At 38.4% G+C, this 121,896-nt stretch overlaps 4 protein-coding genes across 4 annotated transcripts; 2 read left to right on the top strand and 2 right to left on the bottom strand.

The window, feature by feature from the left end:
- Positions 1–462: 462 nt before the first annotated feature.
- LOC141905682 (sodium/calcium exchanger 1-like) lies at positions 463–69,204 on the bottom strand. Its single transcript, XM_074794655.1, has 18 exons — positions 68,421–69,204; positions 37,598–37,695; positions 36,529–36,579; positions 29,465–29,539; positions 22,969–23,105; positions 15,764–15,863; positions 9,901–9,935; positions 9,148–9,329; positions 8,078–8,240; positions 7,228–7,351; positions 6,285–6,414; positions 5,980–6,070; positions 4,250–4,325; positions 3,951–4,073; positions 3,281–3,356; positions 2,880–3,033; positions 1,422–1,603; positions 463–863 (listed from the first exon to the last, which is right to left on the bottom strand). The coding sequence occupies exons 1-18, from the start codon at positions 69,156–69,158 to the stop codon at positions 729–731; spliced, it is 2,670 nt and encodes an 889-aa protein (XP_074650756.1). The 5' UTR covers positions 69,159–69,204; the 3' UTR covers positions 463–728.
- A 27,508-nt stretch (positions 69,205–96,712) lies between these two features.
- Positions 96,713–97,399, bottom strand: LOC141906200 (uncharacterized). Its single transcript, XM_074795440.1, has one exon. The coding sequence runs from the start codon at positions 97,397–97,399 to the stop codon at positions 96,713–96,715; it is 687 nt and encodes a 228-aa protein (XP_074651541.1).
- A 2,124-nt stretch (positions 97,400–99,523) lies between these two features.
- Positions 99,524–106,705, top strand: LOC141905208 (GPI ethanolamine phosphate transferase 3, catalytic subunit-like). Its single transcript, XM_074794015.1, has 6 exons — positions 99,524–100,408; positions 101,675–101,834; positions 102,362–104,123; positions 104,659–104,918; positions 105,264–105,374; positions 106,426–106,705. The coding sequence occupies exons 1-6, from the start codon at positions 99,645–99,647 to the stop codon at positions 106,636–106,638; spliced, it is 3,270 nt and encodes a 1,089-aa protein (XP_074650116.1). The 5' UTR covers positions 99,524–99,644; the 3' UTR covers positions 106,639–106,705.
- A 462-nt stretch (positions 106,706–107,167) lies between these two features.
- Positions 107,168–112,642, top strand: LOC141905886 (ribonuclease P protein subunit p40-like). The gene is made up of 7 exons (XM_074794967.1): positions 107,168–107,305; positions 107,971–108,196; positions 109,423–109,518; positions 109,873–109,995; positions 110,683–110,893; positions 111,544–111,702; positions 112,444–112,642. Exons 1-7 carry the CDS (start codon positions 107,168–107,170, stop codon positions 112,628–112,630), a joined length of 1,140 nt encoding a protein of 379 aa, XP_074651068.1. The 3' UTR covers positions 112,631–112,642.
- Positions 112,643–121,896: the final 9,254 nt, after the last annotated feature.

Below are 121,896 nucleotides of genomic sequence, written 5' to 3'. Positions count from 1 at the left end.
TTGTTCAGGTGCATCTACAACTTCTACCAGATTGTGAGGCAATCTTGACTTGGAAAGCATTTTTATCATTAAAGCTATGTATTGTCTTAAACAAAATCTTCATAAGCAATCTTGAGGTGATTTAGATAGTTTCGGGGTATTCAGGGGCCGAAATGAAGCAGATGAAAAATTTGGAACAAGACATACATGTATTAATATGAAAAAGGTCCTTCAACTGCAAATTAGCCATTTCTTCTGAATTTAGAAGGATACCCGTGAAAAACATTGAGGATACCCCGGAATACCGGGTACAATATCCATAATATCCAATTGGTTCACAGGCATGATATCAGAAAGGCAGTACTTTCATAAACCCAAGATTAACAATCAATCTTGGATTCTCTTCTCGGTTGGTGTAGATATAACCACGAAGGTATAACCTATACGCCCATGATATAACTTAAGGTGAACTTCCACATCTGCCTTACATCCAAACCTAAGTGCCATTCAAGATCCGTCACCACATATTTCACAATCAAATATCATTTACAGAATTATAACACTGTTTATATAAGTTTTAGTGACAAACATCCATATTCGATTATCCATATTCTATCCTATGACTCGTCTTTGCTTGGGATGCGATTAAGCATTCCAATGCCCATTTCGTCCATTGTCTTCAACTGTCTTTAAATAGTATTTCACATAATGAAGCTCCTGAATGTCTACTGTGTGTACTGGATATCAGTTTAAAAAGTTAATTTCCATAAACTATCGTAGGCGACTAGACTCGATAACGTGATGTAAGCCACCCATAACAGAAACAGTGTACCACCACATAACCATTTCACCACTGCCTTCCCACCTAACTCTCCACCTAACGCCTAAAATTCATAAGGAAATATTTCATCAATCAGCATCAAAAATAAATTGGAAACTGATACACAAATCGTGAAATCATTGAAATATGCATTTTATATCACTTATTTTAGTGATGGTATTACCCAAGGTCTTTATAATAAGATTAAGAATAATAATGATAATCGTAATAATATCCATTTCATGATCAATTAGATATAAAATTACAAATAGTTTACATGGAACATGGCAGAATTAGTAGATTGATTATAGGGGCCTAAACATAGCTACTGAAGCTGTACAATCACTAGGACATTCAGGCCCCTTGAAATAAGTTATAACCGCGATCACATCAAATTTGGCTCATGCCTACCTAGACGGCGCGTTCACACAAGTCGTAAACCACTCACTCGATACAAGTGAGTCACTCTTGGAAATTATAGCAATTGATACTCGGTAATTTTACCCGTGCTAAAATTTGGTTCGAGCCAGGTCCAACGTTTTGGGTTGGGGCCAAAAATGCTCCCGTGATCGCAGTTTTTGACTGCAAGAAAAAAATAAGGAGCAGTAAGACTAATACTTACAAATCTTCTAAAATACAACAAGAAAATACAGATAACAGCCGCTGTAGTGAAGAATATTGTTGATTGAAACACGTTTTCCGAGTCGACTCGCATACGTCCATCTCCATTTACGAATTGTTCATATAACGTGCCCAACACCCACGGCAAACCGAGACCGAGGAATACATTCACACTGTTGCTACCTGTAATAGATTCATCAATATTGATATCTGGAATTTTCAAGGGATGAATTGGAAGAAAATTCTTCGACCCGCGACCAGACCCTGTCGACTGCACTCTTGATTCCCAGCAACTGAGCTCAACTAGCATGATACATGATCCATCCTCCCCCAGTAGGGATTCGAACCGGATGGCATCGCTACACTCAGCCACGGCACAAACCCCAGGCACACTAGGCTGGGTGCGCAAGTACATGCGCAGCTTTGCCGCGCGAAAACTTGCGGCACCAATCAGATTGCCCGTTGTATAATCGCTGAGGCAAATTTCACGAAAGAACTATCAATGGGAAAACCCGGGCTAAAATAAAACGGGATATCTGATTGGCTAATAATGACATCTTCTAAGCTGCGCACCCGGTCTAGTGTGGCAGGGTTTTTCGTACCCTGGCAATCTTGATCAACAGGTTGCCATCAGGTTCGAATTCCTGCCGGGGAGGATGTGCGCAATATAGCCAGTCTTTCCCCACTTATTTCAGTTTATGAGTTAAAAGGTATAAAGGGGTGTATCGGCTCCTTGTTTAATTTTAAGCATTCTACCATAAAAGTCTTATGCTTAGTAATATAATTATGACAAAGGTTGTCTTTTCCAGTTGCTTATTAATGCAGTTCAGTTGGGCTTAATAGTAACTATCGGTCCACCGTAGACCGGAGAACATCGTAGACCCGGCAACTACCCAGATACGGCTTGCGACAAGTTGGTAGGCATCGGGCTCCTGCTATAAGCCGGCTTGCGTCAAGCGGATATGACGGCAACTGGCGGCCTACTGTAGGTCACTAGCTGTCAATAAACCTAGTTGCATTGGTAGGCGTCGAGTTGCAGGTCAAAATAAGCCAGCCTTTACAAACCCAACACACCTGCTAGGAGCAAAACAGGGTCTGATTTTAAAATCGGAAATCCAAGTACAGATATAATTCTGTGATCAGCGGTCGAATTTACAGCATTGTTTGTTTAAATCAAAGTACATAATTGAAAATTTAGTTCTGGTTCATCCGCACAATCGTCCAAACAGTCTGAACTGATTGGGGTCGTCCAAACAGTCTGAACTGATTGGGGTTTTGTTGGCTGCCTTTAACAGGTAGACACCAACTACCGTGGATTTTGGAAAGGCAATTTTGCATTATGGAAATTTCATTTTTTTTTCTTAATGTGAGAAATGCTTTACATGGAGTAGTATAGAAGGGCCCTTATATCACTACGCAAACAACTTGAACAACAAACATATACGTAACACTTCTTTACCTGTTACGTTGCCAATAGCAGCATCAGCATATTCGTCGTGTAAGGCAGCAGTACGACTCGCAAACGTATCCGGTAAACTTGTTCCTAAGGCAACAATGGTTATACCCGTCACTGCAGTACGAAGGTTTATCACGCAGCCGAGTAAATGTCCCAACTGAAAAAAGAAGTCTCAAATATAATCCTTTTTTCAACAACTCAACAGAGGAACGTAAATTCTAGCAATTCTACACATGAAAATCTTTTGAATCTTCTTACTCGTTACTTATGCATTTTATATACGGCATTGAAAATGGCTGAATCTCGCGATGCCATCAAATTTGAGTACAAGCAAACAATGACGTGTCTAAAGTCCGATTCATTTAACACCTAACCCCAAATAACCGCACCGAAAATGCCCTTACCTGTTCAACGAACGCAGTCAGTAAAGCTATACCCAACAGTGATAAAAAGAAGGCTGGCCACGCCCCAGCTATATTTCTGAAAGTTATAGTCATGTAAAACATCATAAGTGTGTGGAGGAAATTGAATAAGAGGGCAGTTGAATTATTGCCTGTGAATTGCAATTAAGTTCTTGAAGTGACTCACTTCGCTTTGTTTAGGCATTTTTTAGTATCGAGTTAGTGGTTTGCGTGTAAACACGCTCTCTAACTAAGCACAGGCCAAATTTAGCCTCAATCACAAGCATTTTTGGCTCGGGCCAAATTTGGCCTGATCAAAAACCTGGGCCAGGCTCGAACCAAATTTTTGCACAGGACAAATGATTGCGTTTGAATTGCAACTGATTCTGGAAATGACTCGCTTTGCTTTGTCTGAGCATTGTTTAATACTGGCTTGAGCCTGATCCGTGCCAATTTGGGCCGGGCCAAATCGTCTCTGTGTGATCGCAGCTCATATATATAAGTTTAATTAATACTTCATTGCATTCTCTGTTGGCTTCACTGGAAGTTGCAAGGTTCGTTTCGCGGGTAAGTCATCAGAGAACACCTACCATACATTTCTAGTATCCTTGACCGACTGCTGATCCATGCGCTTAATATGATTAAATACAACAGTACTCTATTTCATACGTACCGAGGCGGTATAAGGGCGAAGAAAACCTTCCAGAAGAACATGATGAAATGTAGCAGATAATCATACCAATGAAGCGGAATTGGATTGCCATCTTCGTCTTCATCTTCGCTAACAGTCATAGCCCTGTAATTGTATCGAAAAATCGGATGATTTTGTAATCACAAATCTCGAAATGTACACAAGATGTATATTAGCAAGTATCTATTGGGAGTTAAATAACGATTTAACGGATTTGCATCAAACGGATCAATTTTCATCTTCACAAGCAAAATTGGCTGTCCGGTTTTACGGCTACGTACGCTATTATTTGTTCACCCCAGGTCTGATCTTCTGATTCAGCATCCAACACATTCGCTAGTGCTTCACCAAGTTTATCTGAAACAAAAAAAAAAAATTTCACTACATAACTAGTCAGTAAATTACGATTTTTCTTGCCAAATCAATGAAAGAACTAATCACAAATAAGTAAAAGTATTCAGGGACTATGCTTACTAAAAACGTTCTTAAAGACTGGCTTCGTTTTTTACCAGAGGTGAAAATAAGAAAAACGTTTAATTTTGGGGGCCAGGAATCGCTATTCCGTAAACCAAAGCAAAAAATATAGTAGTTCTGCCATGCAATCACTCATTAACACTATCAATGAACATGAATGAATTCGATTTCAAAACTACAATCCCATATCCTAAAGCCTACTGCACATGGTAGGAGAAAAACAATAAACAGATTTTGCGTTTATATGCATTTCAATGTTTAGTTTGCTTGCTGTGTATTGTACAGAACAAAACAGGACAATATATTTAAACAACAAACCTTCAGTGCCATGAGTACTGAGCAAATTAATTGTATTACATGTGATATGACATCAAGATGGCAGTGATTCTGATCAGCCATGTGATGCCCTCGTTGTCACTTATTGGTTATTGCATTTCGGCGTTTCCTGTTTTGCTTTTCACTCTGACATCATGCAGCAATTGCCGATCATAAGCAGTTGTCAACCTAAACAATGTTCTTGCTAGCAGGTTCTTTTTGTCAGGGGAATGAGCAGTTACGTAACAAACAAAAAAGTCTCTGTTTTGTATTTCTCGTTTTGTGTGCAATAGGCTTAACTCTGATTATATGAGATGTTAGGATAGAGCTAAAACCTAATGATATTTCGATTTCAATTTAATTCTAAATGCTAGTTTCCATAATTTTCGCGAATATGTTTCATTTATACTCGTTTAACCCATTGAGCCCCGGATGGAATCCACCCCAAACTTAGTGACAAACAACCCAGGTACAGAAGAGATTCATCCCCGATTTTGCGATTGGCGCTGCCATCTCACTTTGCTACCATAAACTAAGGACACTATTTCTTCTGCTCGCGAAAGTAAACAACGGTATGTGCTGCCACCTGGTTTTGAAACTTCAAAAATCACCGCCGGCACCCAGGGATACATAGCCCGGGGCTCAATGGGTTGATACTAACTATGAAACTACGAAACTAAAAACTAAACTAATTAAATAAAATCTGGCTAAATTCACATATCACTCCATACGACGCAAGGTGAATATAAAATACGGGTTAAATACTGCTTATAATGCGTAATACACACGACAAACATCGTTCGTTTGACCTTACCAGGTCCTGGATGGCAACAGAAGAAATTTGAATTTCATTAAAATCATAAAGAAAGTCAGGAAAAACAGCTCCTAGATCATAAGGCAGCTGCACACACTATTGATTCAGTTTAAGTTCATATTGTCAGTGATATTTGACATTGCAAAAATTATCAAATGTGATCAATACTTTGCCCATGCCACAGAATTCTCATGAAAATCTTTCCCAAGCAGACCCTGTGTAAATGTTACGTGTGTGCAGTCACCTTAAAGGACATTGTTTTTGGAAATATGAGATCAAGTGACAGTATCAGTAACAATGGAAAAATACACTAGGGGAAAAATATATGAACAGAAAAACAAGGACAATTCAATAATGGTTACGTAGTAATTCACCTGAGGACCGATTAATCGTGTACGTTTAATTTACCTTGCGAATGAAATCCCAGAGCTGCGCTGTGCTCACCGAGTTTACAACCTAGACTTGGATTCTTCAGTGTTATGATGAAATTTTTTGTTCCCTGAGGAGTATGAGAGTTTGAGAACACAATAAAACATACAGCAGCTTATTCTATCTCGTCGAGATTAGGTGAACCTAGGAGGGTGTGTAAGGATTCAAATAATTGAATTAACCCGATTTCAGGTATGGAATGATTTAATAAGCGTAACAAACAATGATATTGTTCATTAACATGTGTCTCTTTATACTTTATACGGGATAAATACAAAACTGACCTTTGCGACGTTGCTGGTGTCTATGGTGATAGTTTTACTGGTTTCTCCGTGTTTAAACGTAAGCTTTCCTGAGGTAGATATGAAATCAATGCCATCTGTTAATGATTCGCCGCCTTTAGCCGTACCATCTCTGAAGAGAATATGAAGGAAAAATATTCCATAAAATATAAAATTCATCGATTCAGTGAAGTTCGAACACCCACTTAACATTGCCAATATCCTACTGCAGGCAAATATTCTTATAGTGTCTGGTTCCCTTACTCAACCTTAAAAGTCCAATAGGTTTAAATTTCTAAGAGCCCATTCGTATAGTGCTGTTTCTCTGGTTTTCTGTTCCCTAGTAGGGTATCTCTGAAAATTCTTTCTAAGCAAGAAGGTCTTTGATTTAGTCCTTCTTGAATAAGATGAATGGTTCCTGAGGCTTTATACCGATTGAATCTATAGCTGTGAATCTATAGCTAGCACACTAGGATTCCAGTACAGTACTAAGCATTCACACTAGGAAATTATTCGAGGCCTATTCGCGGCTTATTCAGTTCCGTACTGAAATACGTGGCTTATTAAGCGCGGAATACGATTCCGCGCTGAAACCCAATCTCAGTACGGCACTGAGCTGGCCGCGTATTTTCTGTAGTGTGAACGCAGATTTGGCGCTTAGCTAGCTGTGTATCAATATCCTTGTAGTAAAAAACACTAAACACTAATTACACTGCCCTCTATTGGCACACTGGGTGACTACTATACTGGGCTTAATAAGTGCCAAATTGACGACTCTACCTGTGAACGTAAATGGCTGTGTAAGCGCCGCATTTTGGTGAATTTGGCACCAGTGAAATACGGCACTTCGTAAGCGCCGAATCTAGTGTGAACACGGCTTATTAGATTATACGATTATACTGATGTAATCAAAAATCGAAAATCTTGACATCATTCACAGACTTACATTGTTGAGTAATCGATTGAAACTGTACCGTCTGAACCTTTCTCACGCACGACGCGAGCGATTAGTTTTCCGCGCTTCAAATCAGCAGTATAACTGGGTTTGTCAAAGGAGAATTCACCGGGTTCTGAAAAACGAGTGAAAAGAACCATCGATCCGTTATCAAGCAAGAGGCATAGTAGGAAGAAGATTGTAGGTAGCAAGACGACAGAAATAGGAAATACAAAGATGACAAAAAATTCCACTGATCAACCATCTTGATCAACTAATGACAGTGTAAAGTTCAGCATCCAATACACAAGTTTGTCTGCCTTGTGACCGTGGATCTGATCAGGATGAATTTAGCTGGCACTGCCACTGGCACTGGCATAGCCTTACTCAGGTCAACTAAAATCCGATCAGATCATCCGATTGTAAGCAGTCAAGTGTGTGATTTCTTGTTTGGGAATCGTTCGACCTGAGTGGGCTTACGACTGCGACAAATTGGACGCAGACCGATCGTTAGGATAGAACAAGTTCTATTTCCTACAACCGATCTTAACGCCGTAGCCAATCAGCGCTGAGTATTCCGGCATATGACTTTTAGACTCAGCGACGATCAAATTGTAGTCGACTTGCTCCATTATGCTGTAATGTTTTTATCTCAATGTCTGTCTTTTGTCCTGTGCACTTTATTGAACTGTCCATCCAATAATGAATTCATTTATCCAATGAAGTTATTTTGAATGTGCATTTGCTCTTGAGATCATGAGACAAACCAGGTCGGTGCGATAGTCGGGTCAGAAGTCGACCTGAGCTAGGCTTAAGGGTTAAAATCCCAGTTTTCAACAAAAAAGAATCTCCTAAGACTCACCATCGTCATCAATAATCAGAACACGTGTAATACTGGGTTCACCGATGCCAGCGTCGCCTTGAGGATTTTTCAGAATGATGAAGAATTCGGTGTCGGGTTCGTATTGATTATCGTTAATGATCGGAATTTGAATCGTATGTCGAAACTGATTCTCTTCGAACACCTGATGAATATAAACATATATACGATACAACAGCAGCAGACGTGATGCCAATAGTAGATCACCGTGTGATTTCGTGCAAAAGATTCAATTAAGAAGTGATAAGTGATAAGATTGCACTCTGGTAAACGCTTTCGATCAGAGCAGCCAGTTGCATATTAAATAGAGATGGCATGGCGTTCACACGAGGATCTCAGTATGGTACTACGCGTTCACCTGATTGAAATATCATTGCCTCGATTTTTTTTTAAAGTACAGCCTGTCGGCTAGCTCTGTATCCCTCGGAACCATGTAACACATCGTGTATTAAAATCAATATCGATTATCCATTATATTGTATGTATTGTGATGCGGTTTTCGAAAAACAAATATCTCCCAAGCTATCACTATCTATCAGTAGTATACCATACTGTAGTGTGAACGCAGATTCGGCGCTGGCTTAGCAAGCTGCGTATTGTAGTACCCTACACTCAACCAGGGGGGATGAATACGGTTTTCAACATTAGAAGCCACTAAACGAATGAATATATAGACAGTTGTAGTCGCATGATTTGGTGCTCACTTTACAATATAGGGTGACCAATTTCGCTCACACCAACTACATTCATAGTTGAACAAGTCACGTAAAACAAGCGAGTGAAGCAAGGACAGATTTTCTATCAAGGGATCGCAATAGAAACGCAGCTCCATAGTAGCACAATTCATTTGCTTTACGTAGTCAAGATTCACGCGACAGACTTTTTGAAGATTAAATCCCGTATATGGTTCTCAACTTCTAATCATGCCGCTTACGATGTGAGATCAAGTGACTATTTTCCACCGGAAAATCAGTCTTCTACGTCTTATTGAACTAGCTTATTATTTTTCTTTCTCAAATTTGTATCCAATGGATTTGCGAACAGTTACATACCAAAGTCCCTGACGTTTTCTTGAAATCTTTGTCGTATTTCGCCGACCCTTCGCGCGTCTCGAAGTCGACAGAAACTCTGCCGGTGACGACGATCTCTTTACCGTTTGGCACGATGTCGGACATTTTTGGATTCGAGGAAAGCATCGCGTCACCGGGGGAAACGCTTTTACCAGCTATCACATCTCCGTTCTGTAGATGAGAAAAAACAGACGTTGGTTAAGTTTCGAGTCCTTACCATTGAATTTTGACGACAGGCATAAAGACTCTCGTCCATAAAACAGCCAGTTTGTGATAACTTAATATTTTGCAACCCCTAATGGCAGTGTTATCATTGACTTAACTCTTTCAGTGCGGTGTATAAATCGGTGGTGGACTTTGCTAGTACACCGCACTGTAATAGATGCAATTAGTAGTTAGTAGTTTTTATCTCTAATGAAAGATGGCAGCATGTGTCAAACACAGTTGAATATTTGTAACTAACAATACATCGCACTTTGGTATAGAGACTAAAGCAATATGCCTCTTATTCAACACACTGGGCTGGATTTTTTTTAAATTTTAAAATTATCTCCAGCACTCAAGAGTGTCAATTAGTCAGCATAGACAGGGTTTAAGATCCAAATTAGATTTAAGTGGAAATAACGCATAATGTCTCTTAGCCTTTCCAATCTCAATCTTTACATGGTATGCATGTAATGAAGAAGTATTTTTTCACCTAAAAGTATCAGCCATTTTCATGTATGTACATATTACTTACTTCCATAGGTGGCTGCAAAGTTGACTTGGAACTGAAAAAGAATTCAAACGATTGATGGTGAAAGTTTCAGCTGGGTTATGTATGAATTTTGTATGAATTGAGATTCATTCATTGTGATTTGATTATTCAGGTAATTGATAAGTCTTTGATGGGAAAGAAAATGGTCATTTCATTACATATGTAGTTAGTAAATGCCCAGATATCGAATCACGACCCTCATCCCGCTTTCGGTAAAGGATTATTTTTGCCACATCTAACAGACCTAGAAAAGTCTCACATCAGTCAAAACCGTGCAACCTTCAAAACTATATGATATTCTTTCAAACGTGCAACCGGTAAAAACAGAGATTTGTTTCTTATTCATACACGAGACAAACCAAATGCATTATTTGAATATCAGTGCACTGTGTACATTGCATTCTAATCACCAAAAAGGAATTGCAGACAAAACTTGGTATATCTAGTGAAAACACATTTACTTTCCTCACACTTTACCAGAGGTTGCTTTCATATCAACCCAAGGGGGTTGGTGTTTAACTCAATTGATTCATTGTCAAATTGTAGAATTATATATAGATTTCTCAAGAACGTTTTTTTTTGTAAGAGCCAAAGGTTCTTAGTAGAACCCCAATGTTCTGCGAAGAACCTTTCATTTCACAAAGAAAGGTTCTTCGAATAACCTTTATCTGAGCAATGGGTTCTTCAGGAAACCTTTCAACCCCCTTGAACGGGTTCTTTGAAGAACCTTTAGAGGTTCACGCACAGAGGCAGATGTTACACTCGTAGAACAAAAAGTTCTTCCGAAGAACCCTTTGTTCTACGAGTGTAACACTGGTCTATAAAACTGACCCAAGGTGTTCAAAATATCATTCAATGACAGCTTGCATTTTCGAATCGTAGTCAAATTCTTTCCAATTAAAATTGATTCAAATTACTTCTGCTTTGAATTGATTTCTAAATGAGAAGATTCATTGCAAATAGGTATAAAGCTTCCAATTGACAGCGCACAAGATCACAAGTATAGACAGAATTAAACCGTAGTCATCGATGGCTTACATTTTTTACCAGGGGCCAGTTAATTTTACCGTCGACATTTTCATCTCAGATATTGAAAACCGGCGACATTTTCATCTCAGATATTGAAAACCGGCATTCCTAATTGGCTGATAAGAAAAATACTTCTATTTCAAATGGTGTGTACATACCACAGTTCTAGGTCTGTAGATAATCCAACTCCCATCCCATACCTTCAAATAGCATGGAAATATTTGGAAAAATGCAAAGAAAGGCTTGTGGATGAAGAGGTAACTTTAATACGTTCTCACTAAACGTGCATTCACACTAAGTTATTGAGCACGGTCTTAATTTGTCCGTTCCTATTAACTATCGAACAAGCGTTCACACTAGCACAAGTCCATTCCAAAATGGTTGTTGTTCCAATTTGGACCGACCTAAAAGACTGATACATGTCCATTCCAAATTTTGGAACGGACTTAATTTGTGTGTATGGACAGAAGCTGGTTCCAAGTGTGTCCCAACTGGTTCATACTCCGCAGTATGAATTCAATTATAATAGCTGCGATCACACGGAGACGATTTGGCCCGGGCCAAATTGGCACAGATCAGGCTCGGGTATAATTTGGCCTGTGCCTAATTAGAGAGCGCGTTCACATGCAAACCATTCACTCGATACTAAACAATGCCCAAACAAAGCGAAGTGGATCATTTCCGGTACCAGTTGTAATTCAAACGCAATCATTTGTCTGGTACTATAATTTGGCTCGGGCCTGGTCCGACGTTTTTGGTTGGGCCAAATTTGGTCCAGGCCAAACAGGTTCGGGCCCATTTGGCACCAGTGTGAACACTTGCCAAAATTGCTTGTGTGATCGCGGCTAATAATTCGTCATCAAGATATATTTTTCAGATTTCATATAATTCCTATATTGTGTAAAGATTAATGCTTAAGTTAACAAAATATTATCCATCTTAAAACTGTCTATTTCGTGTGTTGCTTGTGGAGTATCTGCTTTAACTTGTTTTGAAAATGTCCTAGAATTAACCATAGATTGATGTCTCCAGAAATATGATAAACCGCAGATGTCTTAATAATCAGGGACAATCTTGGCAATTCGGCAATGCGCATGTTAACGCGCTATCTGATTTTGTCCGCTCCAAATTTGGACGGTTCCAGGTTTCATTTGGAACAGTCGTAATAGTGGAAAGTGTGAACGCGCCTTAACAAAACACCACCGATATTCGTTCACAAGCCAGTCACTCATGTCAATACTCCCGATACTGAGAAAAACATGTTCTTAAACATGAAATCGCGTTTACCCGTACTTCAGAACCAATGATATCACAGCAAAAGTCACAACACAGTGTATGAAAAATATCTATATATATATATATATATATATATATATATATATATATATATATATATATATATATATATATATATATATATATATATATATATATATATATATATATATATATATATATATATGATGAATATCAGCTTCTTCGATATAACCCACCTATACATCCCAATCAGTAACATCTTACATACCCTTATTTAAGCTAAGTAATCCAAATAATCTCAATGATGTATCATAACATCTAGGGTAAGCTTCCCCAATAGGGTATGTGCTATATTTAACAATGTTGCAACATTCGAAACATAGAGCACAACTCTTGTTGAGATTTTCAAAATTTATCGTCACTCTGGTATTTTGGTTACCATATAACATATGAATGAAATTATGTGTTGTTCCCATGCAGGAATTCGAACCACAGACTCTGATATTGCTTGAAACCCTATCCTATTTGCTCAGATAAGCACCATCAAATTGGATCCGGATTTTGAGAATTGATCAGAAATTTTCAATGCTAGGCCTGCAAACTTTTATTGTAGGGCTTAATATACGGTGGCAGTGTATTCATAGAGGTTTGAATACCTGCATGGGAAAAAGATATCGTCAAATGTGCTCAGTTCTTTATTTTTTAGATGATAAAGCTTTTACTATCGATGCACCAACAAACAAAATGTTTCCATGCGATAAACGTTCAAACAATAAGCGTTAAGATCAGGGGATAGTGGTGACTGGTGAAGGTGATACCCAAGACAGAGACAAATAATGAATACTGTTTCTAAAGACGAACTATCTAGATGTAATACGAGACCCACCATGCATAATTGAGGCGTGCGGGCGAAAATAACGATTCTGATATACATTGAATACATTTTCGAATGAGCTATGAATCGTTGGACTAAAAGTTGAAACATGTCATTTTTAACAATTGCTGAAACACTATGTCCATGTTTTGACGACAAATTGAGAATCCCTGCACTTATATAACGGGAAAGATCAAGTCCGAAAAGTTTTCTCTAAGCTACTAATTCATTGATTCGACATTTGACTATTGACGAAACATGGAATCAATTAATTAGTAGCTTAACCCTTTCAGTGCTGGCTAATTAATACCCTATAGTGCTGAAGATAATTTGAAAATTCTGAAAAATTCCACCCTAGTGTATTGAATAACGGGAATAGCACTATAGTGCGTCTACACCACGGTGCAGTGTATCGTTTGTTACTAATATTTCACTATGTTTGACAGGTGCTGCCATCTTTCAAGAGAGATAATTAGTAATTACTATTCAAATCAATACACCGCAGTGCGGTGTACTAGCAAAATCCATCACTGATTCGTACACCGCAATGTCGTGTAGACGCACTGAAAGGGTTAAGGGAAACTTTTCGGACTTCATCTATCTCAAGATAAGACCCACTATGTACAATTAAAAGAATTTAAAATCAAAAATTTATTTCTAAAATGTAACGTCATGTTTTTACATTTTAGAAATAAATTCTCGATTTTAAATTCTTTTAATTGTACATAGTGGGTTTATATCTTATTATCCGTTCACCACGTTTGATGGTGGTTATCGTACCATTCATCTTTCTCGTTATATCAGTGCGGGATCTCAATTCGATGTCATTTTTTTCTCTCAAGATTTCCTCAAAAATAAGCAACCAAAGCGATGACCATTCCTCGCGGTGACGTTGCTTTACTAATCACTGCAGTCTTCAATTCATCTAGATTTCGACTTATTCAGGAATGTCATCTGGTGATTCAAAAATGGGAGATAAAAATGGAGATGATTTGGAATAATTTCATGGGAAAAATGAATTTAGATAGAATTAAGGTTTTTTTATATTCTTTTAGCTTGTAGCTCATTATGGTTTTCAAGACAATGGGCCTCATTAAGCCATGGTGGTTCGCATATGGTAATAATGATGATATGTATATTTTTTTGAAGTAGTAAATGAAGAGCTAGAAGCTGAAATTTGAAAATGTCATCATGCAAAATCTTGATTTTCTTAAAAGATATAGGAAAAACCCAACGAATCGTTTTTTTTAAGTAAGAAAACACAATATGATAATAAGAGTGAGCCTTTGAGAAGGCCGGCTTTGTTTATATATATTTTACCTTATCCCGGGGTAATAACTGCCATCGGTCGCCTCACTGGAAAAAAACAGGTTACATAAAAAACACCCCAAAAAAATATTGTCGGATTATACATTCTATCAAACGTTGGCATGGATGATGCATTGGCGATGGGTGGCCAAGCTTGGCATTCCGAATCAGCGTGCAATTCATATAATTCACCAGCATCAACAATACAGTTTGAAGTTTAATCGAAATTTAGCGATTGGTCTTCCTAAAATTCTAGGTTGTTAAACCCTATATAAATTTCTATGTACATCAAGTAGGTTAAGAGAATCATGTTCTCGTAGACGGAATTGATCACAGTGTTTCAGAGATAATGAACAAAATCACACAGTTGATGATTTAGAATTTTTCTGACAGTTTTGAAATTCATCGTCAGAAACGTAAGAAAATATTCTTTTGTTGTTGTTGTTTCTCTGATGATGAAGTGAAACTGTCGGAAAATAAATTGTAAAATCATCAACTGTGGGTTTCGTTCATTCGGAGTCATGTCCAATATCTTAAAAAGCTTGATGATAAAAATACTCAAATTCAATTGTGCCAAAGAGAAATATGTATTCCGAAAAAGATGAAAACAGCTAGCTGATCACTGGTGTGATTAACTATGGATAATGAATAATAATAATTTATATATGTATATATATATTAGCAAATCATGTACAGATGGATTGAACGTAAATTTCAGCATATGAAGTAGAAAGTTAGTAGAGAATCTAATTACTAATGAAATCAAATTCTAATCATGATAATTAGTAGATCAACGACAATTAAAAGGGCCAGTGGAGCCGGGGCAGCTTTGGCCGGGCTAATAATTTTGGTGATGATGATTTTTTCGGAAGGCTGAATCAGGATACCTGTTGTAATAACAATTTGGTAAATTATTTGGTAATCTTTGGTAAATGCCTTAGATTTCATTGGGTTTGTGACTAAATATTGATCATAATTATGAAATCTAGAAATTTTTGCGGGTGATGCCTCGAGCCTTTGGCAACTTACTTCCGCCGGCCCTGATTTTTTTAATTACAAAAATAGTATCTTAACATTCCACGCGTATCAAGTCATGTTGATAGATAATAATAGAGGCAGAAGTGTTGTCACTGAGTGAACAGAATTTACAACAATCAAAAAAAGTGGCTGGCGGATGATAATTATCATTGAAACAAACGTATAGTATAGTATAGTATAGTATCACAACATCAAATTCATCCATTCCGAAGATAAAGTGAAAATGCTGATGGTGATGATAATAATGACAATATTCCCATTACCACAAGAAACATGGAAACAAAACAATATGCGTTTTCGACAATGCAACAAGAAGCTGTTGTTGTTGTACTCACGGTTTGCTACGGTAGAACAGAATGTCGACCTCCAAAAATCCGGTGCTTTCCAGGACCGAGTAACTCGGCGACGCAAAAGTGAATTTGCCGCATAGTTCCTCTGTAAAATGTAGAAAATTGTTTCCAATAAAAGAAAATTCTTAACATCTATACACTGTGAAGGTTAAGCACATAGCGCTGAACACACTAGCTGAATTTGCGAATGTAGGTAATAATCCCGAACTTGTGAAAATCCCCCCAAATTCAGTTTTCTATCAACTTAGATAAAAACTTGATAATACTTCAATAAACTGGGGGATTATCACCTGAATTTGCATTTCACGTGACAAAATAAAACCACAGGAAAAATTGTGAAATGCTCTGAGGTTTACATTACCCATTTGAATGAAGCCAGCATCTAGCTCGTAGAATTTGACATGGGTCGCTTAGATATAGTTTTTACTGTATGTCAAGTAGGTACATAATGGCCTAACAGCCCTAATAAGCAATGGAAGAAGATCTTTATGGAAACAAATTTGGTCGAGGTGCTTGTGTCCGAAAAAGATCACTTACGTACTAATGGTGAAAGCTCAATAAGGTAGAAAGGGAAGGGAATCGATAGCTTTGGGTCAGTTAAAAAGAATATTTCTAGATCTGCACCTGTAATTATAATTCATGTCAATAGATCACACTTCAGAGGATAGAGCATACGCACGAGTTGTGGCCTTATGCAGTGCTGTCACTTTGGTAACTGTACGCAGTTTCCGAGAATGGTTAGTCATGATAGGAAAGCATTAATTCAATCAAAGCAGTAAATGAAGGAATAACTCGATAATTTATCAACAATAGTTGAATATATTTGTGCTATCGTGTGTTTATATGATATGATAATGCCGAAGGGTTTGCGGTATAGTGAGCTCGATGTTTTACCTTCCGTTAACTGATATAACCATTTCTTTTTGGAAAATCCTAGATATGACAAGATGATATTCAGATTATTTGTAAAGAAAGAAAAAACATTCTTCTCTACCGAGTGAGTGGTTTACATGTAAATGTGCTCTCTAATTAGGGATGGGCCAAATTTGACTCGGGCCTGATCCATGTCAATTTGGTCTGGGCCAAATTGTCTCTATGTGATCGTGGGTTAAGGCACCAGAAAGGCCGGAGAAAAAACATTTGGTATGGTTCGAATTGATGAATGATGCATAAAACAAAACCAGTGAAGACTGTTGCACTACACAACGCTAGCCAACTTGGCTTGTCCAGTGTCCTTCCCCAGCGTGATCTTATTGTGTACTTTGTTCCTATTGGAAATAATACAGATTTTTTAAATTCGCCCCCACAATAGCATTTCTCGTAAGGAGTATCTAACTAGATACTTTCCAAACTTGAAATGATAGATTATTGATATCAATATTAAACTAGTCATGTAATGTTAGATGTTTACTTGGTAACCATTCTACTGATCTTAAGAACATTCAACGCCAATCTTTAAGATGGGCTAAATGCAAATCAAACTATGGCTACAAGAGAAACATTTATTTCAACCCTGTCACCTAAACTGATATTAATCACCAAACGAGCCGGATACCAATCGGCCTCAAGAGGCTCCCATTCGTCCATGATGATGATGATGATGATGATGATGTTTATATACACGCCATTTTTATTCAAGCGTTAACTTGATTTTTTGCAGTCTTCACTTTCACACGATGATGTCCCCGACAAATGGTGCATCAAGTCAATAAACTGCAGTATTGAACGCTTGTCCAGATACATGACTCGACAGATACTAACTATATTAGATATAAATTTCCTGTCAGCGAAACTAAACTCAAGCTGCGATCACAAGGAGACGATTCACCCCGGGCCAAATTGGCACGGATCAGGCTCAAGCCAAATTTGGCCCATGCCTAATAAATGAGCGCACTTACGTGCAAACCACTCACTCGATACTAAACAATGCTCAAACATAGCGAAATGGGTCATTTCTGGTACCAGTTGCAATTCAACTGCACCCATTTGTCTCGTGCTAAAATTTGGCTCGGACCTGTTGCGACGTTTTTGGGCGGGCCAAAAATGCTCCTGTCAGGGAAACTAAATTATCATATTACATCATCATTTACCATCAAAGAAGACCATAGGCCTATGTACAGACAGCCTCATTTTAATGTCCTTTGTGATATAAGTACTTAAAGTACCTCTCTTAAACTGTTCTTTATGAGGGTGCCGCTATATAAAATAAGTCCTACGTTGCTCAAACATTTTTTTTTTCATAGTCTCGGAGTCTATAAAATCGAGCGATTAACTTTTAAGCCACGGCGCAGATGGGCTATTCTATAAAGCATGTAGTAGAATCGATTTCCATTTTGCCGTACACCGTTCCCATCGGGGTAATGAAAGACAGGGAAGAGCAATGGCCAGACACGTGCGTACATAGTTTTACGCTAGATTTTCGTCAAGATAATCCTGTAGATCTTTCGTCGATCTCGGCCGAGCGAAAAATCGCAAAGTTCCCTTTTCGGTTCTCGAAGGGACTAATACGCGAAATATTAGTCATCCCGCGCGTCGTTCTTCTGATACAGGAGACGAATGAACTCGAATGTATTTATATATCGCAGTCGACAAGAATCATTCACAACCGAGATCAATCAATGACTTGAAAGTGAATCGATAGGAATAATTCTTGAGTTTCAGTCATTTATCTTTAGTTTCGACAACAAGAAAACAGCATCGGAAAGAACAGTTTTAGAATAGTGCCTTGCGGGTTCCAGCAGGGTGGCCACTTTCCACCCATTTATAAATCGCCCGAGTTTTCGCTAGATTTTCTTTGCAATTACACAAAATCGAGTGAATCGAGAGAAATTTCTAGATCGAAAATGTTGAAATTCATTAATTTTTCATCGAACCACGTGTAGATAAAGAAGCACATGGTCAATAACATGATCTGAATTCCCTAAGTTTTCCGAGGTTTTTTTTTGGCAAAATTTGTCAAATTCCCCAAATTTGAAGTTTCCCTAATTTGTTTGTCAGTGATCAGTGGTCACCTGAGGAAAAATATTCACGTTTATAATAAATTCTAACTGTAATCAGTAAAGCCATATTTTCGGATATTTTTCGGACCCAACTACGAGTTTTAACATCATATAATGAGCTGTGCAATATACCCTGGAGGACGTGTAGTAGGACTTTTGTTCCACGTAATATCGCGTTGATATCACACACCGAAAAAGACAACGTATCATAACTGAATTCGGACAGGGTTCGGGGATCGGGGATTGATCGACCGATGCATACGCAATGACGCCGATTTCGAAACTCCGGATGAAAAGTATCGCGCATGCGAATCGCTGTGAATCGTTCGGTGGAGGCACTGAGGGGGTATGGAATGTCATCCTCGCAAAAAAAGGCTGTATTGTATCTTGACAACGTATTCACAATCAACTAACAATGTAACAAAATAAGTTCTTGTGTTTATCTGTAACTATAGCTGCGTTCACCCTAGGATTTCAGTACGGTGCTAAGTGTTCACACTTGGGAATTATTCGAGGCCTATTCGCGGCTTATTCAGTTCTGTACAGAAATACACGGCTTATTAAGCGCGGAATGCGATTCCACGCCGAAAACTCGATCTCAGTATGCCGCTGAGCTGGCCGCGTAATTTCTGTAGTGTGAACACAGATTCAGCGCTCAGGTAGCCATGTATTCCCATCCTCGTAGTACAAAACACTTAGCACTAATTACACTCCCATCTATTGGCACACTGGGTGACTACTATACTGGGCTTACTAAGTGCCGAATCGCGACTCGTAGTGTGAATGTAACTGGCTCTGTAAGCGCCGTATTTTTGGTGAATTTGGTACCAGTGAAGTATGGTACTTCATAAGCGCTGAATCTAGTGTGAACGCGGCTCATGCATTTTTCAACAGTTAGTGTCGAATCTTTTGTATTCATGCCTTCATCACATACCAGAGGCCAGTTGCATAGTCATGGCTTAGACTTAAGACTGGTGGAGTTGAGGTGCAAATTTTCATAGTTTCAGATATGCTGTTCATTTAACTATTTAGTAAGTTGTAAATTCTATTGAGAAAAGCATCTCTGATTTTGTCAGCCAGCCCCATCTGACTGTATGACGTCTGTAATAATGGCATGATTAAAACTAGTCTGCAATACACCGTCCCCCCTGGAAGCCATGGACCTCTTTAAATATGCAGCACATCTTCACAATTCTCAAATTTCCAATATCGTCGTCAGTGACATCATTGTAATCATTCATATATGAGTTTTGTTGCTGCGGGGTAGAATCGTATGACCTTGAAACTTTGCCAAGGGACGCATCATTCTACTGGCTACATATCTGCAACACACCTTGATTAAAAAACTTTTTTCGTTTGATAATTTAATCTGAAATCGTCTCTTTTTCATGTATCCGGTACCCCTGGTAGCCAAATGTAAATGTAAATAAATGTGACCTTGACAATTTGCAAAAAGAATTTTCGTTCAGGCGCTGCAATTGACCAGATGTGGATTCTTACTACAGAAACTGCATTAAATGTAGACGCTACTTGCTGCAAATGCGGGTTTTCATCGAACCCGGGTTCAATGAACTAGCGTAGACGTGGTTTTTGTAAGATCGCGAGTTGGTTATGAATCGTAAATAGATGGTTCAAACACGATCAAGGATGGCGTTCCATAAGGGAGGGTCGTGTCGGAATCGATCCCGCATAAAGAGAATATCTATCAAAACATCATCATCCGTCAGCTACGAAACAAATTTACCCCGTAAATCGAATTTTTGCCTTCTAATCACGTGCTCGCGGATTGGCCGATGAATTTTACGTAAATCAAATCTGTTGATGGTGGTTATACTAATATGTTGTGAAATTTGATTTACTACGTCGTGTCGCGCGATGACTTAATTCCACCTCTGGGCACGTCGAGTACATCAAATAAACAGACGTGAATCTGCATGAGCTTCAATAGTTAGCGCTTTACGTCTCCGGTAGTTGGATTTTTATAGCTATTAAACCCGTAGCGCTCATCCCATTTATTCTTTTTTTTCACTCACACATGATGGCAGGGCCAAACATGAGCCTTCCAGCCAGAGATCTAGAGGTCTTATGATGTTAAGAGTGGTTTGAATGGGGGTAGGGGCCTAAAAAGCCGGTATTACACGGAGGCAATTTGGCTCGGACCTGGCCTGAGACAAATTTGGCCCGTACCTAATTAGAGAGCCTATTCACACATAAACCACTCACTCGATAACTTAATAATTCTGAAACAAAGTGAAGTGAGTCACTTTACGAACCAATTCATGCACGATAATTTGATCCGTGCTAAAATTTGGCCCCAGCCAGACAGGCATTTGGCACCTGTGTGAACCGTGTTCATTGGCACTGGCCAAATTTAGCCCGGGCCAAAATGTTTGTGTGATTGCAGCTAAGAATTACGGTAGCCAAATCTCATAATTCCCGAAATTTCTTAAAACTTCGATTTCAAATTTGCAATTCCACATTAGCTTATACCAGAAATTCTACATTTTTTCGCAGGCGTCAAATAATTTATTAAAGTTAATTTTCTTGTTCTCTTTGGGCAAAGTTGGCATGGCCATGTTTGATATATATGATGAACCATTTCCATAACCGCAATCTTGTATATTTGGCAAAGGTTGTTTTTGTTTTGCCCGCAGATAAAAAGGTCACTATCTAATCATGTCTAAAAATATATTTCAAAGCGTCATTATTAAACAGCATGACGACTACGAAATGACATGTACATCAAAAACCCATTTTATTACCATGTTATCTGATATTTCATCTCAAATACGAACGTTCTATGTTTAGTTACATTACCGGCATCTAACCCCTCATATCAAAAGAGAAAATTTTAAAAGATTAAAACAGGGATCGGATGGTTTTAGCAAGGAAATATTGCGTTACATGTCTGACATCGAACCTCTAATATCAAATATAAAGAATACATCAATGGATATTGTGGATGGACATCAATGAAATCAATGAATATTCTAAGGCAAGTGAAATGATTTGAGTTAATATAATAGATTACTGCAAAGATTTTAGGTCTAAAACAAGGGGCTTATATCCTAGCCACAGTAGTGTGACCACTGCAAAACATTCATATGCATGGTAGTCGAATAAAACACTCTAATCCGTGTACATTGTAGATAGATTCCTATGCATTGCCATAGTCAAACCCTTGAAAATTGCCAACATCATCCTTTAGTGGCCAATAGGCTCACATTTCTGGCGAGCTAAGATTTCCTTATAGTACCGCACGTGTATATAGCAAATTATTATTGGTGCGGCTCAGGACACTCGCTTCATTCATTTCTCATCAATCACAAGGGCACTCAAGGTTGTTTCGCTCTGCTTGACAGCAACTGTGAAGATCCCATGCTAGGCTGGAGGAGATCGCAAACCAAAACTTGCTGTCGATCTGAATTTCTCTACACGAGCTTCACCCTATCGTAAAAGTCCCGGATCCAGAAGAATTATAGTCGCTAGTTCAATTATATCGTAAAAACTCACTATAAATCTACAGTCGAATTAAACTTTGGAACTGGAAGTTTCTAGCTGATCCTAGGACTATGAGATGCTGTTTTCTGAATGATCAGTAATCAAAGTGATCCATTTCCCTTACCGCTTAGCATTAGCTTGTACAAGTCAAGCTATATACGGGCGGGGAAACAATGTATTCCAGTAGAATGTATCAAAAATATTAAAATCAAAAGACACGACGTTTGGGACGACGGTCTCTAGAGAGTCTGTCATTCTATCAACTGATCTTTCACTCCCTTATCTTAATGAAATTCTTCAAGGATACTTTGATAGATGAACGAGCCGCGAAGCAAGTTGATTGAGAGTGGAAATTGGAAGAAGAAATTGAACTGACAAATCTAAGAATAACCCAGATATATGACTTGTGATGAAAGTGGGACAATTGGCACAGTGCCAGTTATACCTCATTGGCAAAAATTGTTTATTTCGCCACATTCGTTTTTTGTTGGCTTCATCTTATCTCCTCCATTATATTAGAATATTTCATATTTTGCATTCTTTTTTATGACACATTGTAATTTACTATGGAAAGAAACTATCATTACTTAATGATGGGTCCTCACAAGCAAGCTTATTGACCCATTGCAAGCAGTGGTTCGGTCTTCAAAATCTATTGCAATAAAACATACACAGCTAATATATACTCACCACTGGGAGTTTGAACGTCTAAGTTATGAATCTGTCGAACATCATCAACGACTTCGGCCATTTTTGCCGGTTTTGGCACGGTCAGATTATGGTGTTTTTTGCCGCCCATCATTGACCGCACAGCCGCGTGGCGAAACCTGAAACAGTACACAAAATCTATTCTCAATCAAAAAACATATCGCAAATCTGATTTTTTCGGAAATTACGTCAATATATATCAGGGTGGTGACTTTTTCCCTGAAAATTTCCTGACATGTACGTTGTTTTCCCCGACTTTATCTGCTAAGAATCCAATCAATTAACATAGTCAAATACGTTAAACATAGACGGACCCTGTTTGATTTTAGGTGCGATCTTGCAAAATCAAAAAATGTCCAACTTATAGCTTTTTAACGAAATTCTCCTTTTTGGGAAAATAAAAGAATTCTCTGACCTGGTAAGTGGCCACCCTGATATACACACATTCTAATAATACAATTCACAAACTTTCACCAAAGGGATCACTACGGAGTACCACCGACACAGGGTAATTCAGTTGGATGATTACGCAACTTACTTTTACTACAGAACATAAATAACTTTTAGACCATGTTCAACCATGATGATTCTCTTTTTATTTTTGAGTCCATGGTTGAACTAACAAATTCTATTTGCAATCAATGTTTCTGCCATGTAGAAATAATTCTTGGCAAGTCTTCAACGGAGCCAGAATTTGATACTTTTTCTTAAGTAAAGAAGTGCGTTGTGTCATTCTCCAATCACGTGATTAACAATGCTTAAGGTTCATAGGATTTCCTGCGGATGATGGTAGGGTAATTGTAACATATAAAGGGGCCATTTCGAGGCTTCCTCAATGCAGAGACTACGAACGTCAGTGAATCAAATTGGCATTCCATGCAATATTTACTAAAACGCGAACATCACATCTATTAGACGACGATGCAAAAATCGACGTCAAATGCCAATTTTCAGAATCTTATGGCGCTGAAGTAGCTTTCGTTGAGAGCATTCCTACCATTTTATTGTTCTGTCCGATTTCCAGTTCGTACCAACAATACGGCCTACATCACGTTCATTTCGTAATATTGCGGTCGCGCATAAACCACCCATCCGCAGCCACGTTGCATATCAATTATGAGCACATTATTAAAAACGAAAGGAAATTTCCATGATGTCTTTCAGAAGTTCCCAGCACATGGGAGAGAAGTGAATATCCACTGATTATAATAATTTGAATATCAATTAGCCATGGATATCATATACCATGGATATAATATATACATACATATACTCCTTACTGCGCAGCAAACTTAGGTAAATGAAGCTCATCAAAGTCTGTTCCGCTAATTCCGCAAATAAGTAACTAAGTTTATACCGTGCATTACTCATATATTCACTAAACAATAACGTTACTGTCCCAACTCATTTGATAAACCTTCGCGTAATCACTCGGACTAACTAGGAATTAGGACGCTGTTTGATTGAAGACCTTGGAAACATGATCATGTCGGTTCGTCATAAGTTCGAATCTTTCCCGCATAACTCTTACTGCTCGGAGCCATATATTTGGAATGAATAAACCAGATTTTCGCCGCGTTCGCAATACACAAGGGTAAAAACGGCCCCCCTAGGCGATGAATATTGATTAAACAGTATGACATGCCAGAAATCGAGTCCGCATTTCTCCGGTTATGGATCATAATACCGCATTAAGTACCCGGGTAGCTATCTCTATACTAGAGAAATCAGGGTGGATTTAGGGAGTGGTCTGCAGGGTCTGGACCCCTGCCTGCACATTGAGGTGACCCTTTTTGTCAAGTCAGATATCGTTAAAACTGTTTGACACTCGCCCTCTTGGAAATTGCCACCTTTCTGATGTATTTCTTCAAAATATCTAAAACCGAGGGCGGAACCACACAGAACCCCAATAGAGGCCCTGACCTGGCTGCTTTATCCGAGAAATGCCTTTTTTATTTTTTTCTGGACCCAGCCTTCCAATTTTCCTAGAACCACCCGCGGGAATCTATAAAATGACTTATTGCAAGTTGAAATAAACTACATTTTAGGGTCTATCTACTATATCAACTAAATTCAAGAGAAAGAGTAAAATTAAGGATACTCGATTTTTTATTATCTCATGTAAAGCTGTGTTTAGCTTGATGGAAACTGAATACTATTGAGTTCATACATTATTTACTGATTAACTCAAGATTGCGGAGTTTAAGGTTGATGAGATGGGTTAATCTCCAGCTCATAAATGTCTACAATCTTTCCACTTTCCATTTCCACACCTGATGCTTAAACTTGAGATGACCATATTTCGATTTTCTAAACCCAGGCCAAGTCGCTTGACAAAACATGAGATTGATCATCTTTGTTAAACGTTTCTCTATCGTGTAGTGTTAAAGCTATCATACGGTGTAAAAAAATTATCTAAACTGATTTGCGATCATATCTAAAATTGAACGAACACTAAATTTGACCATGACCGAGGGTGAAAAGAAATCTGTATCTAGGAAGGATTGTGCCAGAAAGGAAACATATGCAGAGAAAATGAAGGAACAGAAACAGAAATGGTAAATATATTCTACATTTAACATCGATACAACCCCGATACCTTAGTCTTAAATCCGAGAAAAACGCAAGGAAACGAAAAAATAAATGAATGAAAACGTGTCAGATTCAACGGAAATACTTCTGAAAAATAATTGTGCAAAAGATAGTAGAAAGGTTGTTTGAGCGCAGAGAGAAAATAATGTTTCGGCGAAAGATTAGTTCGATGCTCAGTTACATAGCTCAATAATCCATGGTATTGCGTCGCAAAAAAAGAAAGAAAACAAAAAATCAATTATATCGTACTGAAGTCGAGAGCTGAAGTGAAATCAAATTTTCCGTAGCGAAAAGACGACGGAGCCCTAGAATGGACAATCGCGATCGATAAGACTGTCATCGAACGGAGTTCCGTCTTGATATCAGCAAATTAACTGTTGTCATGAGCTCTCGACAAACAATCATCAGTGATACTCGACGAACAACGCTGCACTACAGCGTCATGTTTGCCGCCCGATGAATCTTGAAATTTTAATCACAAATTTTCGATGATTTGGCAGATCATCACAGAGTATTGCTTCATTTTCTCAGCAAACGCAGTCTCTGGATATCAAATTTGCTCCTGTTGTTTAGAATGCTTTTCTATCCCGTGAACGCCCGATTTGGCCAATTTCAGATTAGGCCCGTGGTATTTCTTCATGCTGGCGTCAAATGGGTCCCGTACCCGTTTCACACCGACCAAACTTGCCCTGACCAAAAAACATCATACCGTGCCTAATTAGAGAGCGCGTTCACACGCAAACCATTCACTCGATACTCAACAATACTCAAACAAAGCGAAGTGGATCATTTCCGGTGCCAGTTGCAATTCAAACGCAATCATTTGTCCTGGTCCTACGTTTTTGGTCGGGCCAAACAGGCTCGGGCCCATTTGGCACCCGTGTGAACAGTTGTTCCGGGCCAAAAATGCTTGTGTGATCGCCGCTATAATGTTCACTGTCGCCAGTTGGTAGAGGACCCACAGACAACGTAAGCGAAGATCTAAAGTCCAATAGATCGATGCAGAGCTCTAATGACAATTTGCCCCATAGGCGATGTAATTTAACATTTTAAGCATAATGAATCAACAGCATTAGCCGGGTGAAACCTCTAGAGGCTTCGCTGGCTGTAGTCAATAATGGACCTGATCATCTTTGATTTCGTTTGAAATATGAACGAAGTATGTAATGGAATATTGAAACGCTCTAACCGGTTTTCCGTTTTCCCTGATCCAGCATCATCGGATATACCATATTGCATATATCATTACATCATATATACATATACGTATAATGCGATATCCTCAACAGCAAATCCAGTTCAACGCATCGGTTGAGTTTATCCTCGATGAGCTCATTTCCAATTGTTCAAGGGTCACATCTCACTAAAGACGCGACCATCGAAACTGTCAAACTCAGAACTGTCAAATTGGATCCGGACCTCTTAAGAACGATAGTTCGAGCTACGTATGTCTACAGGAAAATGATTAGCTGATGATCGATTTAAGCTCAGAACTGTCAGATTCAATCCAAATGCCTATACACGATGATATTGCATTGCATTTTGATATTTCTTTAAAAATCATCTAGGTGAAGTGTGTTGCAAACACCATAAAGCCTTGCAAACACCAAAGGCTTGTATACAGAGTATTTTTTCTTACCTAACAACTTAAAACTTATGCGGTGTATAAATCGGTGATGGACTTTGCTTGTACACCACACCGCGGTGTAATGATGCAATTAACAATTAGTTTTCATCTCTCTTGAAAGATGGCAGCACGTGCCGAACTAGTGTATTGTAGTAACTAATGATACACCGCACATAATAAGTAATAAGTTAGCGCTGAAAGGGTTAAGACTTTTAGGACTGAAGTCAGCTAGCCTGCACAGGGGCAAATCATGAGATCCTATGAGACTTCCGCAATACCCTTAAAATTTTGAGTGCATTTTGTTTTAAGGGCATGATATTGCTGAAAAAAATCTGAAGGCACTTTCTGTAAAATGAAGGGACAATTTTATTAAAAAAATAATTTTGCAATATTGGATTATTCCCTTCAAAGGGCAATACGCTCTATAAAATTTGGCAAGACCAACGGATCCCCATACCTAAGAGAAATAGTGCCCACAAATTTAAACCATACAGGTAAGACAGTAGTACTTTTGCACGTTAGTTTGTGATATTAATATCAACATAAATATTTAATGCACTGCCACCAGATTGCAATTATTAAGAAACGTGTGTATACGTGTTCTGAGGTATATACACCGCACATTAATTTTTCATGCTACTGAAGTCGATATGTCAAGTAGTTACCTTCAAACTCATTAGAAAATAAACCCTTGTGGAGGTTTTTGCAAAATGTGAACATCGTTTATCTTCGGTAGAGGGTTTGTAATGAGTATATCAAGGAGCAAGAGTGAAACGGGGAGCACTCATTAGGTTGTCAAAATTAGGTCATTTTCGATCAACTCTGAACTGGATTTTGGAGTGGATGTGCACTACGTCGTCATCATCATCATCGATATTGACCTTTCGAACATTACCAAATGATGGCATTTATTTCGTTATTGAATAAATTGTTAATACTTTTTCAATGAATTTTCATGTTTTTTTTTATATGGATTTTAATGGCAATTAGGATATTATGGTATGGATGTGCACTATGTCATCAATATTGGGGCTAGATTGGTCGCCGGTTTATTCGATTTACTTGTCGATAAAGTCGATATGCCTTCGAGGTATCAGTAAACTTTCAAGTCAATTTTCTTGTGATAATGTTCGAAAGAGTTGATTTACTATTCAATTTCAATCTAAATGTAGAAGAAATTGAACATAGAAGACCAATTTACTACTAGCAAACCTAGGCGTAGTCGTCCTTGCCACAGGTGGAATTCTTTTATCAGCGATAATCAATTCAAATCCCTTGAAGGTTTTCCTCATTAACAAATACTGGTATGTCAGATTGATACATATCTTATGTAGTAATAAGCCGTGATCACACGGATACAATTTGGCCTGGATCAGGCCCAAGTCAAACTTGGCCCATGCCTAATCAAAGAGCTTGTTCACACATAGACCACTCACTCAATAGTAAAACTAAGTGAAGCGAGTCACTTCCAGAACCAGTTGCAATTCACTTCCCATAATTTGGTCCACGCTAAATTTGGATCGGGCCAAGTTTGGCCCATGCCAAAAAGGCACAGGTACATTCAGCAACTATGTGAGTGGTTGGCCCACGCCAAAGACGCTTGTGAGATCGCGGCTATAATCTTAAGGCATTCTACCATAATCAGCATCCAGGTACCCATTCTACATCGCAAATTTACATTAAAGCCTTTTTCAGTAATGTGCTATCAAGACTAATGAAATTATTTGCAATTCTAGGAATTCTAGGGCGGAATAAGAAACAGAATAAGAAACTTCTCCACTGGCTTTAATAAGGACAATACGAAATCTTTCTATTCGACCAAGTCCTACAGGCCTCCAGGCGCACTATAGAAACTCTTAAATCGCAATGTCATAAATATATATTTGGTATTAAGAAATCACTGTTTATTCGGAGGATTGCTTTGACCACGCACAGCGAAACAACGCGAGAACTCTTATCGAAGGTCGCTGTGGTGATCATCGAACATGTGGTAGGAAACCCGTATACAGCGTATTATGAATCATAAACTGTTGATGCTAATGATCAAAGATCGAGCGATTATAATTAGCGCTTTACGTTGATGAATGATTCTTTGTGCGGGGCAATCGCGAAACCCGGTGAAAACATCCCGCAATGCGTAAATATTTCCGCGTATAGAATCTCTCGGCCGTTCCAATGGCGACGGCGTACGTCTAGCCGATTATGACAAATGATAAATGGCAGCCGAAAATTATTATCATCACTGTTTCTCTCTCTTACCTGGCGCGGGCGAAACCGCCGGTATGGTGTTGATTCTGTATGAGTCGCGTCGCCGAACCCATGTTCGATACAGGCCTGAAAATAAAAACGATACAGATGTTTAGCTAGTGCATTCGTGACCCCGTTACAGTAGAGTGAAGTTGGCGTGTCCGTTACAGTAGAGCGAAGTTGGTAGAGTTGGTAGAGTTGTTAACAGGAGACACAAGACAAGACACGAATAGTAGAGAAAATAATTTATATGGGGGACGATTCCCTTAAAAAATCAGCGTTTCGTCTATTCGTCTGTACTTTTATAAAATGTCATATTATACCGTCAAAATGTCTAAGCGTATCGCAAATTGTGTAATGCGGCTAAATGTCACAAGGGGGCGACACTGTACCGACAGTATTTTTTTTAGGTTAGCCATCATCTGATGGCGCCATGTACATGTAAATCACGTCGTCCCGGGAAACCCGCATTACACAATTTGACATTACGCTTAGACATTTTGACGGTATACTATGACATTTTATCAAAGTACAGGCAAATAGACGAAATGCTGACTTTAAAGGGAATTGTCGCCCATAGATTTTATCTGAACGGTGGTTAGATAATTCATACAACGTATAGCTAGATTTATCGGCGTAGCGCAGAAATTTACGAACAAACTCTAATTTTCCAAAGTTCGATAGTTTCTGCAATTATAGGCAGGCTATATACAGTCTCATGATTTTCCAAAGTTTCAGCTCTGACTGCTATTCTGGTTTTCATGTTGAGCAGTCAGTATTTAGACCTCGAAAATCGGGCTGCCTCTGTCAGAAGTGCCACATATTAACAAGAATTAATCTAATTTGCTTCATTTCAAATCGAAATGTCTCGCCATGATTCACACTATCAGTGGTTACAGCAGACAGACTGACAGTAAGATATGTTGTCTTTCGATTCGAATTTCAAAATTCTTGTCAAAATTGCGCTATTCATTCCATCGAAAAGTCGATCGAGGTGTCAGAAAAACTGACGGGATTTTACTGACAATGAGCATAAATGGGAATGAAACAATTTTCTCATAAGCAACCGAATGCACTGCAATTTTATATGCGGAAATATTCAAATTGTTTCTTTGCAATGTGATGATGTAGAAAAGACAGAAAGTCAAGAAAATCAACAATTCTCCTACATTACTATACCTAATGCCCGTAATGATGAACCTGCCAAACCAGCTATCCCACCAGATGGTGTGACGAGCAATGGGTCGTCCGTTGTCAAAATCAGGTCAACAAACTTGGAACTGGATTTTTAGACTACCGAATCCATACATTATCACAGCACCCACCAAAACAATAAATTCATTCTTCTACTCGGATATCAGTATAGTTTTCATTAATAATGGATTCATTTAAGAGAAAAGTTCATTTAGATTAATTGGACAGTCATCACTTATGTTTGCGCAAGTGCTTTCTTTGAAAGCGCCCTCTTCCAATTATAGCTTACGAGCCGAAGTGGCTGAATTGAAACTGCCTACTACCTGAATAAGCAAGGTCATCAGATATATATCAGTCATGTTATTAGGTATTGAATCGTATGAATATTTTTCTCATCAGAGCCGTAGCCAATCGATAACTGGTCAAGGCCAAGGCCATATCGTAGCGCGGGCACAGAGTAATGCTGGTATGGTAAGAAATTTGTGCGCTGCGCAAGGAGGGATTGACCGATACAAAATAGCATGAACAGAATTAGTCAACTGGAAGATATTCTCAGGGATACACGCCATTTCCTAGCATTGCTGGTCGCGATTCAGAGATTAGGCTACTGAAGTACGAACGAGGCAGTCGCGATAAGCTACGTAAAAAAATTGGCGTTAATCGGAAGTTGAGGGTCGCTATCACGCCGTGACATTCTATATGGCAGGATGTGATATTGATGGCATTATAGGAGCAACATGTGTCAACCCAAATATTCCCAGTTAACGGTGAGCGTGTGTTTTAATTGCGCATCGTCAGCTAGAAAACTACTTCAACCGATCTTCAGATCAATTAACACCAGGCCGACAAATTCATATACCAACGTATAATCGAGAATCAATTTAATTCAAATATTTTACCGACAACGAAAATTGCTCAAGAAGTGTAAGTCGTCCGCGAGCGAGGATAGAATATGATCGCCGACCGTTAAACGTGGGAATGGGGTGACATTATTGCGATCGAGTTAAGATTCGTTCTGCGGGGGCAAAATTTCTGATACAGCGCGCGCATTATCGGCTAATTTTGAGCAACCCTAATAAAACCTGAACTCCCCTCGATATCATTACAACGCTGATCGCTTAGAATTACATCTCGTCCAACAATTGGGGCAATATTCCCCATATATGATACGTATAAGTCACTCTATACTAAGTCAATAACAACTGATTTTGCTCTTAGGGAGGGCATCAATTGGGTTGGTAAGTTTCGGCGATATCGAATGACAATTGCATTCGAACCCTAGAATGGCAAGTACGGACACAATATCAAGCACTGAAAATACATATCAAATGACATGACTATCGGAATCAATAAAGATCTGGACGCATAAGGTCAAAATCCAATATAACATAATATCCCTAGTAGTACGATCTCATACCGAAGTACTTCTTAGCCAATATCATATTCGTAATCAGTGGCAGATCCGGGAGCATGTCGAGATGTGTCGGTGCCCTTTTTGAAAGATCAGAAGGGCATATTGGCATGACTTCTTACATCATGCGTCATAAAGGGCATAATGTCAAAACCATTACAATCAGAGTAAAGGGCAAAATATCGCAAAAACTCTTAGGTGACTGGGCACAACAATGGTAAAAAGCTGGGTATGAGGGGCTCTTTTTAGTCAAAATCTATGAGAAGGCCACATGAGGGTGTGGGTAGCACTTTTTAGTAAAAATCACTTGGATTTGATGGCAATCGCATGATGGATAAAGGATCAGAGCAGCACTTTCTATCAAAGCCATGGGCATCAAAGGCACTTCTCCTACACACTGTGGATGTTTTTCTTCTCGGTTTCATAAAGAATCTTGCAGTGATGATATTTCAAACGCGTTTTTTTGCCTCGAAACTCCGTCAGAATGGCTCTTAACCATCTTTAGTTCTCAACAATTTCAGTACCCTTTAAATCACGGAACACCCACAAGGTAGGGCCTTGGATCCGCCCCACAACAATAATTGGGTTTTCCTACTAAGGCAGAGCGTCAATGCTTGATGGTTTGATTCCCTATAGAATGAGGTAAAGCCTCGAATGACCCCGGCCTAAAATTCACCCCCACATGTGAAGTTGCAGGTTTTGTGTTGAATACGTTATCGTGGCCGCAATTATCAGAAAACGCGATGATTTAGGCAGTTCTATCTTAGATAAACGGTCGTAACGAAATCAAACCTTAATTCATGCGCACTCATCGCTTGTGGACAAATAATATGATCGCGACTCCATCTAGGGTGTGGATACCTCAACAGTCGTCGGCGCGGCGCGGTAAACCGATGCCACAGACGTTGACTCAAGAATCGAGACTTCACCGAAAGCTTGTCATCGAGTCATCAACAATAATATTTACCCAGTCTCCGATATCAATTTCACCGGCGAAAGGTAAATATTGTCGCTGCACCAGCGTAGTCTAGCGAGGCGCAATTCCACCGCAGGAGTTATCGCGGTTGAGGTGGCCAGAATTGGAAACACGAGATAACGGCATCCTCACTTGCCGCGGTTTGATCGCCTCCCGGCGTAGCTCACACCAGGGAGGTGGGAGTTATACCGACACAAACCCTGGCCGCAAAGCCTTCTTTGCTCTTCTACAAGATTTCTTGGACAGACAGGTTGCCGCTCGGTGACCACCAGTCTATGTGGCCTATGAGATGCTTTGTTTTCAGGGGCAGATCCAGGGGATTTGTGAAACTTGTACGAGTCCATCAAATTTTTTTGAGTGACCTTTTTCATTTCTTCAACAAAGATAATTGGCGCCTTTCTGTGCTGGTGTCGCTTGATTTTTTTTGGACATGAAAGTGCTCTCTGAGATGTGACCAGTACTTCAAAAATGGCCTCTGGATCCGCCCCTGACCGGCAGATTCGTTCTATCAATACAACGCATCTGACTGGCTAGACATATAAGACTGGTGGCAAGAAATCTTGAGCGGTGTAATAGACCAGGGGTGGGTTTCATAGGTGTGGAAGAAAAATAGTCCCTGGGAACATTTTGAAATTTGTCTGTTATAACCATGGTTTCTCATTGTAACTATGGTGGTTGTCACCCAGATTGAGGATTTACCCCGAGGGATAACTTTGATACTCGGTCTATGAAACCGGGCCCAGGGTTTATGTCGGTGTGAGCTTTAGCGGCAGGCAATCAAACCCTGCCAAACGAGGATGGATAACAGCAGTCGACTATGTGAAGTACAACTGGTTTTTTTTTCACGAGATGACTTTCCACGTCTGAAGTGACAGATCACGAATCTCTATGCTTTTATTAATATACGCGAATTGTCATAAAATCACGTAGCGTCCCATGGAGACTTGAGACTGTCGAGTCTGCGAGGACTTTTTTTCCGAGGAAACACGATTTCTATGTAACCCGGGTGACCAAAATAATGCAGCCATGGTCGTAAAAAAAATTAAGTTGTCAGACATTTCTCGGAAGATTATGGTACCGCTATTCTGCTAACGAAATCTGGATTATAGTTATTTATTTTCTCCGTCATGGCCACATTTTCAGCCATCATAATATCAGATCCAGAGCTGCCAACCCCGGAAAATTGTTTTGAAAGACAGAGATCCCCATTTTCGGGCACAGCCAACAATTTTCAGGGACATCCTAAAATTCCAGTATTTAAGCTTTTCAGCCTTAAATCCAGGTGAAGAAACCTGCATTTAGAACCAAAAATTTCTTAGAATTCAAAGAAATATTCAGGAAATCTAAGTCAATGCGTGGGAAAGTGAAGTACCGACTGCTAGCAAGACGGCAACAGTTTGCCTTCTTATATCATGCCTAGAGTTGCGGCTGCTAGCACCACAATGTTCACGAAGGCCTTACTATATCATTCCTGCTACCTACATCAATTATTTATTCCCTACCACTTGCAAAAAACAGCCAACTCTCCATTGAAAATATTGAAATCAATAAAATCTATAACATTTTTTCGTTGACAAAAGCCAATTGTTTAAAAATCCGTGACAATATAACATTTCCTGCGGCAATCTATGAAATTCCGTGACTGTCCCGCAACACGCGGGAGGGTTGGTTGCTCTGTACTTGTTTAAAGATACGCAATTTGCATGTAAAGTACTCATAGGAATAGTTTGTCACGATGCTTATCTAAAATTAATACCCAATTTCAGTGCAAACTTTTGATGCGGCAACCCATTCTTCGGCGCTTTAAGACACGAGGCGGGCACGTAAATTCATACCAAGTTAAACAATTTCCGTGGGAGACGGCGTTTAATGCATTTTTTTTCGTAACGTACCATAAAACAGAAGCCGCCGTTACGCGTGCGTCCTTACGGTGATTACACAAGATTACTAAATAGAATACCAGATGCCACAGGGCCACGGTGATTTGCGATCGCCGATGTATCCCGTTAATGACGATGTGCTAAACGCGCGCGCGCTATACCGACTGGATATTAAACAGTGAAATATTACTCAGATAAGTAGTCACACGCCAAGCATAACTTATCGCCTCCGATGTGCCGCCGCCGACGGTGATGTATAATGATTACACGATGACAGACAAATAATATCCGGCGCTTTTTTTCTATATTAAATCGCGCGAGTCATTTTCGACGTCGTTTATTCCGGCTGGTGCGAAAAGGGAAAGAAACCGCCGCCCGAGCCGCCAGGCTTAACCGACCGCATCTGACTGCGGTTAACTAACCTAGATTAATGAGTGGGAGAGATAACTTGAGTGAAGGGAGGAGAAATCAGCCGCGGAGATGATTTGGCCCGGATCTGCCCCACCCCCGAGACATATTTGGACTGGGCCTGATTAGAGAGCGCGTTCACATGTAAACCACTCGCTCGATATAGTAGAAATAAAACTCATCCGGTTCACAGGAAATCCGGGATAAAAGTCATTTTTCTTGTATATTAACCCTTTCAGTGCTGACTAATCAATACCCTATAGTGCTGGAGATAATTTGAAAATTTTGCAAAATTCCACCCTAGTATGTTGAATAACGGGAATACCACTATAGTGCGTACACACCGCGGTGCGGTGTATCGGTAGTTACTAATATTGCACTATGTTTCACAGGTGCTGCCATTTTTCAATAGAGATAAAAACTAATTACTAATTACATCAATACACCGCATTGAGGTGAACTAGCAAAATCCATCACCGATTCATACACCGCACTGAAAGGGTTAATGAACTATGGATAGGAAATATAATCTGGTTCATGGTTCCCACTGTCATATGAATTCAAAATTCCCAAGTTTTTCCCAAGTATTTCATGGGTGAATTTTCAATTTTCCCAAATGGAAATGAACACATATCGTCATTCAACAGTCAACATTTCAGCGGTGACTGGTTGATAAAGGTGATTTTCAAGGGAAATCGCTGAAGAAAGTTGCCCTTGGCAAATGCAATACATGAAATGTAATGAATTTCCCAAATATTTCCCTGATTTGAGGAAAATCTTTCAAATTTTCAAATATTACCAAACCGGGAATTATTATTTTTAAAATTCCCAAGTTTTTCCCAATTTCCCTGTTCTGTGGGAACCATGCTGGTTAGACGAAAATCCGGATTAAGCGGGTTTTACCGTACTATACAATGCTGCAATTCACACATAGTAATTAGGCCCGTGTCGACGTTTCTGGGCCAAAAATGTTTGTGTGATCGCAGCTATTGGGAAAATAATATCATGTCTACACTAGGCTCCGGTACAGATTTACCAACCGATGTCATTAGTCAAGCCAGGATTAAGCTTAGCCAAAGATGGTTAAGACAACATATTCATACTTATCAACCGAAGTATATGGATAAGGCATATGGATAAAACATGATATAAGGAGATGGATAAGACCGTTTATACGGAAAAGGCGATGAAACATGCTTTCACTTACGGAACTGCCGAATTTCGTCGACTTCCTGCTTCGATGCTCAAACTTGTGCGGCTGAAATTGGATTGAAAAAATTATGAAAACAAAACATCACCCTAAGCGGGCACATCGACAATTAAGCTTGTCCAAATCATTGGAAGGGATTTCGATATCATAGATCATGATAGCAAAACTGGATGAGTGGTACAATATCAACATCAAACAAAATCATTCAGATGATATCAGAAAATTTGATGAGCCCGTCTAATAACAAATGTCACCCTCAATCTGATTGAATGCTTTTTTAGTTTTTTACTTCAAACCAAGACATGATCTACGCACAAATTGTGCTCGTTACTAAATCACCTTACAGTCTGCCCAAGCATTATGTTACTAATGTATTCGTCAGCCACATTCAGCAAGTGATTGATGAAACGCATTTAGAACTACATCTAGCAGATCAATTATTGGGGAGTGCCATAGGCACACCGCCAGTGAGGGCTTATGATTTTTTTTTGAAATTAATTTCTAAAGAAATAAGGCGTCACCGTACTTTAAAAACTCTGGTTAAATCTCATTCTTAAAGAGGAACTGCTGTACTTTCTGCACAGGATTCTAATGAGATATCAAACGGTTACGGGTAGAAAAAATCAGAATTTCTGTATTTGTTACACTGACGCAAGGTTGGGCCTTACGACCGAGTCGGCATCCACGCCAATCCCCGTCTGTGTTCCCATGGTATTACCAGGGTGTGGCAGATCAATAGCGATATTTCTACCCAAAGTGTACACGACTAAAATACCCAGATCTTATCACAAATGTATTTTTAAAATCCATAAATGCGTTTATTCTAGCTCACGCATCGACTGAACCAGCATACAGAAATCCAAATTTTACCATATCAATGACTCTAAATTTATCCGCGTGAAGCAGCAGAAGCCTCAGGCTAGAGCGCATTCAAAAATACTCAGACCTTATCTAAAATAAGCTTCTCATAACTGGATTACAATCATTACCCGAGCTTTTTAGCGATGAATTGATGTTTTTACGAATGTTTGCTCCAGGGTCATAAACAATAACGACGTGCACTAACCTGCCATGTTTGTGAGATTTTTCTTGCTGTAGAGCTTGAATTTCTTTCGAAGGCCCGTGAACGAATGCTTGAGATCCAGACCTTACCACTCGAACGTGCTGTAAATAAAGAAATCAGATTCGGTGAACATTCCGGGCGACAGTGAATGGTTTCATTTGTGGAATATGACTTAAGGATAGATTATCCCTTTCCGTGCTGACTAATTAATACCCTATAGTGCTTGAGAAAATGTGAAAATTTGGGAAAATTCCATCCTAGTGTGTTGAATAACGGGAATAGCACCATATTGCGTCTACACCGCAGTGCGGTGTATTGTTAATTACTAATATTTCATTGTGTTTGACAGGTGCTACCATCTTTCAAGAGAGATAATTACTAATTCCTGATTACACTGCACCGCGGTGTACTAGCAAAATCCATCACCGATTTATACACCGCACTGCGGTGTAGACGCACTGAAAGGGTTAAGGGGTGAGTTTGTAGTCACATGTCTTTACTACTGGGCTGGATGGTTAATATTAGGAAGGAAATATCATGAATATAGATATGCCAAAAACGAGCTAATTTTTCTAAGAATATTTTCATAACTAACGTTATTAATAGAAGAACAATTGTAGGGTGCATGAATAAGTAAATTTTTAGCCAATCAAGCTAATAAAAATGAAAAAAGGGGCAGACAATCACACAGTTTGGCAAAGTTCCTTTTTCCTCCTTTTCTTCTCTATATGGCTACCTTTGATCATTTTCAAGCATAAGTTACCGTTGTTGAATCAAAATAATTTCCAACAAAGAAAGATTATAACGCCAACCTATCATCATTTTTAAATACTTATGATCTATGCAATATCTAACTGTATCCAGAAAACACATCATCCTGGGGCCAGTTGCTCAAAAGTTGGTTAAAGATAACCGGCGGATAAATACCATAGTAAAGATAAATACCATTAAGTAATCACAGGGACTTGTCACAGTTGATAGTGAATAAATAAAACCAGTATCAATGACCAACCATAGTATCCCTGTATAATAAAAAACAAGGGTGGCAACTAATTGTCAACTGAAAATGACCTCTCCACTTCGATCACCTGTAATTCCAAAAATTCTAAAAACCGATTCACATGAAATAAGCCTTAATACAATACTTTCCGCTTCTGTTTTTTCATTACGCAGGGATACTGTGGTTGGTTATTGATACTGGTTTTATTCATTCACTATCAATTGCGACAAATCCCTGTGATAGTAATTATGAACTTTTAATTGTCAAAATGTCAACTATCCACGGTTAACTCTAACCAACTTTCGACTGCAGCCCTTGGACTAAATGAAGAAATCCCACACTTCGAATTTAAAATTATACGATCAAATTTATTATTATGAAACCACAACGTTTCGGCTGTTAACTAACAGCCATCATCAGGAAGAACGATGGCTGTTAGTTAACAGCCGAAACGTTGTGGTTTCATAATAATAAATTTGATCGTATAATCTTAAATTCGAAGTGTGGGATTTCTTCATTTATCTACAGTATACACGGATTCTTGTGTTTATTCGACAACTAGCCCTTGGACTATTGAGTCGAAATTTCATGGTGCTATCTCGCGCACAAGTTCAACATGGGAAATATACGCGAGTTTGACATCTGCTAAAGTGACAAGGTATCTATTCCATTAGAGCCAGGAAACGATACTATACGACGAAATACTGTGTGATAAGCAATTGATCACGTAATGAAATGCGGCCGGTTCTATCTCTTCATATCAATTGCGATAAACAATCGAAAATCCGTAGACACCGGTGAACTAAGTGCTACTTTCCGATCGCAAACATCGTCCGTCGCTACGCACTCTTTCCGATGATCGGGGAAGAAGAGTACTATTTGCGTGACACGACGACAATCGACGCGATCGTTTTATTTTCCGTTAGAAAACGCCGTGTACAACAACATAAACACCGCTGATCAATCATCATTCATTAAGAATTCCGTGTACCGGATTTAACGATGATTCGAAAACATCGATATATGCGTCCTCGTCGATGCTGCTCTCGAGGGCAAAAAGCAATGACAGTGAATTATTGATACGGACAATCGGTTAAAGTAGACGCGCAAAACTGTAAAATGTCATTGCTTCGTGATATTCTGTGAAGTCATAAAAATTGCCATTATTTTACAAACCGACTGCGGTTTCTTACATTACATGTATAACGTATAGGTCTTCGTATAAAATAGATTAAACGTCCATGTTTTTACATTTGTGGAGCGGTGTGGCCGAGTGGTTAGAGCGTTTGACTCTGGAAAGCCAGGTCGTGGGTTCGAACCCCATACATTGTCGTAGTGTCCTCGGGCAAAACACTTATCCTCATTGCCTCTCTCCACCCAGGAGTAAATGGGTACCTGGTCTGATAGATGACTCCTGAGCGCCTAGCAACTGCTCGGATGTTACCTCTCCCCAGGGAGAGATGTCTGATACATGGAATAGAGTTATAGGCTTGGGGTAATAATACCAAGTTGGAGCGCATTTGAACAAGACTTTAGTTTGGATACCTGCGCTATATAAATATCAATTATTATTATAAGCCGATCTCGGTTCAACTCGTAAGAGGTCAAGTCTGCAATTTTCTAATCCAGAACCTTATCGACGACGATGAGTGCGCTATACTTACAACCGCGTCGGATTGATCACAGACTGATCATAAGCTGAATCATAAGGATAGAAGTTCTATTTCCTATGACTGATCTTATGAATTTATAAATTTATGAATGAATTTATTTGCAAAATAAATTGTTACAAAAAATGTCGACACAATATACATTATATTCAGAGTAACAACATATAGTGCGAGGAGTAAGGAGAAGTCAAAAGTTGACTTATACGAGTCCTTACCCCTCGGTCAACAATCACACTCACTTAATGTCGTAGCCAATCAGCGACAAGTATTGTGTCACGTGACTTATAAAGTGATTTTCTTAAAATACTCTTAAGATCGTGAGACAAATTAATCGGCTATCATCGGTCATGTGTGTGCACTACCCCTGTTCTTACGACGATCTGATCTGGCCATAAGTCGACCTTGGCTATAGAGACCTAAGCTAGAATTGTCAGACTAGAAACAAGCAAAGCAAAAAAACCAGAAAATCATAAAGAATGGTCATCACAATCTAAACCTTTATATCGTTTTTATCATCTCAAATAAAAATACCGATCCGTTGCAGTCGTAGATTGCGTTGATCGCTGATGAAGATAAGGATTCAATTTCATCGAGCTTCACCATCGCTAAATCTAACCACCGATTGCGGCGAGTTTTGTGCGGGGAAAACTGTCGGCGCCGACGGCCGTCTGCCAAGATTGTCCGCGGATAGATTACCGGCACGAGATATCGTTGTTGGGTTTGTCACGTAGGTCGACGTCGTCATCGATGCCAGTGAAGAGACCACACCAGATAAAAGTTTAACAACAGTTTTACGAGAGTACGCCGAGTCGTGACATTACACGCGAACACGACTAGTCCATTACGCCGCGCCGATGACAAGAATGCAGCCGGTCACGATGGCAATGTCTACGCGATGAAAGCCTTTTAAAATCGTTAGCATGCGATCATCCAAAGACCACGATCATTAGCAAAAGTCGTGATGGTATTCGATGACATCATAAGCCGTGATCACACGGAGACGATTTGGCACGGATCAGGCTAGGGCCATATTTGGGCCCAGCCTAATTAGAGAGTCGCCTTGCCTAGTGTGCGCAGCAACAAGTGATAAGTCACTGTGAATTCCCATAACACAAGCCAATCTTCGCCCAAGATGAAAATCATATCATTATCAACATGGCGACCTTCTCAAATGAAGTGGCGCTGACGTCTAGGCCCGTGATTCAGCCACTAAAATCGTCTCTATGCAGTCCTGGGCCGTGATTAAAAATCTTTCGGTTCTAGACTAGAAATCTGTGTTCGTGGTTTGCTTTAATGGTCAAACAGATATTGGTCAAATTCTCGGTTGACTAGCAGTAAATTACAATAATTTCCAGGCGAGAGATGACAGAACTCATTTTCAGACATCAGATTTTTGTAGAGACGAAACGGATAATGATCGAGATTAGAAGGATCTATACACATAAGACGATGGATTCGTTTCTACTGTCTTCCGATACGGCGGAGACATCGCGTTGTCAATATTGGTATCGGCGGACAGACACATCAAACGTCGAGTCAATCTTATATCTCGCGCATTCTGTCAATGTAACGAGAGAAATCCCACAATAGATTCAGCCAAAACGAGAAACTTGAGTAGAAGAGTATATATATTTGCGCAACGTTTCAGTTAAAGACTATTAGCCATCATCAGGCGTACTGATGATTCAGTACGCCTCATCATTCAGTACGGCTGATGATGGCTAAGTCTTAAGCCGAAACGTTGCGCAAATATATATAACTCTTCTACTCAAGTTTCTCGTTTAGGCTGAATTTATTGTGGGATTTCTCTTGTTATCATCTTACACGGATATTGTGTATCTTCTCGTCTCATTCCGTCAATGTCTCACGAACGGAAAATCACTTCTCTTCCGTTGATTCGCGCTCAATCTGTCCACACAGCAGATGTCGCGTTCTCCTCGTCGCGTTTTCATCCGACGCGTCCATGTTTTCATCGATGGATTCGGCGTTACCGTCAACACGACGCGCATGCGAAACGGTTGCTAACGACAGGAGATCGGTAAATTTAAACAGGTTCACGGATTTCCTGCGCGAGTCGATCTTCATTCATTTCGTTTCGACTTCGCTCGCGGGAAGTTCGTGTCGGCACAAGTAAACGCCCGATGAGTGGCGACCGTTTACGGGGGTAATTGTTTTAAACAGCGTCATGGTTACGATTGTTTCTGCATGAAACCGTAACCGTACGCGTGCTTATCGCCACGAGTGAAATTGAACGCTGCTAATCAATGAATTTCATTGCGAGCGTTTAGAGCTAATTAGTTGAGGATGTTTTGAATTCACAATCAAACAATTTAAACGTTCCAGTTGCCATGACAGATTTAGAAAGTCGTAAAGTTCGCTATAACGTAATTGCAATTACAATCTCGTGTCCATTTTCTTAACCCTTTCAGTGCATTACACCGTAGTGCAAGGTATAAATCAATGATAGACCTTGTTGGTACACCGCACCGTGGTGTACTGATGTAATTAGTTTTTATCTCTTGTGAAAGATTGCAGCGCTTGTCAAACATAGTGGAATATTAACAAATAACGGCACACCATAGGCCCACGTACGAGTCGTATCGAGGTTGATGAATGCAATTCAAAATCAGGGTTTTCTTTCCGAATATGGCCACCATGAAAATGAATTTCAAATACAGGTTTCAACTCCAGAGTGGCCACTTTTATTTGACTTGCTTTTTCCGGTTTATTCCCCGATTACTCCCTGCCATGCATGTCTTCCCTGACTAGATCTGCTATGAATCCCAATCAATCAACACAAGTCAAACATGTCAGATAAAATGGAAGCTGTTTGATTTTGATTTAGCTGTCTCAACAAATTTTCCTGACTTATCCCTGATTTTCTAGCTTTCTTGACGAAATTCCCCCACCAAGACTATTCCCTGATTTCCAGGTAAGTGACCACCTGGACTCATACGTTATCCAGGCCAAAACCAGAGATCCAACGAATAATTGATGATATTTTGCATATATTATCCCAGTGCTACGGTTGTTTATCAACCCCCTCCACATTTTCGCGGCTTATCTTCCGCATTTCGGGGGGAAATTTCACGATCAAATTCTTCACCATTCATTAACTTCGCTCTTCCAATTCATTACATTCGGCGAAGTTCAATCCCGTCGAAACTAATTGAGCAAAAACGTAGCGAGACATGCGCGCGTTTCAATCGAACCCGTTATTATAATCAACCGCATTAGAACGAAGAAGTTGATGACGAAGTCGATGATGAAGTTGTTCATTCGAACGGAGATCTAGTCGGTCGATATCGCGACGAAGTCACTAAATACACGTAACATCTCGGATGCTCAATTTAACCATTAATCCTGACACGAACTGATTCTATCGAATTGATCACCGCAAATATCAAGGATGTATATGAGATTATATCAAATCATTCGTTAGCTTCGGAGGATTTAGACGATTCGTACAGCATTTTGACCACAGGGGTTGAGAGATTTCAAGGACGACAATCCTTACGCTGCGATATAATGATACGGTGCAGCCCCCTTCCCAATACTTTCCCTAAACGGTGTCCTAGGGGCAGCAGAGATTCAATTTGGAGAAAATAATCATGAACTCGCTCATTGTGCCGAGTGGTGCTCAGTAGGTCAAGTGATTCTAATCAATATAAGCCGCGATCACATGTATACGATTTGGCCTGGGCCACACGGATCAGGGACGAGTCAAAAGCCATGATCACATGAGCATTTGTGGCCTGGAAATTGGCACGGAACATATTTGGCCCAGAACAACTGTTCACACAGGTGCCAAATGGGCCCTGTGCCTTTTTGGACAGGCCAGCCAAATTTCAGCACAGGTCATTTATTGCGTGTGAATTGCTACAGATTCCGGAAGTCACTCCTACGTTTTGTTTAAGCATTGTTTAGTATCGAGTGAGTGGTTTACATTTGAATGCGCTCTCTAATTAGGCACGAGCCAAATTTGACTTGGGTCTGATGCGTACCAATTGGGCCCAGGCCAAATCATCAACCGTTTGATCACGGCTATAGTGCCCCTCCTTCTGAGGAGACATTACGATTACTTGTACAGTAGACTTTGCACAAGTCGGATATTTTGGGACCGTAAAAATGTGTCGTCCGACCTGAGTGATATCCGAGTTGGATGTTGAAGTCACAAAAAATTATCTAAAATCATCCGAGTTGAACAGTTATCCGAGTCGATCGGTTCCGACTCGAGAGGAGTCTACTACAGTCGCAACAACTTCAACACTACAAAAAAGCTTGTAAACGTAATCAGCTGAAAAGAGTCGACCTTCTCTCGATGAGATACGATCGACATTCGTAATCGATCGACGGATTAAGTGACATAAAGGTAGTCGGGGTGAGCGGTGAGCATACGCTAGCTCGCTCAGCTTCATTAGTAATCATATATATATGAGATGCTTTTATTTGTAATTAAAAGCAGACATTCATGCTACGCATTAACGCATCTTACGACGACGACAATGAACGAGAGACGAGAACTTATCGAACGGACTCTCGGATATGTTTACTCCGTTTACTATATACGATACGTACTCAACTACTGATACCGCTAGTACTACGCGAGAAGGATTTCACCACATCCATCTATAAACTAATTATGAATATTACGTGTTCGAAAAAGCATAGAACTCAGTAGGAAATAGCAGTAAAGATCAGAGGCTCTTCAATCCTCCTAAAGCCGCGATCAGACGAGCATTTTTGGCCCGTGCCAAATTTGGCCCTGAACAACTGTTCACATGGGTACCAAATGGGCCCAAGCCTGTTTGGCCCATGCCAAATTTGGCCCAGAAAAACTGTTCACACGGGTCCCAAATTGGCCCAGGTTTGTTTGGCCCTGGCCAAATTGAGCCCGACCAAAAGCGTCAGACCAGGTTCAAGCCAACTTCAAGCCAGGTCAAACGATTGCGTTTGAATTGCAACTGGGCCAAATTTGGCTCAGGTCTGATCTGTGCCAATTTGGCACGGGCCAAATCGTCTCCGCGTTATCTCGGCTTGACAGCATTATTCTCCATTGCCAGGATTCGAACTGCATCACAGGTAAAAAAACTGCGCACTAGATGCTCTGCCGTAGTAGCTATCATATGTTATGTCGATTAATGAAACGGGTTAATAGATTTGGTAAAGCATCCGCGGAGCCAATTAGAATTAATTCTAATCGTTGATAGAAGGTTGTCAATAACACCTAGGGATGTTTAAAACCCCCTACCCCCAGTCCGCTGGTAATTAACTCAGAAAAAATGACAACTTCTTTGAGACGTTTCTAGCAAATAATACGATTAAAACCAAAATCATTATGTAGATTTACTATTAAACGAACAACCAATTGAGTTTGAAAATTGAAATAGTCACTGTTTATTTCTGTAGATCTTAATATAGATGACCCACTACAACACTTTCACATTACATAATTTTGTTGTCAACTCAATATCGCGTAAGATGATTACTAGTTTGAAGTCGAAATTCCAATAAACTATCGGTTCGGACTTTTTCATTATCAGCGCAGAATTTTCGTTTTTAAAAGAGCCTCAGCAAAATACAGCCATGAATATCAGCACTTCGATTGCCGCAATGAAATATTGATTACGTATCTGAACAATGGTGATATGCTAGGTTTATTGCACGCCATTTTCAAGTGCATAGGTATAATAACAATAATCCAATCTTGTTATGGAATATGCGTGAAAATGAAACTACTAATCTAGTTAAGAAATTATTCAACAGCTATACTGAAGTACATTTATCTTTAGGTCCAGTAGACACACGAAGGGTGGATAAAATAATTATTTAGCTGAGGGTGCAGGGGAAAATGTCAAGTTAAGCTGCGATCGATATAAGCATTTCTAGCCCGTGCCTAGTTAGGCCGACCAAAAACGTGGGACCGAGCCCGAGCCAAATTTTAGCACGAGACAAATGATTACATGTGAATTGCAACTGGTTCCGGAAGTGACTCACTTCGCTTTGTTTAAGCATTGGTCAGTATCAAGTGAGTGGTTTACATGGCGAGTGGTGAACGCGCTTTGTAATCAGGTACGGGCCAAATTTGACTCGCATCTGATCCGTGTCAAATTTGGTCCGAGCCAAATCGTCTCCGTTTGATCGCAGCTTTAATGCACTGACACCGAACGAGCGCAACAGCGAATAATGAAATTAAGGTCATCCTCTGGTATTTCTCGTGAAAGTGTGGAGATTCAACTATGACTAGACTGGACTGATTTTAATGAAACCGGACAAATTTGGTATCGAGGACAATTCAATCACCCACCAAATATTGGCACAACTGACACAAACAGACGAATCTTATACCTCGATGACCCTTAGACTTAATGATCGAGCTTGTAAGATACAATTAGCTGAATGGAAGGCACGATAAGTGATTTGTATGATGAAACTAATGACCCCCGTCAGACCAGGCCAATTTTAGGAATACGCTTCGAAATTATACTAGGGGTTCACTTCATCTCGTCGAAGGAGTTCACCAACCGCTGAATTGGTATAATTCATAATTAAAAACGCTATACCCTTTGGTACCCTTCACTGGTTTTTGCTTCTAGCGGCATATTGCCTGGCCACAAAGTACATATGTACGCACGATTTTGCGCGATTCCATGCAACAAACAAAATCAATTTTCTCATTTAGTATTAAGTGTGAGTTTTGTGTTGAAACTAATGATAATGGTAATAATTGTCATTTATATAGCGCAGGTATCCTAACCAGAGTCAGTTCAAATGCGCTCCAAATTTGGTCTTATGACCCCTAGCCTATAACGCTATTTCATGTATAAGTCATCTCTCCCTGGGGTAACATCCGAGCAACGACTAGGCGCTCAGGAGTTATCTATCAGGCCAGGTACCCATTTTCTCCTTGGTGGGAGAGGCAATGAGGTTAAGTATCTTGCCGGAGGACACTAAGGTAATCTATGGGGTTCGAACCCATGACCTGACCAGAGTCAAACGCTCTAACCACTCGCCCACAATGCTAGCTCAAACTAACGAGTTTTCCCTCTAAATCCAGGCCTAACTCAAACTCGAATGAGAACGAAAACTACTCGACTATTTTTCTTGTCTTATCGTACATATATCAAGAACAAAAATAAGAGTAATTCCGCCGCTAAGTAGGACACTACGGTAAAACAATGTCGATTCCACGAATGTCAAACTACTAGTTTGAACAAACGGCTACAGAAATTTATGAAAATGTTTACGCGCGAATAGCGCATGAATTACGAAAAAATCGGAATAAACGTGGGAAACGCGATTGTACCGCGGAGTTCCAGTTCCCATTGACTTAATTCACGACGACGACGACAACAGTATCAATGTTTGTAATTAGCCAGCAGTGTCACCTAGTACAACTTCGCCAACGGCCACCATACTAGACTTTTCCAATGATATCATCGTCAACTACTAAGGCGTTAACGATCAACTTAATTAGCGACAACAATCGTTTCCAACATAAAACTACGCAAATATGACGCATACGACAATTACATTTCATATGACAAATGTCTCCTGCTGGGAACTTGCTCTACTAGATAGACTATGAGCAATGTCAACTTCACTTATACAACAAACTGTAACTTACATTACTGTAACTCAGTAATGGCTTTATAGGCCCGGTTTTATAGACTGGTATCAACTTTTTAACCCAAGGATATAACTCAATTCATTTCCAATCGAGTTAACCCCCCCCCCCCGGGTTAAAGTTAAGGTTAAGGTTAAAGTTAAAGGCCGAGGAGTATGGATGCTAGTTAACCGGGTGGCAAACACTTGAGATCGGCCATCCCACTAACTACAGTATCTTGTTTATAATGTTTAGAGTGAGCAAGGTTGGCTCACAACAGAAAAGTAGGTCACGCACAGTTAAATTTGACAAATTCATAAAAGTTTTCATATCAAGTTCTAAACTAATTTTAAGTAATCTAGTCATAGTGGGAATGAAAATCTGATGCTAGCGATCTTTTTTTGAAGAGATAGGGCCAAGATTAAAGATTTTAGAGACATTTCAAATTTTTTGAAAATCATTAATTTTTATCCGATTTCCATGAAATTTGGACACAACATTGATGGTAGATAGCTAAACAAGTGTACGAAATTTCAGACTGATCCATTGACCATAGAAAAAGTTTTGATGTTGCCAAATTTTGGTACTATGAATGAGGCTATGTTTTGTTTGTGTATACTGATGACTATAGGTATCAAATTACTGTTCATGTGCTCTGTGAGCTACACTAATTCACTGGATAACTCCTCCCTCTATGTCATTCAAAGATTCAAATTTTGAAGGAAATACCAACTAAAAAGCTTAATTTCTCATAGAGGAGGACCTAAAACACATTTTTGACTGCAGAAATGAATACATTACACATTAACACAGTGCTGACTAATTAATACCCTATAGTGCTGGAGAAAATTTGAAAATTCTCAAAAATTCCACCCTAGTGTGTTGAACAATGGGAATACCACTATAGTGCGTCTACACCGCAGTGCGGTGTATCGTTAGTTACTATTATTTCACTATGTTTGACACTTGCTGCCATTTTTCAATAGAGATAATTACAAATTACTAATTACATCAATACACCGCAGTGCGGTGTACTAGCAAAATCCATCACTGATTTATACACCGCACTGCGGTGTAGACGCACTGAAAGGGTTAATACATATGTCTGACAAAAAGGAGGGTCCAAATCGGATAACTGACAGAGAAAATAGGAGATTTCCAGTTTCAACCGTTGGAGCTCTCCACTGCACTATTGCTTCATGGGTACTGCCATCTTTGACATTGATTGGGCTTTTATACTGCTCCTCGGCCTTTAATAACAGTCGATTAAACCGGGCCCAGATGTTTAAGGACTGGGAGATACATTAGATTATCATCAACGCTTATTCATCAGGGTGGCCACTTTTATTTGACTTGCTTCTTCGCTGAATTATCCTAGACTATTCCCCGACATGCACGTTGTTTTCCCCGACTCGATCTGTTAAGAATCCAATCAATTAACACAGTCAAATATGTAAGACATAGACAGAAACTTTTTGATTTTACATGCAATCTAGCAAACAAATGACCCTGATTTTAAGCATTTTTTTAATAAAATTCCCTGACTCTTTTAAAGATAATTCCCTGACTTTCCCTGCTTTCCAGTTAAGTGGCTACCCTGTTCATCTACAAACTTGTGTCACTAGGATGATTACTCCCCCACCCTCACTCATCAGGCTGAATCTTAATCTTAGATATGTAATGTATATAATACAGTCACTAGGCTAATTTGCAGCTGGTGGGAACAGTTCAATTCATTTCGCGAGGACATCATCTCAATTAATAATTGGATAGAGCACGATCGATACCAATATAAATCACGATCGCGTCGAAGGGATCTGGCAATGTCAGAATGTGGTCTCTTCGCCGCGTTGAAAAAAGTACGAAGTGACACCTCGCGCGATGACAATTTCCTCCCACTGAGCCTGTTTATTTGACCCGGATAATCTGCATGTGCGTGTTCATTCCCCGAGCGACGAACGACTCCATCTCGGTGTTTGTTTCGTGATGGTTCCACGGGGTTGCTGCTTTTACCGTAAATAAAATCCGAAACGCCTTCTCTCGCCGAGATGCGAACGCCTACGAATCAGGGATGGCGAGAAAGACAATCAAAAGAGATATATTCGTATCGGGAACAGAAAGGAAAGGTTTCACACGCATAATCAACGGGTAGCAAACCAGTGTCAAGGGCAAAGGGGGTTGGTTGTAGTCAGTCGAGAAGGTACACAATATCCGTGCAAAACAAACGAGAGAATAATATATACAGCAATGTTTCTTCTAGGCATCTAAATCTTGTAGCTTGTTTCCCACAGTAACACGAATTAACAATTGGCAAGTTTTTCCAAGTATTTCATGGTTGATTTTTCAATGTCCCCAACTGGAAAATGGGGCCTTCGTAACAATGAACAGATATATCATCATAGTAACGGGATACCAGTGTACTACAGTCAATATTTTAGTGGTGACTGGTTCATAAAGATGACTTTCAAGAGAAATCGCTGAAGAAAGTTGTCCTTGGCAAATGTAATACACAAAATGAAAACGACTATCCCAAATATTTCCCCGATTAGAGAAAGATTTCTCAAATTCCCAAACATTTCCCAATTTCCCCGTAATGTGGCGACCATGTTGTAGAAAATGCTAACATTTATTTGAAATTCAATGAATTGTCTTTTTGTCGAGTCTTGTAGATTTGCTCCATACGATTAGCACTCTCTTTTTTACATTTCTATCTAACAAAACATAAACATTTACATAATGTCTCTATCGTATCACTTCTGATGTCAGATTGTATTTTATATTTCGATATGGTGGTCGACAGATAAGGATATCAAATCCAACAGATCTATCACTGATGCACATTCGCGATGTAACTGTAATGAAAACCTGCCATGGTGCAAATACAATGGCAAAATGGATGGTTATATGGGGGAATAAATGAAATGTGCTCGTTTAATTGGTTATTTGCAAAATTTTCAAATGGCTATGATTTATGGGAATTTTTTTCACAAAGTTTTCAAAAGGAAAGAACTTCTAATCTGGCTTATTTTTTGCCCAAAATATAAGTGTCATAAACCCAAAAAACATTTATGCAAATGTTTCGATTTTTCACCATTGATTTAGGAATTTATGAATATTGTCGATAGTTTATCAATAAGGGGGGAAATATTTTTCTAGTTACATGAATTTTTGAAAAAAAGTGATAATAAATGAAAACGTATCTTGAAAGTCAAGCCAAAAATGGAATTTGGGTCGCATTCATTAGAGGAAAATGTAGATGATTATCATTGACCCCATTCAGCTGAAAAAAGTGGACACACTTTTTGAAGAATGAAATAAGTTTTATAAAGAAATTGACACAGGATGAGTACTTATCAGTATGAAGTGAAAGTTGATGAAAGCTAAGTACTTGGCCCAGATCAGATCAAATTTGCCCGTGCTGAGCACGTTCACATGTAAACCACTCACTCCATACTAAAAAATGCTTAAACAAAATGAGTAACTTCCAGAATCAGTAGCAATTCACAAGCATTGAATTGACCCGTGATAAAATTTAGCTCAGGCCTGGTCACAAACACGCACAGACCCATTTTGCGCCAGTATGAACAGTTATTCCGGACCCATTTGGCACAAGCCAATAATAATATGATCGTGTGTGATTGCGGCTTATATTCGTGGTCGCATCACGTACAGCTGTTGACTCGTGACGGACCGTCATGAAAGACCCGGTTGCTGCTCTTGTCTTCCGTTAATTACGGATCTACTCGACGGCACGTCAGTCATGCATAAAAAAGCGAACCGAAGGCGCCGTTCCCTGCCGGGGACAACGCGACGTGGAGAAATATGATAACCAACCGTTCCGCGGACGAATAATCAATAGTAGTTATGCGAACGGGGACGCGCGCGGGAGAGATTGATAGAATACAAGAGGATGCACGATGATCGCAACCGTTTTAAGAATTACCACGCGAGCGTTCTTATACAGCCGAGGTCAAAATCCGGGAATCCGAGGAATATATTAGTTTAGAATGTTACAATTCATTCACGAATCACGTCTTGACAAAGAAACGCATAGTCAATAACATATCCAAATTCCAGGTGTTTTGCAAAATTTGTTGAATTCCATGAGTTTTCGCCAAATCTTTAAAGATTTTAATGACTCTGATTTTCCTGATGTTTCATCGCTCGTAAGGTTAATAGACCTTTTTCGTTGAATTTTACCACTGGCACTGGCCACACTTGTTTGATCTGAATGGTCAGCCATTTTGAATTTTTTCAAGTTAGTCTTAAGTTGGTCTTAACTGAGACTAGTGCTAAGACCTGTTTCTGCAACAGGTAGAATAGACCAACTTAGTTAAGACCAAAATAAATGGCTAAGACCAACTATTGACTTAAGTTGGTCTTAATTTTAAGTCATGACTGTGCAACTGGCCCCTGGTTATTAAGGTCAGTGGCCACTCTGAATATATCATTTGTCAGTTATCAATGGTAATCACAGAATTAATACGCGACTTATATGTAATAAAAAAGACGTTCCAGTTGAAAGCTGACAAATATGGCAATAAATATTACAAAACAATGTATTACTGAATATTCCAGCTTATGAATATTACAGATTTGTTCACTACTGTTCATACAACGGCGAACAAACAATACAGGGTTAACGTTCCGGGATTTCGGAAGGACGGTTAACTATAATTACGATAATTATAACGTACCGAAATGATAATGGTCAGTCAGACCACCGTTTACCCTATCGGAACAGACAATTTACCTAGCGTTACAATGATTCACGGCAAATTTCACCGAATAATTCGCTTTGCGACGTACGTTCATCGACTGGTTGCGACGAACCTAAAGACAAATTCCAGAATTCATCAGCGCAAGAAACACGGCTTAATCCATAGACAATAGTCGGGCCAATCACGTGCCCGCGAGGCGTAGCGATTAAAGTTGTTGGCTGCTGGTTTCTATATAGGGTAAAGTTCAAACTCTATAGAGTACGAATTTGATTTATCTAACAGCCGAATCAAATTAACTAAGCACGCCGATTTCTTTCTAAGGCATAAGTGTCGAGTATTTTTACGCCGCGATGGGTCTTTTTACGGCATAATTACGGCCGGCAATGAAGACGTACGTACTTATTTCGGGAACTTTTTCGGCCATCGGTGATTAAACGAGGGGTATATATGATTATCAAACGTATTCGCTATTAATCTGCTTAATGAAAAACCAATTTGCCAAACGACTAAGCCGAACGACCTTGCGAGACATGTCCTTCTGTTACACATAATAATTCACGGCAAATTGACCTTTAATGAGCTTTCTTCATACGCAGGATTAAAAACCAAGCGGCTCGACTTTATTTACGGGTGTTTAGATAATCGCGTAGATCCACCGTGCACAATAACAGCCTGCCATAACAATATACATTACGACGGACGTTCTATATTGAACTAGTACTCGGGACCCGGTTCCACAGTTCTGTGTTAAGATTTGACTCAGAGATTACTAATTGAAAATGAACTAATTTCAACTCAAGAGTTAACCCTAACTCACAACTGTGGAACTGGGTCCTGGTTAGCAAAAACCTGGCATGACAAACAAACCTAACAAATCTATGAAATGAGTTTGATCTGGTTTTATCTGAAGAGTGGACTGAACAGGCCGCTGATACAAGGGGCCGATCCAGGGGGACTCGCGAGACTTTTAAAAGTCCATCAAATTTTTTTTTGAGTGCTCTTTTCGACTATGTCAACAAATAGAATTGATCATTTCAGTGCGGTGGTACCCCTAATATTGCCTTTGAGGAGTGCCTTTTTGAGATATGAAAACTTCTAAAACCTCAGTGCGGGAGTAAACATAATATTGTCTTTTTGGACACATGTCCTTTCGCGATGTGACAAGTTCTTCAAATGTCCCCTCAGTGCGGGAATACACATACTATTGTCTTTTTAGACATCAGCATCTTTTTGTGATGTGACAAGTTCTTCAAATGGCCCCTCAGTGTGGGAATACACATAATATCGTCTTTTTGGACATCAGTGTCCTTTTGGACATCAGTGTCCTTTTGCGATGTGACAAGTTCTTCAAATGGCCATTCAGTGCAGGAATACACATAATATTATCTTTTTGGACATCAGTATCCTTTTGCCATATGACAAATTCTTCAATATCGGCCTCTGGATCCACCACTACTAAAACGATACATTAAATTCGCTAGACCTATATATACTTATAAGAAAATACACAGGAGATATACGTTATTAATGTTTTTTGATCATGACACAAGTCAAGTTCAGGTGGCATTGAATCAAATTCTGGTCTTTAAAACGCGCGTACAGTGAAAAGAGATATCGTTCTGCATTCATTATTCCACGAGACCCAGTTCTCATAGCCCCTAAATTAATTTTCTGATATATGGTTTTTTCGTACAATGAAAGTGAGAATTTTAAGCCGCGAAAAGGGGTTCGTTTTATAAACATAAAATGTTTGCTATCCGATATCAGGGTGGTCGTTTTTTTTTCTTCTTCTTTTTCCCTTACTATTCCCTGACATGTACGGCGTTGCCTGACATTATATGTCTGTTGTTTTCTGACTCAATCTACTCAAGAATCCAATCAATTAACAGTTAAATACGTAATACATAGATGGAAACTGCTTGATTTTAGCCACCATCTATAGAAATATCAACAAAGTTTTCCCTGTTTAACCCTTTCAGTGCGTCTACACTGCAGTACGGTGTACGAATCAGTGATCGAATTTGCTAGTACACCGCACGGTGGTGTATTGATTTAATTAGTAATTACTAATTATCTCTCTTGAAATATGGCAGCATCGGTCAAACATAGTGAAATATTAGTAACTAATGATACACTGCACCGTGGTGTAGACGCACTATAGTGCGTTTCCCGTTATTCAACACACTAGGGTGGAATTTTTCAGAATTTTCAAATTATCTTCAGCACTATAGGGTATTGATTAGCCAGCACTGAAAGGGTTAACGGCTTTTTCTTTTTTTGGAAAATTCCCTGACTATCTTAAAAAGTTCTCCGACATTTCCCTGATTTCCAGGTAGATGGTCCTCCCCCAAAAAAGTTTAGTTATCTCCATAAGATGTGTGAAGCAGACGCGTTACACTTACAACTATTACAACTTAAATACATGTATATCGAATACGTTCATTTACTGAGACCTTCGTCATATCAACAGAAATCACTCGAAGGCACCGTCAATTTCAACCAAGTTAAAAAGAAGGCTCGAGCCCGGACGCGCGAACGTAAACGAACAAATCATTTGCTTCCGATTATGACATGCGTATTCGAGTTATCAAAATCATTTGAAAAAGGTTGCGAAACTGAGGCCATGATAATGGTAAGAAGCAGGACGGATATCCCGATTAGCCAGCCGGGAAGCATCATCATTATCGGCGAATGATCCATAACACGTCGGTATCCGTCCCCGGATCGGATATTTATCATCCCAGTTAAGGTAATCATCGTCACATCAGCAACACTTCGAGGGATTGATTCTGTGAATATCGCGTTACAAGGGTTATACACTGATAAGTTTTTATTCGCCATTAATCACGATTTTCGAACGTGATTACGACGTTTGATTAAACTCCAGAGCGCGCCGTGCGAAAACATAACCGTAAATTTATTTCGTTCCAACAATATTCTGCGAGTATATTCGGCGTTAACAAGAAAAGACCAGCAGTAACCTTCATCGATATATAAGCCAAACACTACAGCGATTAGCGAACATTTTCTTCTTTCACTCGCGCGCGAGCGAGAATTTCTAGAGATAAAAAAAAACTCACTGCACGTTTGTTTGGATCAGATCGTTTGATAGAGAACATTTTTAAAAAGTTTAGCGGCTAGAAGTATGAATGAGCGATTTCATTAAATTTCAAACCACTAAGCATAGATTGGAAAATGCGAGTTGAGTTTATATGTTCTGGTCTCTGAGGAAAACTTTTTTTTAACGTGCGCCATGAGAAACTATACATATAATAGATATATGAAAAACATACTCCGAGATTATTCATCGCAAACATAATCATACAAATTCCAATATATAAATGCAATATAAATGCAATTTCCAGTATCCTGGGAGTACATTTGCAGACGTACATCACTGTTCTCCATATCCTGGAATTTGAAAGAGACTATATCCTTTGTTTATTGTATATCATGATGGCTACTGAAGCAGCAAGGCTTTCGATCCCCCCAAAAAATACGGAAAATCTTAGTTAAATTTTTGGTATAATCTATTTCTGGTAGAGGCAGCTGATATTGAAATAAGGGGTGCCTGATTTCAGGGGGTGGGTGTGAAAATGAAAGGGGTGGCTGCCCCATAGAACCTGTAGCAGAAAACACTGCTACATATATATGTGAAAGTTTCAACAGCTTCAAGGCTTGATGATGATGATCAAAAAATAAATGGTGAAAGACGATTTATCTTTTGAGGCTGCCTGTTGTCGATTACTCTTGAACCCTCAAACTAAGAGCGTAGTTTCACATCACCCCGCCGCAGACAGACTGCAGGTATCAATAAAGCTATCTCACGGAACGTGATAACTACAATAATTAGCCGAAGATGAATCATAGAAATAAGGCATAAGCTTGAAGCTTTTCCTGGTTCAAGTTGGAGTAAAGACTTTTGGCAGTATCCCGCTAAAACTCTACAGATAAACGACCATAAGAATATAAAAATGGACAAATGATCTTCAACCTTGTAATATTGCTATTTCCAAAATTTCGATGTATTAAATTAGGCAGCCAGAAAAATTCACCCCAATCAGTCGCTTGTCGGTTCAGACTGGTTGGAAGATTTTTTGAATGAACCCGAACCGAATTTCCCAATCATGTACTTCAATAAAAAAAAAAAAATATGTAAACTCGACTGCCTATCACACATTTATATCTGTAACTCGATTTCCGATTTCAAAATCAAACCCCCTGTTTCGCTCCCGGCAGGTGTGGTGGGTCTGTAAGGGACACTCAATCAGAAAATCAAACGAAATTTACCAACCAAATAAATAACAGGGACAATCCCTATTTTAAGATTTAAAAAAACTCTTCGGATGATAACTTCGGAAACATTTCCGCTTTCCAAATAAGGATTAGCTCTCCGAAAAGCTCGCATTAACACCATCGACTGGCTTGAACTATATCTACAGATACATTTCCCTCGACGCGAATAAATCATGTTCTGTCCCGTTATAAATCGGCCACGATACGGCCTGTATACGCAATCTGATAATACTGGTTTAATTGAATCCCGATATCGGAGATTCTCCGTGTCGGTCTGCCCGAGCGCAGCACCGCGCAACGCGTGAGTCTGGTGTAAATCTCACAGCTGGTTGAGATTTTATAGATCATGATAATGGTGCGATATGATATTAAATACCAAGCCCGTGCCGAGCTTTTTTGAGGGGCAGCTTTTTCTTTTTCAAGAAAAGTGCCCTTTTTCAAGAAAAAGGGCACTTTTTCACTGGAAAAAGGGCACTTAATGATTTATCGAAAAAAGGGCAGCTATCGTAAATATGAAGTGCCCAGGTACCTGAATAAATCATTTGAGAATTGATTACTTGGCATTTTCGAAAAAAAAACTTAAAATTTTATCCAAATTTTCGAAAAAAAAATCTTAACCCAAATTATTGAAAACTTTTTAAAGGGCAAATTGAAAATTTGTGAAAAGTGAAAGGAGCAACAAGCTTTTCATTGGTAAAAGGAACAATGAGCTTTTCAACTCGGTGAAAGGAACATTGAGCTTTTCAACTCGAGAAAGGAGCAACGAGCTTTGTTGAGTATGGACACAATATTCATTTCTAATTTTTCTAAAAATATCATCAAAATTATTATTATTATTATTATCATTATTATTATTATTATTCGATAATTTCATGAATGTGCTTGGGAACCAACAGTCTATATTCTGTCCTCTTAACTGGTCGATCTAACGTGCATCGAAGCTAGCAGTCTCTTCTAATGCTCCAGCGCCTTAGCACCTTATGAAGGCTCCTCTTGTACCCCATGTCTCATGTGTTAACAAACTTCTGCCTGATGATCTTAGCAAGCCGTCATATTCGCTATTTCCAGTGTCCCCGGTGCAATCAACGTACTCAACGAAAACTATGGACTCCAGGTAAATAACTGTCTATTACACCATCGATTCATAACAATAAACACCGGCTAGTTGTTAACAACTGCGACAATGGTCATACCTACCGGGACTGTAAGCCGGACTTATCTGTCCGACGGCAAGGTATCGGGGGACTCACTCGTTCGCTCGCAAGAAAATGGTTTTGGGTCATGCACTCATACGATCCGGCGCCATATCCGGAACGGAAAGTGCGAACGAGCTGACGAATGTCGAAGGGCGTTCACGTGAAAATCCGATTTATCACTTCGCCGGTGTCAGACGAAACGAAGATTGAAAGCCACGCAGGGACGAAGCCGTCTTAGCCGGTCATCAAAAACCTATCAACCCGTTGAATCTTTCCGTCCACGCAAAAACAATCAACAGTTTAGACTCTTCAGGAGACTCGGGCATGAGTCGAACAGCGGTTGAGCCAGAGGAATAAGCCGCAATCACATGAGCATTTTTGGCCCGGGACAAATGTTTGCACTAGTACCAAATGGGCCCATGTCTATTTGGCCCGTCGGACCAGGTCCGAGCGGTGTTAACCGGGTTTGGAATAAATAACGAGACAAGTAGTACTATATAGGTTAACTATTTATTTGACGCACGAGCTTTCACTACTAATGAATCAGGTGAAGCTACTATACACTAGTAGTGAAAGCTCGTGCGTCAAATAAAATAGTTAACCTATAAGTACTACTTGTCTGGTTACTTATTCCAAACCCGTTTGTTTAGGCATTGTTTAGCATCGAGTGAATGGTTTACGCATGAACGAACACTCTATTTAGGCAAGGGCCAAATTTGACTCGGGCCTGATCCGGGTCAAATCGTCTGCGTGCGATCGCGGCTATAAGCCGACCGAGGCCGTCTGAACCACACGACATCAGAAAACATTCAAAATCATATCACTTATGATTGATACGTACTACGTGTCTACACATCAATGCCCCTCGTCGATCCTAATGACGCACCTCTTGTTATTGGTAACTCAGCCACTCTCTCAATGAAATTGAAATGGCAATCGATATTCAGTTCACCCTTCCGATCCGACTATAAATGGAAGCTGCACGTGGTGTGGACTAACCTACGCAATAAGACTTGCAAAATGCGGTTGCTTTCGCACAAACGTCGCTTTATGAATGTTATCATCATTAAATGTTATCATTAAAGGGTGTGCGCTACTTTTATTTCACTTGCTGAGTTTTCCCTGACTATTTCCCTGACATGCACGTTGTTTTCCCCGACTTGATCTGCTAAGAATGCAATCAATTAACACAGTCAAATACATTAAACATAGACGGAAACTGTTTGATTTTACGCGCGATCTAGCGCTCACAATCAAATTTACCTGACTTATCCCTGACTTAAAGCATTTTTACAAAATTCCCTGAATGTTTCGAGACTTTTTTAAAGAAAAGAAATTCCCTGACTCCCCGTGATTTCCAGGTAAGTGGTCACCCCGTATTTTAACAGATGCACAAAATGTACATACCGAGGTTGACCAAGTATTTATCATCAGCCATCGACCGAGAATACTAATTATTTCATATTTACAGAAAGGGTTAATGTATTAAAAGTCACATGGTGCTATAACATATACCAAATACCGTTTTTAAGGAGTCGAAACAAAAAACCTCAATCCAACATTGAAACCAATATTTTCCAATTCACTTATGTGGCGATAGTTTGAATTGGCAACAATTTTGTATTCGAGAGGTTTTCACCAGATTAAAACACTAGAAAACGTACTTGATATCGATATATATATTCATCAACCGACTAACAAGCAATTTCAAAAACCGTTCGACATCGAAATCAAACAATTTTAATAATTTCTCGTTGAACCGACAAATCTAACGAATGAATCCGACAAAACTAAATGTCTCTACTGTGTAATATATGCCGTAATGCAGGTTACGGGTAAAAATCCTTTTAACATTCTTATGTTAAAAACATTTTAATTTTTCTTATGTTGAAAAACATTTATTTTTCAAAAATTTCAAATTTTCCGTAGTGTTTTTCACAATATTCATCTAAGATAATCTGCGACTTTTACCGAGCTACGTGCATAAAAATGACATTATTCTGTGACGAGCTATGATTCTCTATATGAATAGGTCTTGGTCTTTACCTAGAACCTCTCGTGGAAATCCAATTTAGACGACAAGTGTGAAACCTAAAATTCTATTATCAATACATGTTCACAATTAGCGCTCATATTCGATATGCGTGCATAATTACGTATACACCAGAATAGTTACAGATTCCAGCATCACAAGATTCTAATGATAAGATTCTCATGCAAATATCTGAAGATTCCGTAAGGGACTAGTGTATAGGAAATCCAGTCTGTTTATTACGTGCCGTAACAGTAATAGTGTAGCGTATACAACTACAGATTTACAGTTCCATTTTTCCGGCGTATAATTCAGAATAAACCCGAGACAGGCATCAGTTTGTTAGCGATTGCTGTTGATGTACTGGAAATAACTTGATTCCTAACCGTATTAGTAGAAGTGGTCTCCGCGAAGAATACCGATTAGCAGTAACGTGATTCGAATTAGCAGAACTTCGCGGGAATCTCAGCCGTTTTCATCCTCCGTTGACTCATACATACTATTTCACATGGAATGGTCAAACATTTGACTCACAGTTAAATCGCATTTCAACATCATATACCTTATGGTGCTATGTTGAGTTTATTTTCAAAAATTATGGATGTCTCAAACTGAACATACAGCTACATCCCTCAAAATCAATACAAGAGGTCGGTGAACCTTGAGACTTCGTTGAGAAAATTGCAAGTTCAAGACAAGGAGGATGATGAAGAGCCCTATGTCGTTGAACTTGTTTTTAGTGTCTAGTTATGCCACTCGGTGGCGCACTGGGCCCATTCTTTACATTCCATAACTAGACCCCCATACTAACATTGTACCCAAGTTTCTCAAGATTGACCCACCATTAACGATTTTAAGTAGCTGAAAGACAGACTTACTGGGTAGGTTCGATCTCGAGTTTTTTTTAGCCCACTTGGGACTTACGTCCCAGTGGGATTGCATTCACTTTTCCTCCGTAGACGGAATCCAGTTATTTTGGCTAGTTTTATAGACACTTCAATGTAATGTCTTGATATTTGGTTTACATATGTATCCACCATAGACACATATTCAGCCCCCAAAAGTGACCCAGTCACTATCAAGATGGCACACGGATAGGTAGTACGAAAATAAGGGCCGCGTTTGGAAGCCCAAGAATCAATAGATGGTGATACTGCCTCAATCCACCATATGGCTAATTAGCATAACATAGGCTGCCGCATGAATGACGTCATCACCAAAAGCCAATGAGACCAATATTCAGCATGGAATACATCTTCAGCAAAAAATACCAAACTTGTTCATCACTACGGTCATTTCTGCGTAAATGTGGAACGTTAGACGGGAAATTGTATCAAAACGTTTCGTCTTTGATTGAAATGGCACTTATCACACAACGAGTCTACGCTACACCAGTATCATCAATATACATTATTGTGTGAGCGAGTTATTTCCGTAGACAGGTTTCGAGAACAGACAAGGACGAATACTAAGTCAAAAAAACAGACGAATTGGTTAAACTGGTTTATCTTAGCCCTATAATCCATGATGGGACACAGGTTTTAGAGATTTCGGAGGGGGATGGAGATTTAGCATGAGAATCTATTATCTCAGCAACGATGGAATCCTTAGTTACGCCTTCACCGCGAACCTCGCATTAGTTCCAGGGGCCAGTTGCACAGTCGTGACTTTAGTCCAAAAGTTGTCTTAAATCTTAAGACAGGTCTTAAGTTGTAAGATTGGCTATAGAACTAAGTTGGTTTTAGACTGGTCTTAAGTCTATAAGCCAACCGGCCCCAGGGGCTAGTTACATAGTCACAGCTTAGACTTAAGACCAGTCTAAGACAAACTTACTTCTTTAGTTAATCTAACAACGTAAGACCAATATTTTAATTAAAGACCACTTTTGGACTTAAGTCAGGACTGTACAACCAGCCCCAAACAAAATTCCGAGAATGCAGCCATGGCAACCATATGAGTTTCCAAAACGAACCAACTGTCCAAGACCCAAGGTATAGCCGAGACTTCATCTTTCAAGCAGATCCACCATATCCGGACAATATACGGGGAGAATATCATCGATAACAGAAGCTCTGGACGTGAACTGCGGTCAATGTCTTCTTCTACTATCGAGGAAAGCATTATCACCGCATCAATACTATCACCAGGGGAAATAAAGCGGCGAGATCCATCCCCGGAAGAAATGATCGAATGCGAATACGCGCCGCATCGTGTTGCTCAGGTTGAATGGGCAATACGACGAGGAGAGATATAGATCATCTATACGTATTAAATATATCCTGGTGATTACGATTAAATAGACACTTCATTAGTCGTAACGTATATCTAACTATGTAGGAATGAAGTAAGCTTATATATAATATATACATATCATAGATGATTTGTTACTTATTCGCCAGAAACATTGGTTATCATCAATTGGTAATTTTCGTACAAGAAATTAAATCTACGATGTGGGGAGACAATATTTCCAGATATCCCAGCATATATACATGTATATATACATTGAAATTGATTGTAATGAAAATCGTGTATTTCATCAAACTTAAACCTAAAACTTACAAATATAAAATCATTTCTGGCGCCAGTGATTTACAGATTTGAGATTTACAACATAAGGTTAACTTCAACTCATTTCTCTATTTTTTAAACCCACTGCGATTGATGCGATGATGATCATATCATTGATCAGTATCATTGTTCTATCAGTAATAAAAATCATCCAATCCACAAGCAATGCTATCATGTATATTTATATGTGGTGGCCAAATATATGAACACACTTCAAGATTAGTATTTTCAAAATGTTTCTGAATACGCGAACAGACAACTTATTTGTTAACATCTCCGTGTTCATCTCTGGCATTTTTGCGAGACTTTCAGTAGCTAGCTCTGATTAGATTCGATTTGATTACACCCACCCCGACTGACATCCATTGGAAATCTGACAAAACTATCGCATGATTTATAGTACGAACCCCGAAGAGAAACCCCGGGCGTAAATCAATCAGGCAAACAGCGTCTCACGACGACGCAACCGGTGACGCTCGAGATTTTTAAAGATCTGTCATCTAAATTCCGCTTTTTCATCAGACAGATACTTCCATTGTTTCAGGCGCGGTGAGCACCGATTCCATCAAACAGGAAAGGAAAAATGGGACTAATGCAGCGATCGCCGCGAGCGTTTTTGGAACGACTAGTCACACGGGTGCCAAATGGGCCGGTGCCTGTTTGGCCCAACTAAAAACGTTGGACCAGGCGAGTTCCGAATTTTAGGACGCGTCAAATTATTGCGTTTGAATTGCCATAGGTTCCCGAAGTGACTCACTCCGCTTTGTTTAAGCATTGTTTCGTATCAAATGAGTGGTCTGGGTATGAACGCACGGCCGAATTTGACGGCCTGATCCAAAAGCGCGTCCAGGGGGGACTGGAGAAATGGTGCGCTGGTCCCCGACCGTCCAAAAATTCCGGCTCTGCCCTTGTGATCTGTGCCAATTTTGCTAAAATCTCTATTCCCCTTGCCTTTAAAGCCCTGTCTTTTTTTAAACTAGTGGTTGGATCAAATAATTGCAAGATCTATCAGTTCCCACATCCATACGCCCCTCACCGTAAAGACAACGTATAATATTCAAAGGAGTATACGTTAGGAGTTATTTCGCGCTCACAAATTCCCGATAAGTGGGCAAGAGAATAATCGGAAAAATACTCATTTCAGTTCAAATTTCAAGTGTTGCGTCATTCATATTCAAAATAAACTGTTTTCGTCGTCGAACGAGTATTTTGTCACTAATTATTTATGCAGTTATAACGCGAGCATACAGACCTCAGTACTACGTATTCGCAGTTATACCAGCCTACAGAGTGAAAGCAGACGTTTACGCACGCTTCCAAAGAACCAACGTTAATGAATGCGGAATCAACGCGAAAACTAACTCGAAAGTTTACCGACCTCCTTGAAAAAATAACGCGTATATCGCTTAACATTGTCGACGATACAATATTAAGGATACGTGAAGTTATTTGTGATTTGAATTTATCGATAATTGAATTGAATTGGCCAACAACCAGTCCAGCACATCCTCTCAAGAATAATGATCGAAATTTATCAAAAATAAAATGCGAGTTGTGAAATATATTCGATCAGAACATATACGCCAAGATTTACAATTGTGATTGTTATTTCTAAACGCCAATATTGATGACTTAGTGCACATCGACTCACACAGAACCCTTCATGACGTGTACTAGGTATCAATGTGTATTAACATAATTGTAACGGTTTACCATAACGTAAATAAATAATCAACGTAAATAAACATTATTGTAACGGGTTTTTACGGATACGCAACCCCTTGAATAATGCGTACTAGGTATGAATGTAAATAATCAGTATTGTAACAGTTTTTTACGGATACAGAACCCCTTAAATAAAGCGTACTAGGTATCAATGTAAATAAACAGAATTGTAACGGTCTTTTACGGATAAAGAACCCCTTAAATAAAGCGTACTAGGTATCAATGTATGTAAACATTATTGTAATGGTTTTTACAATGGCGTCAATAATGTCCTACCCAATTATGGCACTGCTGAAAAACAACGTCGAAAAACAAAGTTTCATTATATGATGAAAATTATCCATTCGCGCATTGATTTCTAAGATGTCGTATATTCATTGTTCTGTCGTTGTCAACAGTAACGACCATAATACAACGAGACAGACGAGGATGCGCAAACATAATTCGAGTAGCCGCCGCGTGTTTTCTAATGCGACGACAATTAATTCTAGCGCTGCTTTCATTAGCTTTCTTCTTCGAAAAAGGTGTCGAGCCGAATACCACCACGGCATTATTTATCATCTAAGTTGAAGTGCGCTGAATAGTTGCATTTGTCGTCGCGATGAAATAAGGAATAAAAAGTTTTCGTTACTAACATTCGAGATTGGCTTCAGTTTTTTCTCTGCCTGATTATTCGTTTAGATAAACTCATCAAGCGTGGAGTATATATACGTAATGGTAGAATTGTTGTTTCGCTCTTTAAAGAGAGATGATTGAGATACGTTAGGACAGCTATGCCGCGATCACACGGAGACGATTTGGCACGTGCCAAACCAGTACGGATCAGGCCCGTTCATTTTCAGTCCTAGTTATGATTTAAAGGCTATAATTTGTCCCGTGCGAAAATTTGGCTCGGGCCTGGTCCGATTTTTATTCGCAAACAGGCTCGGGCCCATTTGGCACCCGTGTGAACAGTCGTTCCGGGCCCAAATTTGGCCCGGGGCCAAAAACGCTTGTGTGATCGTTGCTATATATACATACAAGGGGATTCCAATGTTCAGAATATTTCATAAAAACAATTATGTGATATGAAAAAAGTACATTAAATAAATAACATGAAATACTAATTGCTTTTTGAAGTTCGCCCAGTTATGCATATAGAAATTCATATGCTTATTAAGCACGGTGCAATAAATACGGTGCAATAAATACTAGTCAAAGATATATAGGGGGTTCATTGTCCAATTATTTGGTTCCACGTTAAACGACAAGACCACATTATTTCCCAGGCCTTGCAGCACCCGTTGTAAGTTAAATGGCAAACTTGTCTGTACTAATGTACTAATAAGAAATAAATAGTGTGCATATTCATAGCATATATATAAATATACTAAAACTATTTGAGAAGTTTAAAACGTCAGGGGTAGATCTTGGAAAATTGAAAGGCTTTGGCCAGTTGCTCAAAAGTTGGTTAAATTTAACCAGTGGATAGTTGACATAGTGACAGTTAAAAGTTCATTGTTACCTTAAACCAACTTTCAAGCAACTGAACGAGACTCATGGACCTTCAGAGATATCGATTGATAGGAGACGAATTTGATAAATTATTCGCGCATGCGAGGACTGACGTTTTAAAAGCCACTTAGACATCTGTCATACGCACAGTATACCGATACAGTTCAGGTGAGATGACGTGTCTCGATAAACGCGTTTCATGATTTATGAAGCCATATTGAAATCGTCGCCGTCAATGCGAGCATTGAAAATTTACTTTAACCCTTTCATTGCTATTCGCTAAAGCGATCATCAAATTTACCCAAGATTTCTCCTTTCCTTTAAACTGGTTTGCTGAAGCTTAGTGGCTGGTATAAAAGACAAACGAACTTTAAACAGGAGACATCGGCAAAACATGTCACATCAAATGCCTTTGAAAATTGATAACATTGCTGAACCAGGAAAATTGGAAGGCTGGAGTCGAGAAAGAAAAGGCAACGCTCCCGATAAGGCAGCCATGACAAAGGACGCAAGCGGGGTGCCACCTTTGGTGTTAAGATATTCTTGAAGAAATATTTCCTAAAAGATGAAAATTCTGAGAGGATGAATGTCAAATTTGTTAAAAGGGCAACCTCATTGGGAAGGCAGGGCCCCAGAAACCCCAGACCACCCCTACGTCCATCCCTGCATGTATTCAGTATGAAATGCGTTTGAAAACTGATTATACTAGTTGGTAGATGAAACCAGTGCCGTTAACCATCCTTCAAAAGTATTTGATATGGGAATTGACTTTGTTCATCCCTATCGATGTGACAAGTAACCTTAAAGCAACGGGTTGTTGGGTCGATACTTGGGCTTATATACATAAGTGCCGGCGGCGATCAATGTGCCCGTACTGAAAATAAGGCTACGCCAACAACTTCAGACTGAAGCAGTACGGACAAATGTACATTCGGCCAATCACGTTAAATAGTATGCGAGGAAACTCCCATTGAATACATGAAGTGTACGCTACAAACTCGAAGTGATCAGTGAAAACAAACAGCATTGCTATGTAATGTTCTACTGTAGTAGCAACTGAAATGACTTTTCTCGCTGGCATTCCAGTGGTTTATAAAAGTGAAAATAAAGTGAATGTCTCATCATATCATATCATATTATATCATATCGTCACAATAAAAGCAAACCGTTGTATATACATGAACATAGCGAATTCCTATCATTCTATAACATGCTTCGGAGTGACCAATATTCTACTACAACTCGGTGATCAAAAATGGCTTTTAGGAAAGATGGCGGCCTCCATAAATCCGGCTATAATAATATCTCGAAATAACCGCGTCCAATCGACGAAATATCGGAAGGCATCAGGCGCGTTGGAAGCAAATTTTGATTGCTGCGACCAATTGCCGATTTTTAACAGGTGTTCTAATATTGCTGTGGCGAATTTATTTCGAGTTCGTCAAAAACGTAGTACAGAAAATAAAAACATCATTTAGTTACTCATTTTCACTTTTGCCACTGCAGTCACAACAGTACCAACCCCCTGAAGCATAAATTAACCGGCAAGTCAATGATAAATCTTCGCGGTAATTCTTACGCAAGGAGGAATATGGGGGCCAACCATATTTTCCGTTAAGTAGCTCGTCTAATAAGAATGATCACAACAAAAACAGAATTACCTGTTTTTCAGAGTCGGCAAGCCATACCTAATACATGATATATATGAAACACTGAGTAATAGGGCATAGTAACAATAGCTACAGAACTATTCATATATACTACTACAAGAACGTCAGACAAATTCTATACAATAAGTCAGTTGCTAAATTATCACTACGAGTTTTTGAAAACTGCACGGTTTTAGGTTAAAACTTTACTCAAGGGTTAATCTATTCTGAGTCCAGATTACAATACTCAATACATGAGTTAATAATAAAAGACTATACAGGGGCTTGAATTATTCAAAAGAAACTGAATCCGCCACGGTCAAACTGTCGATCTATATCTTCTGTTAATAAGTATCTTTTCAGTGCGGATCCTAACGAACAAATATATTAACTATTATGAACAGGGTCCCTACGGATATAAGGAGTTTTCAGGGAGAAAATGTCAAATTCCAAGGAAGTGTCTGCGCCACTTTCATATCCCAATTACAATGAACTTCTCCTAAATCAATGTACTATTTATCTCAGTAAACAGTTAATTCAGTGGTTTTGTTAACAATTTTTATCCTTTACACCATTAAACTCTCTTATTTGGTAACTGCCTAATTGGGTAAAAAAAGATCCTGGACCCAACTGTACCGATTTAGGTGTCGTCTACTGTACAACTACAGACTAGGCAAACATTTCTAACGGCCTATTTCTCAAAATTAAAGGAGTTTAAAGGGGGTTTCGGGCATTTTGCTCAAATCAAAGGAGTTTCAACGCATTTTCTGTTTGGAAAAATTTCTAAGGAATCAAGAAGTCATACAGAACCCTGATTAATGATATCATTATCAATATAATAAATAACAAAAAAAAAAGAAACTCACCATTTCTTGCTCTTCTTCGTTACGTTCGACGTCGACGGCCGACGTTTTGCGACACCGATGGGCCCACCAGCCGTTGTCCTGGCAATACGCCAATATCACCATAATCGGGAAAAACGCGAACGTGATGAACGCCTCCCAGATGTCGACGTAGTTCGGCGTGACGAATTTCACGACGATTAATACCCAGATGTACGCGAAAATCGACCAGAACGACGTCATGCAGAACACGCCGAACTCCTTGATGCGTTTGTAACTCTTCGACGGCACGCTGATGATGCAAATCGCCGTGATCACGAGCAAATTGAACGCGGCGCTGCCGATAATCGTGAACGTGCCCAACGAGCCTGACGGCGTCGGATTGCCGAGGTTCACCGCCGTTTCGATGATAGCCAACACAATCTCCGGCGCGCTGCTGCCGAGCGCCATCAGCGTCAGGTTGGCGACCGTTTCGTTCCAGAAGAGCACCTCAATTTCGACCTTCTCCTTTTTCTCGTCGTCCCACTGGATGATCGTGCGGCGTTTGCTCGTGATCGTCTCGATGCTGCACATGAACACGTCGCTGACGATCGCGATGCCCATGAACAGATAGCCCATCGCGAATATGTACAAGAACCCGCGTAGTCCTTGCGGCCAGAGATTCTCGGCCGGCAACAGCAGCCAGCTCTGGCACACCTTACCCATATTTCCGTACTCGACGATGTATCCATTCGTGAAGTTCGTGTAGACGTGAGGCGCCATGATGTTTTTCGTTTTCTATATAGAATAGTGCTCGTTTCCTGCGCGAGAATACTGTATTCAATTATTATGAAAATCGTTATTCATGTTGAGCGAACTGAAAAATACAACGTAAGAAATTGAACTAATCTTTATTGAATTTAGCCTTAGATCAAATGAGAAAATACAACAAAAGAAATTGAACTAATCTTTACCGAATTTAGCCTCAGATCAAATAGCAATTTGCGCTTCATAGTGTTACATTATTTCATCAAAACTGTTGATGTCATAAATCTTCGTAAATGAATAAAAAAGTGGTAATGGTGGTAGTGAAAAAGAGACCTAAATCTATCGTGACAAACTCAGCTAAATAGAAGCATTTCTTAAAAGGCAATCAGTGGCCAGTAATGTAAAGACAGATAATGATTATTGATGAGCGTGTCACTATTCTATACTCCTTTCTTTTTTAAGGCTGGCTTATGTCGACAAGCGACGCGACGCCTACCGACGCAACTGAGAGCAACCGCGATCGCAGCCCAGCTTATGTCGACTGCGCTCCGATTCGCAGCAACTGAGGCCAACTAGCGGGATATGTGATCCTCCCAGTTGCTTCCCTGCTTATGTCGGTTACGATTGATGTCAACTCAACTAATTGCTGATGGCCAAATAATGAACATTTTGAGAATAGTATATATGAAGGCATGTATCAGCTCTGAATCGACCACAATTCTACCAATTTTGTTTCGAGACCTTCTGTCCAGTCATCTACAATGCTGGAGTTATTTTGTTTGCCTTTGGGACTATTTGAATTTGAAAGTTAATGACTAATTACTAATGACACTATCGTTCAAAATTAGTACTATCTATATGCAGTCTTTCATTGACTGGAACCCCTGCAGTCAGTTCCGTCGCGTTGCAGATGAGCTTCATGTCGGTTACGATCGAAAGCAACTGTCCACCTACTGTAAGCTGGAGTAGAACATGGGCAACTAACTGGATACGGGTTGCGGAGAGTCGGAAGGCGTTGGGTTGCTGTCGCAAGCCGGCTTATGTCAGCAGCAACTGGCAGCCTCTCGTAGGCCACTAATCGGTGATAAACCCAGTTGCGTCAGTAGGCGTAGTCGCTTGTCGACACAAGCCAGCCTTTAAGCTGTTACTTTGCATTGTTTTGACGCAAGTTCGAAAATGACGATAGATGTCGTCTTATAGACATTTTACAGTCCAACATTTTCTTCGAAGGAAGTTTAGCGCTTTATCAGGTGCGAATATTCGGAAAGTACCGCCTGAACTTAGTGGGCGCACTATAGATGATAAACGACCGTAATTAACGCTTCATTAAAATCTTACCAGAACGCATAACAGGCCAAAGCTTATAAGCTATCAGTGAATAACTTAATTCCAAACAGTCACCGAACAAAGCTAAACATCGCTTGTTATCGATTACTGGTAGAGATTGATCAGGTCTTCAACACTAATTCCGAGATCATCTCTTTTATCCCAATTCATTTACAGAAATAGTGCCCCTAACCCGACAGCATGTTCTAATTCTAATTTTCTTCCAGTGTTTTTTCCTTATTCGCCTCTTTCATCACTCTTTTATCATTTATTTTCTAATCGTCTGTTCAACCTGCCCATTACTGCCGCGTGACAGGTTCCTTTTTTATCTTACATCAGTTCGATATCAATAAATTGGATCGTTTAAAAAATTGATCAGGTCGGAGTCCTATTGTCTGGAAAAAGTCTCCCCACTCACCGGGCAAAAATCGTCTTATATCCATTTGCACTATTCATCGGCGAACCATCCAATCGGTCACATTTTTTTTAGACGGAACCGCGGGTTTGATGCTGTAGATCGCGAAACGGTTGTCTAGTGTATAGTCAAGTCTTTAGGGCCATTAACAGAAGCACTCGAGGATAAGTAAATAAATTTCTCATTTCTCTTAACAGGCATTTCCGTAATTTCAGAGACATCACTGGAAATTGCTGTCATTGTCGTTATTAATCGGCTGCGGTTCGAATTCATTGCACATAAAATCCTTGCGTCTACTAGACGCGTGTCATTAGGCATTTCGTGTTGAACCGACATGCTATCTCCCGGGGAGGACGACGTACTCTAGGGAGGTCTGGGACATCCCTGCTAGGAACTACTACATTGTTACGAGACAAGATTATTCAAAAACGAATTGACGAAAACATCATTAGTCTCGTACTTTGTCTTGCATCAAAAATGACACACGCTCAACAACTTAAGCAGGATACTTAAAACCAAATAACTGAATTGCTAAAGAACTGACACAAGAAATTTGTTGACAAAAATTGCACTAATTTCTTCAAGCATATACATCTATTGTCGAGGGTAGATCCTGGGGCAGACATTGACAGGAGCAAGCAGATATACAAATGGCATATGAACTGAAAAAGGGCAAATTAAGTATCCCCCCAGCGAAAACGGGGGTCTGGGGGAAATTTTGAAATTTCAGTGCAATTTCACGTAATTTCTAGGCACTTGGGGAACATTTAAGAGAATATTAGCTAAAACTTGGGCTGGTGACTGCTGTCTTAGTTGCCAGTGGAAAATGTTGCCATTGTGAAAAGAAAGATATATAGGCTAAATGAACACGAAATTGACTACGCCTGGCCTTAAACACATTTATACGATGGCACCATGGACGACGTTTAAGTGAATGACAATAAAACATGAATCTCAAATAATCGAGAATCGTAAGGGGCATCTCAGTTTACGATCTCGCGGTGTATGCGCGAAGGCCGAGTAATCCGCAGAATATCAACTAACTTCTCGATTAAGAATAAACACCGCAGCCGATGCACGAACGGTTTCGTTCGAAATGACTTCAGAGACAGAGAGACGAGATGACTAAAAGGTGTTGATCGTGTTTTACCGAGTAAGAAACAGTCACAGCATCGCACACTGTACACAGACACACAGAGTATCTGATTGATAGCTCGAGAGAAGCCGGTGCGTGCATACACCAAGCTATAATACCTAATAACCATCAATCTTCTCACCGCGCGTAGCCCTCACAGGTGAAAGGCCCGATTAAACGAAATATACAATCAGTGGAAAAATCGTACCTCGCCGTTATGGATTCGGACGATGAACTCCATTAATAGAATTCGATCAAAATCTACATTTCAACGTTTAAGCGATATTTCTAGTCAAACGAGACAGATAGTACTTGTTTGTAGCACTTTCGCCACTAAATGTACGGTAGGTTCATCAATTAAATGAATGATATTTTGATAAATTTAGTAATAATACATAAGCTGGATCCAGTTCCACAGCTCTGAGTAAAATTTGATGCTAAAGAGTAAAAACGTTGAAAATGAAATGATTTTAACTCAGTGTTAACTATAAACCCCTCAACTGTGTAACCAGGCCCTGCAGGTATCCCCAAAAATCTATTATCTCAGCAATGGGTAAAGCGAATTCATTGATGATTTTCACAGGTCATCAACAAGTACGCAAAATATCTAAGAGATCACCCGTCGATTACGGAAGAATTCTCAAATAACAAATAAACAGTATATGAAAATGGAATATCAAAGCAACGCAATGCGACATAACGATAAGGCTAAAAAATTGATATGCTGTTTCTCACTTTCTGCTGAGCTTATAAGCTGACGCGGGAAAAGGAGATTAGGGGAAGTTATTCTAACTAGCGCAGAAAATATATTAGTTGAATTATAGCCCAGCGATATTTCCCGTTTTCAAAAGAAAACGTCTCGACGAAATGACAAAGGTGGGAATTCACGCGACGTTAAGATAAAACAGGCGGTCGCTAATAAATTTAAAACCTACGAATTTGAACAAGACAACGAGTTATTTATATTACACTATAGAATCAATAGCCGAATTTTGTTAACGCGTAAGTGACCAATGTTTATCTTAGCAAACGAGCGCGCTACCAGGCCGCGTCCCCATAGGGACCGCTGCCAGAAGGCTCTCGCGTCACGCCACGCCAGTCTGCCTTGTAACCGAGTCATCGACGTGTGGCTATGCCTTAAGTTCGCGTCACCTGGCAGTGGATTAATCACACCGAACAATCACTCCCCTCTCTCTTAACGGTTAATCCTTCTTAAGTCGATTTTTGCTATCGTGCGCGGGCTATATTCGCTAGAATGCGAGCATGCACAATACCAGTCGCAGTTTACTAGTTAAACCGGGCAATAATTCAGGACTCGTAGCTAGCTGTTAGACTAGACATGAGACACAAGTCGCAGTAACGGATTTAACTAGGTAGTAATGCAAGGGCGGATTTAGAGGGTAGTCTCAGGGGTCCGGACTCCTGCCTTTTCACCGGGTTGCTCTTTTCGTCCAGACAAAATCGTTAAAACTTGTTCATTTGACACTCATCTTCTCGGATATTGCAACCTTTCTTAAAAAATATCTAAAAATGATGGCGGAATCCCAATATAGCCTTTGACATGGCTACTTCATCCGAAAATACCTTTTCTTTTCTCCTGGACTCCGCCCCTCCAGTTTTTCTAGATCGACCCCTGTCATGGTGGAACTACAGTTAAACGCTACGAAGCATTGGACGTCTATTACCAATGCAGGCCTCCCGTCGTTGTAGAAAACAAGGTTTAACTGAGATCTACACCAATGGCCAAAATACTCAAAACGAATGGAGGAAAAAATGGGGATCTTAATTTACAGTATTAAAATTGTAGGCGGACCCATGAGCAAGATCTTGCCATTTTTTGGCCAATTAATCCGAAAAGGTCGGTGCTGCCCATCTTTTGACACGAAAATTACCCTATTCTAGAATTCTAGATAAGTTACAAAAGATTCTTTTAAAGATCTTGTAAAGTTTTTTTCGACAAAATTTCTGTTTCTGTTTCAATCTTTTAACAGTAAGTGCATTCAAACAGGGCCTTCCAAATTTTGAGGGCCTAATAGTCTCTCTCATAAGACCCTTGGAATCACCTGTTTGTACGTGTGTTAATCTACTTTCCTGATATTAACAACAATATCACTGATTGGTGGACAATATTTCTAAATTAGGCATGTTCTAGCTAACATATTACAAAACCTAATCTTTAAGTCCAAATTCTAAACCCAATTTTCAATTAATTAACTACATGGAATGAATTAAGTTGGAGTATTATAACACCATATATCTATACCTGCATATGTACCACAGGCTGTCATTTCACCAACTTTATTTCAAAGAAGCAAAGAACTTAATAGCAAAGGTTAGTCAATCTCGGTTGTAGAGGTAACAACTTCACGAGCAACAATTATTTGATAAGTTTGTAAATAATTCCTTAATAGTAACATTTTAGCGCTAACTTATTGTGCAGTAACTATCTGACTAATACTGATAATTTCGATATTTAGTTTTACTTACCTGACACCGAAGACAGCGTCCTAATTGATTAATCCAACCAATTCGGTAACATATCGGGCATGAATAACGTAAATGAGGTGCGTGAAACTAAGACACGCGTCAGTTACATACATTCAAACGCGACCAACTGAAACTGACATCAACAACGCCATACACAACGCCACACAACGCTTAACGCGGCAAAGTGACGTCACATTCGCGCGTAAGTTAGATAGACTGGTTACCGGTCTCACCGAAAACCAGTCTATAAGTTAGACGGCGACACCGAACGATACAGAAAGGCACTACTACCGTTTAATGGATTTGCGGTCTGCCGTCATACTTGTACTTAATTGAGCCCACGACAGGGGCGGATCTAGAGGCAGACAATGACAGGAGCACAGAATTAAAAAAGGGCAATCTAAAGAAAAGTTACTATCCATGACAGGCGAGCGGCGAAGGTGCGAAGCATTCGCGGGGGGTCTGGGGGACCTCACCCAGAAATTTTTTGAATTTCAACCCATTTTAATGCAATTTCCAGGCACCTGAGACACAAAATGACATTCTGCAACAATTCTTTAAGAGATGGGAATTGATTAATATGGAAACAATGTGATAATGAACTTTATAGAATGCAATTAAGTTTTTTATAAAATAAACAAGGTACATAACAAAATAATTTTGATTAACTACAATCTAAATGAGATTGCACATATCTCATTTTCTAAGAAAGATTTACACATTAAGACGAGGTAATTTGAATCACGTGTAAATTAATGCCCTTTTCAAAAATAAATGTGCCCTTTCCATAAGGACCGACCACTGCCACGTGTATTAAATGCCCTTTTTGAGAATAATGCGCCTTTTACTCGAGTCACTTCAGCAACGGACAGAAACTACGTTTTTTATATATGCCCTTTTTATAAAAATAACTGTGCCTTTTCTCGAGAACAGACGGCCACCGCATCTAAACAATGCCCTTTTTGAGAATAATTATGCCCTTTACTTGAGACAATTTTTTCGCACTTTTTTCAAAAAGGGCACTCATTTAAAAAAGGGCACTCGAATTTGCGACAGGAGCACGTGCTCCGCGTGCTCCCGTCTAGATCCGCCCCAGCCACGGATGTATAAACTAGATCTAGTTGGGACAGCGTTTCGGTTATCTTTTGTGCTCGTTTTTTGTTTGTTTGTGGTTGTCTTTTGTGTTCCTTGTATTACACTTTTTGTCTATATTTGTCTTCTGTGTATTGCATTTCTTCTACCGATGATGTTATGTAACATTAAAGAATAATAACGTTAGAGGCGTTTTTACGAGCATCCGATTTTTGCGATCGATTTCGTGAACGATTTGCTCCGATCCTGCGATCGAATCGAATGTTCGTAAAAATGACGATGGTTTTGGCAAATCACATGACATAGATATGGCGACGTTTAGAAAAAGATTGTATCTTTATGAACTACCGATGCTGTTATCTTGGAAATCAGATCGCCAAATTGCTCGCCGAGCGAGTTGGTCTGTTGCAAAAATCGATCGGAAATCGTGTTCGTAAAATCGCCGATCGTGAAATCGATCGCAAAAAAATCGGTGCTCGTAAAATGCGTTTCTCCGATCGATCGCAAAAATCGAATGCGTAAAAACGCCTTGGGTTATCGACTTGCAATTGATATCGGTACTTGACTGGTTGCCGGTCAATTCTATTCTTATCGATGTATTCAAATAACTTCGTTGATCGTTAATATCATATATTACATTTTTGTCGAAGATTTTAAGCAATATTAGGCTTACGTATGTGTTATTTTTTTAAGGCGTCGATAAACTTTCAAGAACTATGAACCTCTCATTTAATCTCGGTTATCATCGTCCTCACTTGAATCATTTAAAGCTGGTAGGAATCTTATTCAACAAAATTTTGAAAGATTTATGCATCCAATTTTTGTTTATTCTTCTTCGAATTCCGTTGATAGGCATCTTCACCCGTCAAGAGATTCGAACGCACTAAGGTAAAGCCGTTCCAAGCGAGCCTGGGAGTCATTCCCTGGCAAGCGAGGATGGTTGACACGGATGAACGTCTGAGAACGTCTTCCATGGAATATTAGGCAGAAAAATATATCCGCTTCCTTCCGTCACTGAAGTGTTTTTCTTGTTTGCAAAATATTCACCACAATTCTTTCTTTAAGAGAAAAAATCTCTCACGTTCAGCTGTTAAATATCGTAAACAAATAGGAAATGAATTTTCTGTACGAAGTAATAAAAGAGACGGCGTTAAACCAGACCAGAAGGAAATCAAAGGTTAACGCCTGAAATTAAAACGTAGACTTGACGAAAAAAGGAATCTAAAAACGAATCTAATGGTTATAGAGTCCACGAACTGAGCTGAACACGAACCCAAGACCAAAAATATATATCATCAATAACTATACTAAATTTGTGGAGCCCTGCTGATGACATGGTGAAAAACAAGCCATAGGCGACAACTTGTCTCGGGCTCAGGCTCGAATCTGTCGTCACTGACGTATGAAGTACTCCGAAATCACCAATGCTATCGATAGTTCACGTTGCATTTTGGATATGTTATATCTAGGTCCGAAAGCTAAATCTTGTCAAGACAACTTTTTGAATTTCGACCCCGTCCCTCAGTTATGTAGACTGGTCGCCTGACCAATTCTGCGCCACCAACATTCGCGGTCAGAATAGGCAGGTAGTGAGGTCATCAGTTATTGAGGTCATCGCATCTTCAAGGTCATGTCGCTGCGAAACAGTTTTTAGTACCTAGTTCTGTCATTAGGTGGCGCACTGGTGGGCACATTCGTTGCACTGCACAACTTGACCCCCATACTATGGTGGCTGATTAGGGCCAAGTAAAAAAAAAATTCCGTGCAATATACCATGCAAAAAATATAGTGCTTCGTTTCTGCGTGGCGCAAAAACGAAATTTACCGGCAGAAACGCGCCAAAACGAGCGCAGAAACGAAGTTCGTTTCTTCGCCCGTTTTGGTGCGTTTTAGCGGGGTGATTTCTCGTTTTTGCGCCGCGCAAAAACGGACGCAAAAACGAAGTTCGTTTTTGCGTGGCGCAAAAACGAGAAATCACCGCGCTAAAACGCTTCGTTTCGTCCGTTTCGTCCTAAAACGTTGCCTATTTTAGAGCCCATCAAAACGTCAATTTATTACAACTATTTCATTTGAATTTGTTTACTTACGTGAAGGCAGTGCTACTGGCTTTCGCAAAAAATCAGAAAATTACCGATAAAGGAAGTTTTATTGCGTATAAACGTAACTCTGAAAATTAAATTTATTAGAAAATAATTGGTATAATAATACAACGTTTTAAGGCCGTAATTAGTTACCGCGCATGAACGAAGAAACGAAGTTCGTTTTTGCGCCGCGCAAAAACGGACGCAAAAACGAAGTTCGTTTTTGCGCGGCGCAAAAACGAGAAATCACCGCGCTAAAACGCGCCAAAACGGGCGCAGAAACGAAGTTCATTTCTGCGCTCGTTTTAGCGCGTTTCTGCGCGGTAAATTTCGTTTTTGCGCAACGCAGAAACGGACGCAGAAACGAAGTAATATATTTTTTGCATGGTATATTGCACGGAATTTTTTTTTTTAACTTGGCCCTAATCAGCCACCATACCATACTAACATTGTACAAAAGTTTAACCAAGCTCGACCTACTATTAACGAAGCAAAATCGCTGAAAGACACACTGACACACAAGCGTCTCGTAACGGAAGCCCGAGAACCAATAATTTTTTTTCTTGGGAACGTAATAATCTTTTCGATCAAACGAACGAAATCTCTTATTAATGGCAGGCAATTCCCTGACCCTTGAATTAATGGAACTGGTCAAACAGATAGGAACCATATGGCAGTCATATACCGACTACATGACTACCTTATATCCAAATCCTTCTAATCTATGTTACTAACCCTATATGTATAGAAAATAGCCAAAATTATTGTATAGTTGATAGTGTATTATTCTCGGACGATTTGAAAGGAGGATGGTTATTCTTTGGGGATGATTTTCGAACGGGTTATTGTATGAGGGTTAATTTCAGATATGTTCAGGATGTCTAAATCGACAAATTTACGTACAGAATCAGTCGACATCTGATAATCAGTCATCCAAATTAAAATGGAAGGCTCGATTACCAGGTCGGTAACCAGAATAATCTTCATCTCTTACCATTGAAAAGTCAATTAAGTTTCACAAGTCGTGAAATTGAAGAAACTGTAGGTAGCTGATGAACGACAAGAAAGCATCTTCTAGAAAATCTGTAACATGTGTACTGGCGTATATACCTATACGGAGAGTCCTGCAGGATGTCAACACGCTATATCGGCGTGCAGATGATATCGCCATGCGCGCTTTGGCATTCTTAGAATAACCAGCGCACAAAAAAAGTCATCGGCAAAATTCTTAGCACAAAATGGTTTTCAGAATTTACCATTCTAGTTTGGCAGTTCTGGATGTGTTAATTTTCATCATATTATTCTACTACAACAGCGATTCGGGTAAGTTCATTTTTGTAGAATCATCTATAACATTCTTGTGAAACAATACATACAAACAAAAGAAGATTGATTCTTTGTTACTTACACTTATACCTTCATGAAAAACTACTCGAATATCTAATAATCCAAGAATCAAGAGGAAGGCGTTTGCAGAAAAAATGGGGCCTATTTTGTTGATGGAAACATATACCATTTTTTCGGCGGTGGTGTGCCTGAAGAGAGTGGTGTGCCAGCGTCGAGCCAGTGACTTCAACCGGGGATGAATGGGCCTACCTTTAGTCGAAAATCAGGGAAATATTTTCTCATTAAGCGAGTTTTTATCCGCTGTGCTAAAATACATGAAACGGTATCGGTTTATTTCAGCGTCCATCAAGTGCCCACTGCCACATAAGGGGTTGTACTACTCCGGGAAAGTGAATCAGACGGTTTCTGGTCGAACATGTCAAAGATGGGCCGTCAATTTACCCCATAGGAAAAGCTCTCAACCGAGCAACCCTCGCAATTTCCCAGAAAAAGACCTGGTTAAAGCAAAGAATTACTGTCGTAATCCTGACCACGACAAATGCATATGGTGTTACACAACAGATCCTAAAAAGCGATTTGAATTTTGTAACGTTCCGGGTACGTATGATATTTTCAGGTATCCGTAAGTTCAATTAATTTTAGATTATAGTTCGTAGTTAGTTTATGAGAAAGAATCAGTTGACTCAAATTTCATTAGTCTAGATGGTTTCGTTTCGCTAGTTGATAACGGTAAGTCTAGTTTAATTCCTCGTATCTCAACTGGCAGCTATAGAAATACAAATAGAACAGATTACACATTTCATTGCAGTTTACAAAAGCGACCAGGCCGATTAGGAGAAACAAAGTATCATTTTTGTTTAGCCTAAGAAATATTTTACTATGCAACATTGTATCATTCAACGGTGCTAATACTTACGCAAATTCTTAAGTAGACAACTATTTCGCTGGTTAGGCTTATGTATTTCCATATCTAAAGGGCATAGATATTGCAGTTCAGTAGCTTAAACGTCATTAATCTTGTAACGAAAGCTTTAAAGTCGTTGCACACAATAATACCGAAGGTCACAACATACAGCGACAAAAATATGTTTTCTACGTTATTATCAGCAAAACCACACGGAATATGCCGTTGTAGACGTTGCTTGCACTTTCCCGAACGAAGGGCTTCAAGAACATTGGCAATGTCGCCTAGGAGTTAAGATTTTGAAACAATAGAAGCAGAAAACAAACTAAGAATGTTATTTTTCAATTATGGGCCTTATAAGTTGACGATTTACATTTGCGTACTAGAACTGCATATGCCTCGATCCGTTGTCATTCTTGATAAGATCCGTTCAAACAGAAAACTATGTACAAATTATTTAACTTACTAGAATAAAGAATTTAAATTACTAAAATACTATACCAACCATTCAGCCTCGGCAAGAGCTGAGCTTATAGCTACGTTTTAGTGAGAATTATTCAAAACTCAAACATCAACAACTCCATTCGGCACAAGCAAGTGGGAAACAGCCTAAAATCATACTTCGTGCGATAAGCATAGAAAAAAACAACATTTTCAATAGAATTACATACGGAATTTACATGTTTATATGGGCTAACAATGCACACGGTAAAGGCTACATCAACGATTTGCGATAACCGATAGTTGCATATGAATTAATTAACCGTATCATATTTTCATCTCGTGTATATCCTCGAAATACTTGTAGCATAACTGCTATCGCATATGCAATGAATATTTAAATTGTTTTTATATTTCTCACTGCGTTTTGTCGATGGTGGTCCTCTGTCGCCGATTTCATATTCACTATGGCGGGCCAAACCGGAAACCAAGCTAGACGAAGTATTCTCCCGCCAATACAGTACACACAAGAAATAAGATATTGGGATGAAAAGAATTCTCCATACTGAAAATTTGAAGAGATCTCGATGTTTAGTGAAATGGCGGTTCGCACAAGTCCTCTCTGGCGCGTAATCTCAAAAACTCAAGTTGTCAGAGATCAGTTGTGAGGAAAATGTTCAAAAATTCAAAAATTCAAACGCACACGTAAATTGCTAATAACGGTTTTTAACCTCTGGAAAAAATAAAGAAGTTGGGTTCACGGAAACTGAAATATTTCAAGGTGGAAGTAAATTCAAGATATTTTTTGACGCGCGATAAAAAATGCGGTCCTTGGGTTTCATATGTTGGCTGATTCGGGCCACTTAGAATGTTATTCATTTCGCGAGGTTTCATGACATGTACCAGTTAAATAACGCGTAAAATAAAAGCTAATGGAAGGACTTCATATTGCCAAAAAGCTGGGTTTATGCAACTTGAATAAGTAATCGAAATATTTCAAACTTAGCAGATCGCTCTTCGAATATACATTTTGCATAATAAGGAGCACTGATTCCGTTCCTGTTCTGTTGCAAACACGTTTTTTCAGCTTTGAAATAATGGAATGACCACGATACGTCATATAACGCGCAGTACATGAAAATAAATCGTAAACAATCAAGACATGAAATTTCATTTCATTCCAATTAGTTCCTGAATAATTTACAGCAATAGATTAGATACCAGATTAACAAAATGACGATATACGAAATAGTTAATTCGTTTTCGACACATGCACTCGGGTTACAGAGAATCGTCTCGACATCGGCGAATTGACCCGGCAGTAATAGGGGTAATGGGCTCTCATACCAAAGGTCGAACGGTCGAGCTCGTAAAAAATGAAAAACATGAAAATAATAACAATTTCTACTTGAATTACTCGCGAAACTCATAAAAAATGAAAAATAATTCTCACACACTCGAATTTATTTTTCATTTTTACTCGCTAGAAAAAAGTGTGAGTAAAGTGTGAGTGAAATAAATTCGAGCGTGTGAGAATTATTTTTCATTTTTTATGAGTTTCACTCCTAATTCAAGTAGAAATTGTTATTATTTTCATATTTTTCATTTTTTAATGAACTCGACCATTCAACCTTTAACCTGAAAGCCCATTACCCCTATTACTCTTAAAATATTCATATACATGAATAAAATATATATGAATAACATATAAATCGGATAGATTATTCAATATAAAAGTGTGAGTGAAATAATTCATATTTAAAACATTGAATATTTATATTTGAATGAGTTTTAATAAAAATTTTGTTATAAAAATGAAGAAAGAAGAAGAAGAACCCAACTTTAAAATCGAAATCAATGAAACCAATAAATCATTTTCACAGTTTTACATTAAAAATTATATTTCAGCAACAAATTTAGTGTCCGCAAGACATTATAAAATCGATAACATAACTATGATTAATCAAATATCATCAAATGAAACATATTTAATTACTGAACTAGTAGATACTTTTGATAATGGCGTTAAAAATCCTAAAATATTCAATACAGTTTTAAATTTTAAAGGAACTTTAGATGAAAACATAATTAATATTCTTAAAACTCCTTTCAATGAAAGAAATGATGATATAATACTTTAAATAAAAAAACAATGAGTTACTTTATCTAATACTAACTTAATTAACTTATTGTTTTTTTATCTAAATCTTTTTGATTTCTATTCGCGCTATTGGTTAACAAGAATTGACTAGAATTCAAATAGATTTAACAAGAAATTCAATAACTTTAACTGTTAGTATCACTCTTGTATTATTTCATTGTTTCTCTTATTGAATAAGCCAACTAACTAATATCACTCTTGTATTATCCTAGTCAAATGTAAAGAATTTACAATATCATACTTGAATGAATTAAAACATAAATTACTTCTGTTACTTCATTTTCGGAAATAAAGCATAATATGTATTTAATACCATTAATACGTATTTAATACCATTAATACGTATTTGATACGTATTCAATACCATTAATACGTATTTGATACGTATTTAATACGTATTTAATACATTGATACCTCAACCCTCCTTTTTAACGTAAATATAATTTACTCATTTTCATACATTTCAACTAATATATTTTATATTTTCAGCTAATTTAACAGTCGATTTCTTATTTTGATTCATATAATTTTTCATCAAGTTCATGAATATATTTATGAGTTTTTAAACTCTTTAAATTTTTATATCTTTTATTACATATTTCACAGCATTTAATATTATTCAATCTATCTGAAATATAATTCATATTTTCTATTAATTCAGTGTATCTAATTTTACAGCAATCATAGAATTCTAACAACTGTTTTATAGTATAAACTGAGAATGAAAATAAACCTGTAAGCATAATAATTGATTTAATATTCTGTTGATTTTTATATATTAGATGTAATATTTCTAATACCTTATTTTCACTCATTTTATAGTCAAAATATATAGAATAAATTAAATTAAAAGATGCTGTTTTAATCCTCCAAATCATTTAAATCATTAACTTTTTTATTGTTATTCTTTCTGTGATTGTTTCCATTTAACTTCTTTAATTTCTTGCTCAATTTTATATTTTCATTAATCAAATCCTTACTGATATTTTCATAATAAAAGAAAAGCGCAGCCAATATTAATCCACCTGCTACTAAATAATGTTTCAAATCACTTTTCCCAGTTGGGATGAAACCATCCATTTATTTAAGAGAAAAATTAAACAGTTTATAAAATATTTGCTAGTTTTTAATTAAATATTTTATAATCATTTTGAAAATATTAAACTTTTAAATGATTAAATCAAATAACAATTAAATTTACGGCCAAACAATTTATCATTTCAACTGTCAAACAATTTATCATTTCAACTGTCAAACAATTTATCATTTCAACTGTCAAACAATTTATCATTTCAACTGCCAAACAATTTATCATTTCAACTGTCAAACAATTTATCATTTCAACTGTCGAATAATTTATCATTTCAACTGTCAAACAATATATCATTTCAACTGTCAAACAATTTATCATTTCAACTGTCAAACAATTTATCATTTCAACTGTCAAACAATTTATCATTACAACTGACTAACAATTTAACATTTCAACTGTCAAACAATTTATCATTTCAACTGCCAAACAATTTATCATTTCAACTGCCAAACAATTTATCATTTCAACTGTCGAACAATTTATCATTTCAACAGTCGAACAATTTATCATTTCAACTGTCAAACAATTTATCATTTCAACAGTCGAACAATTTATCATTTCAACTGTCAAACAATTTATCATTTCAACTGTCAAACAATTTATCATTTCAACTGTCAAACAATTTATCATTTCAACTGCCAAACAATTTATCATTTCAGAGGTCAAACAATTTATCATTTCAACTGTCAAACAATTTATCATTTCAACTGTCAAACAATTTATCATTTCAGCTGTCTTATCATTTCAACTGCCAAACAATTTATCATTTCAACTGCCAAACAATTTATCATTTCAACTGTCAAACAATTTATCATTTCAACTGTCAAACAATTTATCATTTCAACTGCCAAACAATTTATCATTTCAACTGTCAAACAATTTATCATTTCAACTGTCAAACAATTTATCATTTCAACTGTCAAACAATTTATCATTTCAACTGTCAAACAATTTATCATTTCAACTGCCAAACAATTTATTATTTCAACTGTCAAACAATTCATCATTTCAACTGTCAAACAATTTATCATTACAACTGACTAACAATTTAACATTTCAACTGTCAAACAATTTATCATTTCAACTGTCAAACAATTTATCATTTCAACTGCCAAACAATTTATCATTTCAACTGTCAAACAATTTATCATTTCAACAGTCGAACAATTTATCATTTCAACTGTCAAACAATTTATCATTGCAACTGTCAAACAATTTATCATTTCAACAGTCGAACAATTTATCATTTCAACTGTCAAACAATTTATCATTTCAACTGTCAAACAATTTATCATTTCAACTGTCAAACAATTTATCATTTCAACTGTCAAACAACTTATCATTTCAGATGTCAAACAATTTATCATTTCAACTGTCAAACAATTTATCATTTCAACTGTCAAACAATTTATCATTTCAGCTGTCTTATCATTTCAACTGCCAAACAATTTATCATTTCAACTGCCAAACAATTTATCATTTCAACTGCCAAACAATTTATCATTTCAACTGTCAAACAATTTATCATTTCAACTGTCAAACAATTTATCATTTCAACTGTCAAACAATTCATCATTTCAACTGTCAAACAATTTAACATTTCAACTGTTAAACAATTTATCATTTCAACTGTCAAACAATTTATCATTTCAACTGTCAAACAATTTATCATTTCAACTGTCAAACAATTTATCATTTCAACTGTCAAACAATTTATCATTTCAACTGTCAAACAATTTATCACTTCAACTGTCAAACAATTTATCATTTCAACTATCAAACAATTTATCATTTCAACTGTCTTATCATTTCAACAGTCGAACAATTTATCATTTCAACTGTCTTATCATTTCAACTGTCAAACAATTTATCATTTCAACTGTCAAACAATTTATCATTTCAACTGTCAAACAATTTATCATTTTAACAGTCTATTAGATATTTAAATCATTTAACTCAATTCAATAATTATAATGTAGAATTGTTACTCTTTACGCCAGTTTTTATGTTTAATTGTTTCATAATGCTTTGATTTATGTGATTTTAAATATTTACCTCCGCAATAACAATGCACTTTTTCATTAGGATTGAATTTTCTAAATTCATCATCTAAATTACATTGAACTGCAATATCTTTAAATGATTTTTCATTATCTAATTCACATTGAATTCCAATATTTGATGAATTTTCATTATAGATAATTTGTTTATTATCAAAATTGAAATAATATAATTGTCTTTTTTCAATTCTTAAGTTAATCAAATCATTGTAATCTTTTGAAAGTATTATATCATCATTTCTTTCATTGAAAGGAGTTTTAAGAATATTAATTATGTTTTCATCTAATGTTCCTCTAAAATTTAAAACTGTATTGAATATTTTAGGATTTTTAACGCCATTATCAAAAGTATCTACTAGTTCAGTAATTAAATATGTTTCATTTGATGATATTTGATTAATCATAGTTATGTTATCGATTTTATAATGTCTTGCGGACACTAAATTTGTTGCTGAAATATAATTTTTAATGTAAAACTGTGAAAATGATTTATTGGTTTCATTGATTTCGATTTTAAAGTTGGGTTCTTCTTCTTCTTTCTTCATTTTTATAACAAAATTTTTATTAAAACTCATTCAAATATAAATATTCAATGTTTTAAATATGAATTATTTCACTCACACTTTTATATTGAATAATCTATCCGATTTATATGTTATTCATATATATTTTATTCATGTATATGAATATTTTAAGAGTAATAGGGGTAATGGGCTTTCAGGTTAAAGGTTGAATGGTCGAGTTCATTAAAAAATGAAAAATATGAAAATAATAACAATTTCTACTTGAATTAGGAGTGAAACTCATAAAAAATGAAAAATAATTCTCACACGCTCGAATTTATTTCACTCACACTTTACTCACACTTTTTTCTAGCGAGTAAAAATGAAAAATAAATTCGAGTGTGTGAGAATTATTTTTCATTTTTTATGAGTTTCGCGAGTAATTCAAGTAGAAATTGTTATTATTTTCATGTTTTTCATTTTTTACGAGCTCGACCGTTCGACCTTTGGTATGAAAGCCCATTACCCCTATTACTCCCGGCTACAAACACGGCCATTTTCACAAACCGGGCAGCATCGGGTAATGATCGAAGATCTCGTTACGATGATTGCGAAAAGTAGAAATTCGAGCGTCTTCGAATTCCATGTCCGTTTGTTGTTCAACGGGAAAGCCACGACGACTAGCCGCTCTAAGCTTATAAGGATGATCGACCAGTTTCGTGCCATTTGCGTAGCGTAGAAAAACGGTTGAAAAAGTGTTATGAACCACCATCCAAAATACCAGTCGTTTATGTGATTAACCTAACAGGCCAGTATAACGTCCTTGGGGTACAGAAAAAGCACGGAGAACCATAAAGGATAAGTCGAAGGAAACTGAAATTTTGAAGGTGGTATAAACAGGATTGTTTAATTCCTGTCTAAAAGGTTCAAAACGTTGACGATTACACTGGCCAATATTATTGATCCATATAAGCGCGTGTACGAGATGATACTGAATCTGAAGACGCTGCTAGGGTGGTGACTCGCGCAAGGCCGATTTCGTCAAGGTCGAGGTCGAGATCGCATGTTTGTGCGTGGATAAAGAGCGGGGTAGAACAATGATTGGTCCAATGAAAAGCTTGAAAGAATATCGCAATCGTAACTGGGAAAGCTGGTGAAAATGATTTAACTTTTTATAGCAGTTTTTAGAAAACTATACTTCTTAAAAAAAGATATTTTGCCTCAGTTACCAGGTCGGGAATAATCTTAATAATGATAATAATGATATATATATTCTTATATAGCGCACCCCGACATGGTAATCGGTGCGCTTTACATAGATATAAGTCATTTTACCCGTATTAAAACATAATATTAAAATACAATAGCAGATAAAAAGATCAGTTATAAGTTTTTCTAAAAAAGTATGTTTGAAACATTCAACAGACGGACTTAGTCGAATGCTCATGGGAATTTCATTCCATAAAGCAGGAGCTGCAAATTGAAATGCCCGGTTTCCAAATTGCACGTTTGGAGACAGGTAATCAGTTACTGGTGAAGAGTAAAGTCAATTCAGTTTCACAAGTCGTGAAACCGAAAAAAGTGGATGAAAGATCAGAATTTCTTTTGTAAATGACCTTCTCCTAAAAAAATCAGTAACTCACGTACTGGCGTACCCGTGTACTCTTACAGTGATGTCACAACAGTGCATTGATGCGCAGATGATATTGTCATGCGCGCTTCGGCATCGAACGACATTCGTAGATTAACCAGCGCGTAGAAAATATGTCATTGGCAGTTCTTAGCTCAAAAAATGGTTTTCAGAACTCGCCGTTCTCGTTTTGCAGTTCTGGATGTGTCTATTTCTATCTTATTATTCTACTACAACAGCGAATCGGGTAAGTTCATTTTTGTAGAATCATCTATCACATTCATGTGAAACAATACAAATACACATTCAAAGATTAATTCTTTTTCAATATACTCATGTCTTAATGAAAAACTACTCATATCATATCCAAAGATCGAGCAAAATCTTGGAAGGCGTATGCTGAAAAAACTGGACTGATTTTGCCAAGTTTGATGCAAACAGTCATGTATCCTCTGATATTTTGTCGGCGGTGATTTACATGAAGAGATAGTGCGCGAAGTTAATCAGGCGTCGGGCCAGTGACTATTTCAACCGGGGATGAACGCACTAATTGCCTTTAGTAAAAAACTGGTGAAATAATTTATCATTAGGTGCGTTGTTTTTGTTTGTGTACGAAAAAAAAACATGAAACGGAATCGGTTGATTTCAGCGTTTTCTAAGTGCCCACTGACGCATAAGGGATTTTACTATTCCGGGAAAGTGAATAAGACGGCTTCTGGTCGAACGTGTCAAAGATGGGCCGTCAATTTCCCCCATAGGAAAATCGCTTCAGCAAGCAACCCTCGCAATTTCCCAGAAAAAGACCTCGTTAAAGCAAAGAATTACTGTCGTAATCCTGACCGCGACAAATGCATATGGTGTTACACAACAGATCCTAAGAAGCGATTTGAATTTTGTAACGTTCCGGGTACGTATGATATTTCCTAGTTTCCGTAAATTCAACTAATTTTCAGTTATAGTTCGTAACTAATGTGCGAGAAAGAATCGGTTACTGGAAGTTCAATATTCTAGAAGGTTTCGTTTCGCTGGTTTATAACGGTGAGTCTAGTTTGATAGTCGTTATCTGGACCATTTTTCCATGCAGAAACTTCATGATTATTTCAAAAATTTTTGCTTGACGATATTGCATGATTAGCTCCCCGCCCTATAGCTGGCAGGGGATTCGAGCCGTGACGCAGAGTCTCGGTTCATCAGGTTCCTCTGAGGGGTGATGTTCGAAGACGCCCGTCGAATTAACGATGTTATTTTGATTAGAAGGTATGTGTCAACGATGAATATCTCAGAATTCCGTTACAATAATGTTTTTATGCATTATGTAGGTTATCTACGGCGTTCTGTGTGAGTAGATGTGCACTACGTCATCATTATTCAAATTTCGAAATAACAATTGCAATTGAATACCGGTACTATCAAATATATTCTATGGCTGGATTTTTTCAAGTTAGTTTTCTTACTCTTCGACAATGTATCGTTCAACGGTGCGCAAATTTCATTGCAATTTACAGAAGAGATTGACCGACTAATAGAAACAAGGTATCATTTCTAGCCTTATTAGCAAACGCCTATTTCGCTGTTTAGGCTTATGTATTTCCATAACTAAAGGGCATAGATATATTGCAGTTCAATGGCTTTAATGACATCATTAATCTTGTTACGAAATGCTTTCAAGCCATCGTACCATAATCCGCTTAATACCCGCGAGAACCACGTGTTTTTTCTCTTCGTCTTTTTCATCAACTCGGAATGCTACATCTAAAGCAACAAAATCATGTTTTCTACGTTGTTATCAGTAAAACTGTGCAGAATATGAACAGAGACGTTGTGTGCATCTTCCCGAACGAAAATTTGCAATATCGTCATGGACTAAAGGTATTAAAGCAATAAATGCAGGACACAGAAACTAAGAATGTTTTTTTTCAGTTATGGGCCTTTATATTAGTTAATATTTGCGTACTACGGCACTGCATTGGAAACTATACCTCGATCCGATGTCATTCTTGATAAAAATTTATTCGACCAAATAGAAAACTATAAGTATAGATCATTTTAAAACTTTATAGCAAAAGACAATTCCGCTATAATTGCAACCAACCATTCACCGTCGTGGCAACAGCCGAACTTTTACACATAGTAAATGTAAATGTCATTCAACTGAAACATTATCAACTCTTTTCGGCACAAGTGGGAAATAGCGAATATTCTAAAATAATTCTTGGAACCGTAAGCATAGAAAGGACAACAACTGTAAAACATCCGTAGATCTCCATTCGTCGATTTTCAAAAGAATCAACGTACGGAATTTACATGTATATAGGCTGACATTGACGAAGTAAAAGCCACATTTTAATGATTTGAGATAGGAGTATACGGATGAATAGCCAGTACTAAATCTAACCCAAGGCTTACTCAATACATACATATAATAAGTTTCCAGTTTCCAGGCGCCATATTTTGGCTGTCCCTCGAAGTCCTCATTGTTGCCATACCTTTCGTTGTTTTTAGAAACAAAACTCTGCAGTCCCTTGCTTGATGAACGTTATCTATACATCATTATTAAGGAAATGATATTTCATTTCACATAAAATGGAGATTTGCGAACGAAATCTTTAGAACAATAGCTATTAGATTCATTCTGGTTTTGTAATCGCTCATATCTGATTCTATAGCTATATGCATGTACCTATATTTCCTGAAACAATATTAGATGGGGATAGTAAGCTATAACGGTTATCGCGGCCCTAATTCAAGCAGCCTATGAAACTGACTCCCGGGTCAGGTCTATCTATTTGCACATGAAAATATTGTTTTTTTTTGTTGAGAAGAGACCGACGATAAAAACGGGTCTATTCACTGATGGCTCCTATGTATTTTTGATCGTACGCAGAAAGAGTTGGTTATTCATTTCATTTTGTCTCTTTGATAGATTTACGTCAGTGAAATTGCGCGTGGGACAAAAGCTAATGGAAGCACTTGCTATTGCTCAATTATGCATACCAAGACTTATTTCAATGCTTTTTGTCCAAATGATACTGGGATGACGCAAATTAAGTATTATAATCGAAATATTTCAAATTCAACAAATCTTGTTTCGAATCTAGATTTGCAAAATCAGGAGCACTGGCAGTACGTTTGCTGGGTTCTGGTCCAAAGGAGAAGACGTGATCGTGAAAGGTCATAAGCGCAGTCCATGAAAATGTATTGTAAACAAAGAAGAGGTGAAATCGCATCTTACTATATTGGATAAAAGTACCCCTATGCTATAAACATGATAGGCAAACCATATTTTTTCGATCTTGAAATAGAGATTGACCCCCGCTGAAAATGATTGGCCAGTGTGCAGGCGAACCATTTTTTTTTTAAATCTTAAAATAAGGATTGTCCCTGTTATTTATTTGGTTGGTAAATTTCGTCTGATTTTCTGATTGAGTGTCTGTCCCTTACAGACCCACCACACCTGCCGGGAGCGAAACAGAAGGACGTACTTGTACGGCTTGTTAGGTGGAATACGTTAGCGCCTGGGGTTTGATTTTGAAATCGGAAATTGAAGTACAGATATCGTTGCGTGATCGGCGGTCGAGTTTACAGAATTTTTTGTTTGAATCGAGGTACATACATCGGAAATTCGGTTGATCCGGTTCATTCAAACAATCTTCCATTCAGTCTGAACCGGCAAGCGACTGATTGGGGTGAATTTTCTTGGCTGCCTAATTTAGTACATCGAAATTTTGGAAATAGCTATATTACAAGGTTGAAGATGATTTTGTCCATTTTTGTATTTTTGCTCGTTTTCTACGTGTAACTAGTCCGATAGTTTATTGTAGTTTTTTCTCGGGTGGATGTTGATGTAGAAGGCAAACCATATTAACGCGCATACTTAATTCTGTTTTTATCTGCGAAGTTGGTAGCATTCAAAGATTTCGACACATGCTTGCTTGGACGACCTATATTCACGGCGCAATAACTGACACTTTTCAAAATCTTTTTATATATAGTACCTAGGATACTGGGATCAAACACTTTTTGTGTCAGGTCCCTGTGCAATTTGGCTGTCGGGCGTGCTTCTGCGAGGCTGCGTGTCTCTCGGAACTGTGTGTCCTGTTATCGACTGTGTGCCTCGGAGTCTACTTACACGGACCAGATTGTGTTTGCCTATTGGGATTTATTACCTCCCGGGCGCGGGCTCGAGGGCTGCGTGCATCTTAGGAGTGTGTTCTGTTGCGTATCGGCTGGAGGGCTGTGACCCCGATGTGTATCTAGAATTTAAATCATTAAAGGAGAAAAAAGAAACTTTATGATTTTGTTTTTATAAGTCGATAGAAATGAGTAATGATAATTAAATGAATGAATTTAAAACAGAAGCCTCGATTATACAAGGTCGGTAACCAGAATAAACTTAATCCCTTACGTACTAATGAAAAATCAATTTAGTTAAGTCGTGAAATTGAAGAAATTGAGAGTCGTAGATGAAAGATCAGAATGGCTTTTGTAAAGCACATTCTCCTAAAATATCAGTTACACATGAAGGCCTACACTGGCGCACCCGAGTACAGGGATGTCATTATACGTACATGATATTGTCATGCGCGCTTCGGCATCGAACGACATTCGTAGATTAAACACCTCATAGAAAATAAGTCATTGGCAGTTCTTAGCACAAAATGATTTTCAGAATTCGCCATTCTAGTTTTGCAGTTCTGGATGAGTTATTTTCATCACATTATTCTACTATAACAGCGATTTGGGTAAGTTCATTTTTTATAGAATCATCTATCACATTCTTGTGAAACAATACGAATATACCGTCGAAGAATAATACTTTTTTTGGAAAACTACTCGAATATCCAAAGATCGAGCAAAAACCTGGAAGGCGTTTGAAGGAAAAGAAAACTGGGCCGATTTTGCAAAGTTTGATGCAAACATGTATCAAATATTTTGCCGACCTGAAGAGTGTGCTTTAACTTAATCAGACGTCGGGCCAGTGACCTAAGTTCAACCAAGGATGAATACGCCTGCCTTCAGTCGAAAAACGGGGAAATGATTTCTCATTAGGTCTGTCGTATTTTTATATATATTTGTATAAAAATACATGAATCGATCTGTTGATTTTAGTGTTTTACAGTTGCCCACTGTCGCAGGAGGGGTTTTACTATTCCGGGAAAGTGAATCAGACGGCTTCTGGTCGACCGTGTCAAAGTTGGGCCATCAATTACCCCATAGGAAAAACACCCGAGCGAGCGATCCTCGCAAAAGTAGAAAAGTAGAAAAGTAGAAATCCGAGCGTCTTCGAATTCCATATCCGTTTGTAATTCAATGCGTAAACCACGACGGCTATTCTCACTACGTGGCGCTGCGGACAAACGGATTAAAGCTGTCCAATTCTGGGCTCACCTCATACAAGACAATGCGTCTAAATTAAGTTATAGCGTCTATAGGCTGCCTCTAAAACTTGATGAAAATGGTATATTACACGAGCCCTTGACTAAGATTCATTAAGAATACCATTTATGAGTCGGGTGCACATCACATTTGGAATAACCAAAGTAATAGTTTATAACATCTTAAAGATCAAGACAAACAAAATTTTTGGTCACGAATTACTAATAATGACAAACTTGTATCTTACAAGTAGGTTTTGTTACCAAACAAGTGGCCAAACTTAGACCTGGAATGATGAATTTTAAGATGAAGGAAATGAAGTGGTAAATTTTGTGAAGCCCGCATAATGTTAATGAATGCCATCTTCTCATCGGATGCAAAAAGCTAGAAAGTCTTAAAATACCTGTACCGGTATAAAAGTTGTAACCAAATATAATGATGAAACTTTTGCACGGCTTATACAATGCTAAATCCGCGACACTCTGCGAAAAATCGCAGAATTTACATTTACTGTGCAAAATTCTAGACAGTCACATATGTAAACATTTTTCAAGGTAAACCCCATTACTTTTTTTATAAGTTGCCTCCATGACAATCTTATTACCTAGGGATACGGAACGATTTTTTTCAGGGTGTGGATTTTAGTTTCAACGATTGTGATAACCGTTGGGTTGCTACTGTCGAGGGGTTGCTTTTCTTACCCTCTGGTCAGGTTACCGCGGCCCATGAAGCGCACGTTCCCTAGTGCGTTTTACCTTGGAGTAATCATTTGTCAAATGATTACTCCAAGGTTTTACTATATCTCTGATCAATGGGGAAGTTCAGTCCCGTAGGGCTTGCACCTATCTACTCAAATATTGCCTTAAAAGTTTGCAGTTCGTTTGCGTAGCGTAGAAAGACGGTTTAAAAAGTATTATGAACCGCCAACCAAAATACCAGTCGTTAAGGTGCTAACGTATTCCACCTAACAAGCCGTAGTCAATAAACTGTCGGATGTCACGGGCGTCCGGCCTATATCTATCAACTTTACGGTTTGGCTTGGTTGTCTCGGCGTAAAGGTGCTAACGTATTCCACCTAACAAGCCGTACAAGTACGTCCTTGGGCGCAACGAACGTGGATAAGTCGAAGGGAGTTAAAGTTTTAAAGGTTGTATAAACTGAATTATTTAAGCGATTGGTGACTTCAAGGTTCAAAACGTTGGCGTGCATAATCACGTGCGTGCGTGGTATCAATTTTGGATGTCCTCAACCTTTGTTTATCCCTTGAGTTCCGTTAATTTTGGGGTAATATAGTACCAAAATATCATTATTGGTTTAAACATATATCACAATGTATGATATATCAAACATATTAGAAAAGAAAAAAGATTTCGGGCTTTCTGCGAACATCTTCCTTGGAACATGCGATAGAAAAAACATATCTGCTTTTTATGTATGAAGTAATTAAAGAAATGTTGTAGGAGCGGGACTAGTAGGAAATCAAAGGCTAAACGCCTGGAATTAATTCCTACATATTAATGTATGTATTATTTTTTTAAATAAAATTTCGATGTTAAGACGAATTACCAAAATAATTAATTGCGATATCCACAACAAATATTACATAGCGATATGCCAACACCAAAGTATTGTCAAAAACGGCACCAAATTGGAAGAATGATTAAAAATGCTTGCCGCCCAATTAACAAATTTTAACAATTCAACAGATTCTATAGCTGGGATCATCTGATGGTAGATCAGAAAGGCTTTGGTAAAGCGCCATGCAGATTCGAAAAAAGCACCATAACTCATTCAAATATAAATATTAAAATATGTTTAAAATATAAATAATTTCAATCACACTTTACTCACACTTTTTATGTTTAAAAATCAAGAATCGTTAATTACTCGTTTTGTTATATTCTTTTAATTGTCCATTTATTTTACATATTTTTTTATTCGAAATCTGTTAAAATATGAATTATTTCTCGCACTTTACTCACACTTTTATCATTAATATATAATTGATTTTCAAATATATGATATTCATGTAAATAATGTTCATTTATATGAAATTATTAGAAGTAATAGGGAAAGTGGGATTTCATATCAGAAGTTGAGAGGGCGAGTGAGTAAAAGTAAAGATGAATTCAGGTGCGAGATTTTTTTTCATTTTTATGAGCTCGACTTCTCGATAATATATTCGATATAATTATATATTATATAAATATGTAGGCTTCTTATATAAATATGATTATTATATTATAAACTAAGTACAAATCATTTAACTTTATTGTAAAAAACGATATCGCAACCAACAGCAACAATCCATTCGGCAACCATTCAGCTTCGGTTATAGCTGTTTAAGTGTAAATATTAGGAAAAAAACATCATCCACTCCCTTCGGCACAAGTGTGATAAAGCATACGGAATCTACATGCATATAGGCTAACAATGAACGCAGTAAACGTGACTACATCAATGATTTGAGATAACCACGGATGAATAGCCAACTAAATCAAACCCAAGGCTTAATCAAGACGTTTCCATTTTCCAGGCCCCATACTGTAGCAGTCCCTCGAGGTCCCCTTTGTTGCCATGTTTTCAGATACAAAATTAGTTTGGATTAACATGAACATGCTCTGTTGTCCCTGGCTTGATGAATATTATTTGATGGATGGATTCCCCACCGTGCACCGCCATTTCGCTGAACATGGAGATTTGCGGACGAAATCTTTGATTCATTCTGGTTTTGTAATCACTAATACATGTATCTGGTTCTATATACGACATACGAGTACCTATATTTTCCGAAACAGTATTAGATGGGAGATGGGGAACGCTATGGAAGTTAGAACGGAGTCATACTCATGCCAATCAAAATTCTATTCAGGTTACCGCGATCCTAATCCAAGCAGCCTATGAAACCGATTCCCTGGTCAGGTCTATCTTATTTGCACATACTGAAAATGCTGGTGGCAATTATTTTTGTCGACAAGAAACCTACGATAAAAACGAAACCCCTGTCTCTCCCTCCCCAAAAGAAAATATCCAGATGGGATAAAGGTTACAATTTCTGAAGGCGCTATATGTGATTGCATTCAATATCAGTTAGTTATTCATTTCATGAGGTTCATATAACGTCATGTACCAGTGAAATTACGCGTGAGATAAAAGCTAATGGAAGGACTTCATTTTGCTATAATGCATATCAAGATTTATTTCGATGCTTCTATCCAAATAACACTGGCTTGATGCAACAAGAGCATCAAATTGAAAAGCAAATTGAGCAGATCGTATTTCGAATACAGATTTGCAAAATGAGGAGTCGCGGGGCTCTGTTCCAAACATGGAGTTTTTTCAGCTTTGGAAATAGAGTGGTCGTGAAAAGTCATATACGCGAAGTCTGTGAAAATAGATTGTAAACGAAGAAATTAAATCGTATCTTTATAAATTGGGTACAAATAACCCCTCGAGACATGCTATAGGCAAACCATACCAACGCTGATACTTGATGACAAACGCGGATACTTGATTCTTTATCCGCGAAGTTGGTTGCGTTTGAAGATTTCAACAAATGCTTGCTTGAACGACCTATTTACGGCGCAATAAGCGAAGAAGTTAACAACTGAGTCGAACATCGAAAGCGCTAACGCGAATTTACGCATTGCCATACGTTGTTCGTGGGTCAAAGGTGTTTCTTTTCCTCTGATTAGACCTTCGAGACGTTCTATAACTGCTGGGGCTTCGCAAATGAAGAAAATAGCTAAAACAACACCGACCATTTTCAGAATTTGAACATCTTTGCCCGATGATTTGTCAATCGTCGTGATTTCCTTTCTGCGTTTGCTGGCTAAATTCAACGCCACAACCAAAGCCGTGTTTATCACACACATCATAAGGTAAGGAAGAGCAACTGTGCCGATGACATACAACAAATATACGTCGTTGTACTGAACTCGGGGCACTGAGAAACGCGTAACGGGCGTTTCGGCAAAAAATATCGTGTAGGCGAATTGACCCGACTTCAAACACGGCCATTGCCACAAACCGGGCAGCACATCGGGTACGAAATGATTCCAATTCGAAAATATACTCGTTACGATGATTGCGAAAAGAAGAAATCCGAGCGTCTTCGAATTCCATATCCGTTTGTAATTCAACGGGAAAGCCACGACGACTAGCCGCTCTAAGCTTATAAGGATGATCGACCAGTTTCGTGCCATTTGCGTAGCGTAGAAAAACGGTTGAAAAAGTGTTATGAACCACCATCCAAAATACCAGTCGTTTATGTGATAAAGTATTTCACCTAACAGGCCGTACAAGTACAATGTCCTTATGGGGTACAGAAACAGCGCGGACAACATAAAGGATAAGTCGAAAGCAGCTAAAATTTTGATGGTGGTATAAACTGGATTTTTTAAGCGATTTATAACTAAAAGGTTCAAAACGTTGACGATAACACCGGCCAATATTATTGGGCCGTATATGCACGTGTACAAGATGATACTGAATCTGAAGTCGCTGTTATAAGGCGGTAACTCGCACAGTTCCGTTTTCGTCGAGGTCGAGTTCTCCATCGCGTGTTTTGAGCGGGGACGAAATAGAAAGCGGGGTAGAACGATGATTGGTCGAATTTAAAAGCTTGCAGGAATATCGCAATCGGGGAAAGCTGTTTAAGTACAGTTTATGCATTTGTAAAAATGAATTAACGTTTTATAGCAGTTTTAGCGTGTATTACTTCTGAAATGAGACACCTTTACCTCTAATGGTTCACTGATGGGCATATCGATTAAATTGCAAAAGTAAATTTATTTCATGTCATAGGCAGTTAAATACGTTGGTGGGAGTATCACCACAGGGAACGATGAGAATGAAACTCTTGAAATGGCCTTAACAACGGACTTTGCCCGGCTGCATCGCCATTTCGGTGGTTTGATTTTATATTATTCGTCCTAAAGCTGTTGGGGGAGTGGGGAATGTCTGGGATAAAGCAGCACTGTGTGTATCTCTACAAAACAAGGGTGCAGCAGGTTCTAGGACTGAAAAACACCCAGGAACTTAGAAAATCAATGTATATCATCGATTGCACGGGACTATATTTCAGATCGAGGAGTGGTTGTGACTCGTCAATGGCCTATCATGAAATATGTTATGGATATGTCGTTTAAGTGATCTAATGTACCATTCTGAGAGTTACGCAGATGTATTTCACAAAAAATATTTGGTCGGCAAAATGTTAGCATCGTCTAGAATTTTTCAGCCCTGCATTTGGTATTCGAAACGGATACAATCCTTTGTGTAACATCATCCATGTTACGTTTCTAAAAAATGTTGATTCTCGAATTTTAGCCATTTGATCACCGAATTTTTCGATTGGTTGATTTTCTTTGTATCAAGTCGAACACGCGCAGGTGCCTTCCATCTAGTACATTCCAAAAAACCTTGTTTTTTACTGGTAAAATTTCAAGATCATTGAGTGCAGAGCCCGGCCCTATTTATTTATCAAAACTTTAAAAAAATGGGATTTTTTTTACTGTGCGCTTCACCAAGTTTCGCCTCTGACGTATTAAGATGGGGGATGTGTATCCATACCAAGAATTAGGATTGTATCTCGTTTGGTCTGAGATATAGAGAACCGTCTATGAGGAATCACATGGACAATTTATTTTTTCACTAATCGACGAAATGCGGAAGTTTAGTGAAACCGAAACGATGATATAAAGTCCGAAAACGTTTACTTGAACTAATTCGACGTTTCGACTATATTCTAATAGCCATCTCCGGGACAAAAATAAAATATAGTTAGTCAACACCCGAAACGTTGTGGTTTTGTTTCACTAAATTCTATCGGATGAAATATTGTATTTCGGACCTCATCTAGTCTGCTTGGATATCTTGCAGTGGACGTTTTGAAGTAATTACTTCCAACGGGCCTGTCTTGGGCGATGGTATAGACCAATGAAGGGTTTGCGGCCAGGCTTTGTTTTGGCGTCAGATTCAGATGGTGTGCAATCAAACCCTGCCAAGCGAGGATGCCGCATGTCCGTCGATCACGTTAGTGATCCGGCTTTCTGACTGAGAGGCCGGCGACTCTCGAAAATGATAACCCATAAACAACTGGGTTTTTTGTTATTAGTTTCTTATCGGCGAGGCAAAACCAGCCTTCGTCCTACGAAACACGATAAGATATCCGGCACTCGACAATAATTTAATGCTGGTCACCGGCCCGGTGTGAGATAAAACGAATAAATACATTGAATTGGATTGAATTGAGTCCGTATACGAGGAATACAAAAAGACCGTAGTTTAGGAAATTACATGTTTTCAAGGTCGTCGCGCTAATTGTGCCAAATGGCAATTTGGCCCGAATGAATGCGTGCAAACGATCGAAGATAACATGATAATTCGCCTTAAACCCTAACAAATTTACATGCCCTTCGAATTTTGTCGAAAGAAATACAGTTCAAAATGAAAAATTGCACGTTAATAGGAATTATAGTTTGGACCGGGTGCATTTACGCGTTGGGGATATATCTGTTCACCAAAGGCTTTCTGTTGAATCGATTCGTAATCGAACGTGCCAGCGAATGCGATACCGACCTCAAACACGTGCAGAACGACGACCACGGCCACGCCGGTTGTTGGATGCATGCGCGGTACAAACGCGCCGTCGTGCTAATCATCGACGCGTTACGCTACGATTTCATCAAACACAACGCCACGATTCGTAACGACGCCGCGTCGCCGCCGTACGCGAACAAGCTCAAACACGTGACGCATTTGTTGAAAAAGTTCCCGCGTAATTCTCGCCTTTATAAATTCGTCGCGGATCCACCGACGACGACGATGCAGCGGCTGAAGGGAATGACGACCGGCAGCTTACCGACTTTCGTCGACGCCGGTTCGAATTTCGCCAGTACCGAGATTACTGAGGATAATTTCGTCGACCAGCTGGCGAAAAACGGCAAAAAGATCACGTTCATGGGCGACGATACGTGGATGGGTCTGTTTCCGAATCGCTTTCGGAAAGCGTATCATTTTCCGTCGTTCAACGTCAAAGACCTGCACACCATCGACGACGGAATTCTTCGGCATTTGATGCCGGAAATGAAAATGAACGACTGGGACGTGTTGGTCGCTCATTTTCTCGGCGTCGACCACTGCGGACATCGTTACGGCCCGAACCATCCGGCGATGGCTGAGAAATTGTCTCAAATGAATCAAGTTATTCGGTACGTCAAGATAAGCCATTGAATAATAGGCCTTTACAGAGCTGTCGACTCATATGGTCACTGTATTTAGGCTGTGTCCTGTTGTATTCAGCATTACAGTCACTTTCAATTTGAGCAGTTTTGAAATGGGTGAAACTCTATTTCGTGTTGTGCAAAAAATAGAGAATCCCACACTGATATAAAAAGTTCGAAAAGTTTCCCCTAAGTTAATAGTTTATTGATTTAATGTTTATGAGGTATTCCTGAAGATGACTATTAGTTTATAGTGGAAACGAAGTCAAATCAATGAATTATCAGCTTAAAGGAAACCTTTCGGACTTCATCTTCTATGTAATATTAGTGTGGTATTTATGCCTCCTTTTAATTTGTACAGTCATGAATAGAACTTGATTATACAATTAATTAGCAGCGAAATGCGGTGGCAATAAGTCTTAGATATCGGAATTTTTTTTCATATTGTGTCGTCTTTTCAACACCAGTCAGTGGCAGTGTTTAATGCTTATGTAATAGCTATAACACTCTACACGAAAGCGTTACCTTTTAAGTCTATCTAGTAGTATAAAGCCGTCATTCCCAAACAACCTGTAGTATTTCAGGCTATTCCATTTGTGTGTCTAGAAATAGAATATGACTATTGATTACCATGGCAAGCACACATATTCGAGATCTGAATCATTAATAAGGAGAAATTGATAAGTTGATAAGTGTTTTAAGATTGAAAACCACCATCTTTTGAAGTGTGTAATACGATTAGGCCTATAGAAGAATAAATGAAAATAGATTCAGGTGAAATGTAATATTGAAAAAATGTTGCAACTGAAACTCAAAAAGCCATACTGATAGGCCTAACATTTTCCGAGGTTGGCAGCTCTGCCTATAGATTTCCCTGGTATGATGGTAATCTTTAAAGTAAAATCCCAATTGTTAATGTTTTGTCATGATCTAAGATACCAGGTATGGTGTTTCTTTATGCCGGTATGCATTAACAGGGGCTTGGGCCTATGAATTTGCTTGGCTCCACTCAATCTTGAGTTGTCTTGTCAAAGCAAGTCTTATACCATTGTTCTTAGGTGCACGGAGCAGCCGAGTGTTTCTATTCTTACAAGGACTACATTATCTTTCATGTCCATATGGATGATAATAATGAATAGTTCCAACCAGAAATTGGCCCCCCATCTTCTATCAATCCTTCGATATTATGTATGGGACTTTCTTATACTCAACTCATCAATTCTTGTGTATCTATTTTTTCACATTTTCACGCAGAAATGTTACGAAACAGATGGATGCAGATACGATATTGTTTGTAATGGGTGATCACGGTATGACTCGTAGCGGCGACCACGGCGGTGATAGCGTTGATGAAGTTGACGCTGGTTTATTCATTTACAGTCCGTCGAAGATTGCCGAAATGCCTGGGAAACTAGTGAGTGTTTAATCCTTTTGAGGCTGACTAGCTGATACTCTGAATTACTGGAGATGATTTGAAAATTTAAAAGAATTCCACCCCATTCAGTTGTTTGACGGATACCGGTATGCTACTAAAGTGCGTCTACACTGTCGTGCGGTATTCGTTATTTACTACTATTTCATTATGAAGATAAGAAACTAATAACATCATACACCGTGATGCGTTGCACTAGCCAAGTCCATCCATGATATAACATTAATACACCGCAATGCAGTGCACAGCAAAGCAACGCACTGCAGTGTAGATAAAGTGATAGAGTTAATAACATTAATGGTAGATTGCTCTTAATTCAAATTTTTTCAAATTATCGCATAACTCAATTATTTTTCCTTTGCTGAACTATGATCAAACTTTAAGTAAATACATGGGCCCGCGAGGATTCTACTGTGTAAGGAACATTGGTATGAATCTTTGCTTTCCCATGTTTCTAAACATATCATTCGGAAAATCTATCAATCGTTCAAAAATGTTATTTCTTTCAGGATGACGAAAACACTGTTTCGCAGTTAGATTTCGTTCCGACGTTTTCCCTGCTGATGGGAATACCGATTCCATTTTCGAATCTCGGGAGTGTTATACCGGAATTGTTCACGCACTGTCCTTGGTGGCAGACGGAATCTAACCCGCTGCGACGCGTTTATCATTCGATCAAAGCGACGCACATCAACGCCCATCAGGTGAAAAACTATTTAGATGCGTATATGCAAGCAGCGTCGGACTTCCCGGCCCGCAAATACGCCGAATTAAGCAAACTTTTCACGAAAACCGAATCGGATCTGCAAAATACGCTGACGAAGTTGGTTTCCGTCGGTGACAATGCGGAATTGCGCGCTGTACTCGAACGAATTCGCGGTAATCACAAACGCTTTTTATCGGAGACGAAAACAACTTGTCAGGGAATCTGGGCGAAGTTCGACCTTAGTGCGATCGTTTTAGGAATCTTCGTCATTTGCATAGCGATCGCGTACGGCGCCGTAATGTCGCGTTTGACGCTCGAGGAGATCGGCGATCGCGGACTGCTGTACTGGGCATGTACGGTCGCTTGTCTCGCGTACACGCTGATATTCTATACGCTACGCGAAAATCGGGTACTGGCGATCGCGTTCGCGGCCATCGGCGCTTGCGTCGGAATCTTCGCGCTCGTAATCTATAAAGTTATCTCGCAGGGTGGCCGCGTTCCACCGACGAAAAAATCTAAGTCGTCGATTAAAGACACGATGAAGTCGTGGTCGTCGAGCTTGCTCGAGAATTACAATTCTGTAATCGCGTCGGTATGTTTTATAGGTTATTGCGTAACAATGTCATCAAATAGTTTCGTTGTGAACGAAGACGTTGCGTTACAATATCTGTTACAGACGCTAATTTGGTGTCTTTTTTGGGCGAACCTACATTCGCTAAAAGTCGAGAACAAAGCCGGCAGAGAAATGTCACAACGTAAACCAATAAAAAGTTTTCGCTTCGAAATCGGACGCGTGATCACATCGGTTGAATTTCGATTGCTAACCGTGGCCATTGCGTTCAGCATTCTGCTTCGATTGAGTTTAGTTTTCCGCGCCTGCCGCGAGGAACAGTGGACGTGCGAACCAACGAATTTTCTGCAAGCCTTATCGAGTATTCCGCCTGATGCTTCGATTCGAAACTGGCGTTATTTTCTCTCGGTCGCGTGTCTGGCGAGTGCGCCGTTCTTTTTCGTCAAATGGCTCAAACATCATGGAAATCTGAACGGCACCTCACCGGCAGTACTTTGCGTGAAGTATGTAATGCCGATTATGGCGGTTTGTATCTGTTTCTACTGGGCCCAACAGGCGCTACCGCAAAAACTTATCGACCAGTTACCGGCGTGGAACCAAGTCCTGTTACCGCGCCTAGTTTTCTTCTTATTCGTATCGTCGGTGGTGATATGCGCTGTTAAACCGTTGACTATATTCACGTTGGGAAATCAAGAGAAAACTCTTCCGATGTTTCCGTCGTCGTCGGTCGGCTCGATTATACCTCAAGTTTACAATCATATGAAATCGAACTGGCAAACGTACCTATCGTCCAGCGGTGGGGATACGGAGAAACCCCCTCTTGTCTACGGTCTCGCTACTGTCTATTCCGGAGGGTGTTTAGTCATCCTGTTAGCGGTCACATTGTTACTGGCTTTGTTGTTGAAAGACGGTTTAGTACCCGGAATCATAATCGCTGTATTCTGTATGTTTCTGCTATTAGAACTACACGCTGCTAAGTCAGTTACGACTAAACGTAAGTTTTTCAAGAATTTAGTTTTTCTTAATTTTTCCATTTTTATTCATTAAAATGTGAGTTACATATGACTCCTTGATTCCTTAAAAACTCATTCAAAACGGAAAATGCTTGTAAAGGTGCTTGCAACTTCTTTAATTTGGGAACAAAATGCCCAAAAATCCTTGAAAACTCCAATTTTGAGAAATAGGCAATTCAAAATATTTTTGCCTAGTTTGTAGTTGTACAGTAGACTACCCCTAAATCAACACAGTTGGGAACTGGATTTATTTTACCCAATGAGACGCTTACCAAATTAAAAACAAAGTAGGTAGTGTAAAGGATAAAACTTTATATACACAACCACAAAAATTAACGGTTTACTGAAATAAACAGTACTGATTTAGGAGATTATAGTAATTGGGATATGGAAATGATGCACTGCACTGCAGACACTTCTTAATTTGAAATGTTTTCCTTAAAAACTCCTTATATCCAGGAATAACTGATCTGGAGGGACCTTGTCTTGATAAATTTGAATATCTCTTGGTTACAGCTAATGATGGATGCATTCCAACTTATACAATAGTGATGTGGATTTTCTTGTCAACGTTCTATTTCTTTGCCACCGGACATCAAGCAGTCATCCCGACTCTACAATGGGATGCAGCATTCGTCGGTTTTCATGGTGATCACAGTAACACAGTTTTGCCAGGACTATTAATCTTGATGAACACATTTGCCTCACAGGTGCTGTTTACTGTTGGCTTACCGCTGGTTATATTTTGGCCATATTTCCGCGGCCATTGGGTCCAGGTAGGATACTTTAGAATTAAATTCTGCTCAGCATCTACGAATACTTTCGAATTCAACGCTATTGAAAAATTTGTTTTCAGCAATGAAAACTGTCTTAAACTTTTTAATGGAATTTGATCTGAAGATCTTATTTTATCATGGCCCAGGTAACGAAATGAGTCCAGGAAATATTCAGAGATTTGTCAGTTATTTCCATGGCTTTTTGTTTTAACCATGGCAGTTTGTTACTGGGTTGAGGAATATATCATACACAATATGGAATTTTGAAGATGACTTTTCTTGAAGTATAGTATTGCGTACTTTCTGTTTTCTTTTTATTGAAATTGTATCGTTTGTGTTCTGTAGGGTGAAACTGGAGAGAAAAGTGGAGAGTTTGCATTGTGTGAAAATCCAGATATATTTAAATTGTCAATTTTGCGACTGTTCCTCGTTTACCTATCACTTCATGGAATTCAGGTAAGTGTACTATACGTAAACAATAGAATTAAGTAATTATTCTCGAGAATATTTCTAAGTGCCCCAATATTGTCAATGAATGTCATCAGTGACATTCGTACTTCAGTATTATTTCCCTTATAACTCTCATTGTATATCAAAGTCCTCTCTTTCCCAAGCGCGAAGTAAACATCTAAACCACAGTACTCAGCATGCCTAGTATACCCGTATATCTAATTTCCCTAGTATTAAATTGGTTGCTGGCTTCAGGGGCGTTGGAACCAATTTTTGATTGCCACGGCCAAATGCTGATTTTGGACAGGTTCTAAATATTGCCGTGGTTCCAACGCCACTGGGCTTGGCAGAGGAAATGTAAAGATGGCGTCTTTTCCACTGACACAATGCATCTCACCAAGACCAAGTCCCTACAAACCATACTACCAAACCATACCGTACATTTTGAAAATAATTGGATGGTGGAACCGTATTTCGAGTTTATTACTGGTACAGTCAAATGACATTCATCCCAGCTAGCATTCAACTTGATCAATCAGGTCCAATGCACACTACTACCAGTAGGCCTATATGCGGCTATTTAGAGCCCGTATAGATGTGGGTGTTTTCAACAAATCTGTGGATTTTCCCCTTCATTTGTGTACCGTTCAATTTTTAGAAAATCATTCTCTAACCTACCAGTATAGGCTTCAATTTTAAAGGGGCTTCATTTATTGTTAAGTGTATGACATCGTGGCTGCTGAAGAAGCAAGGCTTTTGATATTCAAAAATTTAAAATTTAATGAAATTTTGAGCTCAATTTTGGTGAAATCTTTCTCATCTTTGGTGAATTTTCACATTAGCTTGATGTATTTCATAGCAATTATCAGCATTGATAGAATATTGACATCTACTCAGATAGGGATGGAACATATTTTGTAAGGGGTGGCTGATTTTCGGAGGGGTGGATATAAAAATAAAAGGGGTGGCTGACCCTCTAAAACCTGTTGTGGAGATCATTGAGCCTTTGTCCCATTTTCATTCATGAATTAATGAAATATGATGCTTTGTTTTACAGTTACTATGTACGATGGGCGCGGCCGGGCTACACAGACGTCATTTGATGGTGTGGAAGATATTTGCTCCTCGCTTCATATTCGAAGCTGTATCATTCCTTGTCGTGTTTTTCATCTGCTGCTTTATACTATTGTTCGTTATGAGATTAGATAAAGCCGTTTCGAATTGGGCAACAGCTCTTTGGAAAAAACAAAATAAAGATTTCAGTTGCTGATCTCAATATTTTTGAAAACAACGCTCATTTTCATTGTAGTAAAGTCCATATTTAGATTAATAAATAAGAGGTAATTATTGAAATGTTTCTGCTCAGTTTATGTTGAAACTTGAGGAGTTGCTTAGAAGTGGACACCATAAGATCTCGCACTGGTCAAAACTTGGGTTGTGATCCCAAATTTACAGATCCCAAACCAACTGATGGACTTCTGACTTGCTTCAGTTTCGTAGAGAAAACATTTTTTATCAATATCTTTAATTGTTGAGGTAAGAGACAATTACTATTTTTTATTCAAAATTGAACATCAGAATATGAATAATTTCAAATCGCAGTAATTTCTTATTCTCGATTAAAAGGATTGATAGTATTGAATTTTTTTCGTTTCTCTATCGTTATTTCTTCTTGGATTTGTCTTGATTCGATTTGGGCCCAGCTTGATCTGAATTGATTTTTCAGATACGGATTCGAACCCAATACACAAACATGTGACGTCACGGATTTTGCACAACGTCAATTATCCGACACCAAAATGTTGAGCTCCACATTGAAACTCGCGTTGGAAACTGAAGAGTTCGATCTTCACTTTTCCAAACTAGACGAACGCGACAAGTCGAAAGAAGATGCCCAAATCAAAGATTGTATCGAAAAACATTGGTTCAACCAATCGGTAGGATGTTTTGATCTTGCAGTCCGATAAACGCCGGTATTTGAAAGGGAACCTTTTGACGAGAAAATACTCGTTACCACCGAATTTTAAAATTAAATTCACTTTATTGTGCAAAAACTATTCCACTGCAGATTATTGAGCCAATAGAGGACCATATTGGGTACATGTGACTTTTCTGACTACGGGGAACGTAGCGTAAAGTCTATCAACCTAGTTGGCTTAAATAGACACTACTCTTTTTCGTCTTGCCCCAAATCATGAAACTAGGCGTGTTGTCATTTAGGTTACTGACTAATAAAGTTGGGAGTCTAAATAAATGTTTTCCAAACAATAATCTAGCGTTATTCATTGGGTGCTGATGATCAGCGATTTGCTATGGTCTTGTAGTTTATTTATCATATACAAAGATATTAGTGTAATAGGCCTATGCCATTAGACTTATTTTTATTTCAACTATTTTGTATTTCTATCCATTGATTTCCCCAGTTCTTCAATCAGGTAATGGCCTAATTCATAAGAAAAAGAAAGATCCAAAGTTATTGGTTAAGCTGCAGTCTAGGCCTACTGTACTGTGTTCCCTGTCTCTTGGCCCTTTTTCAGTAAGATCTTTTCCTGTTTGATAAACTTCCCAATTTCGTATCAAGATAGTGACTTATATTTTTCAGCTCGACCTTATAGTACCTTGTCGCGCCGAAGGTTTGGAATTACAGCTTGCGCGGATTCAGACCGAAAATCCAGAATTGTTTGAGTATTTTCTGATCAAATCGCTTCCCCTGTCTCATCTGACCAAACCGGATTTTATTGGCGCATTCCTAAAACGAGGACAAGTCTCTCTGCTCTCTGATGGAAGCTGCCTTGACGGCGAAGACTGTGCAGCTCTTCTATCAACTGGTAAAATAAGATATACCTGGAATTCAGTTGAATTCCTGTAAAAGTCGACCTAACTTTTTGTCCTCTAATTTCATTGATTTTTGTGTAGAGAATCCCAAGTATTCTTCAAGATGTCTATTCAGTTAGAATATAGTCGAAACCTCGAATAAACCACTAGCTTAAGGAAACATTTTCGGACCATATATCTTTTTTTTTTACTGTTGTGGGATTCTCTACACATTATCGTCACAACCCAGATATAGGGCCCTAGTGTTTTATCAATGGTTTTTAATGATTCAAATTTTTCATGTACCTCATGTGAAAGTTTACCTCTAGTTTCTGCAAAACAAAAAAGCAGGGTCCAGTTCCACAGTTCTGAGTTAAATTTAACCCTAGAGTTAAAATGAACTGATGTTAACTCTGAGATAACTCTTACTTACAACTGTGGAACCGAACCTGTTTATTTCATTCAGAAAACTTTCATTAACGCACCATATGAAACACTACATTTCTACAATTCATATATTCAGTATTGAGCACTTGGTCGAGTGTGTTTATAAACCACTTCATGTATTAGGCAGGCTGTCGCTCACTAGCAAGTGTGTAAGATTCTCGTACTGCACACGGCAGCAATTTGGCCCATTTTTAGGCCACTTCCGACTTAGGCTATGTTCACAAGTGTCCGAATATCAAAATAGCATAATATTTCCGTATATTGGTACCTATTCATATTTCTTTTGTAACCATAATCAATCAAAAAATTCTAGCTCATGACAAGTACTTCGATATGGTGAGTTTCAAGCTCAATGAGTACTGTATGTGTTCACCAGGTGTGTTGAATATTAAAATTGTCAGATTCTCAAGCATTTCCTCGAGTGGGCATGGTATCCTTGGACCCCTAGTAAGGTCTCGAAATCCAACTATCAAACACGAACATTTATGTTGGGATTTTTTTTTTAATATTAAGTATTTCATGACCGAGATGATACACAATATCTGTATAAGATGAATATCATCAGTACATCTAGTACATCATTGGCCGAAACATTGCTCAAATATATACGCACATCTTTAGATCTTTGGCTGAATTATTGTGGGATTTCTTTCATATATTTCGTGACATATTCGTTCAGATTACAATGGTTTATAGTTTGAACACGCATTTATAATCGATCCAGAAATTTTTCTACCTGTCTTGAATCCCCTGATTATCTCGAGGCATTATTTGATAGCTTCTAACTTTGCAGGTGAGCTTGTCTTGCATTTGACTGAAGAAACGTACGAACGCTTGCAATTAACCGGGAATTTATCTCATTACAATACAAAACGGAGAAGAAATCATGGTAAGTAGTTTCTTCTCATACTTTACCAACGCATTATTCTTATATGAATGTCTAAAGAGATCTGATCGGAGCCCAATTTGGCATCTACTCAGTCAATAACCACAATAGAAATTGTAGCTTACAACATCTTCTATGATTGTAGTAAGTTTCAAGGTAATCGATTACTGTATTTGTTTACCAGGGAGTTGAATGTAGAAATTGATCAATTGCCAGGTATTTCCCGAAGTGGGCATGGTGTAGACCCCTAGATTTTAGTTTGCGTTTTCTTCTGGAAATGGTAAATTTTCAAATTGAAAATTCAGGTATACCGGTTTCTTCATACATGTTTATATATCGAATGCTTTGTAATTGCAGTGGTTACTATTGATCTGGTCAGTCCTCTGTTCAAGCCAGGGAGTAAATATTACGAACACGTCAAGAAGATTCTCACAGAATCGAAGTTATCATTCGATTTCTTCGCAAGTTGGATTCCAGACAGTACGTATAGCAATCAATGACTGGGGCACATAGATTAAGCCATCCTTCAGTTCATTGTTGGAAAGATAATCGATGTATCATGATAGATTTTTTCTTTGGTTTCCCTTTAAGTATGTCCCCGAAAAAATTAACCCTGATTTGGAAATTTGTTGGTTGAAATCTCTGCTTCTGAATTTTAGAAAATATAGCAGTAGATGTGCGTCGAAGAAAAAACCACAATTACCAAGGAATACACTGAACGTGGTTTGACTTTCGACTCAAATGCTATAAGCCATTTTCTAAACTTCAAATTCACTGGCTATTGGAGGAAATTAAAACTGTTTTGAAAATAGCTCATATAGCATTTGAGTGAAACTACTCTGATAGTTCTTCTTTATAATTGTGGGTTTACTTTCAATGGAAACCAAAATAGATATGCATTGTCTAAAACAAATTCCACAGATTGTCCCCGTATAAACCAGATGAGATATATTATCAGTAATTCTAAGTGAATTGGATATATTTCGAGATGAAAACATGCGTAGTTGTTGAGCGTCTTTTGTGGCAGAGTTTCTTGTTTGCTGGTTCTTCTTTTGCCCTCAGAAACATGAACAGCCTTGAATCTGTTACCACTGATAGGTTTGATGGGTTGAGAAATGTCATTTTCTTAACCATTCCATCTCTGATACTGGTATGAATTTCGTTCAGATAAGGACGTCCATCCCGTGTCGCTGGCAGAGTATTTCAAGAATTTTGACGTGAATTATAAAGAAAAGAAGACAATAGTTGAAACTTGTAAGCAAGAAAATGTGACCGTTCCGACGTTGGACTCCGGTTGGTTAGTGGATGCCGAAGATGAGAGCGAGGAAATAGAGAATTTATACGAGTGGCTTGGAGCTGTTAATTGTGGCATTGTCAGGTAACTTTCTGTACATGCATTGTTTAAAACTGGGAGTCATGCTACCGAGTGGAAACTCATTCAATCATAATAACAATTGTGAATTTTGGCGTTTAATTTGTAATTGAATAATTTCAACTCTTATCTTACATTTGATAAATTATTTTTGAGAAGATACTATGTCATCACTATTATATCAGGCATAGACTGGTTGCCGGTCAATTCAATATAATTGTCGATGTATCTCAATCCAAAATAACTGTATTGTTGCCTAATGTTTTGAAATTTATGTTATGTTATTCATTGCCGACAATATTATGCAATATTATGTAATTTTTCGTAGTGTCAATAAAACTTTTAACCCTTTCAGTGCGTCTACACCGCAGTGCGGTATAAATCAGTGATAGATTTTGCTAGTACACCACAATGTGGTGTATTGATGTAATTAATAATTATCTCTCTTGAAAAATAACAGCACCTGTCAAACATAGTGAAATACTAGTAACTAATGATACATTGCGCTGCGGTGTAGACGCACTTTAGTGGTATTCCCGTTATTCAACACACTAGGGTGGAATTTTAAAAAATATTTCAAATTATCTCCTGCACTATAGGGTATTAATTAGTCTGCACTGAAAGGGTTAAGTTAGTTTTTTTGTGTGATGTTTCAGCGAAGGTGACCCAGCTCCTATGGAAGTGAACAGTGATAGTGATCCCGCGGTTTGTCATTGTGCTTGCTCATCGACCAAAAACATTAGCAATCTCGATGTCTTCCACGTATCCGGCTTTCTTCCTGTGAGGCTCATTGAGCGTATTTATGAAATCATTCGGTAAGATATTTTCACCCTCTTTCGTGGATTCTTAAGCACATCGATAATTGCTAAGCTATGAGCAAAAAATAGGATTTTAGGGTGTAATTTTTAGAAGTAATTCATGCATAGGCACTTAACTCTCGGTTAACCAATTCATAGCGCAGGGAATTTTCAGATACTGCAGTTCATCTCAACTTAAGAATAATCCAGATTTCTTCTAAACCTATGGATTGTTTTGACTGGAGCCAGTTACGCAGTTCTGGGTTAGAATTCCGGTCAGCTTTATACATCGCGAATGAACTAGATTTAACTCTAGTCTTGAAGAGTCGTATGTATTTGAGAACTGTAGAGTAAATTTCACCTTACTCGGACATGGCCAAACCGGGACTTTTGATGAACTTGCGCGGAAAAGAAAATTTTCTAACGTATTTTCCTATCCTTTATGTGGACTTAGCTTGCCTCAGACCAATTTTGTCCGGTAAGGTGAGCTTAACTGTAACCAGGATGGCTCTATTGTGTTGTGTACATCTACATTTCAACTAAATTAGCGTCAACTCCTAACTTCAACTAAATTTGAATTGATGTTAGCGTCAACTCCTAACTTAAATCAATTGGTGGAACCAGAATTTTTTTTTCGAGGCAGGTGGTAATTCCAGTTAGACATTGAGAATTTTGAAATTCTACTGATTTGTTTTCAGTTCATGATTTTGACTGAAAGGATTTGTATTGAGGAGAAACTACTGTACTGTATAATTTCAGAGAACATATGAAGACTGCTGCTGATTGTGGGTGGATGAGTCTTACCGTTCATGGATTCAATCACAGCCCGGTATTATTGAACAGCAGCGGAGAACCTGGAATATATACAATAGGAATGAATTCCTACACATTATTGCCGTGTAGAGACGATAGACAATATTTGATACGTGAAACTGTATCTCCGTGACTGTGAAATAAATTCATGACTTTTTATTTTATTTTGAAATTTATTTCGCTTTTGTGGTTTGGTGGGCTTTCTTTCTGCATTGACTGCAATGTATCTATTGAAAGGTTTGTTGGTATGTTGAAGGAACATAAAGAAAAGGTTTGAAATAAAATTCGAACTCGGCTAAGTCGTCATATTACTCAAGGCGTCACTGTTTTATTAGTCCCAATCTGTAAGTCATCATAAAGATTGTCCTGAATATGATGACTTAAGCGAGTTTGATTGTATTTAAATTGTTGTCCATTTTAACCCACCATAGCTTACTTAAACACCAGCATTATTACTGATTAAAAATACCAGTATGCCAAATCTAACCCAAATTCAATGAAAATACATCCAAAATACCACTATTTCATACTCTCAACATGGTGTCATAATAGACTGTATAGTCAGTCATTCAGATTAGTCATCTTCCTGCATTCTCATTCCATTCAGTTGGTCTCCAAGTGTTGCTAGAACCCCAAGTCCTTTGAAGAAATCAAAACAAGATGATGCATATGACTTTTCCCCTATTAAGCATCAACAAGGTCCTGCCAACTACCAGATATCCTTCTCAATTGTCGTTTAACTTACTGCATTCATTGCTTCATTCAGTAAACCTTGCCTAACTCGGACAATCTGGGACCGACGACACTGGCCGGAGGTACAGGTCTCGAGAAAAGATAGGAAAATATGTTAGGAAGTCAGAAAAATGATTTCACTTTTGTCCAAGTTAGCCATGTCCAGGGTATGGCGAGGTTTACTGTATATACCCAAGTCGCGAGCGGTTACGAGAAATGTAGTTTCAGGAATGTTTCCAAAATCAAACAAGTTTGATACCGTCATCGGGCTTTATTGCATTAGCTCATAGCGTGAACATACTGCTTCATCCTCATTGGTCGAATTCTGAACAATGGCCGAGCTCCGGCATAAAATAGAGATGATTTTTTTGTCAGTGGCTGAGAGAGTTGAAGTACAGGAGATGGAAAACTATGAACAGAATACTGGTGACATTGTCGTCTGCTATCCATCACTGATCACATCAGCTTTCATATCGTTCGGGAACAAAATTGTAAACATATCTCGTTAAACTAAGTAAACAACCGAAGACCGATATTTTCTAACATATTTTACTTTTAATAAGCTGGTGAAAATTTTATTTGATATAACAAAGTGCATGATAAGCACAATACGATGAGACATGCAAAAATCTTTAAGTACAAAATAGTTTGGTGTGAAATCTCTTCTTTTTTTCTTCATCAACAACAGTCAAACATTTAATCAACAATCTGATATAATATATAATTATATATATATATATATATTCATTTATATAATTGAGGTTTTTACCTGATAGTCGATATTCTCACTACAAAAGCAACACGGCCGATTCCAGTTTCAAAAAACGCAATCTAGGGTATATACCGTAGCAAACATATACAGGTATATATTATATGATTACGATTGCGTTTTATAAAATTGGTTTCAACCGATCTTTAAGCTTCAAACGATATTAAAAGTTGTAGTATTTGCGTTTTCGGAAAGTCGGTTTAATTCGATTAAATTCAGTATTAATAGGTAAGTTTTCCAGCCGAAACTATACATAGATCGCGGAGCGTTCGCGCGATCTCAACCAGGGAACGTTGTGACAAAACCGGATTAAAAGAAGAAAATCGTAACCGCCCTTAAAATATATATACCGGCATTGATTAAAAAGCCAGAGAGAGAGAGAGAAATGCAATGCCAAATTGTATACTGGTAAACGATATATATATATATATATATATATCACTGAATTTTCGCGAAAATTCGACCGATCACAAATAAAACACGAACGAAGAAATTTCCCCACGCGTGGAAATTTTGTCCTGAAAGATTCGTACGAAGATTTGTTTTTTTTTTTAGGGAATGAATAATGTAATAAATTCTTTCCGAACAGACGGAGAAGCAAGCGACGTCGCAAGCGTGAAAAACACGCCTTTTCTTTTTTTAGCCAAGGGGAGAAAAATTAACACTCGATGTTTCAATCGTAATGAGCCTAGAGATTTACGTGCGCCAACATTATTTTTTTTTTCTCACATCTAACATTAAAATTAAGAGGAAAAAAAAACATCCAAGTTTTCACGCGAAATTTTTTTCACCACTCTCACAACAACGACAAGGCTTAAACACCAAAATAATAATAATAATAATAATAGGATGATAATTAATCACAATAATCACTTAATTCTAATCGTAACCCTGTTAAATGTTGATAAGTACATCTCGGCTCTTTCGAGCTCTGTCACTTTTTCATCTATATGCCCACGAATAAACGTAATATTTCATAATATATATGCCCATATCTTAGAAAACATTTAACTACATACAGAAAGCATATTTCCTTTAAACTTATTCGCATTGTAAAGCAGATGTGGATTGATTATTTGGTTAATGTGTTATCATGTAGACTACGCCTTACTTGGTAGTATCAGGATTGTAAATATTTTATCCAGTTTCTAATCGACAGGTTATCCGAAGGCTGATTAAGGTTTATCCGAAAAGCTTTTTGTAAAATCTGCCGACTTGATTGAGTGAAGATGAGTCTACTTGAGCTTATTGGAATTTCAGGACTAGTTCTTTTTTAATTGATAATTTGAATCAGATGAACAAGCAGTGACAACTGCCGAGCTGGACCCCAGGTGACTTGAAAATATGAAATTTGGAACTGTCAACAGTGGCGAAAGTCGCAACAACAATTTACTGAATGACGTTTTTTTCTTTCCTTGAATTCCATGTTTTTGGAGATATTGAAATAAATTCACCACCGCAACATACCGAACCTGTCAAAAATTGGCAATTGGCCGCGGCAATCGGGCAAATAAGCTCTGCTTGCATTATCCATGAACTTTTTATGAGAAAATTTTACGTTTTACCCCTGAATTGGGATCGAAACAGCTCTCATAGTCTGCAATTTGTCGGGAGAGCTATGCACTGAGCTCGAAAAAGAGAATGGCATAATTCTACAAACCGTTTTCTGGCAACAAGACTATCTTTCACTTCGGTTCTAACAATGAAAATAACAAATGCTGGTAGTAAATATAACAATTCGATAATTAAAAACAACAACGCACACACCGGTTTGACATCGATAAAACAACAAGATACTTAGGGCTACTCTCTCTAAATAGTAGTCATAAAATCTAACAAAAATGCTTAAAAGAAATGTTCTCCATGCCCGAATATAATCATCAACAGAAGACAGATCTAGTCCGATCATAAGTACCGTTTAGTTAGATGGAATCCTTAATCATAAGCCGAAGTCCATCATCTATCTCGATAGCAATCATTTTGAATGATTATCGCAAAATCATCTCGTGGAATTAAAAAAGATGAAAACGATTTAATTGTTATGCATCAATCAATCTGCAGCCTGAACCAACCCTTTCGCTTAATTCGTATCACCATGGACCCCCAGTCCATATCACCAATGAATCCAGGGTCCCTACAGATCAGTCATTCCTGGATATAAGCAGATTTCAAGGAGAAAATTTCATATTTCGAGGAAGCGTCTGCATCACTTTTATATCCCAATTACAGTAGACTTCTCCTAAATTGGTACTGTTCAACTTCGGTAAACCGTTAATTCGGTGGTTTTATAAGCAAATTTTTATCATTGACACTACTAAACTCGGTGTCTGATTTGGTGGCATAATAGAGTACCGAAAAGATCCCGTCCCAACTGTACTGATTTAGGGGTAGTCTACTGCACAAGTATCAAATTGCCGATTTATGAAAATTGAACTTTCAAGCACCTTCAAAAGCATTTACTATTTAGGAATCTTTGAGGAATCACCGAGTCATAGGTACCCTGCAATTAGAATAACCATCCTGACTTCACACAAGTCAACCCGACGATGGTGATGGCAGGCTGCAGATCCATACCTCTGGGTATACCAAGACGCCGTTCGATTTCAAAAAATAATTTCTGATTCGAAGGGGCCCATTTCTAAATATATTATACGCAGCACATTTCTAAAATATATACCTTTCAGATTATTAAGCGGATGCGGCACATTCCTAAAATATATATAACTCCCAAATTAAGCGGAGGCGCTATCGCCTCGAATTGAAAACATAATCACATATTCAGCACATTCGGATTTTAGTTATTATTTACACAATGTTTGGAGCAGACAGCTGATTATCCGAGTTGGCAGGATGTAGGAACTTGGGCGGATATGTATTCTACGAGCAGTGAACTTCGCTTTACCGAGACAAGCGTTAAAATAAAGCCGCTATATATGGACATATACGATATCATACGAGGACCTATTCTGCTAATGTTTCAATGCACGGGTGATTAAGAAAATAACCATTTCATCTACGCCGCAAAATAACAGAGACGATTTGGCCGCGGCCAAATTGGCGAGGATCAGGCTCGGGTTAAACTTGAAAGCGCGTTCACATGTAAACCACTCAGTCGATACTAAACAATGCTTAAGTAAAGCAAAGTGAGTCGCTTCCAGAACCAGTTGCAATCCATGCGCAATAATTTGACCCGCGCTCGAATTTGCCTCGGGCCTAGTCCGACAATTTTGGTCGGGCCAAAAACGCTTGGAAAATTTCTGGAAAGCAGCTGGCTGAGCTGATAGCTGATTTTCACCAACAAATATCATATCTTCTCTATCCTTTTGAAATTTTTATCAATTCAGTTTATATCTAAATGCAAGTATCAATGCGCAGTCTGGACCCACCCCTCAGACATTTGAAACTTTATCACCGTTCTCCCAATTTTTGATCCTGCAGATCTCCTCAGTGTTCGGGACCTCAACTGTAATTGACCTACAAAATGGGTGGACTAAAAACATCTTTATTGCCACACTAAAACAGTGATAGAATAGATCACATGACATAGTGAATGTCTGAATGGGTGGCTCAAGTTGGCATTGATTACAGCATTGATACCAACATAGGAAAAAATTTCTCTGCGACTAGCGGATGTGCGAAACATTATCGACGAAGGTTGCATAAAATATTTGAAAAACGTTAACCACTTCGTTTTGATTTCAACTACGTACAGCTAGTCTGCTGGGAGCTACCATCAGCAGAGCCAGGTCAACAATCCAACCCTCAACTGTAGCAATGCGCTAGGCCTAAAACAATCGTGTATGTCTCTCGGTTCATAAGATATTCTAAATAACAAATGTATATACACGCACGATTTTATGGTTTACGATAATATCAATAATCATAACAATAATAATAATAATAATAATAATATATTGGCACACGGACACATATAAAGTGGCAAATTGATTCAGTTAAAAAATGTCACTCAACTATTTCGCGGCATTTATATGTATACAATATTGTACCATATGAGGTACGAACACCACTCACTAAAACCAAATATACTAAAAGTTCAATGCCAGTTTTCTTGCGCACAACGTAAACTTAAACTAAACTAACCGCCATTTAACATATGCAATACGAAATTTTACAAATCAATTGAATCACATATTCTTTTTATATAGTTTACATAACTTACATCACAACACCGACGCCATCTGAGCTAATGCCAGTTTTTTTTCCTAAATATATCTACTTGAATTTTTAGTGAAATACCGTAAGAACTTGGTCGGCAACCGACCGCCAATGTGTAACGCTTCAGGGGACCACAAAATGTGGCCGTTTCAACATATAGCTTGTTATGTATGACATTACTTGAAGATTTTACCTGTTCAGGATCAAATACACAAAACGCAACAGTAGTTATATCCAAAGTCATTATAACGAGGTTCCACCGTACCAGTTTTCATACGACAATTCCATTGAAAATCAGTTGCACCAAGTTCTTCTGGAGATAATACATCCAGCGCCAAATGGATCAAGCCCTGGGGCTTGTTGCACTGTCAAGGCTTGGATTTAGCCTTATTCGGTTGTATATATCTAAGTTAACAACTTAAGACCTAGTCTTCAGATGTAAGAGACCATTACGGACAGAAATCATAACTGAACTAATGGAATATAGACCAAACTTCGTCTGTCAATGCAGGTGTTTTAACAAAGCGTAGTATCTAGATAAGCTTCAAATTACGTAATCAGTAACACAGGTAAATTACTGATTATAGCGAACGTCACATTTCGTTTTAATTTGCCTTCTTTTTTTTCTATAAGGTATCATTAGCTAAAATACGGATATAAGAGATGTTAGTTAATCAATGAAAACGCTAAAATCTATACAACAACTGAATAATATCACATTTAAAACAATATGTTATCTATATATATATATGTATAAAGTTTTTAACAATATCAATGTTACTTCGAATGAAATTGGTGTTTTAACATCTATATACATATACACAATATATAATTTCTATGTAACGAACGCACTGTCATGTACAATATATTTTTTTTTCCACAAAATTCTGCAGTGCAAAAAAAAGAATCATCCTCAAAATTGTCTACATACGCGTAGGTAGGTATGACCTATGATCTATCTATAATTGTACAGTTCGGATAGAAAGCTCTCTATATATCAACATTCGGGAAAGAGGTTTTGAAAATCGAAAGTTAGCATAACCGTCGGATTTTTAGTTAATTATATCAATTTTCTGTATGTTCTTAGGAAAGAGCTGGTGGCATAAAAATACATACTACAAAAACCATTGATGACCAAGGTTTATCAAAAATGAACTATGTAGAATTGAAAACTCAAATATTTTCGTTTCCAGTTGCCCTTGAATTAAATCTTAAATTTCTTCGAAGGGGGGAGGTTATAATAATTTTCGATAAAAGTGTTTATGAGTACCGGTATGTTTATCTGTGAGACAGCTTCGTTAGTTTCAAAATGCACTTTTTCTATATTCGCGACGACGAAGGCCTTGAACGTAACCGGGCTTGAAAAATAGCTATGGACCGGGAATATAAACGTATGTATAGATAATACATATAAAATTGCACACATTTCAGTCTTTAATCAGAGTCCGAGACAATGGTACAATTTACAAATTAGCAGTAGCCTAAAATGCGAATTAATTTTCTTTCATCTATATCGAATTACCGCTCTGATTAATCGAACCTATTATTACCGGTACTTTTTTTTCAATCATGCCAAAGTGGGTAAATTCCACTCGAAATGTCAAGGAGAAAAAATATCCGCCATTTTTGGCATCTCGAGTCTAATCACTTAGCCGACACTGCGCAGATTGTCTAATTAAGCTTTTTCCTGAAAAAGACGAAAAACGTCACGACTGCCATTTGATTCGGCGATCTCGGGGAAAACGACGCAACGATGATTACAATCGCGTAATAAAGATTTATTTAGAGATCGCGGCGGCGACGTTTCAGCAAAATTACAGACAACGCCGTACGTCATTCGCCCACTGGTTATAATGATCGGATGATCTCGCCGATAGAAATTGATAATGAAACGGATGCTCCGGTATATTTAATCCAGGGCAGCACAATCAGTTTGATAACCACGGACTACGACGACGACAAACTTATTTATAAAATAATCACTCGGTGGAAATTACTAAATAGATAAACACGACAATCCATCGCAAGATCGATTCCCGGAAGGAACTCTTAAACGATTAAAACAGGCGAACTTTGTATAACTATGTTCAGAGGTAATTTCTGAACGATGAAAATAAAGCCCGACTCGGGTGGACTATCGAGATCCGATCGTTGGCATTCAAATCTGCGATTTTTTAATTGGGAACTTTTTCGACGTGAGTGGAGTGTACTTATGACCACGACTCATCGATCACAGACCGATCGTAAAGACGAACGATCGTATGGATGGAACAGGTTCTGTTTTCCGACGACTGATCTTAACATCGTAGCCTATCAGCAACGAGTATTGCTTATGATTTTTAACGTTCGGTAAGGATCAAGCCACAGCCGACCAGAGAGCTCTTAAGATTGTCAGAGAAACAGATCAACAATCGGCGGTCGCGTGTGTACCAACTTCTTACAACGATCTAGCCTCGGGTCTAGCTAGGCTTAACCTTCCGAGGAATACGTGCAGGAATCGGCGCTTGAACAACACTGCTACTACTTTTAACTCAGAAGCAACGCGACTGATACGGGCGGCTAAGTAAAATTTCTATTAAAAAAAAACGCCGCGATGCTTTTTTTAAGCCAAAAATGCTTATCAAATCGATTCGAATAACGATATATATATTGTAATAATACGCTATCTAACAATATTTGACAACATCCAAATCAATAATTCGCGATACGTTCATCGATAAACGATAACTATTGAAATGCTCGAGGAGAACGATATCTTAACAATGAATATTCTTATCAAATGCGAGATTAATATCTGAAATAGTTCAACAGTGAATTTCTACAACACCAAGGCCCAATAATCTTCCTACGTACTGTTGCTGACGATAAGCCACCTTCCGATGTCTTTTCCGCGATTCAAAAATGCTCGCCGAGCCACCCCCATTCCCTTTGATTCGGGCGTGAAACCAATACATGACCTCACACCGACAATTCGAAGACAATCGAACTGATTCTACTATGCGTAACTTTCCCGTGCCATAACTGGCTTTTAACCACCTACGCTTTCTTTCAGTTTAAAGAATGTTCAAATAGGAATCTTCACCGAGCAGTGACTTCCGAAGTGACGTCGCTAAATTTGGTTTAAACCACTCATCCGACGATCATGACTTCGCGTCCTCGATGAACGTCCATAAAAACTCAACTCCGATCCGGCATCATCGACCGAAACCACGCCCGATTCTCGAGTGCAACACGCCTACTAGTAATGAGCCTCGAATCTATCACAGTGAATGATATCAGCTTGTTCTAAAACATGATCAAGCTAATAATAATAATAATGATAAAAATGATAATAATAATAATAATAATAATAATAATAATAATAATAATAAAGGTATCAGTCTGCAGTCTGGTGGGTCCTCGGCACTTTACTTGTTTTCAAGATTTTTAATGAAAATACAACGACGGACCACAAATACCAGACTAAAGTCATTTTCCTAATTCTTATCATCCAGACAACGATCGATACCTGAATTAACACACACACAACGAAATACATCGTTTTTTTTATCTAATCCAACTCCTATCGACTTGAAATCGTCGTCCGCAATATCGACGGCAACGTTGTGCAAAAATGTGAGCAATTGTACCACAAATAATAATTATTCAACAACGACAATCATTTCCAAACGAACACTACTCGTTCAATGAGACAAAAACACCACCGAAGCCAAAACACTATA

Source organism: Tubulanus polymorphus, chromosome 5, assembly GCF_964204645.1.
Source record: "Tubulanus polymorphus chromosome 5, tnTubPoly1.2, whole genome shotgun sequence".
NCBI lineage: Eukaryota > Metazoa > Nemertea > Palaeonemertea > Tubulaniformes > Tubulanidae > Tubulanus > Tubulanus polymorphus.
The sequence above is the reverse complement of the archived record's forward strand: the minus strand, read 5'-3'. Positions and strand labels throughout refer to the sequence as shown.

Bases quoted from the DNA above. Each gene is read 5' to 3' on its own strand.
- LOC141905682 (XM_074794655.1), bottom strand. From the start codon at position 69,158: ATGGCGCCTCACGTCTACACGAACTTCACGAATGGATACATCGTCGAG. The intron at 4,074-4,249 runs GTACGTAGCCGT...ATACAATTACAG, and splicing joins TGGGGTGAACAAATAATAGC to GGCTATGACTGTTAGCGAAG. The intron at 1,604-2,879 runs GTAAAGAAGTGT...AATCTATTACAG, and splicing joins TGCTATTGGCAACGTAACAG to GTAGCAACAGTGTGAATGTA.
- LOC141906200 (XM_074795440.1), bottom strand. From the start codon at position 97,399: ATGGCACGAAACTGGTCGATCATCCTTATAAGCTTAGAGCGGCTAGTC.
- LOC141905208 (XM_074794015.1), top strand. From the start codon at position 99,645: ATGAAAAATTGCACGTTAATAGGAATTATAGTTTGGACCGGGTGCATT. The intron at 104,124-104,658 runs GTAAGTTTTTCA...TCTTGGTTACAG, and splicing joins TAAGTCAGTTACGACTAAAC to CTAATGATGGATGCATTCCA. The intron at 105,375-106,425 runs GTAAGTGTACTA...TTTGTTTTACAG, and splicing joins TATCACTTCATGGAATTCAG to TTACTATGTACGATGGGCGC.
- LOC141905886 (XM_074794967.1), top strand. From the start codon at position 107,168: ATGTTGAGCTCCACATTGAAACTCGCGTTGGAAACTGAAGAGTTCGAT. The intron at 109,519-109,872 runs GTAAGTAGTTTC...TTGTAATTGCAG, and splicing joins AAAACGGAGAAGAAATCATG to TGGTTACTATTGATCTGGTC. The intron at 109,996-110,682 runs GTACGTATAGCA...AATTTCGTTCAG, and splicing joins CGCAAGTTGGATTCCAGACA to ATAAGGACGTCCATCCCGTG.